At 41.1% G+C, this 121,363-nt stretch overlaps 2 protein-coding genes and 1 long non-coding RNA gene across 6 annotated transcripts in view; 1 reads left to right on the top strand and 2 right to left on the bottom strand.

Moving 5' to 3' along the window:
* Window positions 1-17,834: 17,834 nt before the first annotated feature.
* TMEM87B (transmembrane protein 87B) lies at window positions 17,835-90,231 on the bottom strand. Of its 4 annotated transcripts, XM_058428391.1 has the most exons (20): window positions 90,078-90,231; window positions 81,739-81,832; window positions 76,061-76,121; window positions 71,811-71,902; window positions 69,048-69,179; window positions 61,170-61,220; window positions 58,846-58,936; window positions 55,363-55,424; window positions 54,963-55,146; window positions 50,374-50,473; window positions 46,415-46,508; window positions 44,355-44,428; window positions 39,027-39,133; window positions 38,886-38,944; window positions 37,481-37,584; window positions 34,590-34,663; window positions 29,147-29,220; window positions 27,394-27,446; window positions 22,368-22,398; window positions 17,835-21,034 (listed from the first exon to the last, which is right to left on the bottom strand). In XM_058428391.1, exons 3-20 carry the CDS (start codon window positions 76,089-76,091, stop codon window positions 20,975-20,977), a joined length of 1,473 nt encoding a protein of 490 aa, XP_058284374.1. In that variant the 5' UTR covers window positions 76,092-76,121; window positions 81,739-81,832; window positions 90,078-90,231; the 3' UTR covers window positions 17,835-20,974. The 4 variants fall into 4 exon arrangements, with proteins under 4 accessions (XP_058284374.1, XP_058284371.1, XP_058284373.1 ...); XM_058428388.1 differs by lacking the exons at window positions 81,739-81,832; window positions 90,078-90,231 and adding an exon at window positions 80,268-80,837; XM_058428390.1 differs by lacking the exons at window positions 76,061-76,121; window positions 81,739-81,832; window positions 90,078-90,231 and adding an exon at window positions 72,024-72,160.
* Window positions 72,343-73,553, top strand: LOC131381302 (uncharacterized). Its single transcript, XR_009209946.1, has 2 exons — window positions 72,343-72,518; window positions 72,684-73,553. It is a non-coding gene; the product is annotated as an uncharacterized LOC131381302 (long non-coding RNA).
* A 15,922-nt stretch (window positions 90,232-106,153) lies between the features above and the next one.
* Window positions 106,154-121,363, bottom strand: part of MERTK (MER proto-oncogene, tyrosine kinase) — a 129,096-nt gene continuing 113,886 nt past the window's right edge. Inside the window, exons 16-19 of the mRNA XM_032179101.2 lie at window positions 116,095-116,204; window positions 114,033-114,192; window positions 113,218-113,354; window positions 106,154-107,165 (exon numbers count right to left, since the gene is read on the bottom strand). Coding sequence (XP_032034992.1) covers window positions 106,652-107,165; window positions 113,218-113,354; window positions 114,033-114,192; window positions 116,095-116,204 — 921 coding nt within the window. The 3' untranslated portion in view covers window positions 106,154-106,651. The remainder of the gene's footprint in view (window positions 107,166-113,217; window positions 113,355-114,032; window positions 114,193-116,094; window positions 116,205-121,363) is intronic.

Raw genomic sequence — 121,363 nt, forward strand, 5'->3', positions numbered from 1 at the left:
GCCTGATCTCAGCTCACTGCAGCCTTGCCTCCCTGGTTCAAGTGATTCTCCTGCCTCAGCCTCCCAAGTAGCTGGGGCTACAGGCATGCACCACCACGCCTAGCTAATTTTTGTATTTTTAGTAGAGACAGGTTTTCACCATGTTGGCCAGGCTTGTCTTGAACTCCTGACCTCAAATGACCCACCCGCCTCAGCCTCCCAAAGTGCTGGGATTATAGGTGTGAGCCACTGCAGCCCGCAAGGGATCCATGTAATCTTATTTTGCATTCCTGGTTGAACATCCTGAAGACAGACATGGTCATACCCCTGCTCCTCCCTATCCGGGTGGAGAGGATGGGACAGCATGGCCCAATCCAGGGCAGCCTGTGGAGATTGTGGTTTTCTGCCTCGATCTCTCGTGTGTTTGCTGTCTATACCAAAAGCCAGTGCCCTGCTCCCTCCCTGTCTCTCTATCCTCTGCCCTATCCTTGAAAAGTTTCCTCCTGGTCAATGTGGCTGCATTTATTAATATTTTGTGTCCTATCCCACCTTGTGTTTACATGGCGACCTTCTCTGGAAGGCCAGCTGTTCTGGCTCTCAGCCTTGTCCTGGCTATGCGCTGGGAACCAGACATTGGGCAGATGCAAGCAAGCCTTCTTTTCTCTTCTCCTGCCCTTTCTGTGGAGTCATAAAGCTGGAAGAGATTCTTGATTTCACAGATGAAGAAGCTGTATCGGGGCATGGTTGACTGACTTGCCCAAGGAATGCAAACTCTGGTCTCAAGATCCCCCTCCCAGAGCGGTGCTGTTTCTAGGACAGACTACCTTTGACTTTATCCCACCTTTCATTTTAGGGCTACTATGTTGCTTATATTAAATATATGATCACAGCATTTCAGGAATTTTATTTACAGAAATAGGGGGGTTTTCCATTTTGTTTTTTTTCTTGTTTTTTGTTTCCTTGGGTTTTTGCTTTTGTTTTTACTTTTCAAATATTTCTAAGTTTCAACAGGATTTTTTTTCCCTATGTAATTATTTCTATTTGTTACCCTTTCCCTATGGCTGCCTTCCCTCTAAGTGTTCTGGCATCCTGTCTGAATGAACCTTCTGACTGCCCCAGCAGCACTGTCCTTTCTCTGTCTTTGTCCTCAGCTGCCCTGGATCTGCGATAATCAAGGCAGAGCCTATCAAGTCCAGAACCTACCAAGGCTGTCTATAAGCAGACAGCCCATGAAAATCAGCTGGGTGCTCTACCTTTAAGCCCCCAACCCTCACCCTTAACTTAATACAATGGGCCTATCAGCTTTTTTTTTTTTTTTGAGACAGAGTCTCACTCTATTGCCCAGGCTGGAGTGCAGTGGCATGATCTCAGCTCACTGTAACCTCTGCTGCCTCACAGAGGCAATCTATTCTCCTGCCTCAGCCTCTCAAGGCTGGGATTACAGGCACCTGCCACCACACCCAGCTCATTTTTGTATTTTTAGTAGAGACGGGGTTTCACCATCTTGGCCAGGCTGGTCTTGAACTCCTGACCTCGTGATCCACCCGCCTCGGCCTCCCAAAGTGCTGAGATTACAGGCATAAGCCACCATGCCCGGCCCTTATCAGCTATTTTATTCCTCTATTTCCCCTCTATTTAGTTTTCAAGAGAATATTCTTGAGTTCAGTTGGGGGATTGGTTTGGTGGGGGTCAACATGTCTACAGAAAGTATTTTAAAAGTCTTTTGGTAAGATCAGTTGCCATCTCCTGGGATTCGTGCTCTGATGCATTCATGTTCTCTGTGTAACATAGGCATGCAGCCGGGCGCGGTGGCTCATGCTTGTAATCCCAGTACTTTGGGAGGCCGAGGCAGGTGGATCACGAGGTCAGGAGATCAAGACCACGGTGAAACCCCGTCTCTACTAAAAATACAAAAAAATTAGCCGGGCGTGGTGGCGGGCACCTCTAGTCCCAGCTACTCGGAGAGGCTGAGGCAGGAGAATGGCGTGAACCCGGGAGGCGGAGCTTGCAGTGATCTGAGATTGCGCCACTGTACTCCAGCCTGGGCGACAGAGCGATACTCCGTCTCAAAAACAAACAAACAAACAAAAACAAAAACAAAAAAAACAAAAAAAAAAACATAGGCATGCAACACAAAATGGGAAGATTTGTTGTAGAAATCTGTGTTTAAGACCCCAGCAGAGGCCAGGTGCGGTGGTTCATGCATGTAATCCCAGCACTTTGGGAGCTGAGGCAGGCGGATCACTTGAGGTCAGGAGTTCGAGACCAGCCTGGCCAAGATGATGAAACCCTGTCTCTACTAAAAGTACAAAAATTAGCCGAGTGTGGTAGCAGGCAACTGTAATCCCAGCTACCTGGGAGGCTGAGGCAGGAGACTCACTTGAACATGGGAGGTGGAGGTTGCAATGAGCTAAGATTGTGCCACTGTACTCTGGCCTGGGCAACAGAGTGAGACTCCATCTAAAAAAAAAAAAAAGCCAGGTGTGGTGGCTCACACCTATAATCCCAGCATTTGGGAGGCTGAAGTAGGCGGATCACGAGGTCAGGAGATCGAGACCATCCTGGCTAATATGGTGAAACCTCATCTCTACTAAAAATACAAAAAATTAGTCGGGCATGGTGGCGGGCGCCTGTAGTCCCAGCTACTCGGGAGGCTGAGGCAGGAGAATGGCATGAACCCGGGAGGCAGAGCTTGCAGTGAGCTGAGATTGCTACTGCATTCTAGCCTGGGCAACAGAGTGAGACTCTGTCTCAGAAGAACAAAAATAAATTAGATAAATAAACAGACGCCAGCAGAAGCAAGATCCAGTCTGAAATCATCCTTCCAGAGCTGTCCTGGGGGCTCCTCTGGGCCCCCAGTGGTGCCCCATACCATGTTGCATAACATTTTGGGTTCATGGACTTACTGATTCACTCAGCTATGGCTGAGTCTTACTGTCAGCTCATTTGCAGCTGCTTCTCTCCCTTTTCATCCTTTACCCCACATTTCTCTGTGGTTCTAAATGTCATCAACCCCCACGAAGCACCTACAGAGGTCCCAGGAACAAAGCCCAGCATGTTGGCCTGACAGGATAATAGGGTAGAAACAGTGTAGGGAGAACAGTCTAGCAGGAGTGCAGTGACTTCATCTAATTCATTCATTACAAAAATATCTATCAAGTGCCAACTCCGGGCATGGCCCTATGCCAGGCACTACATTATCACATTATATCTAGAGCTTTAGCCAACAGAACTGTGCAGTCCTGTGTTGAACGTTGAAGAAACTGTCTACTTATGTATGATATCAGGACTGCTAGTAGAAATCGTTCCCCCCAGAAAACAGTTTCCAATTTTACAAGATGAAAGCTTGTAGAAAAGCAAATTTCATCATGCTGTGATTAAAGACCAAACACCAGCTAACATCTGCCAAAAGGAGCAAAACATTGAACATCCACAAATGCCATTCCACATGCCTTTGGAAGCAGCACAGTGGTGGATGCAGTCAGGCACACACAGCCCTTGAAGTCAGACATGCCTGGGCCAAATTTTACCCCCTTCTTGCTGCTAGTGTGAACTTGTAACTCCCTTAATCTTTACAGGCCTCAGTTTCCTGATTTATATATGAGAATACAAGTATTTATCAAAGAGATTATGAGATTTCAAAATAATAAAGTGCCTAACACAATGCTGAGCATAAAGTAAGTGCTCAGTTAAAGGGACATTGCTTATACTGATGGTCCTTCATACAGGGACAACATAAGAAGGGAACAAATATGTCTTAAGCACCTACTGTAAACCGGTCACACATGACAATCCAGTGAAATGGGTCCCATTATTAATCCCATTTTACAGATTGTGAAACTGAGGCTTAGAATGCTTCAGTAGGTTGTCCAAGATCAAACTGAAATTGAGTAAATGCTAAGCAAAAAGAAAACCTGGATAAAAGGGGTAAGTGCTAATTTTGCAACTTTTAAGTCTAAAATTATCTTTAAATAGATAAATGTGTGTGTACGATTTAATATTTTATTTCACCTTATGTCAGTTATGATACATTATTGTTTTCAAGGAATTTTTTAATTTTTATCTAATTTGTCAAATTTAGTGGCATAAAATAGTATTATTCACTTATCTTTTTAATGGCTGTAGGATCTGTAGTGGTAGCCCTTCTTTTATTCCTAATATTGATGATTTGTGCTCTTTCCCTTTTTTCTTAATTATTATAGCTAAACATTTATAAATTCTGTTTTTCTTCTCAAAGAGCCAACTTTTTCTTTGTTAATTTTCTCAAGTGTTTGTTTAAAATTTCATTGGTTTCTGCTCATATTCTTTGTTTCAATAGTACCTAGGATTTATTTTAATCAGGTGTGGTAAAATACATAGACATGAAAATAATTTCCAAGAAGAAAGAAGTTTTTATTATACTCACAGTCTCCTAAGAACAAGAGGGATGGTATATCATGCAGGATCACACAGGAAAATGCCAAGGTAAGATGAACAGGCAGAGAGAGAGGAAAAAAGAGAGAGAGAGAGGAACTGTGGACAAGAGACTTTGTTGTGGTTTTCGCAAGAAGGAACAATTGAAACAAGGTAAGCAAGCTAAGCACATTTAGAATTGGATAGTTTGAATCGTTTGGATGGGCTGTAGGCTCTAGGGGTAGTACCTAGTTGTCCAGTACCCAGCTTTGTGGTGTTTAGGGCAAACGGATATCGTACCAGATAAAAGGAAGCAAGCAGGAATATGGACTGGGGTTATCTGGTTTGCATATAAAATGCATGCTCTAGAGCAAGTCATTTACTATCTTTAGGAATTTGCAAACTCCAGAGGAGCATTCCTTTCAGGTCAGCAAGGCCCCAGATGCAAGAACGTTGAAAATACAGAAAATAATAAGATACAGCTTATATTATATTATTATTTTATTGCTTTCTCTTTCTTTGGGTTTACTCACTCAGCTCTTTTTTTCCTAGATTATCAAAATTGAAATATAGGTAATTGACTTTATACCTTTCTTCTTTCCTAATATAAGTGCTTATAGCATTCCCTCTAAGTACTACTTTCGCTGCATACTGCAAATTTTGATATATGGCGTTTTTATTTTCATGTAGTTCAGAATGCTTTCTAATTTTTCTCATAATTTTTTCTTTGATCCATGGGTTACTTAGAACTGTGTGGTTTAATTTCCACATATTTGGTTTCTTTCAGATATCTCATTTATTTATAATTTAATTCCACTGTGATCAGAGAAAACATTGTATGTTTTCAGTTCTTTCTCTTTCTTTTTCTTTCTTTCTTTCTTCTTTTTTCTTTCTTTCTTTCTTCTTTGTCTTTCTTTCTCTCTCTTTCTTTCCTTTTTTTCTTTCTTTCTCTCTCCATTGTATGTTTTCAGTCCTTCCTTCCTTCCTTCTCTCTTCTTTCTTTTTGAGACAGAGTCTCACTCTGTCACTGAGTGTGCCTTTTTTAGATAGCATATAATTGAGTCTCACCTTTTTATCCACTGTGAAAAATCTTTGCCTTTTAATCTGAGTGTTTGGTTTATTTAAATTTAATGTAATTATTGATATGGCTGAATTTAGGCCTACCATTTTATCATCTGTTTTCTATTTGTTTCCTCTGTTTGTTTATTTATTTATTTGAGACAGAATCTTGTTCTGTCTTCCAGGCTGCAGTGCAGTGGTGTGATCTTGGCTCACTGCAACCTCTGCCTCCCAAGTTCAAGTGGCTCTCCTGCCGCAGCCTCCTGAGTAGCTGGGATTTCAGGCGCCTGCCACCATACCTGGCTAATTTTTGTATCTTTAGTAGAGACAGGGTTTCACCATGTTGGCCACGCTGGTCTCAAACTTCTGACCTCAGGTGATCCGCCCACCTTGACCTCCCAAAGTGCTGGGATTACAGGCATGAGCCACTGCACTTGGCCAGTTCCCTCTGTCTTTTATTCCTGTTTTCCTTTTCTGCCTTCTTTTAGATTAACTGATTGAATGTTTAAAATTGCATTTCAATTCTTTTATTGACTTTTAACGTATACCTCTGCATTGTTATAATTGTTTAATGTCTGCCACTGTATCACAATATACATTCTTAACTTATCACAGTGTTTTTTAGCATTAACAGTGTATATAGCATATAAAATGTAAGAATGCCAGATGTGGTGACTCATGTCTGTAATCCCAGCACTTTGGGAGGCCGAGGCAGGTGGATCGCTTGAGGCCAGGAGTTCTAGACCAGCCTGGGCAAGATAGTGAGACCCTGTCTCTACAAAAATAAAATGAAAAACATTAGCCAGGCATGGTGGTATGTGCCTGTAGTCCCAGCTACTTGGAAGGCTGAGGCAGGAGGATCACTTGAACCTGAATGGTTGAGAGTGCAGTGAGCCGTGATAGAGCCACTACACTCCAGTCTGGGCAACAGAACAGAACAAGACCCTGTCTCAAAAAAAAAAAAAAAAAAAAAGAAGTAAATAAGTAAATTAAATAAAATGCAAAAAGCTTGCAATCAAATGGGCCAACTACCACCTCCGGTCATTTATGCTATGGTGGTCATATGCATATTATGTCCATATATGTTAAAAACCCCATAGTGTAATATTATAATTTTTGCTTTAAATAGTCATATGTGTTTTTAACAAATTTTTAGCAAGAATACTCTTACGTTTATAGATATATTTACAATTTCTGGTGCTCTTCATTTTGTTTTGAAGACCCAAGTTCCCTTCTGATATCATTTTCCTTCAGCATGAAAAACATTCATTAGCATACTTTGTATTGTAGGGTCACTAGCAACAAATTTTTAAAAATATGATTTATCTGAAAATGTCTTTATTTTGACTTTGTCCTTAAAGACTATTTTTGGTAGATACAGAATTCTGGGTTGACTTTCTTTACATTCAGCACTTTAACAATGTCACTGACCTGTTCTCTAGCATCCATTCTTTCTGATGAGAGGTCAGATTCATTTCTGTCATTGTTCATCTGTATGTGGTGTGCAATTTCTTCCCATTCATTGTGGTTTCAATATTATATTTGTGTCTTTGGATTTCTGCAGGTGAAACATGCCTACGTGTACTTTTCTGCATATTCTGGTTGGAGTTCACTTAGGTTCTTGAATCTATAAATTTGTGCCTTTCACCAAATTTAGGGAGTTTGGGCCATTATTTAACCCAGTAATTTTTCTCCTTTATTCTCTCCTTCCTGTCCCTCACAAGTCCACAAGGCACTGGTCTTTCTTTTTTCTTTTCTTTTTTTTTTTTAGACGAAGTCTTGCGCTGTCCCCTAGGCTGGAGTGCAGTGGCGCGCGATCTGGCCTCACTGCAAGCTCCGCCTCCCGGGCTCACGCCATTCTCCTGCCTCAGCCTCCGGAGTGGCTGGGACTACAGGCGCCCACCACCACGCCCGGCTAATTTTTTGTATTTTTAGTAGAGACGGGGTTTCACCGTGTTAGCCAGGATGGTCTTGATCTCCTGACCTCGTGATCCACCCGTCTCGGCCTCCCAAAGTGCTGGGATTACAGGCGTGAGCCATCGCCTCCGGCTCTTTTTTCTTTTTCTTCTTGTATTTAAGATTGAATATTTTCTATTGGTCTAACTTCAAGTTCACTGACTCTTCTGTCACCTCAGTCTGTCACTAAACACATCCAGTGAATTTTTTATTATATAAGTTGGTCTCATATTCCATTTTTTGTTATTGTTTTGTTTTTTTTTAAATATTGTTTTCTATCGAGATTTTCCATTTGGCTATTTATTATAAACTTTGTCTTCCCCTTTAGCTCTTTGGGCATAGTTATAACTGCAGTTTTAAAATCCTTTTTTTGGTCATTTACCATCTGGTATGCTCTGAAGCTCAATAGCTATTGCTTGTCTTCTGAGTATAGGTCACTTTTTCTGGTTTACTAGTATGCCTAGTTATTTGGGATTGTATCCAGGGATTGTTAATGATATGTTGTAGATGTTCCTTATTCTGTTCTGTTACCCTGAATATAACTTTTTTAAATTGAGATATAATTCATTTACCACAAAATTCACCACGTTATAGGGTATGACAGAGTGGCTTTTTAGTATATTCACAAAGTTGTTCAGTCATCACAAATATCTAATTTAAGAACATTTTCATCATTCAAGGTATCCTATGCCAATTAGCAGTCATTCCTCATTCTTTCATTCCTTTGGCACTAGGAAACCACTAATCTACTTTCTGTCTTTATGAATTTGCCTATTCTGGGCATTTTGTAAAAACAGAATAATAAAATATGGGGCTTTTGTGAGTGCTTTTCTTTCACTTAACATGCTTCAAGAATCATCCATGTTATCACATTCAACAGTACTTCTTTGACTTTTATGGCTGAATAATATTCAGTTGTATGGATATATCATATTTGGGTTATTCATTCATCAGTTGATGAATATTTGGTTTGTTAACAATTTATGGCTATTATGGTGAATCCTACAATGAGCATTCATGTACAAGTTTTTATGTAGACACGTTTTCATTTCTGTTCGGTATATACCTAGGAGTGGTATTGCTGGGTCATATGGTAACTCTTTAATCATTTGATTAACTGCCAGATTGTTTTCCAAAGGGGCTGTACCATTTTACTTCCCACCAGTTTAGAAGAGTTCCAGTTTCTCCATATTCTTATGAACACTGTTATTTTCCTTTTTTTGTTATTTTTATTATGACAGCTATCTTAGTGGGTGTAAAGTGGTATCTTATTAAGGTGGTGATTTTCATTTTCTTGATTAGTAATGATTAGAGCATCTTTTTATGTGGGTATTGGCCTGTCGTATATCTTCCTAAAATGTGTATTCAGAACCTTTGCCATGTTTTGGTTGGATTATTTGTCCTTTTATTATTGAGTTGAAGGAGTTCTTTATACAGTCTAGATACAAGTCCCCGATCAGATGTATGACTTGCAAATAGTTTCTCCCATTCTGTGGGTTGATTTTCATTTTTTGATAGTGTCCTTTGAAGCACAAAAGTTCTTAATTTTGATGAAGTCCAATCTATCTGTTTCCTTCTCTTGTTGCTTATGCTTTTGGCATGAACTCTAAAAATAGTTTATCAAATCTAAGGTCATGAAGATTTACCCATATGTTTTCTTCTTAGAGATTTATGGATCTAGCTCTTACATTTATGTCTTTGGTCCATTTTGAGTTAATTTTTGTACATATTCTCAGGTAGGAGTCCAACTTCATTCTTTTGCATGTGGCTATGCAGTTGTCCCAGCACCATTTGTTAAAGAGACTGTTCTTTCTCCATTGAATGGTCTTGGCACTCTTGTTGAAAATCATCTGACCATAGATGTATGGGTTTATTTCTAGACTCTGAATTCTATTCCATTGATCTGTATATCTATCCTTTTGCAATTATTTAACTGGCTTGATTATAGTTGCGTTAAAGTAAGTTTTGAGATGTGTGAGTCCTCCTCTTAGTTCTTATTCAACATTATTTTGGCTATTCTGGGTCCCTTGAAATTGCATATGAATTTTAAAATCAGCTTCTCAATTTCTACAAAGAAGTTGGCAGGGATTCTGGTAAGGATTGCATTATCAGACTCTAGGTCAATTTGGGGAAGACTGCTATCTTAACAATGTTAAGTCTTCTGTGAACATGGAATTTGTTCAATTCATTTATAGCTTATTTAATTTTTTCAACAATATTTTATGGTTTTTAGTGTATAAGTTTTGCACTTCCTTTGTCAGCTTCGTTCCTAAGTATTTTATTTTATTTTATGTATTTTAGAGATAGGGTCTCACTCTGTCGCCCAGGCTGGAGTGCATTGGTGTGATCATAGCTCACTGCAACCTCCAACTCCTGGGCTGAAGTGGTCCTCCTGCCCTAGCCTCCTGAATAGGTAGGACCACAAATGTCCATCATCATGCCTGGTTAATCTTTTTTTTTTTTTTTTGAGACAGAGTCTCTGTCACCCAGGCTGGAGTGCAGTGACGTGATCTTGGCTTACTGCAACCTCTGCTTCCAGCATGCAAGTGATTCTCCTGCCTCAGCCTCCTGAGTAGCTGGGATTACAGGCGCCCACCACCATGCCCAACTATTTTTTATATTTTTACTAGAGACAGGTTTTCGCCACGTTGGCCAGGCTGGTCTCAAACTCCTTACCTCAAGTGATCCACCCGCCTTTGCTTCCCAAAGTGCCGAGTAATTCTTTTAATCTTTTGTAGGGTCTCCCTATGTTGTCCAGGCTGATCCTGAACTCCTGGCCTCAAGTGATCTTTCTGTCTCAGCCTCCCAAAGTGTTAGGATTACAGGCATGAGCCACTGTATTTTGCTCTTTTTGATGCTATTGTAAATGGGTTTCTTACTTTCGTTTTTGGATTATTCATTGCAAGCTTAAGAAATATGATTGATTTTCATATGTCAATCTTGTATCCTGAAACCTTACAGAACTCATTATTGTTCTAATAGTTTTTAGTGGATTCCTTAGAGAATTTTATATACAAGATCATTAAATCTGCAAATAGAGATATTTTTATTTTTCCATTTCAATAACTTTTATTTCTTTTTCTTTCTTTCTTTTCTGATTTCCCTGGCTAGAAGCTCCAGTACAATGTTGAACAGAAGTGGTGAGAGAGGACATTCCTGTCTTTTCCAGATCTTAGGGGGTGTCTCAGTCTGTTCGGCCTGTTATAACAAAATATCTTGGACTGGGTAACTTATAAACAACACAAATTTATTGCTCACAGTTCTGGGGGCTAGCAAGTCCAAGATCAAGGTGCCAGTAGATTCAATGTCTGGTAAGAGCTTGGTCTGTGCCTCATAGATGGCAACTTCTTGTTGAATCCTCACATGGTGGAAGGGGCAAACAAGCTCCCTTGGGCCTCTTTGATAAGGGCAGTAATCAAATTCATGAGGATGCTGCCATCATGACATAATCACTTTCTATAGGTCGCACCTCTTTTTATTTTTAATTATACTTTAAGTTCTGGGATACATGTGCAGAACGTGCAGGTTTGTTACATAGGTAGGTCGCACCTCTTAATACTATTCCACTGGGGATTAGGTTTGAACATACGAACTTGAGAGGGACACAAACATTTAGACCATAACTGGGGGAAAGCTTCTAGTCTTTTGACATTTAGTATGATGTTAACTATGGGTTTTTTTTTCTGTAGGTACCCTTTATCATGTTGAGGAGATTTCACTCTACCTCTAGTTTGTTGATTTTTTTTTATTATGAAAGGGTATTTCATTTTGGCAAATGCTTTTTCTACAACTATTGAGATACTCATGGCATTTTTGAGTTTCTGTCCTATTCATATGATGTATTACATTAATTAATTTTCAGGTGTTAAACCATCTTTGCATTCCCAGGATAAATCCTGCTTGGTCCTGGTGTATACTTCCTTTCATATGTTGCTGGATTTGGTTTGCTAGTATTTTGTTGAGAACATTTGCTTCCATATTCATGAAAGATATTGGTCTGTAGTTTTCTTGTGTTGTCTTTGGCCAGTTTGAGCATCAGGGTAATTCTGACCTCATAAAATGAGATAGGAAGTGCCTTGTTCTATTTTGGGGAAGAATTCATGAAGAATTGGCACTAATCATTCTTATTATTTTTCTTCTTTCTTTCCTTCCTTCCTTCTCCTCCTCCTCTTCTGTCTTTTCTGCCTCCCTCCTCCACCCTCCCTCCTCCTCCCTCCGTCCTCTTCCTCCTCCTTTTCCTCTTCTTCTCCCTCTTTCTCCCTTCTCCTTCTCCTCCCTTCTCCTTCTTCTTTTTGAGACAGGGTCTCACTCTCCTGCCCAGGCAGGAGTGCAGTAGTGTGATCATGGCTCACTGCAGCCTTGACCTCCTGGGCTCAAGCGATCTTCCTGTCTCAGCCTCCTGAGTAGCTGGGACTACAGGTGTACACCACCATGCTTGGCTAATTTTTTAATTTTTTTGTAGAGAAGGGATTTCGCCATGTTGCCCAGGCTGGTCTCGAACTCCTGATCTCAAGTGATGCACTTGCCTTGGCCTCTCAAAGTGCTAGAATTGCAGACATAAGCCACTGCACCCAGGCTAATTCTTCTTTAAATGTTTAGTAGAGTTCAATGGTGAAGTCATCTGGGCCTGGAATTTTCTTTGTAGGTAGTTTTTACAAATTACTAATTGAATCTTATCACTTATTATGATTCTATTCAGATTGCCTATTTATTCTTGAGTCAGTTTTGGTAGTTTTTATCTTCCTAGGAATTTGACCATTTCACATTAAGTTGTTTTACTGACAAAATGTTATTCATTATATTCACATATTCCCTCTCCTTTTTCGCTCTTTGTTTTCTGTATGTCTTATCGTCTTTGTTCCTCCACTGCTGTCTCCTGTTTTGTTCAAAAAATTTAGTAGTTTACCATTTTAGTTCCTTTCCCATTTCTTTTAGTACATTTTTTAAAAGTTATTTTCTTAGTGTTGCCTTGGGGTCTACCAATAATGCCTTATTTTATTTATTTATTTATTTTTTTGAGACAGAGTCTCACTCTGTCGCCCAGGCTGGAGTGCCGTGGCACAATCTCGGCTCACTGCAACCTCCGCCTCCTGGATTCAAGCAACTCTCCTGCCTCAGCCTCCTGAGTAGCTGGGGTTACAGGCATGTGCCACCATGCCCGGCTAATTTTTGTATTTTTAGTAGAGACAGGGTTTCACTATGTTGGTCAGGCTGGCCTCAAACTCCTGACCTCGTGATCCACCTGCCTCGGCCTCCCAAAGTGCTGAGATTACAGGTGTGAGCCACCGCACCCGGCCAATAATACCTTAATTTATAAGATTTTAGTTCTGAGTAATACCAATTTTAATAGTACGCAAAACACTTGCTCCTGTATGGCTTCGCTCCTCCTCTCCTTTATGCTGCTGTTGTCACAAGTTGTATTTTTACATATTATATGCCCATCAACTTAGATTTATGACTAATACATGTTTCTTTTAAATACACTAGGAGAAAAAAAGAGTTACAAACAAAAATACATTTATACTGTCTTTTATATCTGGCTAGTTATCTTTACTGGTACTGTTTATTTCTTCATATGTATTCAAATTACTGTTTAGTGTTCTTTAATTTCAGCCCAAAGTACTTACTTTAGTTATTTTTTGTTTTGTTTTGTTTTGCTTTTGAGATGGAGTTTTGCTCTTGTTGTCAGCTGGAGTGCAATAGCACTGTCCCAGCTCACTGCAACTTCTGCCTCCTCAGTTCAAGCGATTCTCCTGTCTCAACCTCCTGAGTAGCTGGGATCACAGGTGCCCACCACCACGCCTGGCTACTTTTTATATTTGTAGTAGAGACGGGGTTTCACCATGTTGCCCAGGCTGGTCTTGAACTCCTGACCTCAGGTGATCCACCCACCTCAGCCTCCCAAAGTACTGGGATTACAGACGTGAGCCACCGCACCTGGCCTACTTTAGTATTTCTTGCATGGCAAAACTACTAACAACAAATTCAGTTTTTATCTCAACTGTCTATATTTTTATTCATGTTGAATGGATAGTTTGCTTGGATATAGAATTCTTGACTGACAGCTGGTTTTTCTTTCAGTACTTTAAATATATCATCCCATTGCCTTCTTGCCACCATAGTTTCTGAGGGGTAAAAAATTAGTTGTTAATGTCACAGAGGATTTTTACTAGGCAATGAGTCACTTCTCTCTTGTTGCTTTCAAAATTCCACCTTTGGTTTTGGTTTTCCATCATTTGATTATGATGTTTCAGTACAGATCTCTTTGAGTTTATCTTATTTGGAGTTTGCTAATCTTTCTGCTTAGGTAGACTGTTTTTTGTCAAGTTTGAAAAGTTTTCAACCACTATTTCTTCAAGTATTTTTCTTCCTCTCTCTTCTTCTGGTACTCTCACTATGTGTGTGTCTGTATGCTTGAGGTTGTTCCACAGGTCTCTGAGACTTTGTTAATTTTTCTTCATACTATCTTCTTTTTGTTCCTCACACTGAATAATCTCAACTGACCTATATTCAGATTCACTGATTTTCTTCTACCTGCTCAGATCTGCTCTTGAGCACCCTCTAATAAATTTGTCTCAGTTTTGTACTTTTCAATATAAGAATTTTCATTTGGTTCATTTTTATCATTGCTATCTCTATTGACATTATTTGATCAAACATCATTCTCATACTTTTGCTGTTTATACTTTTTTAGCTCATTGAATATTTATAAAACAGCTTACAGTTTTTGTCTAGTAAGTCAAACATCTGGTCTTTCTCAAGAACATTTTGTTTTGATGCTCTTTTCTTTGCTTATGTCATAATTTTTTGGTAAAGACTAGACATTTTAAGTAATATAATGTGATAACTCTGAAAACCAGTTCTTTCCCCTTCAATGGTTTGCTGTTGTTACTACTTGTTGTAGTAGTTGTTTAGTGACTTCTCTAAACTAATTTCATAAAGTCTGTATATTCTGTGATATGTGGTCACTGAAGTCTCTACTCAGTTATGTAATGGTTAGCCAATTATTGGACAGAGATTTTCTTAACCTCTCGGAACGAGTAAATCTCCCAGTCTTTGCCGAGGTGCTTGTGTGTATGGTGGGGCACACCTTCAGCACTCATTCAGGCAATTTACAACTAACTCTGCCTTAGCCTTCACTTCTTGTTTGTGGTCTTTGCTGAGCATGCAGAGCCCTATGCATGCATGTGACCTTTTAGATTCCCATAAGTATGTTGAAGGTTTTTCAATGGCCTTATGGTCATCTCATTCTTTAGACTTTCCTTTTAAGGTTTTTGGTCAGTCTGTTGTTTGCTTTGAATGTTATTTTTTGCTTTAGGCAGCTGTGACATTAAAAAACATGCCTGTGAATACTTTCAATAAGCATCCCCTGGAAAGAGGCATTTAGCACTGGGAAAGCTGTGACTCAGGTCAAATAAAGACAAGCCTTTCTAGCAGACTCCACTGAACCCCAAGAAAATCTCCATTTATCAAATGAAGAAACAGAGAACTGGAATTATGACCATGTAGAGACAAGAATTTGGAAGCTGAAAAGACAGACAATGAAGTCATATGAAATGATGTAGCAAGGGGTCACCAAAGCATATAAAATGTATTTCAAGTTTTGATGTCCAGTCCAACCCTTGTGTGGCATCTTTTCCCACGACAATAAGGACCAGAGGTGAGAAAAACAAACTAGGAGGCAGTCTTCAACCCTGGTCTGAGGGAACTGTAGCCAGTGACGCTTTCCTGGTCCTCCATTTTCTCGTTTCTAAAATGATCTTAGAGGCGCTTTCCAGCTTTAAAGTTTTAAAATATACCAAAATAACTGTTTTTCCAGGGCAGTGCTGTGTGAATTATTTTTAAGTTTTTTTTCTTCATCCCCAAATTGGTTTAGTGGCATTTGGTAAGTAAATTTATAAAAATTGTAAAGGGAAGAATCAGAGAAAAACAAAAAGATTAGAACTCTTCAAGAGACATTACTTTGGCACCACCTGCTGGATAGCTTTCACATTTTTTCCTGTGCATAAACTTCCATTGCAGCTTCTTGTTATTTTTTCAAAATGATTTTAAGGAAATACTGTCAAGATTATTTACATCTGAATTCAGATATAAATCAGGTCAGCCTCTGACGAGATGTAAATAACAGGTCACCTCTGTTAATGTAGCTGTATATTCCCTATCACTTAAGGGGCATAAAACTTGCTCTGGGTAACTTCATCTTAACACAAGTGAATCAATCCTGGAATGTGTTTGAATTTCATATGCCATTTGTTTCAATTGAGTCTCAGTCACGCCTCAATCATTGCTGTACCTTTCACGTTAACCTTAGCTGCCTCCTGAAGGCTATGCACCAGGCACTTTAGACACATTATCTTACTTAACCTTCTCGAACAAGCAAACAGCACTTTGTTAACCAAAACTCCTCTCTCCTCAGAACTTCGAGGACAACCCTTCCAGGATGATTCCCACCAATATTATATCAGCCTTGCCACCTGCCAGGATGGTAAACTATCAAATTATTTAACCTCTCAGTTTTCTAATCTACAAACCAAGGGAAATAATACCTCATTGGCTACTGTGAGAATACAGTGGTTACCAAAGCCTGGCACTCTGCAAGTGCTCCCAAGTCTCCCAAAATTGTCATCAGTCTATGACAACAGCCCTTCCTTTCCCTCTGGGACTATCCATCTTGTCACTCTCACTCCTCACACGTCAAAGCTGGGAGAATGTCCATGAAGAAAATTGCCCGTGTCCCATCTACTTACAGCAAGATGGATTTTTTTAATTAATAAGATTAAGCTGTGAACCAAGAACACACTTTTCTAGATTTTCTGATACATAGTCTAAGGCACTATTATTATTATTATTTTTGAGACAGAGTCTCGCTCTGTCACCCAGGCTGAAGTGCAGTGGCACAATCTCGGCTCACTGCAAGCTCCGCCTCCCAGGTTCACGCCATTCTCCTGCCTTAGCCTCCTGAGTAACTGGGACTACAAGTGCCCGCCACCACACCCAGCTAATTTTTTTCTATTTTTAGTAGAGATGGGGTTTCATTGTGTTAGCCAGAATGGTCTTGATCTCCTGACCTCGTGATCCATCCGTCTTTGCCTCCCAAAGTGCTCGGATTACAGGTGTGAGCCACTGCACCCAGCCAAGGCACTATTATTTTTACATATTTATGTTGAATATGTTTCTTAGAAAATTAGGGGTAAAAATTAGGCCCTAGGGTATGGTGGGTCCACAAGATGGAAATAAACCCCGGGTGTCTGAGGGACATGTGGAGGAGGGTGGCCCTTCCCACCTCTATACCTACTGCAGAATTGTCACATGAGCAAGAAAGAAACTTTTTGTCTTAAGTTTCTGAAAGGTTAAAATCAAGTTGTGACCACAGCCTGGCTGAGCCTCAACACTAACCATGTGTGCCACTCCGGTGCTTTTCCACTCAATCCTTTCTCTACCTTTTTTTTTTTTTTTTTTTGAGACGGAGTCTCGCTCTGTTGCCCAGGCTGGAGGGCAGAGGCCCGATCTCAGCTCACTGCAAGCTCCGCCTCCTGGGTTCACGCCATTCTCCTGCCTCAGCCTCCCGAGTAGCTGGGACTACAGGCGCCCGCCACCATGCCTGGCTAATTTTTTGTTTTTGTTTTTTTTAGTAGAGACAGGGTTTCACCGTGTTAGCCAAGATGGTCTTAATCTCCTGACCTCGTGTTCCACCCGCCTTGGCCTCCCAAAGTGCTGGGATTACAGGCGTGAGCCACCACGCCTGGCCTTTTTTTTTTTTAATTATCTTTATTTCAAAATAATAATTAAGTTACAGAAAAGTTGGAAGATACAATACAATGCATTTTTTCTGAACCATGAGAGTAAGTTGCTCTACCTTATTTTACATAGATAAGCATTCACATATGTGCCACTGCATCACAGTTCTTATAAGTATTTTTATTATAAATTCTTCATAATTCAATGGCTATACAATATCCCATAAAATAGCTGGTTAAACCATAATTCACTTAACTATTATATTGTTTGTCTCTAATTTTATTTCTACTTTAATGTTATAATAAACACTTTTTTGGAGAAGCTTTATTCTGTATTTTGAATCATTTTTTAAAATATCACCAGAATTGACATTATTCAAAGGTTATAAACACATTGTTGAACTTTTCACAAAAAAGGAATCAACTATATTACCATCATTAATAAGTGTGCTCATTTCATCAGACTTTGAAAGCAAAGGGATTTTACAAATATACTATAAACTTAGGTTAATTTGATTTTTTAAACTATCCCCTATCTTTTGTTTTGCATTTCTTTACTACTACTGAGATTGAGCACTTTTCCATGTTTGATTAGCTGTGCCTCCTGTTTTAAGAATTTTATGTCTTGCCATCTATTGGAGTCTATATATGTCTACATGTCCTACAGATTTATATAATCTAGCACCAATAAATACTATCAAGAATCAATCATTCAAATTCAGAGCATTTTTATTAAAAGAACAAAATATTAAGGCACAAAATACATCAATTTTTCAAACGAAAACCCTTCAAATGGTTATGTCCTACACTCAACGAAACTTCTTCCAAATTACGGAATAATTTAACTTTTTAAAATAGAAAAATACAACTTCTTAAACGCCTAAAATTTCTCCCCAAATAAATGTTTTCTTAGTTTTAATGAATTTTCTTCATGCAGTACTGAGCTCCAATATTATAATGTACACTTCCTTAAAAATCTAGTTTTGCCACTTATATACATTCAATATGTTTAACCAGTATATTAACCAATATGTTAAACTTCTTTTAAGTATAAGGCTTGGTATTTTGTATTGCTTGTTGCATGCTTTGATCATACAAAGACACAAGTACCAGAACTAGTGATTATAAATCTAGCATAGCATCTGTCAACTTTAGTTATGTACAGCCTAGTGCAACAGACTCAACTTTTTAAAAAAAAAAAAGGATATATAAATCAAAATGTATATGTACATTTCTTATACTTTCAGCTTGACAGTATAGTAATGTAAACACTGTACTGTAAATACAAGCGGAAAAGATGGTATTTTCTACAGGATGTGTAAGTTAAAATATTATTTTCTTTACAAGAAAAATATGGGAACATTCTATCATCTCTCAGGCTTAAAAAATTCACATATTCACACATTTTTTCCTTATTTTTGCAATAAAATTAATTACTATCTAAAGCAGATATTTAAATACTAATCTAAATCAAATCATGAAAATTCCCTTTTAAGCAAATTTCACACATCATATGAATGAATGGCATAAGCAGAACACTTAAGCATTTTGCCTAGAAAAACATCAAACCAGACCCGTATCCTCACTAACAGTGAGACCCATCCTGATGGGGGCATGCTAAAAGTAAACTGATTTGAGTGCCTCAGAGGCCCTGATGGCCAGTTTCAGGAAACTTTGTGCAGAAGCAGGGATGATGAGCTGCTTAGCAGCCCTAGGCATAACTTCTCCTGGTGTCCTTCCTGTGAACTGCAGCTATGGCACTAGAGCACCCCTCTTGCGTATGTGAGAGGCCTAAGAAGACCCTTCATAGAAATACTCAATCCAGGTCATCAGCCATCAAGAGATGGCACAAATATTACTGAAGGTGACAGATAGCACATGCCCTTCTAGAAACAGTATTTGTGATGAGGCTACTAGGAGGGAATTCTGCTTTCTCTGGATGGAGGAAAAGTATGCACTGCAGTCTGTAGCTGAGCTACAGAGGTGGCATCATTTATCCTACCAGCTGTAGAAAGACACGTTTTGGTAAACATTACTGAGGTTCTGTCAGAGGCAGTTTCCCTTATTAACATACTCACCATTAATTCCTCACTCCCACTCTACCAGATTTGCAGCTCCTACTGCCTGCAAGCCCAGTATTCCACATTTTAAAACTCAACTAGAGCCATATAATGAATAGGGGGGTCAATCTGTCTCAAAACTTGGGGAGTGGGGTATTAGATAAAAATGTTACTGGGCTAAGGGGAGACTCCACCAGAACATTATAGTGGGTGGGAACCCATTACTGCAGCAGAAACTGAAATAAGAAATGGAATTCATAATTGTTAAATTATTTTTTTCTCCCTAGGAAGGATATCCCAAAGCAAGGGCATCTTGAAAAGCATGATTTTCTCAGTAATGTTTGCCAACTCTGTTCACTTTCCACATGGTCACGACTGAAAACACATTTGCAAATATCTTTCAAGCGATATGACTACCAGAAACAGATCTTCTTTTTACCCTCTCAGAAATGAGTAAACAAGAAATAAATTCAGAAGGTAGGCTTTTGAAAGAAAAAGAAAAAAAATTGCTTGCGGCTTCACAGTGAAAAAAATTGGAGTGTTTGTGCCGGTTAAGACTTTAATGTTTCCTTAATCAAAATTCTCTGAAGTCATTCTCAATTTACAAGGTTAGAGCTCCTTCAAAGAAAAGATATACAAGACTCTAGCTTTAATTACAATTCTAAATGTCCACTAGCCCTGTATCTTTGGTCATGAAAGCAGCAAAACATTCACATTTTCATCATACTACATTCAGTTGCTTTTCAAGTTTAGAACATTCCACATTTTAAGAAAAGACATTAAAGCAAAAGATTTCATATTACACTTTACAAATATATGATGTAACGAAATAAGGTATAAAACATGGTTGAAGGTTAAGAAATTAATTATAAAATCAACAGTGATGTAGCATGCAACTAAATGTATGTTTTTATTATGAAATGTAATATGCCAAGATTATGTAAAAGATACAGTTCTAATTTCCACAAAGTTCACCAGTAATGGGTCTCCCAGCTCGCCAGGTAGGAAGTGCTCTGGGGGAGCCACGTGGCCACCACTCACCCCAGCAGACTCAGCAGCACCACAGGTACACATGGCCTGAGTGAGGGACAATGAGGGTAATTCTTTGGTAGTGACCCTCAACACATCTCTCTATGTGCACTTGTGTTCCCCTGAGCTCAGAGAAGACCTAACTCCATGATTTGATGTGCATGATGAGACTCAAACAACGGCTTTGTACAAAGGGTGGGGGGCGGGGGAGGGGGGGTGGCAAAAACCTATAAATATGTCTATATTCAAATATTAACTGTTTTACTTAATATCAAATCACTTCAGTACAAATGTCAAAGAAAAGCATTATTGCATCTAGTAAACCCAAGACATAGAGACAAGGATACACTATACTCCAGAAAATCACAATATCTACCTCAAAGGTAACTAGAAAAAAGACCAAGCGTATTTATTAAAAAACATTTTTCTTTAATCTGGAATTGTCACATGTTCCAGAAAAAAGACGGAGAACCCAAACCCACAGGCCTGCCACCTAACAGCTAAGAGGCATCTGTGCAGATCTTTATCACAATACTTTCCTCAGGTTATTTCCAAATCCAATTTAATGGATATTCAGCTGACAAGAGTCAGCTTTAAAAGGACTACAGAACCCTCCTACCATCTGAATTCTTCATTTTGATACACAGACTTGCAAGATAACACAACAAAAATTTTTATGCAATATCAAAACAAAGCTCGCTTTCAGTCTTGACGAAGGATAGTCCTTCAGGCTTAACTACATTTCACTTATACGGGTTCCAATCACATTATCTTTTCTGAAGAGAACATTTTTTCAGCCATTTCAGATCTGGTCATGATTTCCTGAAGAAAAAAAAAAGAAGATATGTATCAACATGTTGATACTACTTCCAGAACCCTAACAAAAATTTTCTAATCTTTCAACAGCCACATTTAGGGAAACTAAATATATTCCATAATATACATGGAAATATCAGATACAGAAAATAAAAGGCCAAGTACAGTGACTCATGCCTGTAATCTCAGCACTTTGGGAGGCCGAGGCGGGAAGACTGCTTGACGCTAGGAGTTCGAGACCGGCCTGGGCAACATAGTGAGACCTCATCCTTATAAAAAATTTAAAAATTAAAAAATAACCATATAATCCATACTCTCCAATAATGTATAGTCAGTTATCTGCTGAGAAGTTCAGAAAACTTCAACTTCCTGCTAGCTAGAAAACATGTCAAGTTCAGAATTTCCAGTGAGAGGCAGGAATAGAGCTAAAATGGATTTCTTAGGCCTAGCTCATCTAGAGATTTGCCTCACTTTACTAAATTAATGTATTATTGAAATTACAAATGAATTATTTACTAAAACTTTAAATACAGACAGATGTAGCATAAAATTACTTTTAAAGGGGCATTTAAATTGCTTTTAATCTATATGCTACATCTTTCCGTAGAGTTACTAATCTTTCTGTAATGCTACATCTTTCTGTAGAGTTATAAATCTTGAAGTTTAACTGTTTTGCAGCAAGGCCTTCTCAAACCTTCCCATCCCAGTACAGTCAAATAGCAGACTGATGCCAAAATCATTGCCTTCTCTTTCAACGAATACAGCTCTGGCTCCTCTTATGTGCTATAGCCACCATACAAGTTACTACTTAGCTACCACTAACTTCCCTCCACTCATCCTTTTTAAAAGTTAATGTTCCATGCATCCAGCCTTTAATTCTTACACTTCAGATTTCTTCCCGCCTTGTGCCACACAACTTAATGTCCAAGTGATCCACAGCTAATTTTTTCCCCAAAAACTTTCCTAAATCCACATCCTCTATCCAAATTTTCTGCTTAGTAAATGAAAATGAGATTGAAACTTTAATATCCCAGCAAAATGTCTACAAGTATCAGAGATTAACTTAGACAAACCGCCATCTTAAAATCTTTTAAACTCAAGATTTCATAAAATAACCCTTCATTTCTTTCATACCAATAAGTACTTATCTTGTTCGTGTTTGAAATGGGGACTTTATCCATAAATCCTTTCAACTTTACCCACAAATCAATTCATAGCATCTTTCTGTCTGCTCAATGTATAATAATCTTAAAAAGTAGTTTTCAGAACTTCTTTCTGAAATATATCTCTACTTTGTGAAAATATCAGCTCCAAGGAAATATGCAAAAATATATTTTACCTCATCTGAATCCACTAACACTGGAAGAGCTCTGAAATACAAGGGAAAAAAGGGTGATAATGTTGTTAACAGTAAGGCCAGCGTATCCACGAAAGCCGAATACAGGCACATGCCATGGCCCACCAATTCTCACTCCTGGGTATCCACAGGTGACAGAAGGGAGCATCTAGGCTCGCAGACAGACATGCAGGAGTTTTCACAGTGGTGCTGTTCTCAATAGCACTCAACTGAAAATAACCCCAATGGGTAAATTGTGGGTTATTCAGACAATGGAATACTATACAGCAAAGCAAATGGATGATCTATCGAGGGACAAAATTTTAAAAACTGACACAAGTAATCTACAGTTGTAGACTTCAGGACAGCAGGACCTTTGGGAAAGTGGGCTCCTGATTTGAAAGGGAAATGGGAAATGGGCTTTCTAGGGCACTAGCGTTATTCTGTTTTTTGATCTGGGTGATGATTACACAAATGTGCTCATCCAAAACTTTTATTGTGGACTTAACCCATTTATGAGTAAACACATTATGAAAGGTGGTATTTACAGAATCCAGCATTTGCTTAACTTCTGTGTCATTATCACCACTGCCTGGATGTCTGCCAGTGAAGGGTACCAGAGACAGAGTGTTATACAACAGAACTTTTGCTCAACAAAGATAATATAGATAAAAAGAAAAGACAAATGTAACAAATGTTAAGTAAGTTTAATCTAGCCTCAATGTGCGACAGAGGTCTGAGGGAGGAGAGCCTGAAGGAAATGTCCAAGTGCCAAAGTTTTGCCATGAAAGAGCCACGCACAACTCCAGAGGATGCTACCTACAGTGCGGTCCATGGTGAAGCCAGGAGGGCCAGGAGACTGACTAAGTGTGAGGAAGGAGCCAAGGCAGACTGTTTGGAATAATACGATTAAGGAAAATATGGGGGAGAAGACGGCGTTAGAGGAAGGGTGAACCAGAAGGCAGTCTGCTGCATGCTTGGCACCTTGTTTAGAGCTAAACACTAGCAATATCAACAATGGTCCCTGCTATGACATTAATGACTACTTAACACTTATTAAGAATGATTTAGCGCATTAAAGAGGGAGATAAGCTATGTTAATGTCACCTTCATGGGTTATCGAAGATGAAATTCACAGTGAATATCATACCAATATCTCATAATACATATCATGTGGTTATTCATGATCTGTTTAAAATGTCCCATGACTTATAAAATTTTTGTTCCATTTCCACAGATGTATGAGGGGAAGGCTTTTCTCTGTGTTTGAAGTCTAAATACTAAACTTGCTATGTAAATTGTACATTAACTTTGGATAGCAATTGGGCTACATTTCTTGGGTTAAAGTTTTCGTAAGTGAAGAAGCAAAGGTTCCCAAGAACCTAAAATTTTGGAAATCATCTTAGATTATACAGCTCTACTCATTTCACATAAATGGTTCATGAAGACGTCAAATAAATTTAATCTTCTGTATTTCAAAGGATTTTTCATAACCAAGAAAATATTTCTATCTACAGAAAAAAAATAGTAGAGAATGGTGACTTTTTCACATGTAAAGAGAACTACCTAGGAGCCTTATTGGTTTCCAGCAAGAAGTGATGGCACAGTAGGAGGTAAGCCTGCTTAAATAATTTCCTTCTAAAATGCTTAGTTATGAGTTTCCAAATCTGGAAAATAATGATGGCCACCTAATTTGAATCTCTCCATATAGTCTTGCTCAAAAAACCATAAAATTACTAAGGATCGCAAACAAAACCACAAAAGACACATGCCTTCAGTATTACCAGAAAAACACCACAAACTTGAAATTATATGTAAATAGAGAAATAAATGTCAAATTCCAACAGATTCCCTGCTGTGACTGCAAGCTCATGGGTACAGACAGTAGGGAAACAGAGGGTTGAGAGACTTTGGGAAAAACAGTAGAGGGGTGGGAGGACTCAGACAACCATAGACAAGATTCAACCCCTCCAAAAAAGCCCAACACTTAGTGCCAACAGACTGAATAAAGCCAGTGACTTGGAAGAAGTTCACAGCACCTGCTACATGGAAGGGGCTCAAATCGAGTGGGACAAAAAGTAGCAGCCTTGAACGATCACTGTTTTCAGGAAAGGATCATATATAAAAAAGAGGAATATTCCTTGGAGATGTGATAGTGCAGTAAATAAAAAGAAGACAGTAAAAAGTGGGGGGTGGGGTGGGGGAAGATCTGAAGAAATAAAAGAAAAGCAAAACAACACCAACCTTTCCTACTCCATACCATCAACATCATCCATAAAAGAAACTACAATTCATGCGCACTGATGGAAAAAGGCACTCAAATCAGGAAGCTTCATCATAAAATCTCTCAGAATGGGAAAACCAAAATCAATTCCATATAACAGTGCAGGAAAGAAAAAAGAAGGAAAGTGAAAATCAAAACATTTTACAGTAGAAGAAAACTACGGTTATAACACACAATAGTCCAAATTAGATACGATAACTTAAAAAGAACATTTGGCAATATTAAAAACATTCTACAGTAAGAAATCTAAAAACCAAGAGCAGAAGTAGATAAAAACAAAGCACGAAGAAATTCAAAGAATCAATCATAATCAGAAAAAAAATTAAAGAAAAAGACAAAAATGATTCCAGTGATGGAGAAAATTACAAGGCACCCAAGGGAGAATAAATTCAACAGAAATCTTAATGGGTGGTAGGAAAACAACAAAGAAAATCAAACAAAGAAAGAAGGAAAAAAGGATCACGGAGAAAGTGATTGCAATACGAGAGCGCAAGCAAAGCTGGACAGAAAAGGTCAGATGATTCCTTCCACAAAAAACACTGACAAAACCTGGACAAAAACGTCAAAAGTAAGTAGCTGGCCGGGTGCAGTGGCTCATGCCTGTAATCCTAGCACTTTGGAAGGCCAAGGCAGATGGATCACCTGAGGTCAGGAGTTCGAGGCCAGCCTGGCCAACATGGTGAAACCCCGTCTCTACTAAAAATACAAAATTAGCTGGGTGTGGTGGTGCCTGCCTGTAATCCCAGCTACCCAGGAGGCTGAGGCAGGAGAATCGCTGGAACCCAGGAGGCAGAGGCTGCAGTGAGCTGAGATTGCGCCACTGCACTGCACTCCACCCTGGGTGACAGAGCAAGACTCCGTCTCAAAAAAAAAAAAAAAAAAAAGTAGCTGAAGGCACTGGAAAATGACCAAGGGACATGGATCTGAGAAGCTCAACAAATCCCAACGAGAATAGACAAAAAAAAAAGACCATACCCAGGCATATCATAAACACAATGCAGAGCCAAATATAAAGGAAAAATCAGAAAAACAGCAAAAGATAAATGTCACATCACACACATGAGAACAACAATACAATTAATGACTACTTTCTCCTCAAAAACAACAAAAGCCAGAAGATATTGGAAAGACATGTTGGAAGTGCTCAAACAAAAGTCAATCAAGATTTCTACATCCAGCAAAACTATCCGTTAAAAAGGAAGGCAAAGTAAATATATTTTCACATAAATAAAATTGAGAAAATTTGTTGTCAGCAGGCTTATCCTATAAGAAATACTAAAGAAAGACCTATAGGAGGAAGGTCTTAGCTCATACATAGAGGAAAGAAAGAAGAAATAGTAAATACATGGGAAATATAAAAGAATATATACACCCATATTTTCCTTTTCTGACTGCTAAAATAAAAAAGTATAACAGTGTATTGTTAGTTTCATAATGAATAGGCAGTTCTTACTTTGCATAGACTATTTATACATTAATTTCAGTTACCACAGTTTAGTTAAATAACACTAGTCCCCCAACAAGGCAGTTTGAATTCTAGTAACTCATAAGTGCAATGACATATCACTTCATAGTCACTAAGAGCTAAAACAAAAAAGATGGACAGTAATAAGTGTTAACAAAAAATGTGGAGAAATTAGAACCCTCAGATATTGCTGACAGGATTGTAAAATAATGCAGCTGCTTTGAAAAACAGCTTGGCACTTCCTCAAAATGTTAAACATAGAGTTACCATATGATCTAGCAATTCCACTTTAGGTATACAGCCAAGAGAAATGAAAATATATGCCCACACATACCTAGAATCATCATATTCATAATGATGAAAACTAAAGATAAAGAGAAAATCCTGAAGGCAGCCAATTCCCCCGACCTTCTCACCCAAAAAAACCTCAACCCACACAAACAAAACCCATAAAACATGTGGAGGAACAAAGATAAGAACTAAAGCAGACATCTTTCTGAAACTATGAAAGCCAGAAGACATTCAAGTGACTGACCTTTTAAGTGTTGAAAGGAAAAAAAGGTCAACAAAGAATTCTATTCCCACAAAAGTATCTTCAATAAAGGTGAAACAAAGACATTTTCAGACAAACAAAAATCTGACAGATTCGCTACCAGCATACCTGCACTACAAGAAAGAAATGTAAAGGCAATTCTTCAGGCAAAAGGAGTATCATAGTACACAGAAGCTATCTAAACAGAAACCAGATGGGGGCTAGGGAGGGAAAGACCAATATGTAAAAAAATGTTATCATACTTGGCTATTCTATTTTTTACTATGGAAACAGCTATCTGGAATTCTTGTGTCAAACAGAACATAGATAAAGAGGATCCTGAATAGCTCGAAGTTTCCACAGGGGATTCCCATACTCATGTTTTTCCTCCAAAAGCTTCCTCACAATACATGGTGCTGTGGTTACCTCTAAAAAAAAAAAAAAGTTTACATATGTTTGACGTTTTCTATAATAGATAAAAAATGAAATGATCCTGATAGTGGCAGATCAGAAAAAGCTAGAGTTGGTTAGAGGTCACTAGTTTTAAAATGGTTGCTGTACAGTGAAAAACGAAACAAGCCAGGGTTTTGTTTTCTTTGTAGTTCTGTAAGGGCCATTTACTGGTGATAGGGGCTTACCCAAGTATATGGAAGTATGAGGTTTGAAAAGCACATGACAAAGGATGAGAACGATCCCTTTTAAACTGCAGCCTAAAATTTAGAATCAAACTGTAACATAAGATACTTACACATCTGTGAATGAAGAGGGAATATTTTCTTCTACCCACTTCAAATCTTCATCCTGTAGAAATATTTATACTTAGCATTTGCTTAATATCACCTGACAGCAGAATTCTTAAAACAGAATATATGTATAACTTAAGTGTTTAAATGTAAATATTTGACGTTCTTTTAGTTTCTACATATGTCCCAAGCTGGCACTCATGCCATACAGAAATTATGCCACTGTTTTCTTAAACACGCAAAAATTGGACTTCAGATTTCTACACTTCTTGGTTTTAGTTGGATGTATGATATACTATTTTTTTTTGTCCTGAGAAATCACAGTAAAAACACAAAGTTCATTTGCACGATAGAAAATAGCAAGGACATTGAATTTTTGCTTTGCCACACTCATTATGCCTCCTAATTTGTTCAAGTTCTTATATAATGAGTTCATAACTTAAAAAAAATGATAATACAAATATTCTTTTTTTTGTTTTTTTTGTTTGTTTTTGTTTTGAGACAGAGTCTGACTCTGTCAGACTGGAGTGCAGCGGCGTGATCTTGGCTCACTGCAACCTCCGCCTCCCAGGTTCAAGCAATTCTCCTGCCTCAGCCTCCCGAGTAGCTGGGATTACAGGCACACACCATCACATCCGGCTAATTTTTGTATTTTTAGTAGAGATGGGGTTTCACCATGTTGCCCAGGTTGGTCTCGAACTCCTGAGCTCAAGTGATCTGCCTGCCTCAGCCTCCCAAAGTGCTGGGATTACAGGCATTAGCCACTGGGCCTGACCTCAAATATTCTAACTTTAGAAAAGCCTATTTATTTGTATCATTCATATTTATGCTCATCTCCCTACAGGAGGCAAGAAAAGAAAAGCAGGTCAGCTGAGGTAGCTATCTGTCTATGTCTATCTTATCTATCTACCTATCTATTTTATCCATCTATCCATCCTTTCTATCCATCCCTCCAGTCTATGTTATCTTGTTTATTTATCCATCTGTCTAATCTATTAGAGAATTTGCCAAATCTAACAGATAAAAAATGTCTTCACATACTATCTATCCTGTCAGAACTTACATATGCATACATAAATTTTTACATAGTATTAATCACAGCACATATAGTTATAAGAAAGGAAAGTATAAAACTATATGATAGACATTTCCATTTTACATTGTTGTCTTCAAAAACATTTTTACGCATAAATAACATGCAGAAAATATTTTTTAGCTCATCTCTGCCCGATGTTTTACAATTTTATTCAAGCTTCCCACTTCAAAAAAAAATCTGTTAATTTTGGTAACCGTCTAGGTAACACATAAAGTTCTTTACCAACAGATAACAAATGTTATTTTAAAATAGTTTCGAAAATCACTTTCATATGCTGAAAAGCTAACACAAGCTTTTATTGGAACAAAGCTTTCCCATCTCGAATGTGCAGATGAACAGCCTATGGAATCTTTTCGAAAAGCAGATTCCAATTCAGGCGCGTCTGGGGTAGGCCTGAGACTCTGCATCTCTAACAAGTTCCCAGATGATGCTCATGCTGCTGGCCTACGAACAGCAAGTGAGAAGTGAGATCGACAACGAAGGTATTTCAGTTATGGACAACCAGGATTGCTACTTGGCAACACTAATTTTTATAACAACAACAAAAACATCTTAGTTAAAACTGTTCTTCTGAGAGTCAATGAATATGACACTCGTATAGCTCTCTAAAGCAGTGAAGACTAAGGAAGACTAAGATTGTACTAAATATATACCATACTCACAAAGTTCTCAGAAGTGGCAGGCTTAGCTGTTCCATTGGAAACTGATTTTGAGGCTCTTAATTTTATTCCTTCGGCTACGAGAGACATTATAAACATATATATTAAATCACAAAATAATATTTTCCTTTAGAAATTTAATAATCTAATAAGAAAAAATATTACATCTTTTTAGAAATGGAGGGTTAATAATGGAAACTTTAGGCAGGATGCTGGATTTACCATTTGGGAATGTAGGAAAGATATATGAAAAAAGTTCACAGATTTTTGAAAACTATTTGTCAGAACCACCAGGTTTTCAAGTTTCTTGTTTGAATCCTAGTTTTAGAGTTTAAACAAACAAGTATACATGCCTACATATTTCCTTAATTGCAGTTATTTTAAAGTTTATGGATTTAAAAATCTTCAGGATTCATGGTATATTCAAGAACAAAACACATCTTTGGGTATGCTTTACATCCCTGATGTACAAATTTTGAAATGTGCGTATGGCATAAAGAAGATAGGAAAGATCAAGATTTCTTTCATATTTGACCAAGGCTCTTCTGTATGTTTGCAGTTTCAGTACAGCAAAGGCTAAGTGTCTGCATCCTGGAACTAGACTGCCTCACTGGAATCCTGGGCAAAGCAATTAACTTCCTGTGACTTACTGTTTCTGACTATAAACTGGGGATAATAGTAATTTCTACCTCATAGAGTTCTAGTGACCATTGAACAAGTTAGCACATATAAAATGCCTGACACACAATCTATGCCCAGTAACTAGTCACTTTTGTTATTACACTAATTTGCAAATATTGCTTCTCCATAAACTAGAACAATTATAACATAAGCTGATGTAATAAATAAAAATGAAGTTCCTCAATCCAAAAATGTTTTCCTGGGACATTCAAAACCCCAACATTTCTCTTAGAAGGGGAATACAGTGATTTTTAAACACTAAAGTGTGTGTGTGTGTGTGTATATATATATATATATATATTACAAATTTTAAGTGTACAGTCTGAAGAAACCTGACAAATATATACACTTGAGTAACTGCCATGCCAATCAATACAGTTAACATTTCCATTATCACAGAAGGTTCTTTAAGTTCCTTTCCAGTCAATCCCCACCTCACCAAAAGCAACCACTGCTCTGATTTAAATAATCATAGTTTGTTTTCCAGAACTTCATTTACAGAACCACAATATATAGAGTCTACATACTTTTGTATTTGGCTACTTTCATACAACATAAACATTTTTGAGATTAAGTTATGTTATATAGTGTTGGTTACTTTTTATTACTGAAAAGTATTCCATTGTATGGATATACCACAATTTATTTATCTTTTCACCTGTTTGTAGATAATTGTGTTACTTCCAGTTTTGGACTATTAAGAATAAAGCTGCTGTAAACATTCTTCTGTTTCTGTAGACATCTGCTTCATTTTTCTGGGTAAACCTTAGAGTGGAACAGCTGGACTGTATGGTAGGTATATGCTTAACTTTGTAAGAAGCTGTCACATTGCTTTCTAAAGCTGTTGTGCTATTTTACATTCCTTCAAGTACCGTATGAGAGAGCCAGTTGTTCCACATCCTCTCCAATAGTTCATGCTATCAGACTTTTTAATTTTAACCATTCTAGCAAATGTGTGGTGGCAGCTCATTATGGTCTTAATTTGCATTTCCCTGATGACTGATTATATTGAGCACCTTTTAATGGGTTTATTGGCCATTCCCATGTCTTCTTTGAAGTGTCTACACAAGTCTTCTGCTCATTTTTTGCAACATAGGTTATCATTTATTGATTTACAGGAATTCTACTTATATTCTGGATATAAGCCCTTTATCAGATATATATGTATTGAGAATATTTTATCTCCCACTGTAGCTAGCCTTCTTATTTTCTTAAATTCTTCCTGATGAGCATAGATTTTAAATTTTGATAAAGTCTCATTTTTTAATTTAATGGTTACTGTTTTTTGTGTCCTAAGAAATTAGCCCATCCAATGTCATTAAAATATTTTCCTGTTTTCTTCTAGAAGAATAACAGTTGAAGCTTTTCCATTAGGTCTGTGATCCATCTTGAATTAATATGATTGCGAGATGTGCAACAAAAGTCTAGATGATTTTTTTTTCTACACATTTATCCAGTTGTTCCAGTACCATTTATTAAAAAGACTATCCTTTCTTCATGTAAGCCTTGGTGCCTTTGTCAAAAATCAACTGACCACACATGCATGGGTTTATTCCTGGACTCTATTTTACTACCTTGATGGATTTCTCTATCCTTATGCCAAAAGCACACTGTCTGGATTGCTGTAATCTGAAATAATTATGTCTTGAAATCAGTATAAATCCACTAATTTTATTTTATTGAGAGATAATTCACATACCATATTGAAGTACAGTTAGATTTTGAGATATTCACAGAGATTTGAGATATTCACCACTCTCCAATTTTGGAAAATTTTCATCACCCCACAAAGAAACCCCAAACCCATTAGAAGTCAATCCCTACTTTCCCCCTCCTCTAACCTGTGACAAGCACTGATCTACTTTCCGCCTCTATGGACTTGTCGATTCTGGACCTTTCATATAAACAAAATTATACAGTATGTGGTCTTTTGTGATTGGCTTCTTTCACTTAACATTATGTTTTCAAGGTTCATCCATGTTGTAACTACAAGAATGTTAAGGATCTTCTAGGTCTTTTGCTTTTCCATATACATTTTAGAATCAATTTAACCATTTTTTTTTAAGTCAGCTAGAATTATAATTGGTATTGCACTGAATCTACTTATCAGACTGGGAAACTGACAGCTTAATACTGAGAGTTCCAATTCAGACGCAGGTTCTATCTCTACATTTACTTATTCTAAAATTTATCTCTGCATTGTTTTATAGTCTCATTGCAGAGGTTTTACACATTTTTCATTAAACTTATTCTAAGTATTTTATTTTTGAAGGTATGGTAAATAACATTTTAAACTTCACCTTCAATTGTTTTCAGTTAATATGTAGAAAAACAACTGACTTCTGTACATTGGACCTATACCCTATGACTGTCACAGTCACTTATTGGTTCTACCGTACTTTTTCTTTTCTTTAGACTCCTTGGGATTTTTCCATACATAACCTTGTTGGCTGCGAATAAACATAGTTTTACTTCCTCCTTTCCACATGTTCTTTCTTTTACATTCTTTGGAGTTTTGTTTCGCTTCTCTGCACTGGGTAGGACCTCCCATACAATGCAGAATCAAAGTGGTGTGTACATACCCTTGCACTTTATCCCTAATCTTGAGAAGAAAGTGTTCACTATTTCACCATTAAATAGAATTTTAACTGTGGAGTGTTTTCATACCATTTTAGAATTAGTTTACTGAGGCTTTTGTTATTTGTACCCACTGAGATACTTACGTCATTTTTTTCATCTTTCTTCTTTTATTTGTACTATTTTATTTTTATTTATTTATTTATTTATTTATTTATTTATTTATTTTTTTGAGACAGAGTCTTGTTCTGTTGTCCAGGCTGGAGTGCAGTGGCTTGGCTCATTGCAAACTCTGCCTCCTGGGTTCATGCAATTCTCCCATCTCCGCCTCCTGAGTAGCTGGAATTACAGGCACACACCACCACGCCCGGCTAATTTTTGTATTTTTAGTCAAGAGGGGGTTTTGCCATGTTGGCCAGGCTGGTCTCAAACTTCTGACCTCAGGTGATCTGCCTGCCTCGGTGTCCCAAACTGCTGGGATTACAGGCACGAGCCACCGCACCCAGCCTTATTTGCACTATTTTAATATGATGAATTATACTGAGTGATTTTTGGAATGTTAAAACAGCCTTGCAACCCTGAGATAAAGTCCACTTGATCATGATTGTCTTTCTATATTTTGCTAGATTTTATTTGCTAATATTTTTAAAGAATTTTTGTATGTCCACTCATTAATGATATATTGGTCTATAATTGGTCTATAATTTTTTCTTGTAATGTCTGTTAGACTTTGGCATTTCAGTTGTACTGGCCTTTTAAGTACTCCCACCTCCTTTACATTCTAAAGATTTTGTGTAAAATTAGAATATTTCTTCCTTAAATATTCAAAAGAACTCACGAGTGAATCCATTTGGACCTGGTACTTCATAGGAAGATTTTAAATTAAAAAAAAATTTTTTTTTAATTTCTAATAGATCAGAGCTATTCAAACAGTGGCTCCAGGTTAGAAGATTGGGTTGTTATACGTATTTTTCAATGAACTTGTCTGCCTCATCCAGAATGCCCAATTTATTACCATAAAGTTGTTCATAATATTCCCTTATTTACCTTTTTTACCATAGTAATGTCCTCTCTATCATTTCCAACATTAGAAGTTTGTCTTACTGTACTACAGTTGACCTTTGAATAATATGGGTTTGAACTGCTCAGGTCCACCTACATGCAAGTTTTTTTCAATAAAAGCTACACCATATGTATCTGCCTTTCCTGCCTCCCCTTTCCTTCTACCTAGTAACATTTTCTTTGCTCTACCAACTTTACTGTAAGAATACAGTATAAAATACATATAACATACAAAATATGTGATAACTATGTTAACAGTAAGGCTTCTGGTCAACAGTTGGCTATCAATAGTTAAGTTCTGGGAGAGTCAAAAGTTTTAAGTAGATTTTCAACTGCTCAGGAGTTTGGTGCCCCTAACCCTACATTGTTCAAGGGTCCACTGTAGTTTCTCTTTATTTCTGGTTTAGAGTAGCTAGAGGTTAAGCCACTTTTCACTAATCTTTTCAAAGTAATTACTTTTAGATTTGATGATTTTTTTCTATTTGTTTTCCTGTTTTCTATTTCATCGATATATTAGAGAACCAAAACAGAAGGTGAAAAATGCTACTAAGAGAAGCAAGAGGACAAAAAAATGAAGCAAAGATAAAATTACCCTCAACATCTGAGTTACTTATTGATGTTGCCTTAACAGATGCTTAATTAGATTATAATAAAATTAATAAAATGATAAAATGCTATGTAGAAAATAATAGAAAGAATGAAAATACCATCAAAACTGTAAGTAGAAATGCTTTCAGCATGACCAGAAATTACAGGTGTGCATACTTTAAAAAGAGCAAGAAGATGCAACTCAAAGAAACTTAGCAATCATCAAGATGAACATTTAGTAGCTAAGCACAATATACATCAAACCATTCTTATGAAAAATAGTGTAACTATTTCAACATTTTACGAAATCAGTAACAAGCTCAAACGAGTAACAAAAGCTCAAACTACAATAGTCTTGAAAATTTCATCACTGACCTTTCTTTTTGTTACTGTCTACCAAAATAAGGTTTCTGAAGATAAAAGTTTTTAAAATATTTTATAGAAAAAAACAATATGTGACCTTGCATCACAGGTAAAGGTACAATATTTCTTTTGCAATATGTACAATGGTCATTTAAAAAGAAAACATACTACTCACTTAAATTTTCAGAAGTTACCATGAATTCCTCAATTTCATCATCAGAATCATCTATTAAGGGCATGAAGGCATATCTATAGCAAAAACAAGGAGTAGTTTTACTAATATGTTTAAACTTGTTCAATTTTCAGTTTATATCTAAAAGCCATTGTATAAAAAATCTACATTTAAAAAATTTCTTGGCCGGGCATGGTGGCTCACGCCTGTAATCCCAGCACTTTGGGAGGCCGAGGCGGGCGGATCACGAGGTCAGGAGATCAAGACCATCCTAGCTAACACAGTGAAACCCCGTCTCTACTAAAAATACAAAAAAAAGTTAGCTGGGTGAGGTGGCAGGCGCCTGTAGTCCCAGCTACTCGGGAGGCTGAGGCAGGAGAATGGCGTGAACCCCGGGGGGCGGAGCCTGCAGTGAGCCGAAATCGCGCCACTGCACTCCAGCCTGGGCGACAGTGAGAGTCCGTCTCAAAAAAAAAAAAAATTTTCTTATATTTTAATATAATGAAAACGTAATTATTTTACTTTCAAATTAGCTAAAATTATCATGAAGAAAGTGCGAAACTGGAGCTCTCAAACCCTGTTTGTAAAAGCATAAGTGGGTAAAATCTTTCTGCAAAGCAATTTTGCAATATTTAATGTTGAGGGAAGGGAACTTTCTGCTGTTTCTTTCTCCATGTCGGGTTTACCTCTCTGCCCATCACTTGTCAGTTTATTCCCTAAAAAAAGAAAAGTTGCTAATCTGATTGGTGAAAATAAAGCCCACTCAATGGGCCACATTTCCTAGGTGATAAGATCAAAATACTGCTGATGGAGTGTGAATCAAGACAACCTTTCTGGAGGGTCATTTGGCAACAGCCATTAAAGTAAAAATTGATTTACCTTACATTACATTAACAAAAGTTTGCCAAGATGATGTCCAACAGCATTCTGAAAACATTACTGATAATAGCAAAATCTATTTTTTTTTTATAATTAATGTTTTCAGAGGGAGTCTCGCTCTGTCGCCCAGGCTGGAGTGCAGTGGCGCGTGCAGTGGCCCAGGCTCGGCCCACTGCAAGCTCCGCCTCCCGGGTTCACGCCATTCTCCTGCCTCAGCCTCTCCGAGTAGCTGGGACTACAGGCGCCCGCCACCACGCCCGGCTAATTTTTTGTATTTTTAGTAGAGACGGGGTTTCACTGTGGTCTTGATCTCCTGACCTCGTGATCCGCCCGCCTCGGCCTCCCAAAGTGCTGGGATTACAGCAAAATCTATTTTTTAAACAAAATGTCTAATAACCAGGGACTGCTTATATAAATTTATATTACATTCATGTTATAAAATGCCATAAAGCCATTAAAAGTAATGTGGTAGATCTATATACATGCTGATATGGAAAGATAGTTGTTTTTTCGTGTCTGTGTGTGTTTTTCTTTTTTTTCTTTTGAGACAGGGTCTGGCTCTGTTGCCCAAGCTAGAGTGCAGCAGCAGTGGCATGATCTCAGTTCACTGCAACCTCTACCTCCTGGGCTCAGGCCATCCTCCCACCTCAGCCTCCCAAGTAGCTGGGAGTACAGGCACATACCACTGCACCCGGCTAATTTTTGTTTTGTTTTGTTTTGTTTTTTTTTGAGACGGAGTCTTGCTCTGTCGCCTAGGCTGGAGTGCAGTGGCGCAATCTCGGCTCACTGCAAGCTCCGCCTCCCGGGTTCACGCCATTCTCCTGCCTCAGCCTCTCCGAGTAGCTGGGACTACAGGCGCCCACCACCACACCCGGCTAATTTTTTGTATTTTTAGTAGAGATGGGGTTTCACCGTGGTCTCCATCTCCTGACCTCGTGATCCGCCCGCCTCGGCCTCCCAAAGTGCTGGGATTACAAGCGTGAGCCACTGCACCTGGCCCTAATTTTTGTATTTTTTTGTAGAGAGAGGGTTTCGCCTTGTTTACTAGGCTGGTCTCGAATTCCTGGACTCAAGTGATACACCCACCTTGGCCTCCCAAAGTGCTAGGATTATAGGCATGACCTTAAACAGGAAGGTACAGAACAGTATGTGTATGTATATGTGTGTGTATATATACATATATGTATTATTGTATAATTTTAAAAAGGACAGGAGAAACACACACACTGATACAGGTTGAGTAGCCTTTATGCAAAATGCTTGAGACCAGAAGTGCTTTGAGTTTTGGATGTTTTCAGATTTTGGAATATTTGCATTATCCTTACCAGTTGAGCATCCCAAATCTGAAAATCTGAAATTCAAAATGTTCCAACGAGCACTTCCTTTGAGTATCCCGTCCGTGCTCAAAAAGTTTTGGATTTTGGAGCATTCTGGATTTGGGATTTGGGATGTTGAATCTGTACATACTTTTTCATTTTTTCCTAAAGGATGGACAAGAACTTAAGTTCTCTCCTTGGGGCAAAGGGATAAAGCAAGGAAGCTGAGGCTTCCAATCACATGCAGTCTCAAGTACAACTTTCTGAACTTGACACTCAAGTCTTTTGTCATTTTGGCCGTACTTCTCCCTTCCAGCTTGATCTCCCTCCAATATGAGTATGTGGTATTAACCAAACTGCATGTCTCACTGGCCTCCAAAGTATCTCATGCCTTTCCCACCACCCCAGAAAATGGACATCCTTTCCCAGTTCAGTCATTCGCTATCCTATTCCTTTCCTCAAGGTGTAATGTAAGTGCTGTGCCTTCAAGAAGTCTTCCTCAACCCTCTTCCATCTTCCCCTGGACTAGTCTATACATCTCTTTTTTCACTGTCTTGCATTTGTTTTGCTTATCTCCCTACTTGACTGTATACTCCTTAAAAGCAACGACTATTCCCCTGGTTTCTATAAACGTGTTCTTGACACTATAGAAGGTGATCAACAAATCCTTGCCGACTTGAAATTTCCTATGTTAGGTACCTCTGATTGTTTGCTGATGGTCTCCACAAAAACATGATTACAATAAGGATAAGCGAAAAAAGGAAGCTCCAAAATGCATCATCAACCCAGCGTTCCATCCAATCCTAAAATAAGGACAATTCAAGCACGAAACGTTAATTTTCTGATAAGCATATAGGTTTCCCATTCAAATAATGTACAATGACAAGTACTAATGAAATCCTTCCAATCGGTAAGTCTTCCAAATAAACAAGCACATATTTTTTCAAGAAACCTATATTGTTCAAAATGTTTCTAAAGGGCTGTTTAATGTTACAAATATTCCCTGCCATAAAATTTTTGGGTTAACAGAAAGATTTCAAAATCAAAAAATGCAAAACATATAGTTAGGATTTCAAATGGCAAATACTAAGGTCAGAAGGCCCAGCCTCTTCTTTTATTAAATTGTCTCTAAGGCAGCAAAAGCTCTGGATTTTCAGAGAGCTTTTTGTGATTATTTATATAGCACTAGAGACTAGCTCCAAATCTCAACAAATCCCCAAAAGAGGACCTTTCATATTCTAAGTCTAAGAATATATCTTCTTCCAACATGAGAACCCATAGAAAACATCACTCGACTTGGGAGGCTAAGGCAGATAATTGCTTGGACCCGGGAGGCAGAGGTTGCAGTGAGCTGAGATGGCACCGCTGCTCTCCAGACTGGGTGACGGAGTGAGACTCATCTCAAAAAAAAAAAGAGAAAACATCGCTCGAATGCCCATACTGAACACACGATCCTAGAAACATGCCAGTCTTAAGATTTCTAGTCCATCTAGATACAAACCACTCAATTTCATGGTGTGCAGGAAGAAAAGGATTTCCTGTTAGGGTATACAGGAAGAGAATTTATTTTCAAAATATATAAAAAAAACTTGACAAAAGGGCATAATAGGAGAAGGAGATTTCAGAGGAACTTTTTCAGACTCACTTGGAGGAGTTAAAAGTTTTTTTTTTTTTTTTTTTTTTTTTTGAGATGGAGTTTTGCTGTGCCCAGGCTGGGGTGCAGCGGCACAATCTCAGCTCACTGCAAGCTCCGCCTCCTGGGTTCACACCAGTCTCCTGCCTCAGCCTCCCCAGTAGCTGGCACTACAGGCACCCACTAATTTTTTGTATTTTTAGTAGAGACGGGGTTTCACTGTGTTAGCCAGGATGGTCTCGATCTCCTGACCTCGTGATCCACCTGCCTCGGCCTCCCAGAGTGCTGAGATTACAGGCGTGAGCCACCGCGCCCAGCCAAAAATTTTTATAACTCTGTAAAAAACAGTTCAAAGTAAAAAGAAAATCTCCATTAAAATCACCTCTATTTGCAAGCATAAACTAAATTCTTCAAAATTCTACAAAATAGTATAAATAAAAATAACCGTTTAAATAGGAAGGTGATACTTACCGATTGGCATTTTGCAATTCTAAATGTCTTAGTTGTCCACCCCATAAACACTATAGAAGCTGAAACACACACAAAAAGTCACCTTTGAAGGAATGTAACAATACTAAGATAATTTACTGTAAGAAAAATTAAATAGCTTACCCAGCACAGCAAAGATCAGAGTATTTTTAAAGTGTCTATATAATGAAAATTTCACAGTGTTCTTTCTTAGCCTTAGGGTCTTCATAGTTTGTGCCAAACTAATAAAAATGTGAAAAAAGTTAAGGAAAAACATTCCAAGTAATAGCAAGTGGTTAAAAAAAAACAAAAAGAATCGTCTACTGTGTTTCCAAAGTCAGTACTGCTAAATACAGTTCCTAAAATTTGAAGCTAATGAAAACACAGAAAATGTTATCTTGGCCACTATTGTACAATCATTATACTTTATCACAGATTTTCTTTTACAATTTACCATTGTCTGAACTAAGAAAACAAACTCCAAGGAAAAAACACAGAAGACCCATGATGCGTTCCACCAATGCCACGCACCCGCAACACGGGATAGAGCAGTGCACGCACTAAAACCCCTCCGAGTGAGACACTCTTTACAGATCACATTGTGACATGCCATTTGGCTTGTGCTTTTCTGGCCCTATTTCTTTCTTATTTTGTTCTTTCTAGTCTATTCTCATTTTATTCTTTGAATAACCATAATTAAGAGGTTAGGTCATCTACCAATTCCATTTTATAAATTTTAAAACTAAAATTCATCAGATAAAACAAATCTGGACTTAGTTAAGGGCTTTATTTGAAAGACGACTGCAACGGGGGAGGATTATTGCAATAGGAAGAATGACTGTAAGATCAGCAAGAGTCTCGGAGGTCAGGCAGAAAAGGGTTTTTCTTTTATAGAGCGCAGCAAACAAGGCTAGAAAGCAGTAGGTGTGGGGAGTGAGTGGTGGAACTAGACACACTGATGAGGGAATGTCTTTTCTTGAGGTCTGCAGATTCTCGGGAGGGCTGTGTGTTGGCTCAGGCTCACGGTGAGTCAACGTTTATGGCCTGGAGGAAGAAGAATACTTACAGTTTGGTTCAGTGTTTTGTTCAGATCGATCAGTGGATATAAAGAGTTCATCTAATTATTCGTGATGCAAGGAATGGGAAATCGGAGGGTCTGTGCCCAGCCTTGTCATAAGTAGACAAGTGGGCCTCCAGGAGTCTTACCTAAGTCCAGTGGGGAAGGGGATTCTCTGAGGTAAGTCTTTTCTCGGAACACAAATAGGGAAGGGGGTTTGGAGGGGGGGTGTCTTAATCTTGGCTGTTTTCCAGGAGTACAGGGCTCAGGTAAAGTTCAACATTGCCAAGGATGAAGAAACAAAAAGAAGACTTTTCCACTGACTCCTTAGCAGTGAAGCAGAATTCAAGCCAGCTCTCTCTGCTCTTAAATGAGAATTCCTTCCTCTGGAGCAGACCAACAAGCTTTGTTTATGAACCAAACACTAAAAATAACAGAGCTGAGCAACAGAATGGATGTGGCAAGTTTTAAAAATTATAAATATGTCATTAATAAAAAACTTCGTTTTAGTACTAAAGCTACTTTAGTACTTTGGTACAAAGCTGCTTTTTAATCTTCTAAATGACCAACAAATTACAAAGGGGGATCAATTTCTAAAGCAATACAATACAACCAATTCAGGTTACTATGAGAACTTTAAAAATGCAAATATACTTTATTCCTTAAATACATCAAAACATATACTTTTAATAATTCTTGACTAAAACCAAATTTCTAGGATTAAAAAAAAATCTGGTCTGGTTTAATAATTTTTAAAAAATGATTTTAAGCTAAGGAATAAAAAGCAAATTTGAAATTGCCTAAGCCTCCACTTACCAAGACACTGTTAAATTTAGGTAAGGTGTAAATCATTCCTGCCATGGAAGGAAAGTAGTCATGAAAACAAATAGCCCTTCTGATCCTGAAGTGAGAGCACACTGCTGTGGTAGGAAAAGGATATCCACCAGCACAAGCCAGAGTCAAGGAGAGAGAGGGGGAGGCTGGCCAGAAGAACAAGATCAGAATCACTCACCTGCAGCAAAACAGCAAAAAAAAAAAAAAGAAAGAAAGAAAAGAAAAGACAAACGAAAGAGAAACAAGAAGAAAAAAAGGGGAGGAAGGGCCACAGGAGAAAGGCTAAGGCTATGGCTTTTGAATTTTTCAGCCTATTTTTTTTCCTATGACTTTAGGATTAGATTATTATAAGATTGGTTATATTAAGTTCATCAAAATCAAAGGAAGCAGGGTCATTTTCCAAAGCACTCAATTGTATATGTATTTAGTTCTGCTTTTTTTTTCTTGTCATTTATATCATTTAGGAAATCTGCTATCTTTCTGTATAGAGAAAGCAGACGTTTCATTTTAGTGATAAAAATTACCAAACAGCAATCTGACAGCAAACTTCACAAATTCAGGCTCATGCAGAAATAGACACTAGACTTCTTTTGTCTCACCATGAAACACTAAACAAGATCTTTTACATTCTAGATTTCGACTATTTCCTGAAAGATTTTCATTATAAATACTCATAATTAAGCAAACTAAGTCTTTCATCTGTTTTCCTTATCTTCCTACCCCAATCTGACTAATCAGATACTGGAATGTGTGAAAGTCAATGCTGTCCATAAAGGTAATAAATTACCCTCACTCAAATCCAGATGGATTAGAGCCATCAGAGCTGCTTTTCTTTGGAATTTTCTGCCAAGCTGCATTACTAAGTGTTTTTCCCAATGAACTACCTTGTGGATGGTTAAGAACAAGAAATTGGCAGGGCACGGTGGCTCACGCCTGTAATCCCAGCACTTTGGGAGGCTGAGGCAGGCGAATCACAAGATAAAGAGATCAAGACCATCCTGGCCAACATGGTGAAACCCCGTCTCTACTAAAAATACAAAAAATTAGCTGGGCATGGTGGCGCGGGCCTGTAGTCCCAGCTACTCGGGAGGCTGAGGCAGGAGAATCGCTTGAACCTGGGAGGTAGAGGTTGCAGTGAGCCGAGATCGCGCCACTGCACTCCAACCTGGAGACAGAGTGAGACTCCATTTAAAAAAAAAAAAAAAAAAGAACAAGAAATCTTTGAAATAAATATCTATAAATTACCAGAAAAGATAGTTTATTTTTTTAAAAAACACAGTCTGCAGCTTAATTAATTGAATGAAGGACCATATTCCCTAACTTGATAAAGTTCCAAGCATACACAATTTTAGAAACAAGACAATTCTAAATTGAATAGATATCATCAGCTCATTTTCTAAACACACAATGACAGAAAATAAGACACTAAGATCTAAAGATAATCTGAGGTCAACAGGCAGGTTCATCTCCACTGTCATTCTGCCTATCCCAATGCAAGGTATGTTTATACCTCCTGCCCATTCTCAAGGCAGGGGAGCCCCCGTAACAAGCAGTCCTGTGGGACCTACAGCCTTTGTGGTGAGTACTCTTATCACTGGAACACTGCTCACATGTAGAACTGAGGAACAGACTTCACATTTTTAGCAAGTGAATGTCTTTAATTTTTTTAACATAGAAAATATGAAAACGACACCAGAGGAAGATATTTATATCACTCTCTGAGAAAATCAGATTTATTTAACTATAATTTTATTCAACAAACTTGGATTCTAAACTAGTAGCTCTGAACACAGTAGAATATGCTTTTTTAAACAAGTTCAGTCGGAAACAACTCTTTAAATCAGTCATTATTCCCTAAGTAGGCTCCTCAGACTCCTAAGATGTCCACAGATATAATTTGGGAAGTCTTTAACTGCCCTGTCATGCAAAGCTCCTTGTGTCTGTGTTCTGTGAAGAAAGGCTCCATAGCTGTTAAAAGATTTTCCAAGGTATGTCTGATCCTAGCACCCAAACAAGGTTAAGAATCACTGCTTTGACGTGTAAGGATAATGAATTACAAATTTTTGGTTTGTAGCACTCTTCATAGGCTTTTTAAGTTGGAAGCATATTGAGAATTCACATACAGGGAATTTAAAGAATGGGTAGACCCAGCTTAGAGAACAACCCACAAGTGGCTCAGAAAAGCCTATGAGGAGTGCTACACTTGCTAGCACACCTGAAAAACGGGAGACCTTCCTTCTAGGGCATAGTGATAAGATGCAAGCCCTCTGGCCCTTCCTATGAGACACATAGATGAGAAAATGGAAAAAGATACAAGACAAACAATTTTTTAAAAAAATTAATGTCAAAAAGCTAAAAGACATAAGTATCAAAAACAGACGAAACAAAGAACCTGGCAAAAAATGAAGCCTATCTAACAGGAAAGCATTTCAAAGAGGACATAAATATAACAGAAACAGATCCAAAGAATGTTCTGGGATATGCATAACCCTGCATTCCACTCTGGTCAGTCACATTTTCTCTAGAATTCTTCCCATTTCCACAAGTGCCCCCATGGAGAAAAAAGCAATGGGGATTCCCCAGACTCAACTTGAGTCATCGAATCAGAGAAGACCCTCGAGGATCCAGTACCTACTGCCTCTAAAACTTCTCCTGCAATATGGCTGCAGCCCCTAAACCTTCTCTGAACCTGCTCTCTTCCACCCATTTCTAGCAAGTCTATCACGTGGGTTCTTCTTCCCATATCCCCTACCCTACTTCTGACCCTCACCATCTCTTCTTTGGACCACTGCAAAGGCAAAGGAATACTGACTCACCTTCCTGCCTCTAGACTCTCCTTTACCACGTCTTCTTCTTCGTCACCAGAGTTCTCACTGACACAGGTTTCATCACCTTACTCACCTGTGCAGCTTCAATTCCTCTCCAGCCCCTGCCTCTGGAATACACTCAGCTCTTAAGCATGCCCTGCCGCCCTTCCCTGAACCTCCTGCCAAGGCTCTCCCACGCACGTCCACCCAGAGGCAGGCTTCCCTGGACATTCTGCCACTGTCCCCCTCTGTTTTCCTGCTTCAACTATTTGCTCTCCTCCATTCTTCCTAGAATACCTCTTCCCTAATTACCTCCTTATTAATAGTAAACCCCTACTTGTCTTCCCAGTCTCAATTTAAATGTTGCCATCTCTGTGAAGTCTTTCCTGATTTTTATGCCAGCATTAACTTCTCTGTTCCCCTGTTGGCACAGCACCTCTCTAAGACGGCAACTACTACTGCTATATTGATGCCAGTTACGTATCTGTCTCCCCTACAAGATTGTGAATCCCTTAAATTTAAGGACATCTTTTTCACCCATGCCTCGTCAGTATGGGGCACATACTGAGAATGAGCACTAACTGTTTGCTAAACTATGTAGAAAAAATAAAGATATTCCTTGTTTGGGGAGTTGCTACTTTTTCACTTTCAAGTTAACCCTCGTATTAAGGTAACAAAAATGCATAACTGTATTTCTTTCTATTGTTATTACAAATTACATGCAATCTGAGTTTAATGATACAACAAACTATTTTGAAGGACACAGTAAAGGATATGAACCACACAAAAATGGAGTCAATAACTGCTAAAATAATGTCATCAAGAACAACAGCTAAATGGTTAGAACCCTGAAAGATAAAAATAAGGGAAGAAACCTGAATGTAACACTTTCATGGCACTATAGCAATTATCATTTGATGAAGAAAAATAATTTAGCTTATCTCATTAATTTACAAAGCCACATAAAAGATTTAATTTCCTAAGGGGATTGTGTTTAAGCACATGGAAATGACCAGCTTTTTGATAGCAACAAGTGCTAATTTATGTGATGATAGCAACATAAAACTGTATTATGTAATGGCAAATAAAAAGCATCATGTCCCCAACCTCACTAACACCAGCCATTTCAATCCCTCTCCTCCATACCAAACCGACAGCCAGGGCTATTAATGAAATGAACTCCTAATCTCTCCTGACTGTGTTGTGAAGGGACACAGAAAAAGTGAAGGGGGGGATCCATGTTAGATATTTATTCTGACTAGTCATATTTAAAAGTCACCACCTAAGATGTTGGCTATGTAAATTTTTTTTTTTTTTCTTTTTGAGATGGAGTTTTGCTCTTGTTGCCCAGGCTGGAGTGTAATGGCGCAATCTCAGCTCACTGCAACCTCTGCCTCCCAAGTTCAAGCCATTCTCCTGCCTCAGCCTCCCAAGTAGCTAGGATTACAGGCATGTGCCACCAAGCTATGTACAATTTTAAAGGAATACAATACATACGGTGTATTTACATGTGGGATATTTATCTTTTCTATTTCTTTCTGGCAAATATTTATTATTATTATTATTATTATTATTATTATTATTATATGAATGCAGAGTTCTTCGTGATCATACAAAGGTGAAAATAAATATACTCAAAGACTAAAAGAGCATCTAACACAGAATGCAGGTGTATCAAAGACAACAGGGAGAAGAATGAAGGTTTTTAGCATTATTGGATAAATATTTATGATCTGATTTATACAGCTAATCCAAAGACATTTTAGGTAAAATGACAAAGGTCTTTGGATTAGGTAAGATATAATAAGCTTCTTAATCACACAATCCTCAACCATTTATTCAAAAAACTAAAGCAACCATGCGTGGTAGCTCACATGTGCAATCCCAATACTTTGGGAGGCTGAGGTAAGAGGATCACTTGAGGCCAGCCAGGAACTCAAGACCAGCTTGGGCAACATAGTGACACCCTGTCTCTACAAAAAATACAAAAATTAGTCCAGTGTGGTGGCCTGCACCTGTAGTCCCAGCTACTCGGGAGGCTGAGGTGGGAGAACTGCTTAAGCCTAGGAGATGGAGGCTGCAGTGAGCCATGATCATGCCACTGCACCACTGCACCCCAGCCTAGGCAACAGAGCAAGACCCTGTCTCCAAAACCAACCAACCAACCAACCAACCGACCAATGAGACAACCAAACAAAAAACCACACAAAATAAAAGTAAAAAAACTGAAGCTATAAATACAGGGGTCTTTGCAGACATAAATACTGACACTTCTCTAGAGAATAAAGCACTGCTGCCCACATCCAGAGTCATCTTCCCCTTGAACATCACTTCCTCTTAGCTTTTCCAATGGTGGGGTCTACTGAATCCTCTAAATAGCTAGTCCCCAAGAGTCAGAGAAAATGAATAAACAAATGAGACTTAAAAGAGTGATGAAATGTACTGTATGTATACCTGAAGGGTGTAATTAACTTTCTGTTCACTTGATACATTTTAAAATCCAGGGTTAAGAATGATATTAAGGTACACCAGTTGCATAATGATAAAGACAAATGTTCTCTATGAAGAATAACCATGAACCTTTCTGGGATGGGACTGATACCTGGGATGATATCAAGCGGTGCCTTCGCAATCAGTCATATCATTTTAAGAAGCACTCTGTCTAGCCTTTGCCTTTCAGGAAGTATTTTAAAAGGGAAACATCCCACGGAAGAAAAGTTCAAATTGGGCCTTTTTCACAAGTTTCTATCTAAAAATTCATCTCAGGAGATACAAAGTAAAACTACATTTCACAGCAATAACAAAAAGGGGTGGTAGAATTATGTAATTTTTACCCCAATGACTCTCATCACGCCTTCAACAGCTGCAAAGATTAAGTATAGAAGTCCCAGTCCGATCACCCGGTGCATGACTGTTCCTAAACGAGGCCTGGAATGAGGAAGAGGAAACAGAAAGAAGAAAAAGCATGGGTGAGTAAAATGCACCTGAATACAGTAACTGGCACCATTTCCAATACCAGGAAGTCACTATCTAATCACATCGGTCTGTTCCCGGCTCTGAGGTACTTTGTTTTAGGAAACAGGCCCAGGAACAAAGGGTCTCTTTCTCTAGGACCTGAAGCTATACTGATGCCTGTGAAGCAATATTTGGAGGCCACAAAGGTGCCAGAGGATTTTGCTGCTGAAATTCAAGCAAGAGAATGAATATAATTCAGGTACTGTTTCTATAGAACGGAAGAGTAGGTTGATGAAATCTAGGAAGGTAAATGCCAACTTCTAAGTGCCACTGAGAAGTCTAACTTAATTCTTCCTGAGGTCTGTCTTGAGAGATAATTCACTTGTCTCATGACTTAGGCAGAGAAAGAGCAGGACATGAGGAGATGGAACTCCATGACCTCCTTTCTGATCACCAGCTCTCAACCAGAACAGGAGTGCTGACAGAATTTAATTTTCATTCTTTAAACTGAAAGAGTTTTAAAATAACATTTTTGAGCCAGGCGCAGTGGCTCATGCCTGTAATCCTAGCATCTTGGGAGGCCAAGGTACACAGATCACTTGAGCTCAGGAGTTCGAGACCAAACTGGCCAACGTGGTGAAACTCCGTCTCTACTAAAAAAAAAAACAAAAAATTAGCTGGGGATGGCGGCTCGTGCCTGTAGTGCCAGCTACTCGGGAGGCTGAGGCATAAGAATCACTTGAACTTGGGAGGCAGAGGTTGCAGTGAGCCAAGATCGCGCCACTGCACTCCATCCAGCCTGAGCGAGAGTGAGACTTTTGTCTCCAAAAAAAAAAATAATAATAATAATAATTTTTGGCTCTTTCAAAATATAATTGAGTTGGGAAAATACAAATATGGTGGTTTTTGCAATTAATAATTTAAAATAGAATAATTTCATGATATTTGCAAATCAGAATTTATTGCACATACATTTAAGGCTGCTCAAAAACCCTCCTCTCAGAGAATTAGAAGAAAAAAACTGGTTTAAAAACATATTTAAGATAGTCATTTCAAAACAAAATATAAGTAAAAAATTAAATTAATGGTCATAGCTCATATTTAATTAAGACTATTTACCTAATCTAAGGAATCTAAATTCTGATTCATTATAATCAACTAACCAGAACCTCCAAATGATCAGAACTGTTACTGCTCTCACTTTATGAGTTGAGCCGAGCAAGCTAACAGTGAAAGGATTCATTTAAAAAGGGTTTGTGTCTGTACCCATTTATTTAATCTTCTATTCCTTTCACAGTAACAACACTGCACCTGTTGGTATCTGATGTTCATAACCAGAGCTGTGAAAGGTACTGCAAGATTCCTCAACAAGAGGCCTTCATTTCCTACACTGTACTAAGAACACAAAAGGCATTTGAGAAAGAATCTCCAATAAAAGTCCAGGGGGATAAAGGCTTCCAGGCTAAAATCCTGCTAGCTCCCCAATCCCCAGCTCACAAGCAAACGGGCATGCACACAGGAGGAGAGCCTGGGGGTGCGAGTCACAGAGCAGAGGCCTGAGCCTAGGCACCGGGGGGCCGGAGCTCAGGAACACAGGAGGGTGCAGCAGAGGAGGCTGGGGAGGAGTAGCCAGTGATGTGAGAGGATGGAAGATGAGCTCCCGGAAACCAGGCAAAGCTGGCACTCCTTAACTAAAGCTGCTCATGGGACAACTGGACGAGGGCTAAGCAGGACCATGTGATATGGCAGGGGGAGGTCATGGTGGCCTTGACAAGAGCAGTCTCAACAGAGCAATACTGGGGAGGCCGAGGTACAGACCACTCATGTGAGAAGTTATGCCGCACAGGGGAAAGGTGAATGAGGCAGAAGCGGAGGAGAGGGCCATGTGGGATGGAGGGAGGGCTTCGCTTTAAAAAATGGTAGAAATAACGAGATGCTGATGGGGGGTGATCCACCAGAGAGGAAAGCTGACGATGCAAGAAAAAACAAAACCGAGCACTAGGACAGTTTCCCTCACGGTTGAGTGGGCACAAAGGCAGGGGTGGCCTGTGACTATGAAGAAGGGGAAAGTGGTTCATGCGGTCCAGATGTGGGGGAAATGACAGGGTCTGGGGGCACAGATGCAGTGGAATTCCCCTCTGATGGCTTCTACTTCCTCAGTGAAAAAAAACCTAAGGTCAGCTGAGAGGGGAGTAGAGTCTGAGCGGTCTGAGAGAGGGGTAAAATGGTCTTCTACAGACAGAAGAGTGAGAAAATAGTGGCAAGCGGATTGAGTACAACTGCCAGCAGCACTGAGGGCACGCACGTGAAGTTTAGGGTCATGAATGGCAAGTAGGCCCCCTCAGTGTGGTCCAGGGCTCCTTTTGGGCAAATTCCCCTGCTCGGGTGGGAGCCTGAGGCAGAAGGAAAGCTGGACTTAGCAAGGCTGGGGTTTTGTCAAGGTTGACAAAGAGAAAGGCAGGGGTCTTTGGGTGTCAGTGTCCTGCTGGACCAGGGAATCCAAGCAAAAGGAAGAAGGTAAGGATATAAGATGGGGAGGGACAACGGAAGGTGCCAGGGTCAAAAGGCTGGAGGCCAAAGTACAGTCAAAAAAGACTGATGCCGACATGTTACAGAAAGTAACAGGAAACAGAGGAGGTGACAGTTGAAAAGTGGATTGCTTAAAATTGAGATTTTGAAAAGGGTGCAGTTATACATATAATATAGTCTAGAAAATGATACTGGGAATCAGTAGCTGAAACGTGGTGACGGGCAAGAGCAGGAGAGGCGGGGAGGTGAGGTCAGGTTACTTAAAGGGTCATCCACATGGCTCCTGAGACCCCAGGGCCTTCTGACAGATGAAATGCTGAGGACGACACCTGTGAAGCTGGTGCCCACAGAGCTGAGGGATGAGGGAGGGTCTGGAGGCTCACAGGGACCACAACAAGATGCAGCAGTGATCCAGCCTGAAGAGTGAGCTTCTGGGAATCAGGGTTTTAGGAAAGAGGCAGGAAGAAAGGTCTGAAAAAACACAACAAGGATAGAAATCAAGTTCTCCCATAGTCATGCCCAGCGATTCACAGGTAAGAGGAGGAAAAGACCCGCCGGAGAGGGTCCAGAAGCAGGTCCTTGGGGGACAAACAGGTTTCAGTCAGAAGTTTTGCTGACTCGGTGTTTAATCCACTCTCTCTTCCAACACTCAAATAGGACCATAAAAGCTTAATGGTCCTGTCTAAAAAACAGAAAAGGGTTTGAAAATGGTTTGAATCATTTTAGATTTTCCATTATCCTTAAAGTTGATTATTTATTCATCTAACTATATAAAGTTATCGAAATACAAATTCAGGGTCTTTACTGGAAGATAATATAACATAGCAAGTATGTGGAAATCTTTTAAAAATGTGTTCTTGTAGATTTTTCCCAAACGGATTTGTACTACAATACTTAGAAGTTCCATTTTCACAGGCCAGGCGCGGTGGCTCACGCCTGTAATCCCAGCACTTTGGGAGGCAGAGGCGGGCGGATCACGAGGTCAGGAGATCGAGATCATCCTGGCTAACACACTGAAACCCCGTCTCTACTAAAAATACAAAAAATTAGCCGGGCGAGGTGGCGGGCGCCTGTAGTCCCAGCTACTCGGGAGGCTGAGGCAGGAGAATGGTGTGAACCCCAGGGGGCGGAACCTGCAGTGAGCCGAGATAGCGCCACTGCACTCCAGCCTGGGCGACAGCGAGATTCTGTCTCAAAAAAAAAAAAAAAAAAAAAAAAAAAAGAAGTTCCATTTTCACAAAGGTCATAACGTAGACGGACTGAATCACTGGGCTGGGGCCCAGCATCTTTCCCACACGCCAGTACTTACTTGACAATGCCATAGCCCAGGCTCACAATGATCACGAGGAGGCGAGCCAACGTCCTCTTAATCGCAGAAATCAACTCTGCAAATATCAATAAGCCTTGGGCTGAGGAAGAAAAAATAAAGTAATTCACTTTGTGTACATCTAGAAGCCTGCCAACCAAGATTCTCAACAACATGTCCTGTGTATAACTACATTCGGACTTCAGACTAATCAGCCACATTTCATTTAAAAGTCACTGAATCCAACTGATGCTTGAAAACTTTAGTGAAGGATTCACACTCTCCTAAAGAATTCACTCCCTATCTAATCAGCTCCACTGAGCACAGCTTTCTTCTATCAGCCTGAACACTGTCTCCCTGAGCTTCCCTCTGTTCTTTTTCTTTACAGAACTCTCTCTCTTCTGGTCCTGTAAATATTTAAAAACAACAACGTCCTCTAGAGTTCTCTTTTCTCCAGGATGCCCTCATCATGTATTCATTTAAAATGTATCTGATATGCCCCTACTGTGTGGCTATAATAGTGAAAAAGACATCTTGATCCCTGCCTTCATGGAGCTTGTACTCTGGTTAGGCTAAGTAAATAGAACTCAGTGTGGTAAGAGCTAGAGGTAACACAGCATCCCTCCAGACTTGGAAGAAGGCCAGTCTAATCTACACCTGGGGGAGCTAGAATTGGGTCCCGAAAAACTCAGAAAAAGTGACATCTAAATCAGGACTTGTAGGCTAAGTAGGAATTAAGTATTTGGGGGTGCGGTATGACAAAGCAAAGAACAAGGCACGTGCAAAGGCATAGAGAAGAAAAGAGGAAAAGCAAACTATGTTGCAAGATGTGAAAGTTCATTATGCCTGCAGCAGAGAGTGTAATGGTAGATGTCAAGAAAAGAGGCTGGTCACAAAGGCAGGGACCAATTGTGCAGTTTGGAGCCCCTGTCATGGAGTCTGGACTCGATGTTAAGGGCAGTGGAAAGTCAAACAATAAACAAAGGAACAAAGGAGGGACTGGTAAACTATGGCCCATGGGCCAAATCTGGCCCTATATCTGATCTGTTTTTGAACATAAAGTTTTATGGGAACACAGCAATGCTCATTTGTTTGCATGTTGTCTATGGCTGCTTTTATGCTTTGATGGCAAGGGTGAATAGTTACAACAGAGACCATAGGGCCTGCAAAGCCAAAATATTTCCTTTATGTCCTCGACAGAAAAAAATGTGCTGACTGCTGGAATAAAATGGATGGCTTTATTTTATCAAGATTGCTCTACCTACAATGGTTTGGAGAGGAACAAAACTGCAGGCAAGGAAAATGCTCAGGAGACTATTCCAGAAAACTAAGAGATGATGAGGGTACCGGCAGTGATGATGGAGAGAAGTAGAAAGAGGTTCAGAAAGATATTCAGAAAATACGGTGGCAAAACCAGTTGTGAATCCATCTGATGTTTTCAGTTCACATTGTTTTCAGCTCCATCTCGCCTGTAAGAACTCACAAGAGACCTTGTCAAATGCCTTGAAGATAGATCTAGAACTACAGGCAGAGCAAGAAGCCAAGAAAGATGTAAAAGATGGCCCTGAGGTCTCCTGGCCATGCAGCGAGTATCATGCAGCGAGAGGAACACCTGGAAGGGCAGCAAGTGTGGGCTGGGGCGAGGCTGCCACACAAAGGCAGAAAGGATGAGCTCCATTTTTGCCATTCAGAGATTGAGAAGATTGCAAGGCATTGAGAAGCTGTTTTGCAGGTGACCGGATATTTATGTCTGTAGCTCAAGATACAGAGCTCCACAGGAGAGAAAGCTTTAGGAGGAAAACAATGGATGAGCTCTCTGAAAGAGTGCAGAATGTGAAGAAGGGGTTTATGATCACAAATGTTGAGGGATGAGTGTGCTGTCAATCCCTCCATGGGCTGTCTATACTCCTCTTGAGGTAATATGACTACAACCTTTCTGGTACAGTGTGGCCTATACAGCAAGATTCTCAACTTTCCTTCCAGGCTCCTGCTGCAATCTGAGGTTGTGGGAGCTTGTGGGAGGAAACCACCCTATTATTGCCTGTGTTGAGTTTGCTTTTCATCAGCTTCAATTTTTAAATTCTTTTTAAAACTTTTCCATTGGTGTTTTTGCAATTTGTACTCCAAACCTAAGTTCAAGATCTTATCCATTAAATTTCACCTTTCTATTCAGCATGTCAAGTCTCTTTCCTCTCATCACGTATCTTCAAGTGAAAAGGGTCTACCTAAAATGATTCTCTATGCCCCTAAGTATTTACGACCCTGGCCAGCCTCACATCATCCACAAAATTTAAGAGAATGCTGTCTACATAGTCACACAATAAATGCTAGTTGAACAAACCAACAGATTCACAAGAAGAATAAACCAGCAACAAGGCCTAAAATCTGAGAGACACCATTCAAACCTCCTAGCTCAATGGTTCTCAATCCTAGATGCATATTGGAATCACCTGGAAGTCTCTACACAGCCCCAGTTCCTAGGTCTGCCCTAATCAGAATCTCTGGCACTGGTACCATTTTAAAGTTCTTCAAGTGATGCTGATACAAAACCAGGGATGAGAACCATTGCTCCAGACCAGAGCTGTCCCACAGACCCTTTTGCAATGATGGAAATGGTCTACCTCTGTGCTGTCCAATACAGCAGTCACTGGTCACCTGTGGTTACTGAGCACTTGAGATGCAGCTAGAACAACTGAGGAACTTAATTTTTAATTTAATTTTACTTAAGTACCCAGATGTGGCTTGTGGCTACCACAGAAAACAGCAGAGGTCTAGAATGACCAGTGATTATCTCCATGAACTCTTTAGATATGGCGGCACCACCAGTTTTCAGCTCATCTTATCCAAAAGAAGTCAAAAGAGACCTTGTCAAATGCCTTGAAGAAGTCAGCTATACTAAGTTTACTACATCTTCCTGTCAATCTAGCAACCCAAAACAAAAAAATTAGTCTGACAAGATCTATTCTTAATGTACCCATGTCGGGTCCTAACAATCAATGCTTCTCATCCGTCTAATGATTTTTCTAAATTTGATGCTTCAAGATCAATGCTGGGCAAGACAGCCCCTGTCACAGAATTCCCACATGGGAAAATCAGAAAGGACATCAGCTCCTGCCCACCTCTCCTATTGGACAGGACTCCTCAAAGACCCTGACAGCAGTCTGGGTATCTCTTCCAAGCCCTCTAGTGCCATCTCGGACAGCTTAGATTCCCTGCGGATGGCAGATGGCCTCTTACCTCTTCATGGATCTCAGGTTTTTGCTGCTCCTCACTAAAGTCCATGCCACCCTTTACCCTCACTAAACAAGAGATCACCACCACTGACAGCAAAGCATCAGAACTGCCTTCTCTACATTCAGGAATGCTTCAATTCTAAGCAGCAGACCTACCCTTTCTTCATCATCTGGTTTAGAGCACGCATGCATGCACGCACACACACGTACACACACACCATAAAAAACTTCTTACAGAGTAGTGATATCTCTAACATGCATCCTGGATGTTTGTCCTTTCTTTATTCTTTGGTACATGTCCTTTTAAGCTTTTTATTTGGGGAAATTTCAAATACTCCCCAAAAGAGAGAAAGCAATATAATGACTTCCCTTGTGCTCATCATCCAGCTTCAATAATTAGCAACGTTACACCAAATTTGTTTCATCTATAGTCCAATTTATTTTTTTTCTAGAGTATTTCAAAATAAGTAACAGACACATAGTGCCAGCTACTCCAGAAGCTGAGGTGGGCAGATCACTTGGGCCTGGAGGTCAAGGATGCAGTGAGCAAAAATCACACCACTGCACTCCAGTCCGGACAACAGATCAAGACCTTGTCAATCAATCAATCAATAACAGACAAAATCATGCCCTTTGAAAATCTGCACCAAGATCATTTGTAGCCGGTCACTCAGAAGTACACTCTTGAGCACCTTCAACTCCTCTGAGCTCTCTCTTTCCAAAGGTTCGGTGGGAGAGTTGTACCTTTGCTTCTCTGGCCTGAAATCTACTTTCTAGAAGTCTGGGGCACACATCTGAGGATGCCCAGCTGTATGGCCTCCCTGCTTCACATATTCCACCGCATAAACTGTGATGGTGCCTCCACTGGTCACATGAAGATCTTTGCGGGAGTAAAGAGGTGGGGAGAGCACAAGGACGCTGCAGGCACCATCCATTCCAGCACCCCTGATTTTACTCCCTGTGGCCAATTTCCTTTCTTTTGTTTTTTGAAGGAGAAGGAAAAGAAGATGTGGGGGGAAGGAGAAGTATGTTAAAAGGATTGGCAGCACCTGAAGTCTCCCTGTCCCAAACTTTGTGCTGTTTTAATCCAAGCTGAACCTTAGGAAATGGGACTTTTATTTTTTCCAGGAGGGAAGTGAGGGGAAATTTAGCAAGAAGGAAAACAGATAATGAAGAGAAGACACATGCTCGGCCAGATCAGAGGCCTACTCTGACATTCTTTTCTTGGCTTTCCTTCTCTTCATCTATAATATGCCTGTTTCCAAACCACTGTTCAGAGGGGGGCCTCCCACTGCTCTGCTCATAAATACTGGGGAACTCTTAGATCATACTGTATTTACAGAGACAGTCAAAACTTACTTGACAGTCCAGTGTTGCTGATGGTTTGGTATTCACTATAAAAAACTGCTTTTTCAAGCATTCCCAAAAAAATAACAGCTGCAATCCAGAACTGGATTCTTAATATATCTTTCCAATAACAGGCAGACCACATCAGCCAGAGTATGCCATATAATATATAAACAATACACATCACCATGTAAAACTGTAGGAAGAGAAGCAATTTTAGTCAGTTAAGCCTTTTGATCATTTGAAAGTTGGCACTTCTACATTCAAGTATCCAACCCTTCATTTTCCAGTCACTCTGGAACCAGAAATAGAGGCTATGTCAAAGCATTAACTACTGAGGAATTACTACCACAAAGCTCTTAGGGTATAAAATTCATTTTTTAAAAAGGAAAAAATGATGAGAAATACTCACAATCATTAGGGGCCAATCTGATGCAGAGATATATCCATGAGGCCCAATCATAGAAAGAGAAACTGGGATAGAGAAGAAGAGAGAGTTAATTAACAGTCAGTCTTAAATCTTTAAGTGTAAGTTCATTTCCCAGAAGGCTCCAAGAATACAAACCACACTAACAAATGCTGAATTTGTATGTAGCACATACACGGTATTGGACAATTAGTAATTGTTTGATTATGTAACCTTACCAAGATACCTTTACTGTAAGACCAGAAACTCTAAAACTGCTAGAAGAAAACATAGGGAGAACACTACACAACACTGGTCTGAGCAATGATTTTTTGGATTTGATCCCAAAAGCACAGGCAACAAAAGCAAAAATAGACAAATGGGATTACATCAATATAAAAAGCTTCTTTGCAGCAAAGGAAACAATTAACAGTAGACATAGACAACTTAAAGATACTGAGACATAAAATTAGCAAGCCATATATCCAAGAAGGAGTTAATATCCAAAATATATAAGCTCAAACAACTCAAAAGCAAGAAAACAAAAAATCCAATTAAAAGAATGGGCAAGGGGCCGGGCGTGACGGCTCACACCTGTAATCCCAGCACTTTGGAAGGCCGAGGTGGGCAGATCACTTAAGGCCAGGAGATCGAGACTAGCCTGACGACCGTGGTGAGACCCGCCTCTACTAAAAACAGAAAAATTAGCCAGGTGTGGTGGCATGCACCTGTAATCTCAGCTACTTGGGAAGCCGAGGTAGGAGAATCACTTGAACCCAGGAGGTGGAGGTTGCAGTGAGCCGAGATTGTGCCACCACACTCCAGCCTGGGTGACAGAGTGAGCTCCTGTCTCAAACCAACAAACAAAAAAAGGCAAGGGACCTGGATATTTCTCAAAAGAAAACATATAAATGAGCAACAGATATTAATACATGAAAAATGCTCAATATCACTAGTCATTAGAGAAATGCAAATTAAAACCCCAATATCATTTCACACCTGTCAGAATGGCTTTTATCAAAAAAATGAAAGACAGTAAGTGCTGATGAAGATGTGGAGAAAAGGGATGCTTTGTATACTGTCAGTGAAAATGTCAATTAGTACAGCCATTATCAAAAACAGTATGGAAGGTCCTCAAAAAACTAAAAACAGAATTACCATATAATCCAGTAATCCCACTTTACTATTTACCCAAAAGATCTAGAATCCGTTTGTCAAAGAGCTGTCTGCACCCCCATGCTCCCTGCAGCAGTATGAACAGTAGCTAAGTTATGGAATCAACGTTAAGTGTCCATCAACAGATGAATGGATGAAGAAAATGTGTATATATACACAATGAAATACTATTCAGCCTTTAAAAAGAAGAAAATTCTGTCATATGCAACCACATGGATGGAACTGGAAAACACTGTGCTGAATGAAATGAGTCAGGCACAGAAAGACAAATACTGCATATTTTCACTTATACGTGGAATCTAAAACAATCGAACTCCTAATACGAGAGCAGAACGGTGGGTACAGAGGCTGGGGGGTAGGAGGCAAGGATAAAAAAAAATCTCAGACAGGAGGAATAAGTTTTTTTTCTTTTGAGTTCTATTGCATAGCATGGTGAATAGTTAATAGAGTACTGTATGTTTCAAAATTGCTAAGAGAGTACATTTCAAATGTTCTCACCACAAAAAATGTTAAGCATTTGGGGTGATGAATATGTTAACTAGTTTGACTTAATTATTCCACACTGTATTTATAGATTATAACATCACTTTGTACCCCATACATTTATATCATTGTAATTGTCAATTTACAAAAAAAAGAAAAAAAGAGATACTTTTACTTGTATACAAGCTATTCTAAAAACCTGTGCCAAATCTGATCATATACAAGAGCACAGTAGTCCCAGCTACCAAACAAGAACTCAGACTGGCCCCCATCTCACTGGGACCTTATCTTCCTTGACGTAACTTGGAATAAATTACCAAACTCACACATCTAGGTTGGGTTTTGTCTGAGACAGCAATCATAAACCACATGCCAAGTACAGTGCAAAACATCAGGGCTCAGTGACAGCTCCAGCTACTAATTAGCAGGGGCTCAAAACTGCCCGCTGGTGTCAGGGGAAAAGACACAATGCCTGGGAAAGAACTGGGCACAAGGCTAGTTCTATGGTCTGAATGTCCTCAAAAATTTATTAAAGCTTCATACCCACTGCGGTGGTATTAAGAGGTGAGGCCTTTTGGGAAGTGATTAAGTCACAAGGGCTCTGTCCTCATGAATAGATTAATGCCTTACAAAAGGCCTGGAGGGAACTAGCTTAGGCCCTTCTTTGCTCTTCTGCCTCCACCCCGTGAGAGCAGAGTGGTTGTCCCCTTTTGTGCTTCCTGCCCTTCCATCCTTTCTGCCATGTGAGAACACATCGTTCAAGGTGCCATCTTGGAAGCAGACACCAGGGCCCTAACCAGACACCAAACTTGCTGGCACCTTGATCTTAGACATCCCCGCCTCCAGAACTGTGGGGAAATAAATTTCTGTTCTTTATAAATTACCCAGTGTCAAGTATTCTATTACAGCAGCACAAACAGACTAAGATAGCTAGGTGACAGAATGGCATCGGGGTCCCTGCTCCCTCTACTTGGCACAGTCTGGCTCATGATGCCATCTCCAGAAGGAAGCCTTACCTCACACTCTTCCAGAGCAGCCACCTTGCCAGCTTCCCTCCAAGGGCCATGCAGTACACCAGACCGAGCCTCCTCTGCAGCAATGCCTACCTCACCTCGTTGGTTTCTGCCAGCTGACTGGCTGAATCAGAGCAGTATCAAATCCCCAGGGCCCTCACATGCTGATTGGCTACTGCTGGCCCCAGCAGACACCCGCTATGGAAAACATCAGCCAAAGTGATTCTAAATACGTAAAAGCATTCATTCTCTTGAAAACTGCTTATTGCAAGTCTACTTTTGTGGCACTAAGGAACCACAGCTTAACAAGGCACAGAGGGTCTAACTTACAGTGGTGGGGGTGCCTCACAGACCATAGAAGCCACATGCTGGCAGATATGCTGCTTCTACTCCTAGGCTACAGACAGATCCTTTAAAATAAAATTTGTCAAATAATAAAAATCTTAAATCCCTGATGATGGCCATTTTCAAGAAACAGAGAACATAACCTACTTGAAATACAACTAAAATGTTGCCTACACATTTCTACATGTTAAAAAATTTTTTTAATCTGAAAGAATGGAGAATTTTATATCCCACTATGAAGTTTGAAATTTTAAAAATTTATCTTAACACAGTAAAATTTTCAATCAATTAAAAAAATAGTAGCAATAAGAGAGCTTAATGTTACATTTTAAGTATCTAAAATAAATGTATGATTAACAGAAATTCATTTTTGAATGATGTATTTCAAACAGAGAATGTTGACTCAGGTCAGTGACAAAAATACAGAATACAGAAAATGCAGATAGTAAACATGCATGCAGTTTAACTATACCATTCAAATTCCAGCTTGCATCTGTATTCTCCGTTTTAATGGAAACAATAAAGATATGAAACCCATCTTTTTGTGTTCTGGCTACCACATCCTGAAATAGAGGGGAAAAAAATTCTTCACATTATTTTTAACAAATTGCTATGTAATATAGCTGAACAACTGTTTGCCATATTTTAAAATAATTGAATCAGGTTACTTTTTTAATTTTTCTATTTTTAAATTTTTTCCTTTTTTTCTGAGATGGGGGTCTCACCATGTTGCCCAGGCTGGTCTCAAACTCCTGACCCCTCATGTGATCCTCCTGCTTTGGCCTCCCAAAGTGCTGGGATTACAGGTGTGAGCCACTGTGCCCAGCCATATTGGGTTTCTTTTAAACACACACACACACACACACACACACACAGACACAGACACACAGACACACACACACACACACACACACACACAAATAAAACAGAAAAGGAATGGCACGCAGTAGAAGGATAGCTATTTCTCTTATTAGACACCATCCTCCCAGACCTAAAAAGGTAAAGGAGGAAAGAAGCTTTTCTCATTCTTCAATGTTTTCTGTCTTTTATATTTTTACAGGTTCCCTTTAATATTACCATTCTATATATTGTTTAATATTATCAATAAAAAACTTTTTCTAGGGCTCAGCAGGGTGGCTCCTACCTGTAATCCTAGCACTTTAGGAGGCCGAGGCAGGTGGATCACTTGAGTTCAGGAGTTTGAAACCAGCCTGGCCAACGTGGCAAAACCCTGTCTCTACTAAAAATACAAAAATTAGCCAGGTGTGGTGGTAGGCACCTGTAGTCCCAGCTTCTTAGGAGGCTGACGCAGAAGAATCACTTGAACCTGGGAGGCGGAGGTTGCAGTGAGATGAGATCACACCACTGCACACCAGCCTAGGTGACAGAGCGAGCCTGTGTCTCAAAAAAAGCTTTTTTTTCTAACATTACTCTTCTCATATTTTATCCTAATTTTATCAAACATTTTGTTTTATTTAAATGTGTGGTTTTTATTATTTATTTTTTTTTTTTAGATGGAGTCTCGCTCTGTCACCCAGGCTGGAGTACAATGGTGCGATCTTGGCTCACTGCAACCTCAGCCTCCTGGGTTCAAGCAATTCTCATGCCTCAGCCTCCGAGTAGCTGGGATTCTAGGCACCTGCCACCACACCCGGCCTAATGTGTGGTTTTTAAATTGAACTGGGGGAAGAGGAAGTTAGATAATGTTGTCAGAAATGACTCAGATTAAGTACATAAGCTAAATGATTCAAATTTCTTAAGGCACTATGGTACTTGCAATTCCACTAAGGAATAAAACTTCCCACTGTAATGCTTGTAAATTCTCCAGTGCCCTCCCATAACTGGACCACACTTCTTATACTCCATTTTCCTGAATATTTCCTATCTGTTTCTTTCATTTCCTACTCCTCATCATATGACTGATTTTGTACAAAGTTTGTCCTGGCCACGGCAGAGCGAGTGCCTTTCCATTATCAGACTTCTTTAAGATGGCTTTAGAGAAAACATGAAGAGTCATAGTATAAAAGCAAACATTAAGCTCTCCCAAACCTGCTTTCAGTCCCTACACATCACTCCCAACCCTTTCGACCTCTTACTCAGTCTTCTGACTTTTAGTAATTCCCCAAAATGCCAAAATTTCCCTTCCACACGCTACATTCGTGGTTTCTATTTCTTTAAATCCTTAATGACAAGCACAGTCCATTGCTATGCTGTCTTGCACATTTAGAGGGGGAATTTTATTTTTTAAAGAAAAGAAACGCTGCATAGAAATTCATCTTAAATTGCTTTAAGGGTATTTTTAGACAAAGATAGAAACAATATATACAAAATTCATATAGACATATACAAGAAAACCTTTTTTTGAGACAGAATCTTGCTCTGTCACCCAGGCTGAAGTTTAGTGGTGCAATTTCAGCTCACTGCAACCTCTACCTCCCAGGTTCAAGTGATTCTCATGCCTCAGCCTCCCAAGTAGCTGGGATTACAGGCATGTACCACCATGCCTCACTAATTTTTGTATTTTTAGTAGAGATGAGGCTTTGCCATGTTGGCCAGGCTGGTCTCAAACTGCTGGCCTCAAGCAATCTACCTGCCTCAGCCTCCCAAAGTGCAGAGATTGCAAGCAGGAGCCACCGCACCTGGCCTGAAAACATACGGTTTTAAATAATGTTTCCTTTTCCTTCCACAATTCTAATAACCCTACTTTATATCACTAAGTGTCTATCCATCAGCGACTTTTTTCAGTCTTACGTTAACTTGTGTATATTTGATTTAAAGACAAATCAAACTGCTTACCGTTGATCTTTCCTGGTTTGAAACATTTCTGATATTTATTAGTTCTTTATTCTGGAAAAAAGAGTAAATAATGCCATTTTATACTGCTGCATTGCTATGGAGAAAAATTGTTTTAATAATTAAGAAAAAAATGTTAGAAGAAAAATGAAAAATTAAAAGCTAAACATCAAAGAACAAATCTCACTATATCCCAAACACAAGTAACAAAGTTCTGCTTTTGAAAAGTTACCCCTATTATATAAAGAGATTGAATCTATGACTCACTGACGCTCCTGAAAGAGATGGGAGAATGGAAGCTACTTGAAAAACCTACTTTAGTATATCATCCATGAGAACTTCCCCAACCTAGCTAGAGGGGCCAACATTCAAATTCAGGAAATGCAAAGAAACCCCACAAGATACTTCACAAGAAGATAATCCCCAAGACACATAAATCATCAGATTCTCCAAGGTCAAAATGAAGAAAAATGTTAAAGGCACCTAGAAAGAAAGGTCAGGTCACTCACAAAGGAAAACCCATCAGATTAACATCAAGCCTCTCTGCAGAAACCCTACAAGGAGAAGAGAATTGGAAGCCTACGTTTAACATTCTTAAAGAAAAGAAATTCCAACCAAGAATTTTATGTCCGGCCAAACTAAGCCTCATAAGTGAAGGGGAAATAAGACCCTTTTTAGACAAGCAAATGCTGAGGGAATTCATTCAGACCTGCCTTACAAGGCTCCTGAAAGAAGCACTAAATATGGAAAGACCATTACCAGCCACTAAATAAACACACTTAAGTACGTAAACCAGTGACACTATAAAGTAACCACACAAATGAGTCTGCATAATAACCAGCTAACAACATGATGACAGGATCAAATCCACAATACCAATACTAAAAGCCCCAATTAAAAGGCACAGAATGTCAAGCTGGATAAAGAAGCAAGACCCAATGGTTTGCTGTCTTCAAGAGACCCGTCTCACATGCAACAACACGCATAGGCCCAAAATAAAGGGTTGGAGAAAAATCTACCAAGCAAATGGAAAACAGAAAAAAAGCAGAGGTTGCAGGCCTAATTTCAGACAAAACAGACTTTAAACCAACAAAGATCAAAAAAGACAAAAAAGGGCATTATGTAATGGTAAAGGGTTCAATTCAACAAGAAGACTTAACTATCTTAAATACATATGCACCCAACACAGGAGTACCCAGATTCATAAAGCAAGTTCTTAGAGACGTTTAAAGAGACTTAGGCTCCCACACAATAATAGTGAGAGACTTCAACACCTGACTGAAAGTATTAGACAGATCACTGAGGCATAAAATTAACAAAGATATTCAGGACTGAACTCAACACTGGATCAAATGGAGCTGATAGACATCTACAGAACTCTTCACCCAAAAATAAAAGAATATATACTCTTCTCCTCTCTGCATGGCACATACTCTAAAATCAGCCAATCAGAAATAAAACAATGCTCAGAAAATGCAAAAGAACAAAAATCATATACCAACCACTCTCTCAGACCACAATAAAACTGGAAATCAAGATTAAGAAAATCTTTCAAAACCATACAATTGCATGGATATTAAACAACCTGCTCCTGAATGACTTCTGGGTGAATAATGAAATTAAGGCAGAAATCAAGAAGTTCTTTGAAACTAATGAGAACAAAGATACAACATATCAGAATCTCTGGGACATAGCTAAGGCAATGTTAAGAGGGAAATTTATAGCACTAAACGCCCACAGTGAAAAGTTAAAAAGATCTTGGCTGGGCGCGGTGGCTCACACCTGTAATCCTGTAATCCCAGTACTTTGGGAGGCTGAGGCAGGTGGATCATCTGAGGTCAGGAGTTCGAGACCAGCCTGGCCAACATGGCAAAACCTCATCTCTACTAAAAATACAAAAATTAGCTGGGTATGGTGGCGGGTGCCTGTAATCCCAGCTACTCGGGAGGCTGAGGCGGGAGAATCGCTTGAACCTGGGAGGCAGAGGTTGCAGTGAGCCGAGATCACACCACTGCCCTCCAGCCTGGGCAACAGAATGAGACTCTGTCTCAAAAAAAAAAAAAAAAAAAAGAAGAAGAAGAGTTAAAAAGATCTCAAATTAATTAACAACCTAACATCACAACTAACAGAACTAGTGAAGCAAGAGCAAACCAACCTCAAAGCTAGCAGAAGACAAGAAATAACCAAAATCAGAGTTGAACTAAAGGAGACTGAGACATGAAAAACCATTCAAAAGATCAATGAATCCAGGAGCTGTTTCTTTGAGAAAATTAGTAAGAGAGACTGCTAGGTAGGTTAATAAAGAAGAACAGACAGAGGATCCAATAAACTCAATTAGAAATGACAAAGGGAATGTTACCACTGACCCCACAGAAATACAAATAGCCATCAGAAAATACGCCTCTATGCACACAAACTAGAAAATTTAGAATAAATGGATAAATTACTGGACACATACACCCTCCCAAGACTAAACCAGGAAGAAATTGATTCCCTGAACAGACCAATAAGAAACTCTGAAATGGAAATAGGCTGCCAAACAAAAAAAGGCCCAAGACCAGATGAATTCACAGCTAAATTCTACTGGAAGTACAAAGAAGAGCTGGTACCATTCCTACTGAAACTATTCCAAAAAAATTGAGGAGGAGGGACTCCTCCCCAACTCATTCTATAAGGCCAGCATTATTCTGATACCAAAACATAGCAGAGACATGACAAAAGAAGGCTTCAGGCCAATATCTTTGATGAACATTGATGCCAAAATCCTCAACAAAATACTAGCAAACCAAATCCAGCAGCACATCAAAAAGTTAATCTACCATGATCAAGCAGGCTTTACCCCTGGGATGCAAGGCAGGTTCAACACATGCAAATCAATAAACATGATTTATTACATAAAGAGAATTAAAGACAGAAACCACATGATCATCTCAATAGATACAGAAAAGGCTTTGGATAAAATACGACATCCTTTCATGTTAAAAACTCTCAATAAACTAGGTATTGAAGGAACAGACCTCAAAATAATAAGAGCCATCTATGACAAACTCATGGCCAACATCATACTGAATGGGCAAAAGCTGGAAGCATTTCCCTTGACATCATGCCCAAGACAAAGATGCCCTCTCTCACCACTCCTATTCAACATGGTATTGGAAGTCCTGGCCAGAGCAATCAAGTAAGAGAAAGAAATAAAGGGCACCCAAATAGGAAGAGAGGAAGTCAAACTATCCCTGTGTGCAGACGACATGATTATATTTCTAGAAAACCCCATACTCTCTGCCCAAAAGCTCCTTGAGCTGATAAGCAACTTCAGCAAAGTTTTGGGATACAAAATCAACATATAAAAATCACTAGCGGCTGGGTGTGGTGGCTTACTCCTGTAATCCCAGCACTTTGGGAGGTCAAGGCGGGAGGATCACTTAAGGTCAGGAGTTTGAGAGCAGCCTGGCCAACATGGTGAAACCCTGTCTCTACTAAAAAAAAAATTCAAAAATTAGCCGGGCATGGTGACAGGTGCCTTTAATCCCAGCTATGCAGGAGGCTGAGGCAGGAGAACTGCTTGAACCTGGGAGGCGGAGGTTGCAGTGAGCCGAGACTGTGCCATTGCACTCCAGCCTGGATGACAGAGTGGGCGGCAGGGGCGGGGGAGGCGGGGAATCACTAGCATTCCTGTTCACCAACAACAGCCAAGCCAAGAGCCAAATCATGAATGCAATCCCATAGGAATACAGCTAACCAAGGAGGTGAATGATCTCTACAATGAGAATTACAAAACACTGCTCAAAGAAATCAGAGATGACACAAACAAATGGAAAGATGTTCCATGCTCGGCTGGGTACAGTGGCTCATGCCTGTAAACCCAGCACTTTGGGAGGCTGAGGCGGGTGGATCATGAAGTCAGGAGATCAAGACCATCCTGGCTAACACAGTGAAACCCCGTCTCTACTAAAAAAAATACAAAAAATTAGCCAGGCATGGTGGCGGGCGTCTGTAGTCCCAGCTACTTGGGAGGCTGAGGCAGGAGAACGGCATGAACCCAGGAGGTGGAGCTTGCAGTGAGTGGAGATCACGCCACTACACTCCAGCCTGGGTGACAGAGCGAGACTCCATCTCAAAAAAAAATAAAAAAGATGTTCCATGCTCATGGATATTAAGAATTAATACTGTTAAAATGGCCCTGCTGCCCAAAGCAACTTACAGATTCAATGCTATTCCTATCAAACTACCAATGACATTCTTCACAAAACTAGAAAAAACTATTTTAAAATTCATATGGAACCAGAAGAGAGCCCAAATAGCCAAGGCAATCCTAACCAAAAGGAACAAAGCTGGAGGCAACACGCTACCTGACTTCAAACTATACCACAGGGCTATAGTAACCAAAACAGCATGGTATTGGTACAAAAACAGACACATAGACCAGTGGAACAGAATAGAGAGCCTGGAAATATGGGTGCACACCTATAATAACTTGGTATTTAATAAAGTTGACAAAAACAAACAATGGGGAAAAGACTCCCTATTCAATAAATGGTCCTGGGATAACTGGCTAGCCATATGCAGAAGATTGAAACTGGACCCTTTGCTTACATTATATACAAAAATCAACTCAGGATGGATTAAAGAGTTAAACATAAAACTTAAAACTATGAAAACCCTATGGAGACAACCTAGACCATACCATTCTGGACGTAGGACAAGTGACAATTTCATGATAAAGTTGCCAAAAAAGCAATCGCAACAAAAGCAAAAATTGACAAATAGGATCTAATTAAACTAAAGAGTTTCTGCACAGCAAAAGAAACTATCAATAGAGTAAAAAGATAACCTACAGAATGAGAGAAAATATTTGCAAGCTATGCATCTGACAAAGATCTAATATCCGGTGTCTATAAGTAACTTAAACAAATGTACAAGAAAAAAAAAACAAAAAAAAATTTAAAAGTGGGCAAAGGACATGACCAGACACTTTTCAGACATGCATACAGCCAAAGAGCATATTTTAAAAAGCTCAATTATCACTGATCATCAGAGAAATGCAAATCAAAACCACAATGAGATACCATCCCACATCAGTCAGAATGGCTATTATTAAAAAGTCAAAAAATAACAGATGCTGGCAAGGTTGTGGAGAAAAGGGAATGCTTATACACTGCTGGTGGGAGTACAAATTGGTTCAACCACTGTGGAAAGCAGTGTGGCAATTCCTCAAAGAGCTGAAAACAGAACTACCATTTGACACGGTAATTCCATTACTGGGTATATTATATACCAAAAGGAATATAAATCGTTCTGTCATAAAGACACATGCACACATATGTTCACTGCAGCACCATTCACATTGCCATAGATATGGAATCAACCTAAATTCCCATCAATGGTAGACTGGATAAAGAAAATGTGGTACATATACATCATGGAATAAAATGCAGAAATAAAAAAGGAGATCGTGTCCTTTGCAGGGACATGGATGGAGCTGGAAGCCATTTTCCTTAGCAAACTAACACAGGAACAGAAAACCAAATACCGCATATTCTCACTTGTAAGTGGGAGCTAAATGATGAGAAAATGGACACAAATAGGGGAACAGCAGACACAAAGAGGGGCCTACTTAAGGGTGAAGGCTGGGAGGAGGTAGAGGAGCAGAAAAAATAACTATTGGGTACTAAACTTAGTACCTGGGTCATGGAAATAATTTGTACAACAAATTCCTGTGACATGAGTTTACGATATAACAAACCTGCACATATACCCCTGAAAATAAAAGTTAAAAAATAAAAATAAAAGCTTCTCCTTAATGAGGATAGTGTTGCCATTGGCAGGGAAAGTGTTAGGAACTAAAAGGGGGTTCTAGGTGCTAAAATGTTCTATAATTCATCAGGGTCTACATGGTTGTGCTCAGTTTTGTTGTTTGTTTGTTTGTTTTGAGACAGAGTCTCGCTCTGTCGCCCAGGCTGGAGTGCAGTGGCGCAATCTCGGCTCACTGCAAGCTCCGCCTCCTGGGTTCATGCCATTCTCCTGCCTCAGCCTCCCAAGTAGCTGGGACTACAGGTGCTCGCCACCACGCTCAGCTAATTTTTTGTATTTTTAGTAGAGACAAGGTTTCACTGTGTTAGCCAGGATCGTCTGGCTCTCCTGACCTCATGATCCAACTGCCTCGGCCTCCCAAAGTGCTGGGATTATGGGCATGAGCCACCGTGCCTGGCCTTTTAAAAATTCATTGAGGAGTACACTGATGTGTACTTTCCCGTGTTTATTACATTTCAACACATTTTAAAGAGAACTCCTTTAAAATTTTTACTAAAGACATTTTCACTTCAGAATTTACAAAAGAACAAAAAATAAATTTAAATGCCCCATAACCTCACTACTCAAGGCTGACTGCTAGGTTTATTTTTGTTTTTGTTTTTCTTTTCTTTTCTTTTCTTTTTTTTTTTTTGAGAGGAAGTCTCCCTCTGTTTCCCAGCCTGGAGTGCAATGGTGCAATCTCAGCTCACCACAACCTCCACCTCCCGGTTTCAAGTGATTCTCCTGCCTCAGCCTCCCGAGTAGCTGGGACTACAGGCATGCTCCACTATGCCCGGCTAATATTTGTATTTTTAGTAGAGATGGGGTTTCACTATATGGGTCAGGCTGGTCTTGAACTCCTGACCACGTGATCCGCCCACCTTGGCCTCCCAAAGAGCTGAGATTATAGGCTTGAGCCACCGCACCTGGCCTTGTTTTTGTTTTTTGAGATGGAGTCTCGCTCTTGTCCCCCAGTCTGGAGTGCAATGGTGTGATCTCGGCTCACTGCAACCTCTGCCTCCCGGGTTCAAGTGATTCTGCTGCCTCAGCCTCCTGAGTAGCTGGGATTACAGGTGCGTACCACCATGCCCAGCTAATTTTTTGTATTTTAAGTAGAGATGGGAGTTTCACCATGTTGGCTAGGCTGGTCTCAAACTCCTAACCTCAGGTGATCTACCCGCCTCATCCTCCCAAGGTGCTGGGATTACAGGCTGAGCCACCACGCCCGGCCGACTGCTGTTAATCATTTTAGAATCTAAGCTCCCACACTGGGAGGGAGAAAAGGCATAAAGGAGGAGGTAGTGTTGACATGTGTCAAATGCTGATAAGTCAAGACTTTTGGTAAGAGGAACAGACCATTGGATTTAACAACATGGAACTCACTGGTGACTTTGACTAGAGCTGTTTTGATGGGATGATGGATGCAAAGGTCTGACTGCAGTTGACAGAAGGAAGAGTGAGAGATTAATTAGAGGTAGCAGATATAAAAGACCCTTGCAAGGATGTTGCCAAAATAAGTTGCAAGGAAATGGAACAATGACATCAGTATCTTATCTTTTTTTTCTGAGACTCCGTCACCCAGGCTGGAGTGCAGTGGCACAATCATGGCTCACTGCAACCTCCGCCTCACAAGTTCAAGCAATTCTCATGCCTCAGCCACCTGAGTAGCTGGGACTACGGGCACATGCCACCGCACCCGGCTAATTTTTGTATTTTTAGTAGAGATGGGGTTTCACCAGGCTGGTCTCAAACTCCTGACCACAGGTGATCCACCCACCTCAGTCTCCCAAAGTGCTGATATTACAGGTGTGAGCCACCGCGCCCAGCCAAGTATCTTACTTATTATGTACTACTATACACACAAACAAACTAAACCTAAAAATTTACAAGTTAACCACCTTTATTAAAATCCTGATAAAACAGTACTTCAGTTGATACTTGTATTCAGTGGGAATAAAATAAACTTTATTTTGACCTGGCAAGTCAGATACCACTTTTATCAAAATTCTGATAAAACATTACTTCAGTTGATACTTGTATTCACTGGGAATAAAATAAACTTTATTTTAACATGGCAAGTCAGATACTCACATTCAAAGATGGAAACACCTGTGACTCACTGTTGCAATCCAAGTTTTCATTTTTTGTTGTCCAACAGTTGTCATTCTTTAAATAATGACAAAAGTCTTCATCAACACTAAGTTTATGTTTTTGGAACAGCTCCTATATAAGGTAAAATTCTATGTTATAATTTATTCCCACACTTCTTATCCTAGAATATAAATAAAAGTTAATGTCTAAATAATACCAAAAGTATATTCAGTTTGAAATACCTGGAAATATGCAGTAGAATAAAATACCAAATAAAAACTGTTTTGAATATAATTTTAATATAATTGAGATAATGATAACCTTTTAGCCATTCCAGTGTGTTCAGATACAGTAATACATAACACAAGCATACTCACAGTAAGAAAACTGACTAAGATACTACAAGGAAATAGTTTCCAGAGAAATAAAACATACTTTGTTCTGGGGCTACTTGTATTTTATCCCATGTGTAAGAGATTTTACAGAGAAAGAAAGCAGCATTCAACTACAAAAAAGAGAAAGCAAACAGTAAGATATAGCAAAGGTAGCTGAGTGCAGAGGAGACGCTCCTTTACACAACTACCTGAGGTTCCTGGCATCCTTGAATGGATGAATGAACTAGGCTCCTTAATGGCAGCTGCCAGTCATCAAAAAAAGTAGAGTTGGCTCCCACAGACCAAATATGGGACAATTTGAGCAAAATAAATAAAAATAGTAATAGATTATAACCTATATAACAAAGTAAAAATCAGCGAGTCCAACCTGATGACTGACAGGTTAAGACAGATTGATTAGGGGAGTAGAGAGAGTGCATCCTTATAGTAGAATGCTAATAAATGACGAAGAAAGTATGGAACTAGAAAATCACCATTCAGCAATCAGCACAGTAATGACTGACTCATCAGGCAAGAATCATGAAGGGATGCTAAAACAAGTGGCTGAAGGTTTGATGAAAACCACAAGATATTTACATAGTTTCAATAGTTTTTCCTCACAAGTTGTTGTTAATAACAAAGAGAAAAGTAGTAACTTTGGAATGGAAAAAATCTTGCGGATATGTCCTTGACCAACTGACCAAATTAACATCACCAAAAATGAGACAAATCAGTATTCTGTGGTATTCCTGCCAAAAATGTATAACTTGAATCTGATCATGAATAAACACCAGAAATATTCAAATTGAGGGGCATTTTGCAAAAATAAACGGTTTGTACACTTCAAAACTATCAATGCCATGACATACCAAAAAGGGGGAAAAATCCAGATTATCAGGAACTAAAAACAAAAACAAGGAAAGGAAACGAAATGTGAACCTGAATTGGTTCCTGTATGGGGTGTGGAGGAGGGGGGGCCTGCTCTAAAAGACAATATTGGGACACTGGTGAATTTTTTTTTTTTTTTGAAGACAAGGTCTCACTGTCTCCCAGGCTGGAGTACAGTGGTGCAATCACAGCACACTGCAACTTTGAACTCCTGGGCTCAAGGGATCCTCCGGCCTGAGCCTCCCGAACAGCTGGGACTATAGGCACATGCCACTGTGCCTGGCTAATTTTTTAATTTTTTGTAGAGACAAGGTCTCACTTGTTGCCCAGGCTGGTCTTTAACTCCTGGGCTTAAGCGATCCTCTCGCCTCAGGTTCCCAAAGCGCAGGAATTACAGGTGTGACCCACCCTGCCCAGCTGCAAAATTTTAATAAGGTTTATATATAATAGCATCGTATCAGTGTTAAATTTGAATTCTATAATTATACTGTGAAAAAAATAAATGAATATCTCTGTTCTTAGGAAATTTACATTGAAGTATTTAGTGTGAAGGTGTAAAATATTTAGAGATAAAGCCAAAAAGGCAGTTCAAGGAAAATGGCATGGTTCAACCCAAATAGAAATATAATACTAATAACAATACAGAAAGCCAGCTACAATGGCTCACGTCTATAATCCCAGAGACTCTGGAGGCTACCTGAGGCAACCTGCCAGGAGGGTCACTTGAGCCCAGGAGTTCAAGGCTGGAGTGAGCCATGATCGCCCCACTGCATTCCAGCCTGGGTGGCAGAGAGAGATCTCGTATGTATTTATATGCATATACATGTATATGTATAGGTATATACATATATACATATGCAATTTTAAAAAATATGGAAACCCATATATTATTCAAGGTAGAAGCCAAACAGGTAACAGAGAATCTGAAAAGGAAAAAATCCCAAGCAACTATCATGAGAATCATCAAGAGCAACACCTTGCTGAGAGCCCAGTGCACATCCCAGGAGGAAGAAACCCAGGCTTCAGAGCCAGGTGCAGGAAAAGCCTTCCTCAGCACAGCCACTTTCTCCTTCTCTCTCAGAATCCTCAGCCTTTCCCCAGATACCTCCTTTCTTCTTCTCACCTCTCTCTGCGATCTACTTGTGCTCACTAAATCTACTTGTACTCAATACAGTTCTAGGTTCCCTATAATTTTTTTAAAAAGTGAAACATTTAAACAAATTAAGCATTTATTTGTATGTACAGTGTCTTTGTCAACGACTGCTACGTGCCTGAATTTAAACATTTACTAACATTTTTCATAACATACAAGGCAACTAAAAGCTTGTAGTGTTCTCAGCACGTAACTTGGTTTATTGCCATAAGTCCCAAAATTAATCTGTGGCACTTCTAAAACTGTAATCTCTATTTCTAGCCTCTTCACTTGATGAGCTAATAAATCTTTATACTCATAATTTTCCTTCATAGCTTTATATACATTAAAAACTTGTGTTTTACTTACTTCCAGATTAGAATGCTCATTGTGACAGGTATGATACTTCAAATGCCACACTATGGTAAACTTCACAGGCCCAGAACAATGGAATGACTTAACTGTTTAGAAAAAGAAAGTCTCGTTTTACATGAATAATACATACACTCTAATATAAACTTAAGGTTTTGAGAATGCAATTAAAAATAGGCTACTTTAATATAACAATGAGTAAAACATTACCTAATTTCTCCAAAAAGTCACTGTAAAGTGAGACAGATAAATTCATTAAATTGTTATAGTTAACCAAAAGCTGCTGTAATACTGCTCATTTCATCTGTAAGTCTAAAATTAAATAAGCTGAGTGGCCTGATACGCTAAGTCACTGCTTATTTCACTCTCAAACATTTTTCTCACTCACATATTAATTCAAAATATACTGAGTGAGCCCCATCCTGTGTGCCATCCTGTGAGCTATGATGGTAAACAAGAACAATGCCTGTCTATGACTTAAGAGGTACTGGAGGAGTGAGTTTTAACAACTAAACAGGCATTCTCAGTAGTCCCAGAGGCTGAGAATGGTCAAGGGAGCACTGAGCAGGTCACCTATCATAGCCCAGGAGAGCATGAAGAATGGGTTCTGGGTAAGCTTGCTGGAGGAGGAGACCTGTAACTTGAAGGAAGAGCAGGAGTTAGCCTGGTGAAGAGAAGGGTGGACCATACACGTAAATGCCCAGGGTGAGTGAAAGCACGGCATGAGTATGACCCCTGAAAATAGTCTGCTATGCTTAGAACACAGGCTGGGGAAAGGAGAAAGAGTTGAAGCTGGAGAAGAGTGCTGGGGAAAATTCATGAGGTCTTACACCCTGCTGAGGAGTTTGGCCTTTCTTTTGAATGATCCAGGTAAGAGCGTGACACGAATAGGCAGACTGAAAAGCATTAAGTCTGGAGTTAAGGAGAGCTCTGTTGGGAACGTCCTCACAACATGGCAGCTGGCTTACCCCAGAGTGAATGATTAGAGAGAGAGCAAAGATGCAGCCACAGTGTCTTTTATAACTTAGCCTCAGAAGGGATGTGCCATTATTTCCACCATGCTCTATCAGTCACTCAGACCAACTCTGATAAAATGTGTTCAGACCAACTCTGATAAAATGTGTTAGAGGACTACACAAGATCATGAATAACAGGAAGCAAGGATCATTGGGAGTCATCTCAAAGGCTGATAATGACAAACAGCGAAACCAAACTGAGACCAGAGATTCAAGTTCAACAAACTGAGGCTGGTGGATTTTCTGGGGGACAGTACCCAAGAGATGGAAGCTACATAAAGAGAAAGAGAAAGAGAAATCTGCACAGTGATTCCCTGGAGTTTCTGGCTGAAGGGCAGCCTGCCCATGCGTAGGAACAAGCCCAACAATTCTCAGAGCTCACGCAGAGCTGGGAACTGTTTGAGTTTCCACTAGCCAGAGTGGAGAGGCCTCAGTAAATATACCAGGTATTTGGAAGACAAGCAGAAAGACCACACCACAGAAGCACTGCTAAGTTTGCCCTAGACAAAAGGCTACTGCAGAACCATCCTAAAAGAACTTAACAAGAAAACTGGAAAGCATCAAACTGACCCACAAGGAACTTAAATGTCTGCTAGAACAAAGTTGTTAAGGGACTACAACGCCCTCCAGCACTCAAAAATGTGAAATTCACAATATGCACTGACCAAACAAACAAAAAGCCTGCTTGGATACTGACTGGGACTAAACTGAATTTATAGATCAATCTGGGAAGAACTGACAGTATGATGTTTGCTACAGATTTTTCATAGATGCCCATTATCAGGTTGAGGAAGTTTCCTTCTACTTCTAACTTTCTTCGAGTTTCTATCATGAATGGGTGTTGAATTTTTTTCAAATGCTATTTCTGTATACTTTGAGATGATCATATGGTGCATTTCTTATATTCTGTTAATATGATGAATTACATTGAGAGATTTTTTAGCACAGGGCTCCACATGACTTGAATGAGACAGCAGAAAAAAGGTTGCCTTAAAAAAGCCAGATATCTGATCTCCCAAACAGCATCGACATATATCCAAGGGACCAGTCCTTAGCTTAACAAGCACTAAAATCTGGCTCTGTGAAAACACAGATTCTCATGTCACCCTTTTCCCGATGGTAGATGTGTACATTAGAATGCTCAATTACTCACTTTCATGACTATCATGTAGATGTATAAATTAGAATACTCAATTACTCACTTACAATGAACAGAAACTGTAAACTGGACTAGTAATGATCAACTCTTTCCCTTCAGCATGCCTCCCTAGAGGCCCAATACGGATGAGAAGGTGGTTTGGTGAGCATGGCACCAGACCAAGGAGGCTCAGGTGGATGCTATATCCACACCTGCCAGCCCCATGTCATAGCTGTGGTCATGGTTCAAGAAAACCTCTCCCCCAACAATGCTGTTGGACATGACCAGCATTTGCCTGACTAAACCCTAGTTTTATTATGCTTTTGCTCTTAAATCCCTCACGCTGTCCCATTCTTTCTTTAGATAAGTTAATAACAATGTCTTGATTGTAGTCTACTCATAGGTTGATCTCAGGCATTTGTAATGATTTTTAAAAATCAAATTCTGTTTCAGTGGCTGACATTACTTTTTTTTCCCCATATAACTTTTTGTCAGCACCAGACTGAGTTCTTTTAAATCCTCTTTGTCTAGACTTTGAGACATGAATTCATTAAATAAACAGATGCCAGAATTTTTTTCTCACTCACCTTGGACTTCAATTTCCTCTTACCAAGCTCTTATCACCACTGATGATTGATATTACAGAGCTGCTTGAAACCACCTCTGCTTTCTAGCTGCTGGCTAGCCTGACTTCCCTCAGGAAAGACCCGTAAAAGGCAGAATTGCCCCCAACAAATGAGCAGAGCATGATCTGTTGCATGAAAGGAAAGAGTCACGGCTTTGGATCCTGTAGAAGCCAGTTTGCTCTACCCAGCCAAAAACTGCTCCTTATCCTGAGACTTTAACTCTGGCAACCAATTTTCCTAGTTAGGTTACTGGAAACAATAAGAGGAATTGGGCCACAGTGAATATGATCCAATGTAAATCCAGTGAAATTCTTAAAAAACCTTGGTAGTTCTGGTATATCAGTATTGACACAGAAAAGACAGTCCCTACCTAATGAATATTTTAACTTTTATCAACCTTAAAACTCTAATTAAAATGTTGTCCAGCAATTTTTACTTATGAGGATATGTACATTTTGAAAATTTTCAAGGCCATAAAGGGTTTATCACAATCATGACATTTCATATATTCATAAAAGCAATTTATCTAGTTTTAAAAATCTGAGACTTGAAGTCAAATTTCACAAAAACCAAATTTTTTGTTCGTCTATTAGACTTTAATTATAATTTTCATAAAATGATTCATATTACATTTTCTGAAAGAAGATCAGAAAAATCCATTCTTGTGGGCCATGCACAGTGGCTCATGCCTGTAATCCCAGCACTTTGGGAGAGTGAGGTGGGTAGATCACCTGGGGTCAGGAGTTTGAGACCAGCCTGGCCAACACCGTGAAACCCCGTCTGTACTAAAAATACAAAAATTAGCCAGGTGTGGTGGTGTTCGCCTGTAATCTCAGCTACTAGGGAGGCTGAGGCAGGAGAATCACTTGAACCTGGCAGGCAGAGGTTGCAGTGAGCAGAGATCTTGCCACTGCACTCCAGCCTGGGTGACAAAGACTCCTGTCTCAAGAAAAAAAAAAAAAAGAAAAATCCATTCTTGTAAATAACCAAGTCCCGACTGAAACAAAACTTTAAAATGTTAGAACCACTTAAAAGCAAAACATTTGCTTAGTTTATTATATATGTTATCTTCATTTACATGAATGCATTTTATATTATGTTGTTTATGTATATATTAGTATTTTATTATTCTTGTTTTTTTGTTTGTTTGTTTTTGAGACAGAGTCTCACTGTGTCGCCCAGGCTGGAGTGCAGTGGCACGATCTCGGCTCACCGCAACCTCTGCCTCCCAGGTTCAAGTGATTCTTCTGCCTCAGCCTTCCAACTAGCTGGGACTACAGGTGCCCGCCACCACGGCCGGCTAACTTTTTTTGCATTTTTAATAGAGATGGGGGTTTCACTATGTTGGCCAGACTGGTCTTGAACTCCTGACCTTGTGATCCGCCCGCCTCGGCCTCCCAAAGTGCTGGGATTACAGGCGTGAGCCACCGCACCCAGTCTAGTATTTTATTGTTTTATTATACTTACCAGATAACTTGATATCTGTAGAGTTAAACATAGTTTTCCTAAATATCAAAGGTCCTGATTTCTAAAATGAAAAACAAACACAGGAAGATCTTGTTAGAAGGTTTTTTTCGCAATGTTTTACCCCACAACATATAGAGTTCTAATCCTTGCACTCCTCTCTCTGACAAGAGTATTTTTTTAATGTAAATCTGATCACATCACTAACTTGCTTAAAACCTTGTCATGATTCTACTTCCTGCAGTTACCCTGAGGATCAGGAGGGCTCCGGCCTCTAGCAGACTCAGTTAGGGCCAGTGACACATAAGAGGTAAAAGATGCTGCCATTGCCGGATTAGTGCTGCTCAGACGTGACATGAACTGACTGCATTTGCATGCTGCTCTCCTGGCGTCAATTTGAATGTACTTTTGATAAGGAACTGTCCCCCTCTCCCAGCTCCAAGTCATTATGGTTTACCAATGCAATTACAACAGACCGAAATTCTTACTGTAGCCTATAGGACGTGAATAATCAAGGCCTGCCCACCTCTCAACTTTCCAGTTCCTGAAAAGCATGATGTTCTTTCCTGCCCTCAGGATTAGTGGTCAACCTGAAAAATTTACTTTAAAATCCTTCCTTTCACCCTTTGTTCATCTAGTTGGCTCCTTCTCACCCTTCAAAGCCCAGCTCAAAAGCCCATTCTGCAGGAATTCTTCCGCTGTGGCCCATATCCGGCCAGGCCCTCCCTTATATAATCCCTAGCACCCTTTCTTCTTCACCACCTTTCCACAATTTAAATCAAATAATTGATTAGTTGTTTAATGTCTTCTCTCCTCAGGAATAAAAATCCTGCAGTTAGAGACTGTGTTAAATGTACAAATGATTAGGAATTAAAAACAAAACAAAACAAAACAAAAAACACTGATAGGACAAGTGGTAACCTCTTCCCTTCCCCAACACAGTTTCAACAACAACAATAAAATTCCCAGCTTGGATCCTTCCTTTGAGCTCCAGATCCAAATACCCAAATGCCTAAAGGACATGTCCACTGGCGGATGTCCAACAGACAAACCTGTTTTAAACCAGACACACTCCTCTCTGCTCACCAACTTTTCCTACACTGTCCACCTTGGCTGGAGGTGGTACCATCTACGGTCACCCAAGCCATGGCTCCTTCCAGTTCCCCACTTCCATCACCCAATCCCCAAGGCATGCCTACTTTATCTCACAAACACTTATCAAATTTAGTTCTTCCTCTCTATCTCTGTCACCACTGCCCTAACTTAGGCCCTCTGCATTTCCTGCCTAATTTCTGCAATAGCTTAACTGGTACTTCTACCTCCAGATCTGATCCTATAATTCATCTTTAGACAGCAGCCATAGTGATTAGCATTATGTCTAAGATCTTTCAATGGCTCCCTCATTCACATCCTAAAGTAGCTACTGGGAGTTTGGAGGCCTAATCCAACCTATAAATGGGATTTATTGGGCCCACAAGAGGCCTTTTTTAAACTCTTTAGTTGACATAATAAAAAGATGGATTCCAGTTTCACTTAAAAAAACAAGGAGCTGTGGCAATTCTGTGCTCATTCTGCTAGAGTGTATGCAGAGTAAGCTGAAGCCAAATGGCAGCTCCCCCTTCAGAATGGGCATGCAATCTGTAGTCCACAACATTCCTCACTACCCCCTCCAGTCCTGAACCTAGCTCACTGTGCTCAATGACATGACTTGCCTTGGCCAACACAGATCCTTGAGTTTGAGGCCTCTGGCCTCAGGCTCAAGGCCAAGCTCAGGCATGGAAGGCTTGTGGTGACCTGAGTCCCCTCTAACAACAGAACTTGATGTAGCAGAAACACCAATAATTTCCTGCACTGCTGCTGCTCTGCTCTCCTCCTCTTCTTCATCAAGGTAGTAGTTATTCATCTTTTAAGACTGAGTCAGGTCTCTCTTCCAGGAAGCAGGGTTAGGTGACCCCCTTGGTGCTCCAGTAATATCCCAAGTATATCACAGTGTATATGACTATCTACTCATAAATCTGTTATCCCTATTATTGTGTGAACGTCTTGGGAGAAGGGGCAATGGCTAAAATTCATCTTTGCAACAGCAATGACCAGTCTAACATATGACACACGGTGGTGCTTCAACCATTTGCTCCCTTGTATACTCAAAAGAACCATTTCTTGGCCAGGTGTAGTGGCTCATGCCTATAATCCCAATACTTTGGGAGGCTGAGGCAGGAGGATGGCTTGAGGCCAGGAGTTCAACACCAGCCTTGACAATATAGTGAGACCCCTATCTCTACAAAAAATTTAAAAATTAGTTGGCGTGTGGCATGTGCCTATGGTCCTCGCTACTCGGGAGGCTGAGGCTAGAGGATTGCTTGAGCCCAGGAGTTTGGGGCTGCAGTGAGCCATGTGACTGTGCCACTGCACTCCAGCCTAGGTAACAGAACAAGACTCTGTCTCAAACAAACAAACAAAAACAAAGAAACAAAATTTCTCCATAGATTTGCAGTACAAATGAAAGAAAGCCCCACTCTCCTTTCCTGTTTCTGACAACCTGAAATGAGGAAAATATAAGTCCACTCTTGGGAGAGAAGGGCTTTTAGACTTCTAGTGGCCCAGGATCACCCAGGAGTAAAATTAGCCTAAAGGTCATGCAGCACTTAGGGAGCAAACTTCTCTTCCTCATGCAGGAAGAAGTACACTTGGCAAAGATCTTTGCAGGTACGTTCACAGTACACTTGGCAAAGATCTATACAGATATGTTCAAGTAATCTAACAATATGCATGCAGCTGATTCACTTCCAGTATAGTTATATTGACTATTCACTATCGTAGCAGCAGGAAGCCATGAGAGTAGCTCACTGCGTTCTACTTTTTCCCGTTCAGGAAATTAAATAATGGAGATGTGCAGACTATATAACTGGCGCACAAATTAGGTCACCAACCCAGAAGAATCCTGGAGGAAATGGCTGCACTAGGTCTTAAAAGATCCAGAAAGATACCCAGCGTGTTCCTCTGAGTAGCTTTTGTGTTGTGGGAAGTATTTGTAGTCTTTGGAACTACTTTCTTTTTCTGGTTAAGGAAATCAAAATATAAGTCTCATCTTTAGAACTTGGACATTATGGCCGGGCGCGGTGGCTCATGCTTGTAATCCCACCACTTTGGGAGGCCGAGGCGGGCGGATCACGAGGTCAGGAGATGGAGACCACGGTGAAACCCCGTCTCTACTAAAAAGACAAAAAAAATTAGCCGGGCGTGGTGGCGGGCGCCTGTAGTCCCAGCTACTCGGAGAGGCTGAGGCAGGAGAATGGCGTGAACACGGGAGGCGGAGCTTGCAATGAGCCGAGATCGTGCCACTGCACTCCAGCCTGGGTGACAGAGCGAGACTCTGTCTAATTGGACATTATGCATGTGGAAAATACCCATCCCAAAATCTGGATGATTACTGACCCCAGAAAACTGAGATAATCCTCTTCAGACTTCTGTCTCTTTACACATAATCTGCCCCCTGCACTCTCCACATCACTCTCTAATTACTGGATCCAAGAAAGAAGAGTTTCCACCCACTCATGCCTCCAGATTCGCCTTTCAAGCACTCCCTAATCACAAGTCCCGCCCCACCTACACACACACTCTCTCTCCCGGAACTGTGACAGGAACTGTAGAGAAATTCAGGAACTCAGGAAGAGAGAAATAGAGGTAGGGTAACTACTGCACGTTTCCCCCTCATTTAAATTTTTTTTTTTCTTTTTTTAAAGGAAGCGGCAGACGCGCTTTCTAAGTTTATGCAGAAACTGAAGCGCTGGCAAGTCCTCCCTGCGGCCTCAGGGGTGTGGCCCACTGTGGCTGCATCCGGACCGGAAGAGTCGAATCCCAAAGATACTGCTAGATGTGCCGAGAGATTCCTGATCCAGCCAAAACATGTCAGAGCAAAATGAGGGCCACGGCGTCGGGAATGGTGACCCTCAGTAATAGTCCGAGCGCTCGGACCGGAGGGCTGTCCCATGCGCAATCCTGACGGCTCTTCCCTGCAGCCTAGGTCGGGCCGGAGGAGGGGCCGCTCCCCGCTCCCGGATTGTAACAGGCAAAAGGCTCGGGGAGGGTATCAGGAGACCCGGTGCTGACCCGGCAGAGGCCAGGTGAACAAGCCTGGGGTCAAGCGAAGCCCCGCGACGGCCCTGAGGGCCCGAGACGTGCCACGCCTCGGTCCCGACACTCCACTTACGTCGTTGACTGTCTCTAACCAGAGCCCAAGCTCAGGGACCGCGCGCACAGCCACCGGGGCCCAGCACAGGAGGCAGAGGGCGACGCGCAGCAGCGGGGCCCGGGCGGGAAAGCAGCACCGGCGGCATGGCAGGAACCCGGCTACGGCGCGGCAGGCGGCGACCATCTTGACCCGGAAGCTGCACCTGGCGCTCCGAGACGCCTGCCACACCCGGACCTGATGCAGCACCGCCCCAGGCAGGCGGGTGCGAATCCGGGACGCGGGGCTCGGACTCGGGTGTGGAGGAGGGGCTCGGCCTTGGGCCTGGGCGGAGAGGCTCGGTGCAGTTCTGGGAAACGGGCCAGGACCGGGAGGCAGGGCTTAGGGCTCTGAGCCGGGCCCGAGCGTGCAGCTGGGAGATGCCTGGAAGGCAGAGATAGGAGCCAGGATGTGGAGTTGGCGCCGAGACGTGGAGGCGGGGCTCAGGGCCTGGCGTGGGCGTGAAGATAGAGGAGGAGCCGGAGCTTGGAAGGGAGGGCTGGCAGCCGGAGCGCAGAGGCGGGGCCGGGTAGGGAGGAGCTGCCGGAGTGTGGAGACAAGGCGGGGCTCGGGAGTGTGGGGGCGGGGCAGGGTGGAGGCAGGAGGCGAGGCTCGGCACCAGGCGGAGTGACGAGACAGGGCGGGGATGTAGGCGGGGCTCGGGAGTGTGAAGGCGGGCTGGGAGGCGTGGCTCGGGGCCAGGCTGGGTGTGGGGGACAGGGCGGGGTTGGAGGCGGGCTCGGGACCAGAGCGGAGTGCGGAGACAGGGTGCAGCAGGAAGAGCTTGGTGCCAGGCCGAGCGTGGAGGCGGGGCCGTGTGGGGGCGTGGCGTGGGACAAGGCCGGGATTTGGAGGCAAAACCCGGCGGGGAGGCGGAGCCTGAGGGTAAAGGCGGGGCTGGTCAGGGAGATTGGGTCGGAGTGGGGAGGCGGAGTTGAGGACCAGGCAGTAGTGTGGAGACGGGGCTGGACAAGGAGAAGGGCTTGGAGTTAGGCCGTAGTGGGGAGGCTAGGTCGGACGAGGAAACAGGGCTTGGAACAAGCCCTAGTACGGAGACGGGACTGGGCGGGGAGGCGTGGCTTGAGTGAGGAGACAGGCCTGGGTGGGGAGGCGGGGCCTGTCTGGGAAATGAGGCTCGGTGGGGGGGTGGAGCCGGAATGGGGAGGCGGGGCTCGCCGCCAGCGAGCGCAAGTGTCAAGGTCCTGGAGTCCAATGCCTAGTAAGTGCTACGGTTAGAGTGCAGTCTAGAGTTCTTTTGCCCAGGGTGTCTCCATTTCTTGCATCCTCTACACTTACCCTGCCTCGACGCTCTCAGCTGTATGGAAACCGTTCTTTAAATTCAGGGAATGTGCCAGGAAAGTGCTTTGAGGCCAAGGCCAGCTGAACACAAGGCATTGTGTTGTGAAGGTTAACGTTAATAGAACAGTTAATACTTTTCAGAACAAGTAGTTACCTGACTGCTTAAAGCTCAGAGGGGTCAGGGCTTGGATCCGTCTTATTGTGTACCTTGCCTTGCATTTTCGACTGTAAGCTGAATACATGTTTTGCTGTCAAAGAGAATTAGTTCATTCATTATCAAATGTAAATAATATCCAGCAGGGGAATAGAATCCTGTGCTAATATTGTTATTAACGTAGATCGATTTATAGTCAAAAGGCCTTGGCTGCTTTACCAGTCACCAGTAATTATTGAGGACCTACTATACACTAGAGATCGCATGTGCATCTTCCCAGCAAGCAATGTGATCAGTTCTGTTTAGGTCAGAATAACTGTAACAGGACCACAGGGGAACATCTACCAGAGATTTAGGAAGTAAGTGAGGGACAGAAGGAGAGAACAGTGCATGAAATTTAAGTTCTACAAGAAGAGTTAAGGGCGAGTTACCTGTGGGAGTGAGGGTTAAGTCTGAAGTTGTTTTAGTTACGAGAGAACTGGAGGAATGGAAACATCTTCCAGATGACTGGATGTTGGTGTGAGAAGGGGAGTGGCAAAGCTGGGAATATTTAAACAGTACCAAAACATACAGGCATTCCTAAATTACGTTAGGCAGATGGCACCTTTAGTGTAAGAACACTGGAGAGGCAATGATTTTTTTTTGTTTTTTTGTTTTGTTTTGTTTTTGAGATGGGGTCTCGCTCTGTCGCCCAGGCTGGAGTGCGGTGGCGAGAACTCGGCTCACTGCAAGCTCCGCCTCCCAGGTTCACGCCATTCTCCTGCCTTCGCCTCCCAAGTAGCTGGGACTACAGGTGCCCGCCATCACGCCCGGCTAATTTTTTAATATTTTTTAGTAGAGACGGGGTTTCACAGTGTTAGCCAGGATGGTCTCGATCTCGTGAACTCATGATCCGCCTGCCTCGGCCTCCCAAAGTTCTGGGATTACAGGCCTGAGCCACCGCGCCTGGCCGCAATGATGGTTTTTAAGTAAAGATGAGCTGATCAGAAAGATCGTGTTGGTTGTCAAATTGGGAAACGGGAGCATAGGAGAGCCAGGATGACACCGTTTTAAAAATAACTCCATCTTAAAACTAGTAAGGCACATTTCTTGCCAGTCACCACCCATGGTCGTAAGATGTTTACGGCGGCCAGGCACGCCTGTAATCCCAGCACTTTGGGAGGTCAAGGCGGGTGGATAGTTTGAGCTCAGGAGTTCGAGACCAGACTGGGCAACATGGCGAAATCCTGTCTCTACACAAAATACAAAAATTAGCCAGGTGTGATGGCGTGCCTGTGGTCCTGGCTACTCAAAGAAACTGAGGGGGAGGATCACTTGGGCCTGGGAGGCGGAAGTTGCAGTGAGCCCTGCACTCCAGTCTGTGTGACAGAGCCAGACCCTGTTACAAACAAAAAAAAAAAAAAAGAAAGAGAAAGAAAGCAAGAAAAGGAAAAGAAAAAAAAAAGGAAAATGAGGAAGGTTAGAATAAACTCTATAATGCTGGCTTGCAACTGAAGATATCAGTGTGAACTCATTTTTAAAATTTAGATTTATAAATAGATGTAGATATGTGTGTGTGGTGTGTGTGTGTGTATTTATATTTTCTTGCACTGATTCCCAGGAGGACCTAGAAGCAGCGACACCCCAGTAGCAATAGGTACATCTAGCACCAGATCTTGCTTTATAAATATCATTCTCCACTAAAATAAACCAGGGATCCTTGGAGAAGTGGCTGAGCCCAGGAATGGAATAGAGAAATTCATGATGAACTTGAGAATCTTGTTTTGCCAGAAAGTAAGGAAGTGGGTAAAAAATTATGAGGACACGTCAAAAAGGCATAGGAGCCAGTTTGAAGGAGCTCCCTCCCACTGACCAGATCTGGGACAATTTGGTCACCAAAATGACCGTAGTGGATTGTAACTCATTGACTCAAATAAGAATCCATGAGTCTACACTAACATAAATAAATAAATGATTACATAAATAGGAAAGAAAATCACTTTCTTACAGTTGGAATGCAGAAGGAATAACAAATTTAAAATATCACCATTTGGCAACTATCACAATTAAAATTGATTCAGAAGGAATCATCAATTCTATTCTAAAGTTAGTTGGCAAAAGCTTCATGAGGAAATATCTTCCAAAAATTACTTATTAATTACAAAGAGAAAAACAGTAATTGTACCGTGGAGATACCTGGCAGACACCAACTTAATGATCAAGGTTAATCCCACAAGGATTGGGACAAACAGACATGATGTGTATCATGATTTGATTAACTGAAAAGAAACAGCATGACTTCTGTGATATTCCTGCCAAAAATGCATGCCCAAAATGCAAAAATGCATCTAATCAAGGTATTCAAGGAAATGAGGAAAAGATTCACATACTTAAATCTAATCACAAGGAAACATTAGACAAACCCAAATTGAGAGACATTCTACAAAGTAACTAGCTGGTATAATTTGCCAAAAAAAAAAAAAAAAGTGTATATATATATATATATAATGCCAGGGTCTTGAAACAGCTGAGGAAGTTAGACGTTAAAGGAGACCCTAGAGACATGATAACTAAATGTGACATATAGGCCTAGCAATCTGGAGCCTACACCAGAAAAATTGTTTTTGCTATTAAAATTCTTTAGACAATTGGTGAAATTTGAACAAGGACTTTAAGAAAATGGTATTGTCAATGTGAATTTCCTGAATGTGAAAATGGCACCATTATCACACTAAGAGGTCCTTTTTCTAAAGAAAAGCACACTGAAGTATTTAAAGGTAAGCGGGCACCACATCTGAACTTATTCTTTGGTGGTTACAAAAAACTTTTTATATATTATATATATAAGCTTTATATATGTATAACATGTATACCATCTCTATCTATCTATCAAGATAATCTAATAAAACCAATTTGAATGAAGAGTATGCAGGAGTTCTTTGTATTCTTCTTGCAACTTTTCTTTGAGTCTGAAATCATTTCAAAAGAAAAATTTCCAAAACTAAGAAAGAAGGGGGTAATCACTCTGTGGTTCTCCCTGTATATATGTTAATAAAATGTGTATACCTTTCTAAGAAGAAGGTGGAGGAAGGAAGAAGGAAGGGAGTATCTCACACCTCTCACATCCCATACAGGGGTCCAACTTGGTGTCTTCCACAGCAGATGGAAAATTTATGATTACTTGGTAAAAATAGATTGATAGTCGACTGATTGCCAGAGTGCTTCACTCATTCTCTTTTGAGTCTTACGGGATTTAGAAAAACAAACAAACAAACAATACAGCTGCCATATAATTTTTAATTTAAAAAATTAAATCCTGGAGCAAACAAAAATTGTCCAAAGAACAAATAAGGAAAAATTTGTCAATAGTTGACTGTAAGCTAGAACTGAAAGGCCCTTGTCAATAGACCAGTCCTTCTTCTAGTGGAGTTTATTGCAGCTGTTATAAAACTGAATCACAGTTCAGAGGTTGCTGTGCGGGGAAATGAAAAGGCATTTGAGAACATGAAGTATCATGAGATCCTGAATTCAGTGCTATTAATGAGAGACTTTGGGGTATGGCTAACACCAAAAATGAATAGATGCTATTTTTGCATAAAAAGCTGTACATTTGATTTATTGCTTTTACTTAAACTATTGGATTGTATGAAAAATTTTGAGAGAGTATCATATAAAGCACCTTTTCCACATACTTCCATTTGCCTTCATTTAACTTTTTCTTCCCTAAATCAAAACTGATTTTAGTTTTGAGTTGAGGCTTATGGATATGTAAACGTAAAGGTTGTTTTTCTGATATTTCCTCTTCATGTGCAACTTATATATCACATAAATTTTAATACTTTTCTATTTTGTTGAGTTTTTATCGTTTACTAATACTTCCTACAGAACACTTGTTACATAACCATCAAAATTCAAGAGCACTAAGAAATCGATAGAATTGTTTACACAGCAGTAGCCAATTTTCACCAGTAGGTGACACTAGCAGATTGATGATATTTTGTATAAAATTGTGTCTTTCCTAAAGGTCTTTTAAATCTAGTCTTGTTTTCAGTTTCTAACTTTAATTGCTGACACTGTATTTCTAATCTATTTATTTTCAAATTAATAAGCTTTATTTTTCAAGCAGTTTTAGGTTCACAGCAAAATTGTGTGGAAAAGTACAGACAGTACCCATATACTCCCCGTCCTCCCGCAACCTCTCCCCACTATCGACATCCCACATCACAGTGAGTAGCCCTAATTTAAGCCATAAAAACTTTATTTGGAAGACACTATGTGCCTTACTGAGTGCGAGGTATTGCACAGATAGCTAGTAATGAAGGCAGCAGGGATTTTTACATTATTAAGGAGCAATTTTATTTGTTAGTTAGTGTTTTTTTCTATTTGGCTATAATCAAGTTTCCAAGGAAGATTAGAACTCGTGGCATTTAGTTAAGCAAATCGTATCTCCTACATCTGAGGAACTGCCTACATAAGAAGATCCATAAAACATAGTCCTTGCCATCACCGGAGGGGATATGCATGTAAACAGCACGGTGGGAAAGTCCTTAAGTGTGGATATGAGGAGTGCTTTGGGGGAAATGTGGTTACTTTTTTCAAAAGAGGACTTATCTTTTAGAGGTTTCCTTCATTTGGATTTTCTTAGAAGTAGATCCTGAAATAAGGGCTTGAGTGGCAGTAGCTGATTTGGGAGGTAGAGTAAATGCCAGTAGGGGACTGTTACGGGCTGAACCCTGTCCCCTCCACCTCCCGAGTTCTTATGTTGGAGTCCTAACCTCCAGAAACTTTAAGGCCTTTAAAGAGGTAATTACAGTAAAATCAGGTCTTTAGGGTAGGCCCTAATCCAATGAGACTGGCATCCTTACAAGAAGAGGAGATTAGGACACAGAAACATGCAGAGGGGAGGGCCATGTGGAGATACAGGGAGAAAACAGCCATCTACAAGCCCAGGAGAGAGGAAACCAACCCTAATGACACCTTGATCTAGGACTTCTGGCCTCCAGAACTGTGAGAAAATACATTTCTATTGCCTAAATCAACCTATCTTCTGGTACTTTGTTTTGGCAGCACTAGCAAACGAATCCAGGGAAAGAGCAAATGTGACAGAGAAAGGAATGCAGACATAAAGGGGACATTATCAAGTCAGCTACCACTGTGGGCGAATGGAATGCAATCCCACAGAGAAACTTAGGGAAAGGTGTGAGACAAACGCCATAGAGTCATCTCACACCAGGGTGAGGGAGCTGGGATGTGGAGGGCTACGTCGGGGAGAGCACCAATCACACTGGCGGTTCCAGCCCACTATGCGCAGGGCAGAGTGGCTTTTCTGAGCTTTAAGGAAAGTCTTCAAGCAAAGAGATGCAGATCATGACAGCTAGAAGTCAGCTCAGGCACACTGAAATGAAAAGGCAGGATAGACACAGGCGGAGCACTGGCAGAGACCCCTACAGAAACTCACCCTGAAATATTTACAGATGAGCTTACATGATGTCTGGGATTTGCTTCAAAATGCAAGAGGGAGGCTGGGGGCAGTGGCTCATGCCTGTTATCCCAGCACTTTGGGAGGCCGAGGCGGGCAGATCACTTGAGGCCAGCAGTTCAAGACCAGCCTGGCCAACATGGGGAAACCCTGTCTCTATTAAAAATACAAAAATTTGCCGGGCGCGGTGGCTCAAGCCTGTAATCCCAGCACTTTGGGAGGCCGAGGCGGGCGAATCACGAGGTCAGGAGATCGAGACCGTCCTGGCTAACACGGTGAAACCCCGTCTCTACTAAAAATACAAAAAATTAGCCGGGCGTGGTGGCGGGCGCCTGTAGTCCCAGCTACTCGGGAGGCTGAGGCAGGAGAATGGCGTGAACCTGGGAGGCGGAGCTTGCAGTGAGCTGAGATCGCGCCACTGCCCTCCAGCCTGGGGGGCAGAGCAAGACTCCGTCTCAAAAAAATAAATAAATAAATAAATAAAACTAAAAATACAAAAATTAGCCAGGTGTGATGGTACGTGCTTGTAATCCCAGCTACTCAGGAGGCTTAGGCAGGAGAATTGCTTGAACCTGGGAGGTGGAGGTTGCAGTGAGCCAAGATTGTGCCATTGCACTCCAACCTGGGTGACAGAGTGAGACTCTTGTCTCAAAAAAAAAAAAAAAAAAAAAGCAAGAGGGAGAGAAGTGAGTGGGGGCACAGATAAAACAAGATTGGCCCTGATTTGATCATTTTTTAAAGCCTAGAGATGAAGACATAGGCAGTCACACAACTATTCTGCCCACTTATAGAAGCTTGAAGTTTTCCCTAATAAAACATTTGTTAACAAGTACATTCAAGACTTCTGCTAGATGTAATAATAGGGACCAAATTTACCCTCCTGCCTAGAAGAACAACAACAAAACCAGACCAAGTAGATGAAATAACAGTTCTCAAGACATCAGATATCAGGCAATGAAAGACAGTTACCCCTGAGTGAAGGAAAAAAAAGAAAGTTGAGTCCTATGACTGCCTCAGCTTACTGGCTTGAGAGAATGTTCAGACCACAGCATGGGGAGGAATAACTCTAGCAGAGCGGGGCAGATTCCTTGAGTTGAGAAGACAAAGCTGGGAGTTCAGTGTGAGCAAAGCAGCAGTGGTTTGAGGACAATATATATGGAGAGGTGAGAGTGGTACAGAGAGAGTTCCTGAGATCTGCAAAAGATCCCCTTTAAACCTTCAGCAGAGAAATTATCAGCCACTGTATGTGAAGAAACTACAAGAAGTAGAGGAAAGAGTCAGCAAAAAACAAAAAAAAAAAAGAAGAAGAAGAAGAAATAGTATCACAGTGGCTGAGAAAATAGCCTGTTCTCACCAGCTAACCTAGAAAACTTCCTAATTCACAGGGCATTGGTGGAATACTCAAAAAGGTTTTGCCTCAATAGTACAGAGTAATTAGCTTTAGACTAAACAGGGCTTGAGTCTCTTTTTATTTTTTCACCTCCCTCCCAGATGAATTGAGCCTCAACAAACAAATCTTTAAAGCAAAACCCAAATGAACCAGTTTCCAAGTAACTTAATTATGCCCTAGAACAAAGCCCAAGAATATTTATAGGAGTACAAAAATCTCTAACACTCAACTAGTAAAATTGTAATGTCTGGCATCAGTTGGAGATTACTAGGCATGCAAAGAATCAGGATACTGTGAGACATAAGAAGGAGAAAAATAATCAGTTGAAACTGACCAGAACTGACACATATGTTAGAATGAACAAAAAAGTCGTTAAAAATTATAACTGTATCCTATATGTTCAAAAATTAAGTAGAAATATTAAAAGTAGAAAAAACATGAAATCCAAATTTCTAAAGATGAAAAATGCAATACCTGAAATAAATACACTGAATAGGCTTAATGTAGCAGATTGGCTACTGCAGAAGATAAGATTAGTGAAACTGAAGACATAAGGATAGAAAATAACCAAAATCTAGGAGAAAAAACTTAAAAATTAACAGACTATTAGTGAGTATTCAAATGGCCTAATAAGATTAGTGAAACTGAAGACCTAAAGATAGAAAATAACCAAAATCTTGGAGAAAATAACTTAAAAAATTAACAGACTATTAGTGAGTATTCAAATGGCCTAATATATGTGTAATTGCTCCAAAAAAGAGTGGAAAAATAGAAAAAAATATTTGAAGGAAGAATGGTTGAAATGTTTCTAAACTTAATGAAACAATAAACCCATAGATCCAAGAAGTTCAATTAAAGCTAAACAAAAGAAACATGAAGAAAACTACTTCAAGGCACATCATAAGTAAATTGCACAAATCAGTGAAAAGAGAAACTCCTAAAAGCAGTCAGAGGGGAAAAAAAAAGACATGTTTGGTACAAGGGAAAGAAAAAAGAGAAGGATAACATCAATTTGTTAGAAACAATGTAAGCAAAGAAGACAGTAGGGGGCCAGGCACAGTGGCTCATGCTTGTAATCCCAGCACTTTGGAAGGCCAAGGCAGAGGAATCACTTGAGGCCAGGAGTTTGAGACCAGCCTGGTCAACACGGTAAAACTCTGTCTCTACCAAAACTACAAAAATTAGCCAGGTGTGGTGACACATGCCTGTAATCCCAGCTACTTGGGAGGCTGAGGTACAAGAATCACTTGAACTCAGGAGGCAGAGGTTGCAGTGAGCCAAGATCGTGCCACTGCACTCTAGCCTGAGTGACAGAGTTAAATTCTGTTTCAAAAAAAACCAGTGTGGGGACCTCTTTAAAGCATTGACATGGGCAACCCCCTTTGGGTCCCCTCACATTGTATAGGAGCTCTTTTTTCACTCTACTAAATCTTGCAACTGCACACTCTTCTGGTCCATGTTTGTTACGGCTCAAGCTGAGCTTTCACTCACCGTCCACCACTGCTGTTTGCCGCCATCGCAGACCTGCCACTGACTTCCATCCCTCCGGATCCAGCAGGCTGTCTGCTGCGCTCCTGATCCAGCGAGGTGCCCATTGCCACTCCCGATCGGGCTAAAGGCTCACCGTTGTTCCTGCACGGCTAAGTGCCCAGGTTCATCCTAATCGAGCTGAACACTAGTCGTTGGGTTCCGTGGTTCTCTTCCGTGACCCACGGCTTCTAATAGAGCTATAACACTCACCACATGGCCCAAGATCCCATTCCTTGGAATCCATGAGGCCAAGAACCCCAGCTCAGAGAACAAGAGGCTTGCCACCATCTTGGAAGCAGCCCACCACCATCTTGGGAGCTCTAAGAGCAAGAAGCACCTGCCACCCCTGGTAACATTTTAGCGACCATGAAGGGACCTCCAAAGTGGTAATATTGGACCACTTTAGCTTGCTATCCTTCCTTAGAATTGGAGGAAAATACCAGGCACCTGTTGGCCAGTTAAAAATGATTAGCATGGCTGCTGGACTCAAGACTCAGGTGTGAGGCTGTCTGGGAAAGGGCTTTCTAACAACCCAACCCTTCTGGGTTGGGAGCATTTTTGTGCCTGGAACCAGCTTCTGCTTTCAATTTTCCTGGGGAAGCCGAGGGCCGACTACAGGCAGAAAGCTGTTGTCCCGAACTCCTGGCGTTAGCCGGTTGAGATCATGGTGCAGCCAGAAGTCTCTACTCAACAGTCGCCCATGTGTGCACCCCTGCCTTTCCTTCTGACCCATACCTCCTGGGTCCCAACCACAACTTTCTTGAAAGTGTAGGCCCAAAATTCTCCTTACCTCTGAATCTACTTCCTCCGATCCCTGCCTCCTAGGTACTAATGGTTGAGATTTTCATTTCCTCTCCCAAGTATTAGAGCAAGTTGTATCTCCAAAGGGATCTAAGGAAGCTCTACACTGTGTCATTAGGCATCTAGGCTATGAACCCAGGGAGGCTTGTCCCTTGTGTCCCTCCCAATTTAGGCATACAGCTCTCGACATGGGCAGTTATGCGGGACCCATTCCCCACCACTGTTGCCAGGGCCCCAAGTTTGTAAATGGCTAGGAGGATTGCTCTCCCATTGTGTAAAATGCTCTCTTCCCCCAATTTCTACCCAGCTTACCCCTCTGCAATACAATCTCCAAGCCTTAGCTCCTTGGCCAGGGCCTTAGAACTGATGACCCAGTACTTTTAACAACTGGAACTGGGTCTATGACAACATAATAGATCAGGATGGAAGCGACTTGAGTAAGTCAAGGAGAGAAGAGACAGAGAGAGAGAGAGAGAAAAGAGAGGGAGAGAGAAAAAAGAGAGAAGTAGTAAAGAAAAAACAGTGTGCCCTATTCCTTTAAAAGCCAGGGTAAATTTAAAACCTTTAATTGATAATTGAAGAGCTTCTCCATGACCCTATAACACTTCAATACTACCTTGTTGTCAGTGTAAACAAGGGCCTAGCCTGAAAACACTGAGACCACTGCCAACCAGTAAACTTCCTATCAAAACTCCTTAACTCAGGAACCCACGGATGGCCCAAATGCATTCAATCTGTAGCAGCATCTGCTTTGCTAACAGAAGAAAGTAGAAAAGTAACTTTTAGAGGAAACCTCATTGTGAGCACACCTCGCCAGTTCAGAATTATTCTAAGTCAAAAAAGCAAGAAGGTAGCTTACTAATTCAAAAATCTTGAAGTATAGGGCTAGTCTGTTAAAAAAATAATAATAATTTAACATTAACCACTGAAAATTCCCTTAACACAGCAGATTTATTAACAGGGGACTTAAATATTAATTACCATACAAAGATCTGGCCAGACCTAGGAGGAACTCCCTTCAGGACAGGACAATAGATGGTTCCTCCCAGGTGATTGAGAAAAAAAAAACCACAATGGGTATTCAGTAATTGATAGGGAGACTCTTGTGGAAACAGAGTTAGGAAAATCGCCTAATAATTGGTCTGCTCAAACATGGGAGCTGTTTGCACTCAGCCAAGCCTTAAAGTACTTACAGAATCAAAAATAAATTCTATCTCAATCCTGACTCAAAAGGTTGCCTACACCCTCTGAAACGAATTTGCATAAGAACTGTTGTTTATAGGAATGCATCTCGATAGGGCAGCTGGGTTGTTATGAAATACTCAGGAACCCAGCCCAGCTTTAGGACTCACCCCTGAGCACAAAGGCAATGTTGGGTATGCTGGTAAAGGACCACTAGAATCGAGCAGCCCGGATCCCTTTCTTTGTGGTCAAGAAAAGCAGGAAAACAGGTGTAGGACTGCTACATTGGTGCGTGTAGCTAATCCAATAACAGAAGTCCGTGGGTGATTATGCACACTGAAAAGGAATAAGCATTAGGACCATAGAGGATGCTCTAGGACTAATGCTCTTCAGAAAATGACTAGGGGTGCTGACATCCCTATGTTTTTTTTTTCAGATGGGAAACGTTCCCCCCAAGGCAAAAACACCCCTAAGATGTATTCTGGAGAATCCAGCCCAGTCAGAGTGTATGTACCTTTTTCCCTGTCAGACTTGAAGCAAATTAAAATAGACCTAGGTAAATTATCAGATAACCCTGATGGCTATATTGATGTTTAACAAGGGTTAGGACATTCCTTTGATCTGACATGGAGAGATATAACGTTACTGCTAGATCAGACACTAACCCCAAATGACAGAAGTGCCATCATAACTGCAGCCCTAGAGTTTGGCGATCTCTGGTATCTCAGTCAGGTCAATGATAGGATGACAACAGAGGAAAGAGAACAATTCCCCACAGACCAGCAGGCAGTTCCCAGTGTAGATCCTCACTGGGATGCAGAATCAGAACATGGAGATTGGTGCTGCAGACATTTACTAACTTGCATGCTAGAAGGACTAAGGAAAACTAGGAAGAAGCCTATAAATTATTCAATGATGTCCACTATAACACAGAGAGACTAAGGGAGGCATTGAGGAAGCATACCTCCCTGTCACCTGACTCTACTGAAGGCCAACTAATCTTAAAGGATAAGTTTGTCACTCAGTCAGCTGCAGATATTAGGAAAAAAAACTTCAAAAGTCCACTTTAGGCCTGGAGCAAAACTTAGAAACCCTATTGAACTTGGCAACTTTGATTTCTTATAACAGAGATCAGGAGGAGCAGGCAGAATAGGACAAATGAGATAAGAAAAAGGCCACCACTTTAGTCATGACCCTCAGGCAAGCAGACTTTGGAGGCTCTGGAACACAGAAAGCCTGGGCAAATCGAATGCCTAATAGGGCTTGCTTCCAGTGTGGTCGACAAGGACACTTTAAAAAAGATTGTCTGAATAGAAATAAGTCACCCCCTCATCCATGCCCCTTATGTCAAGGGAATCACTGGAAGGCCCACTGCCCCAGCGGACAAAGGTCCTCTGAGTCAGAAGCCACTAACCAGATGATCCAGTAACAGGACTGAGGGGGCCTGGGGCAAGTGCCAGCACATGCCATCACCCTCACAGAGCCCCGGGTATGCCTGGCCATTGACAGCCAGGAGGTTAACTGTCTCCTGGACACTGGCGTGGCCTTCTCAGTCTTACTTTTCTGTCCTAGACAACTGTCTTCCAGATCTGTCACTATCCGAGGGGTCCTAGGACAGGCAGTCACTAGATACTTCTCCCAGCTGCCAAGCTATGACTGGGGACCTTTACTCTTTTCACATGCCTTTCTAATTATGCCTGAAAGCCCCACTCCTTTGTTAGGGAGAGACATCCTAGCAAAAGCAAGGGCCATTATACACTAGAATTAGGAGAAGGAAAAAGGGTAAATATATATACAGCCTCTAAGTATGCTTACCTAGTCCTCCATGCCCACGCAGCAATATGGAGAGAAAGGGAATTCCGAACTTCCAAAGGAACACCTATCAAACATCAGGAAGCCATTAGGAGATTATTATTAGCTGTACAGAAACCTAAAGAGGCGGCAGTGTTACACTGCCGGGGTCATCAGAAAAGAAAGGAAAGGGGAATAGAAGGGAACCGCCAAGTGGATATTGAAGCCAAAAGAGCCACAAGGCGGGACACTCCATTAGAAATGCTTATAGAAGTACCCCTAGTATGGGGTAATCCCCTCTGGGAAACCAAGCCCCACTACTCAGCAGGAGAAATAGATGGGTTTGACTTGCATCTGCATCCGTGAGAAGAGACCACCAAACAGGCTTTGTGTGAGCAACAAGGCTGTTTATTTCACCTGGGTGCAGGTGGGCTGAGTCCAAAAAGAGAGTCAGCAAAGGGAGATGGGGTGGGGCTGTTTTATAAGATTTGGGTAGGTAAAGGAAAAGTACAGTCAAAGGGGGGTTGTTCTCTGGCGGGCAGGGGTGGGGGTCACAAGGTGCTCAGTGGGGGAGCTTTTGAGCCAGGATGAGCCAGGAGAAAGAATTTCACAAGGTAATGTCATCAGTTAAGGCAGAGACCAGCCATTTTCACTTCTTTTGTGGTGGAATGTCATCAGTTGAGGCAGGAACAGGCCATTTTCACTTCTTTTGTGATTCTTCACTTGCTTCGGGCCATCTGGACGTATATACGTGCAGGTCACAGGAGATACGATGGCTTAGCTTGGGCTCAGAGGCCTGACAATGGGGAACCTCATGAGGACATAGTTTCCTGCCCTCAGGATGGCTAGCCACCGAAGAAGGAAAAATACTTTTGCCTGCAGCTAACCAATGGAAATTACTTAAAACTCTTCACCAAACCTTTCACTTAGGCATTGCTAGCACCCATCAGATGGCCGAATCTTTATTTACTGGACCAGGCCTTTTCAAAACTAACAAGCAGATAGTCAGGGCCTGTGAAGTGTGCCAAAGAAATAATCCCCTGCACTGCAGGCCATACATTTCAATCCCTGTATCTTTAACCTCCTTGTTAAGTTTGTCTCTTCCAGAATCGAAGCTGTAAAACTACAAATCGTTCTTCAAATGGAGCCCCAGATACAGTCCATGACGAAGATCTACTGCGGACCCCTGGACCAGCCTGCTAGCCCATGCTTCAATGTTGATGACATCAAAGGCACCCATCCCGAGGAAATCTCAACTGCATGACCCCTACTATGCCCCAATTCAGAAGGAAGCAGTTAGAGCAGTCGTCGGCCAGCCTCCCCAACAGCACTTGGGTTTTCCTGTTGAGAGGGTGAACTGAGAGACAGGAGTAGCTGGGTTTCCTAGGCCGGCTAAGAATCCATAAGCCTAGCTGGGAAGGTGACCGCATCCACCTTTAAACACAGGGCTTGCAACTCAGCTCATACCCAACCAATCAGGTAGTAAAGAGAGCTCACTAAAATGCTAATTAGGCAAAAACAGGAGGTAAAGAAATAGCTAATCATCTATCGCCTGAGAGTACAGGGGGAGGGACAATGATCAGGATATAAACCCAGGCATTCGAGCCGGCAATGGCAACCCCCTTTGGGTCCCCTCCCATTTTATGGGAGCTCTGTTTTCACTCTATTAAATCTTGCAACTGCAAAAAAAAAAAAAAAAGCATTGACATAAAAAATTCTTTCAATCTACAATTCCATACCCAGCAGAAATATCTTTCTAAAGCAAAGGAGATAGTGATGTCAACAAAATGGCAGACTAGAAAACTCGAAGGATTGTTCTTCACTTCAGAACATTGAAAAAACAAGTAGGAACTGTCTGAACAAACTTTGTTGGTGCTCTGGAAAACAACCCAATGTTAACAGCAACCAAGCAAATGCCCAATCAAGAAAAATACATCTTGGCTGGGCATGGTGGCTCATGCCTGTAATCCTAGCACTTTGGGAGACCAATATGGGAGGATCACTTGAGGCCAGGAGTTCAAGATCAGCCTGGCCAACATAGTGAGACCCTATCTCATTTTAAAAAAGAAAAGAAAAGAAAAAAAATCTTCAAAGTAGTTGAAAAGTTTTGTAGTGATTTTATCTTTGCCCAGCATGATCCCACCCCCACCCATTGCTGCAGTGGCAGTCTCAGTCTTGAAACTGCAGCAGCTGGATTCCCAGTTCTCTCTCTCTCAAAGCAGAGGGGACAGAGCAGAGTTTATTTACAAATTATTATGTACACCTGTTCTAACCTCTCTATGGGATATCTGAAGGATGAACACAAGGTGCTTCTCTCTGTTTTCCCTAACTTGGAACTCAGGAAGAAAAATGGTGGGTATCACTCATAAAAACTGCAAGGTGACTGCAGACCCATGGATGCCTAAGGCAAGAGATTCTGGGTAGAGACGTACGATAGACCATCAAAGGCCTAAAGGAGAATTCTGGGTGAGATTTTTTTGGGAACTTAGGACATGCAAAAGCAGCAATGTATGCCAAAGAATTTAGAAAGCCACAAACACACCCAGGCAAAATCCATGCTTAGAAAAGACTTGAGAAGATACTAAGCATTCACTTAAGGCTGACCCTAGGCTCAGGGTGAGCCTTGCTAAGTGCTGAAGGTGTGTCCCAGCATAGAGCTAACTTGCAAAGATTGGGAGAGGTGGTTGGTTTTTGGTTTTGTTGTTTATTTTGAGTTTTATTTGCTTGTTTCAGCTCCAAGTATTAAATGAACTCTCTGTTGAAACATATAAATTTAGTTTTGTGAGAGTTTTTATTATGAATGAATGCTGATTTTTACAGATATTTTTTCTGTATCTACTGAGATAATCATGTGGGTTCTTCTCCCCTTAATGCTATTTGTTTGGTGTGATTCATTATTTTTTACAATGACTTAATTAAGATATAATTCACACATACCATAAAATTCACTCTTTTTTATTTGTGGTAAAATATACACAACATAACATTTATCATCTTAGTCATTTTCAAGTGTACAGTTTTATAGCATTAGGGAAATTCACATTGTTGTGCAACTATTACCGCTATCCATCTCCAGAACTTTTTCATCTTCCCCAGCTAAACCTCTATACTCATTAAACATTAAGTCCCCATTCCTTCCTCCCCACAGCCCCTGGCAGTCACCATTCTGCTGTCTCTATAAATCTAATTACTCTGTGAACCTCATATAAGTTGAATCATACAATATTTACTCTTTCCTGACTGGCTTCTTTCACTTAGCATACTATCTTCAAGGTTCATCCATGTTGTAGCATGTGTCAGAATTTCCCTCCTCTTTAAGGCTGAATAATATTCCATTGTACATATATACCACATTCTGCTTTATCCATTCATCTATTGATGAACACTTAGTTCCTTTCTATCTTTTGGCTATTGTGAATAGTGCTGCTATGAACATTTATGTACAAGTTTTTATTTAAAGTCATGCTTCAATTCTTCTGGCTATGTAACTAACAGTGGAATTGCTGGGTCGTATGGTAATTCTATGTTTAACTTTTTGAGGAACTGCCAAACTGTTTTGCAAAGCAGCTGTACCATTGTACATTTCCATCAGCTGCCTTAATAAAATAGCATAGCCTAGGTGGTGTAAACAACAGAAATGCAGTTCTGGAGACTGAAAGTCTAAGATCAAGGTGCCAGCAAGGTTGGTGTCTGGTGAGGGTTCTCTCCTTGGATTGCAGATGGCCACCTTCTCAATGTGTGCTCTCATGACCTATTCTTTGTGCATGCATGCAGAAAGAATGCAATTGAGCTCTTTGGTGTTTCTTCCTATTAAGGACACTAATCCTATCAGATTGGAGCCCCACCCTTATGACCTCATTTAATATTATTTATTTATTTAGAGGTCTCATCTAATAAAAATACAGCTGGGATTCAGAGCTTCAACATATGAATTTTGGAATTTAGAATAATTGGAACCCTCATTCATGGATGAATTATGAACTGAATGTTTATAATTCAGCCATAAATGAGGGTTCCAATTATTCTACCTCCTTTCCAACCCTTGTTGTTGCCTGTCTTTTAGATTATATCCATCCTAGTGGGTGTGAAGTGGTATCTTGTGGTTATAGTTTGAATTTCCCTAATGACTAATGATGTTGAGCATCTTTTCATGTGCTTATTGGCAACTTATAAACCTTCCTAGGAGAAATGTATATTTGAATCCTTTGCCTATTTTTAAATTGGGTTATTTGTCCTTTCATTGTTGAGTTGCAAGTGTTCTTTATATATTCTGGATATACATCTCTCTTTTTTTTTTTTTTGAGACGGAGTCTCGCTCTATCGCCAGGCTAGAGTGCTGTGGTGCGATCTCGGCTTACTGCAACCTCCAACTCCCTGGTTCAAGGGATTCGCCTGCCTCCACCTCCCGAGTAGCTGGGATTATAGGCATGCTCCACCATGCCTGGCTAATTTTTTTGCAGGATATACATCTCTTTTTATCTAGTGTGACAATCTCTTTTGACTGAAATGATTAATCCATTTACATTTACTGAATTATTTACTCCTGGATAAACAAGAAACTTCCTGAACTTGCACTATATTCTGCAAGCCACAGAAAGAACCATAAGCAAAATGTGGAAATCATACTGGCTCAAGATGTTTAAGCACAACCTCCGACCAATCAACTGGCTTAGTACTAAGCTACGTTGATCCAGGGGTGCCTTGTTGAAAGTCAGGCTTCAACATTTAAAAAACTATAATTGTTAAAAAGCAAATGAGCAGAGACATTAGTGCTCAAACACTACAGGAGAAACACAATCTATAGAATTAATTCAGGCAAATTGCTAAACAAACAAACAGCAATAATAACCACCTCTGGGAGAGGGGTACTTTAGAATCCAGAGTTTCTGAAATCTATGATCTGAAATATCCAGTTTCAACAAAAACACAGAAAATATGCAAGTAAACAAGACAGTTATCTCATATGGAGGAAAAAAGCCAATAGAAACTGTCTCTGGCAAGGCCTAGATATTGAACTTAGCAGATAAATACAGTCATGTGCTGCATAGCAAGGTTTTGGCCAAAGTCAAACCACATATCCAACCATGTTCTGATAAGATTGTAATACAGTATTTTTGCTGTCATTTTTCTATGTTTAGGTATATAAACACTTGCCATTGTGTTACAATTGTCTTTAGTTTTCAGTAGAGTAACATGCTGTACCGGTTTGTATAGGAGCAATAGGCCTAGGAGCAATAGGCTATACCATATAGCCCAAGTGTGTAGTCAGCTATGCCATCTAGGTTTGTGTGAGTACACTCTATGATGTTCTCACAATGATGGAATTGCCTAACAATGCATTTCTTAGAATGTATACCTATCATTAAGTGACACATGACTGTACTTCATTATAAAAAAGCATCTATTTGAGGCCGGATGTGGTGGCTCATGCCTGTAATCCCAGCACTTTAGGAGGCTGAGGCAGGTGGATCACCTGGGATCAGGAGTTCGAGACCAGCCTGATGGACAGGGAGAAACCCCAGCCCCACTAAAAATACAAAACTAGCCTGGTGTGGTGGCAAATGCCTGTAATCCCAGCTACTCGGGCTGAGGCAGGAGAATCGCTTGAACCCGGGAGGTGGAGGTTGTGGTGAGGCGAGATTGCACCACTGCACTCTGGCCTGGGCAACAAGGGTGAAACTCCATCTCAAAAAAAAGAAAAAAAAGAAAAGCATCTATTTGTAAATATGTTCAGAAAACTAAAGAACATCACGTTGTATATATACATATATTTTTTTTTGAGACGGACTCTTGCTCTGTTGCCCAGGCTGGAATGCAGTGGCCCAATCTCGGCTCACTGCAAGCTCCGCCCCCCGGGTTCACGCCATTCTCCTGCCTCAGCCTCCCAAGTAGCTGGGACTACAGGCGCCCACCACCACACCCAGCTAATTTTTTGTATTTTTAGTAGAGACGGGGTTTCACCATGTTAGCCAGGATGGTCTCGATCTCCTGACCTCGTGATCTGCCTGCCTCGGCCTCCCAAAGTGCTGGGATTACAGGTGTGAGCCACTGCACCCAGCCATGTTGTATATTTTTGAATTTAAAATTAAACAGAGAATATCAATTAAGAGATAGAAGTGATTAAAATAACTGGAATTTCTGGAGTTGAAAAAGTACAATAACTGAAATGAAAAACTCACTAGAGGGCCTCAATAGTAGCTGTGAGCTGTAAGGTAGATCATTAGAGATAATCTAATATGAAGTATGGATGAAAAAATTGGCGAATTACACATTTTTATGATGAGAAACTGTGTTTGTTAAAACAAGCCATTAGTACTTGTGGAGTTAAATCAGCAGCCTGCATTCCCTTGAACTGCTCAGACTGTGGTATAATGGGATTTTGATATTTAAGCCTCAGCTGATGGCCCTTTAATTTTAAGCCATGTGGGGCCGGGCCTTGGAGCTTCCTTCCCAGAGAGGCATTCTGTCCCTTTTCTGGAGGTTTCTTGTAGAGTCTTTAAATAGCATCTGCAGGTGTGGCTGCTGTGCTTCAGTATGCTACGAATGGGCTTCAACAAAATGTGCAAGTCAGAGTATTCTGAAGAATATTCTTTAAAAGAAAATGACGGCCGGGCGTGGTGGCTCACGCCTGTAATCCCAGCACTTTGGGAGGCTGAGGGGGGTGGATCACGAGGTCAGGAGTTCAAGACCAGACTGGCCAATATGGTGGAACCCCGTCTCTACTAAAAATACAAAAATTAGCTGGGCGTAGAGGTGTATGCCTATAGTCCCAGCTACTTGGGAGGCTGAGGCAGAAGAATCGCCTGAACCCAGGAGGCAGAGGTTGCAGTGAGCCGAGATCGTGCCGCTGCACTCCAGCCTGGGAAACAGAGCAAGACTCCGTCTCAAAAAAAAAAAAAAAAAAAGAAGAAGACTATAGTTAAAAGAAAATGATTCATCCAAAGCCACCTGTTCCCTCCTTTGGACTGTTATTCAAGAGTCTTTCTACACTTGATCTTAGCCAAAAAGGCCGAGAAGCGATAAGGCCTAGACTGCCTTTCTTTGCAAGATCCCAATGCCCAGAACAGGGCCTTCCTCTCAGTGAATGTTGTAAATGGATGAGTGGGTTAGAGGTGACCTCATATGACTGTTGTTCGAAAACACTTTCTTCATTGGAATGTTTAAGCATATAGTCTCAATAAATCTATGAATTAAAAATTATCGTGTCCTTAAGGAGTAGAAAAAGTTAGTATATATAATTCTCTGGTTTCTCTTTCATACATCTATCCATGGAATCCCATTTAATTAAATAAGAGAGATTGTATGTAAAAATATTCTAAAATAGTGGTCCACAGGTTACAGTTTCTAGAAATAATTATTACATTTATTTATTTTAAGACAGGGTCTCTGTCGCCCAGGCTGAAGTGTAGTGGCATGATTATGACTCATTGCTGCCTCGACCTCTGTGGCTCAAGTGATCCTCCCACCTAAGCCTCTGAAGTTGCTGAGACTGCAGGCATGTGGCACCATGCCCAGCTAATTTTTGTGTATTTTGTAGAGATGGGATGGCACCATGTTGCCCAGGCTGGTCTTGAACTCCTGGACTCAAGCAATCCTCCCACCTCTGCCTTCCAAAGTGCTGATATTACAGGCATGAGTCACCACGCCCAGAATTATTGCATTTAAATAACAAAAAATTAAGTAATTATACATGCCTTTTAAAGTTAAATAGAATGGGAGCTTTGCTGTTATTCTCACTTAGAGCTTTAAAAGAAAGAAAATAAAATCTAATGATAGGAACATTGTGCATCACTGAAACATTTGTTAAAGAAAACAAAACTTCCTGTTTTCTCATTTGTCACTCAGTTACTAAACATCTTTAGAGAAGTTAAGTTGCTGTTGTAGCTAGTTTATTATTGGGTCAGTTACTTTCCCACGGACTCAGCAGAAGTTCCAACTTGCTTTTGCCATTGACCAGGAAAAGTTACAAAAGTCTTGACTTTCATGAATCAGAACTGGTCTGGCTAGAATCAGCCTGCTCTGTAAAAGAAGAGACTGTGGTTTGGCCCATTTCCCAGGTGGGGAACCTCTGCTAGGTCTGGCAGACATGGAGGCAGAGAGGGAATATCCCCTTCCTGGGATAGCATTCTGACCTACCGCATGTCCCCAAATGCTCCTGATAAAGCAAGCTACCATTGCTTGTCATAACCCACATACTGGGGAGAGGCACACTGAGGCTTGTATCATCAGTAGCTAAACCCCAGGATAGACAAGAGGAAGGTAGTTCCAGTTCCTGAGCCCAATGGCTGTTTGAGGTGAGGACTGAGGGCCACCTCCTTCACTCTGAACTTCCCCAACTGTGCATTTCTGGCTAAGGTGAAATACTGTCTCTTTCTCTTTTCAAATTATGAATGACTGTGTTTATTTTGGAGGGAGCTGATGAAACAATCAGGGAAAATGTTTCTTTTTCTTTCTTTTTTTTTTTTTTTTTTGAGACGGAGTCTTGCTCTGTCGCCCCATCTAGAGTGCCGTGGTGTGATTACAGCCCAGTGCAGCCTTGAGCTTCGAGGCGCAAGTGATCCTCCCACCTCAGCTTCCTGAGCAGCTGGGACCACAATTGCATGCCACCATCCCTGGCTAATTTCTTTTTTATTTTTTATAGAGACAGAGTCTCCCTATGTTGCCCAGGCTGGTCTTGAACTACTGGGTTCAAGCAATCCTCTCTCCTCGGCCACCAAAAGTGTTGGGATTACAGGCGTGAGCCACCACGCCTGGCTGAAAATATTTCGAATATGACAAATGTTGCTGGGTTTGCACTGCATAAGGAATGGTGCCACAAATTGAGAACAGCCTCTTGTGAGTATAACATTCTTTCAAAGACCTTGCCTACTCCCCTTCTTACACAGGGTGTTGCAGAAAAAGGCATTGGTATGTTTACTGCACACTTGAGAAAACTGGGGCTCAAGGAAAGTCAAGTGACCTGCCCATGATTGCCCAAGGAGATCTGGCAGGGTGAGCTCCTATCCAGCCCACCTCTGACCATATGGCCTGGCTCACGATGAAGAATGCTTTGGTGTTTTGTTTTTTTTTTAAGAGTTGCCCTGATGCTTGATTCTCCTTTCTACTCATTAAGAAAAGCAACAGAAAGGAAAAAAAACAACAACACAAAAGAAAGAAAATCCTCACAAGGGAGGGCAAGTCTCAACGTGCCAGTCACGAGTGCTTCTGGCATATGTCTGTTTCCTTGTCCTTTCGACCTCCTGATCCTGAGCCCCAGCATGGTTAAGACAATTAACCCGACTTGTTTCTTCCTGTTTCCTCTCTCCCTCTTTTTGCCTGTAAGAGCCACTTACAAAAGTAATTTGAGTTTCTATGAAAGAGAATTTGAAAAGCTGTTTTCAGTTTATGCTCAGAAGACCGTATGAGAGTTTGCCAATGATTGGATCGTCTGAAAGTTAGTTCTTTCCAAATTTTCAAATATTCCAATGTGGCTAAGAAGAACACTAACATTCGGAGATTTAAATGTGAAGAACAATGGTAGCCCAGCTTCATTCTCATTCATCACACCACTTTTAACCAACATTTGGGTGCATCATGCTGTGTGCTGAAGTGAATTTCTCTGCTACGTTTCTTGGTGTCTCAAGAAAAGCCAGAAGCCACAGCTGGCTCAGCCTTCTACACTCTCCTGTAGCAGAACTGGCCCAGGCTCCCCAGCCCTGCTCAGACCACACAGAAGATACCGGACAGGATTTAGAGGGCTGTGGTGCGTTTGATGAACTATTCATTGTACATTTTTTACATTATGCTGTTAAAATTAGAAATATAAAATACGAAGTACTGTATGTGAGCATAGATATTTAATATTAAGTTTATATTAAACTTCCAAATAACATTTTTCAATGTTTATAATTCCTTATTTTGCTCATAGATATGAGCATACTTTTCTATATTGGGGTGGGTTTTTTTTGTTTGAACTAGTCACCATTAGGTCCTGATCAAGACTTTAATGATCAGTTCTTCAACTTCTTGCTACTTACCATCAATAAGAAACTGTTTATACAAGTAGGTGATAAATTTTTTCATTTTTTAATGACCAAAAATTTTCAACAGTGTAAGTTATCTTTATAGGAGCTACAGCTTTTTTTCTTTCACAAATAAAATATAATGGTGGCATTTTACAGATTCTTTTCAAACCCTCAGAACTTTTTTTTTTAAAATTTTTTAGAGACGCAGTCTCGCTCTGTCACCCAGGCTAGAGTGCAGTGGCACAATCACAGCTCATTGTAACCTCAAACTCCTGGGCTCAAGTGATCCTCCTGCCTCAGCCTCCAGAGTAGCTAGGACTACAGGCACACACCACCATTTCTGGCTATTTTTTCCTGTAGATATAGGGTCTCACTATGTTGTCCAGGCTGGTCTTGAACTCCTGGGCTCAAGTGATCCTCCTGCCTTGCCTCCTGAAGTGTTGTGATTACAGGTGTGAATCCCCACATCGGGCCAGAACTTTTTCATATGGAGCATTTCACAGTAACAGAGGAGCTGGCTCACCCTGGAGATTGGGTGCCTGGGTGGGCAGCTGGGACCAGAACCTGGGTGAGAGCCACACTGTTGGACCCCATGTAGATTCTGATTCTTGAAGGCTGTGGGAGAGGCCTAGGCGAGGCTGCTCACTGGTGGGGAGTAAACAGGCCTGAAGATGCCAGTGGCTCTGGGCCTGCTCAGCTGCCCTGAAGGCTGGGAAATCAACAATTCAACTGACTGCGTCATTCTGCTGCCCTTACTAGCAGCATAAGTTAGCCTCTTCCTGCCTCAGTCTGCCCATCTGTGAAGTGGAGATAATAGTAGTACCTATCTGGTAGTGTTGTTATGAAAATTAAATGAGTGCCATGCATGGCATAGAGTGATATATGTTTATTAAAGTAAAAAGGTTGAGAAGCTCTGGAGTAGATTTCTAATATGGTTTTGATCTGTGTCCCCACCCAAACTTCTTGTTCAGTCGTAATCTCCGGTGTTGAAGGTGGGGTCTGGAGGGAGGTGATTGGATCATGGGGGTGGATTTCTCATGAATGATTTAGCATCAGCCCCTTGGTGCTGTTCTCGTGATAGTGAGTGAGTTCTCGTGATAGTGAGTGAGTTCTCGTGAGATCTGGCTGTTGAAAAGTGTGTAGTACCTCCCCTCTCCCTCTTGCTCCTGCTCCTGCATGTGAGACATCTGCTCCCCTTTTGCCTTCTGCCATGATGGCAAGCTTCCTGAGGCCTCCCCAGAAGCTGAGCAGATGCCAGCACTGTGCCTCCTATATAACCTGCAGAATTGTGAGCCAATTAAACTTCTTTATAAGTTACACAGCCCCAAGTATTTCTTTGTTTTTTTTTGTTTTTTTTTTTTTTGAGACGGAGTCTTTCTCTGTCCCCCAGGCTGGAGTGCAGTGGCGCGATCTCGGCTCACCGCAACCTCCACCTCCTGGGTTCACGCCATTCTCCTGCCTCAGCCTCCCGAGTAGCTGGGAATACAGGCGCCCGCCAACACGCCTGGCTAATTTTTTGTGTTTTTAGTAGAGACGGGGTTTCACCGTGTTAGCCAGGATGGTCTCGATCTCCTGACCTCGTGATCCGCCCGCCTCAGCCTCCCAAAGTGCTGGGATTACAGGCTTGAGCCACCGCGCCCGGCTCCAAGTATTTCTTTATAGCAATACAAGAATGGACTAATACAACCCCCAAATCACATGCATAGAACTAGCCAGAATCAGATGTTCTAAATTCTGGCTCCCCCACTGTTAAGATGTGGGCTACAAGCAGGTTATTCAGTCTCTCTAAGCCTGGATTTCTTGGCTCATACATGATGATGGCATTTGTACCATGTTATAATGACATACGGATTAAATAAGATGGTTCACATAAAGTTCCTGAAACAAGTACTCTATAAATGATGGCTATTACAAAGTGGCAGAGGCAGGACGTGAGCTCAGCTATGCCCTGCCCCACTGCCCATGCCTACCTCCCATGAGCTAGGCCTCCCAAACAGAAAAGTGCTTCACCTGCCAGATTCTCTTCTTCAGCCAATTTTAAATCTTTCCATTCACATAGCATTTTTCAATCCTTTAATATTTTTTGTTCCTTATCTACGGACCGTGGTGTGGTTTTTCCATATCCCTATAAAGCAATGCCAAGAATGGTCAGAGCAATTGCTCCAAGGACCAGGCATTAAGGGAATTCCTTTGCAAAGGCCACAAGACCGCTGCCGACCACTGTCTTTCAAGTCTCAAGTAAGTTCAACATATCCTTCCTTATTCATATTTTATTAGGAAGCCATATCAGAAAATTAATCAGTTATAAAACTTTAAACATTGAATGAATCATTCTCATCAAATACATCAAGACCAGAAGCCAAGTCAAATATGGCATTTCATTTTACAAATATTTTTACACTTAATAGTCATGAAAAAAAAGAACTTGAAAAAACAACTTCAACTCTGTACAAATGTTAATATCAAGGAGCAGCTGCAGCTTAATTTTAAGATATGCAAGATAAGTGAAATGAAATAAGTAATGTTTTATTACAATATCCTTGTCTTTTCCCATGATATACACACATTTTTTTCTCTTTAAATAAATATATATTATGTATTTTTAATGGCAGCTTACTTAACAACATTCATCTGGTGCTTTGGGGCCATGGAGTTCACTTGGTAAGGAAGACAAATACCAAAAACATCAGGTACAATTGGATTCTCCTATAGCAGAAGAATTGGCTTGATTTTTGGAATGTCTCCCCGCACCTCTCCTCACATCAGGACTTCTGAGCCTTCTGAGGAGTCGTCAGCAAACAAAAGTTCATCGGGCAATGAGCCTCCCAAGGGCAGCGTGCTCGAATGGGACCAGGAGACCCCATTCCTAACAGGTCTCTCCACCGGTAAAACACTGTTCTTTTCAGCGGCGACTGCAGCAGAGGGGGCAGAAGTCAGATCTTCCCATTCCTCACTGCCCCCATTCAGGATGTACCGTCCTTCATGAGGTTTGCTGTCATGAATTTCTGCTGTGACCACGCTGATGGCAGCGCGGGGAGTGCAGGAGGCAATTATAGAGTCAGGGTCGATGTTCAAGTCCAGTGGAGCAAGCGTGGAGCCCTGGGCCAGGCCCTCAGAGCCCTCCAGCAACTGTGTGTTGACGTAAATAACGTCTGCTTGGTTCCGAACGTGGGGCAAACTTTCTAAGAGTTTTTCTAGCTGCAGCCTCAATACTGAAAAGGTGGGGCGGTCTAAGGGATCGGTTCTCCAGCAAGAGTACATTATTTCATACCTGAAAGTTAAAAAGAAGTGGATTATCTCCCAGCACAGCACCTATCTCTTGGTGCAATCCACGCCTTTGTTTTTAAAGAATCTTTATCACATTTTAATCAGCATTCATTCTACTTTTTATAAAAATTATTGAGACTTTTTTGGTGGCCTAATATTTATACAACTTTTGTAAATGTTCCATGGTATTTGACAAAAAAGTGATTCTGTTTCTAGGAAGAGCACATATGTGGCAATTATTTCTAACTTTGCAGATAAGGAGTATTTAGGTCTCTTTCTTTATATAGCGGCTGGCAAACTATGGCCCATGAGCCAAATCCGGCCCACTGTCTGCTTTGTAAATGAAGTTTTATTGGAACACAGCTATCCTTATTTGTTTACACGTTACCTATGACTTCTTATGTCACAATGGCAGAGTTGAGCAGGTGCTAAAAGGCCTGCAAAGCCAAAAATATTTGCTATTTGGCACTTTATAGGAAAAGTTTGCTGACCTCTGCCCTATGCCATCAAACTGAGTTGTTACAAGGACAGCTGAGTTAGTTGGGGCCCTGGGGCTAGGGCTAAGAAGGTCAGGAGCAGGGGTGAGGGCAGGGGGGTAGTTGTGTGCTGTGTATCACTCCATCTAGTCTTCTCAACAGCCCTGTCATTGTCACTTTGTAATGAAGATGACAGTGGGCTCAGGGACATTACAGAACGTGCCACGGCCATGTGGGTAGCCAGGGATTCAGATTCAGATTGGAGAACTCCTGCGTCCAAGTGCTCCTCACAACCCCTTCCACTTTGTTTTATAGAGGGCAACTCTCTTCTGGGTGGTTTTTTCATCCCAGTATCTAATATGGGTAAGAATTCCAATGGAGGGACATTTAATGGAGCACAGTAAGACAGATGACAATTAGGAATCAATAGGCTGAGATGAAGAGTGAGTTATACCATCATTTCATTAAAAATGTTTCTTTACTTATAATTGATAGACCTGACATTTCAGGGCCAGGCATATTAATTGGCATGTATATATACACATATATATATGTATATATATATACACACACACATATGGCATATATATATATATATATACACACACACACATATATGGCATATATATATATATACACACACATGCCAATATGCCTGGCTTGAAATGTGTATAGATATAAAAATGTGTGTGTGTATATATATATATATATATTTTTTTTTAATAGATGTATTTATTTTTTTAATAAGACGAAGTCTTGCTATTTTGCCCAGGCTGGTGGAGAACCCCTGAACTCCTGGGCTCAAGTGATCTTCTGCCTCAGCCTCCAGAGTAGCTGGAATTACAGGTACACACCAGCATGCCTAGGCATCATTTCATTTTGATTCTTTTCTGTTTTGAGAAACTGATAATTCATGTATCACTGGAAAAAAAAAAGACCCAAATTTAAATCATCTGACCCATGCAATAAATTACTGGCATCTTATGAACAGAAATATGCAATTTCCATATTGACATTTAGTTACAGCCTATAGAACCTTTGGCTAATTCTACTAACATGCCACTTCACACACAACACACAGATCTCATTCACGTAGATGTATAATAATATCTTTTCATCTGTCCACTTCCCAGGCTTTATCAACACTTGCACACACATCCGGAAGGTGGAGGCTGGCAAAGTGCCATGCATGTAAAGAGCTTGATCCCGAACGTAGGCCTAGACAATGGCACAGTGCATTTCCCTGCCTCACAATCCTTGTTCTTATCTCAGGCTTAGGGGTTCTGTTTTGTTTCCCTGTCTTACCTTCTTTAGATGGTCACTTAGACTTGACAGACAGTTTCTGTTTTTATTTTTGAGGTTTTCAGGCATAAGTCAATTTGCATGACTCCGTTTTCCACAGAGCCTTGATTGTTTACCATCTGAGATGGGCTTTGAGACATTCTGTTCTTAGGGACATAATCTCCTTTTCATTATTTCATCAAGAGGCTGTGGTATTTAACTTACTTTCATTTATTTCATGTCTTAGGAGAAAGTATTTAAATAATTTATCTTTATTTCTGAGTAGAATAGTATCAATATCACTTTGAAACTTCTTTTCCTTTAATATTCAATACCTTATCAAATGTATAAAAATATAAATATGACTTTTAAAGACATGGTGAACATGTATACTGTCTAACCTACTCCCACAAATGGGCAATTTCATCGTAGTAGAACAAGGAGATTAACAAGAAGCCCCCATCTGGTAAGTAATAGGAAGGCTGTGATATTTAGTGATTTAGATTTTATAAAATTTTATGGATAGAAAGAAAAATAAGTTTGGTAATTGCTTTTGTAAATGGTCATTTTTATTTTTCTGCTGAGATTTTATAAAAGATGTGATCATATAGGTTGCCAGGGGCTGTGGGGAGAAGAGAATGGGATTAGTTTAATGGGTAGAGACTTTCAGATTTACAAGATGAGAAGAGTTTTGGAGATAGATGGTGGTGATGGTTATACAACAGTGTGAATGCACTTCGCGCCACTGAGCTGTACACACTGGTTAAGAGAGTACATGTTATGTTATGTATATTTTAGCACAATTAAGTGCAATCATATGAATTTACAAAATTTGTAAATGTATGACTTTACTCATATTTTTCAAGCACCTGCTTTGCTCCTGGCTCTGAGGATGGCCGAGTGCAGGCTGCAAGTCCGCACAGAGAAATGATGCCTATCTCCTATCAGCTGTGCTTCCACTGTGCTAGCCAGTGTCTACCCAGATCTGCCACTCAGCCCACTGTGACTCCCATCTTGTCCCTTCTCCAGATCTCAGATGCCTCAGGTGGCAGTGGAGGGAGGGATTAGATCAATGGGTAGAGGAGGGTTTCTGAGATGGAGAAGGTGGGTGTAAGCTGGGGTCCTTGGGGCAGACAAGAAGCAGGCAAGAGGCAGGGCCAGCTCCGTGCCAGCCAACACGCCAGGTCCTGGGTGCCAGGATGAATAAGAGTGTGAGGGCAATGCTAGGCTGGTCAAGTGTGTGAAGCGCGAGGGTGGTGCTGGGATGGGCATCAGGTGAGTCCCGGAGAGGAGCCCCTGAGTCCGCGCAACTGCAGCTTCAAGGTGGCTGATGCAGGTAGAACATGACCAGCAAGTGCCAGCTGTGTGTGGGCTGATGGGCCCTAACCGTTTACTCCTCACTGCGGCCCCATGAAGGAAGAGATGCAGTCTCACTCACAGACAGGGCAGCTGAGGCCTGGAGAGGAGAGGAACTGACTGAAGTCAGGCCAACAGTCGGCGGCAGTACCAGTCCCTCTGACGCAGGGTCCCTGCTCTCATCCGTGACCTCTACCTCCTTCACTATGAAGAAGAGTCACTGACCTTTCCCTCACATTGACTATTTCAGCCATCATGTGAAACACTTTAGATTTGTGTTTTAGGGTTTTTTTTTGGTAGTTGTTTCTTTTTTTTGAGACACTCCAGGCTGGAGTGTGGTGGCACAATCATAGCTCACTGCAGCCTCAACCTCCTAAACTCAAGTGATCCTCCCACCTCAGCCTCCTGAGCAGCTGGGACTACAGGCATGCCCTACAACACCCAGCTAATTTTATTTTTTGTAGAGATGGGGTCTCACTATGTTGCCCAGGCTGATTTCAAACTCCTGGCCTCAAGCAATCCTCCTGCCTCGGCCTCCCAAAGTGCTAGGATTACAGGCATGAGCCACTGCACTCAGCCTGAGTTCATTTTTCAAAGGAAATGGCTCAGAAATGGAACAGAGGCCTCTTTGGGGGATGCTGTTGTTACCTAGCATCTAGATTCGAGAGGAGATGGAAGAAAGCCTGGCTCACGGGGGCCCCGAGGCCACAGCACAGCCATAGCCCCCTTAGCACACCCAGGGCATACAGCCCACAGGCGGCGGGGGTGGTGGCAGTTTCGCCACTTTCTGCCTGACTTCCCCAGCCACATGGCGTGTGCTGACTCTGCTGCTTTGTCCCCTAGAATGTCTTGCAGAAAACTAACTCAGCATTCACTTGTTTTGGCTCTAAAAACCACAATGTGACACAGCTTAGACCTTGCTAAGACCCAACATAATCACTGCAAATACCAACTTTTTTTGGTGGGCAAGGAAAGCTCAGAAAGAAACTGCAACAAAACTCTTTCCATAGTCAATATTGTTTGACTGAAATGCTTCCTTCTTTTCAGAAGCAGGCACTTCATAAACATGGCACTTTTAAAAACTACCGTGAAACCCTAGAACTAATTTTATTAGCATTTCAGGATGTTTTAAAGGTTTTACAGTGCTTGTTTCTCTTCTTAATGTTATACATCTACCACCACAATACAAACCGCCAACCACTACCAACGGGACGAGGCTCTGATTAAAACAGTTTCCTTCTTTTTGGCTTAGAAGGGACCTGGAAAGCCTGTGGGTAAATGGACCCAGGCTCTCTCCCCCATGTGAGGCAGCAGGGCCTGTGTGTGTGTGTGTGTGTGTGTGTGTGTGTGTGTGTGTGTGTGTGTGTGTGTCTAGGGAGGGTGCTGCCATGGACCAAGGCTCCCATGTGAGGCAGCAGGGCGTGTGTGTGTGTGTGTGTATGTGTGTGTGTGTAGGGAGGGTGCTGTCCACACTCACCTGTTCCGGCCCAGGCATGGCACTCCATGACAGAGCCAGCGCAGGCCCACAGTCCTGAAATGTTCTCGCTAAATATGGTGAGAATGCCCCTCTCCAAGCCCATGGCCCTTATTATACAGGGAGGAGACTCCCCATTAGGAAGGTTCAAATCACCATCACCAAGTTACCGGCACTGCCACAAGAAATTATTTTAATAAGGTCAGCAAAGTGCTTGGGGGAGATTAATTGCCATGGCCACTCACAGGGCCAGTTAGGAAGCAGAGCCTGGCCTATTGACTCCCAGGCCTGGGTCTCTTCCCCATACTGCCTGGCCTTGAAGAAGGGGGCCCTGTCAGGATGGGATGTGTGCCGTGTGTGTGTCACAGCTGGTGGTTCTTTCTCCTGTCTAAACACATGATCTCTCAGGGAGCATTTTATTTTATTTTTTTTTATTTTTTTATTTTTTTTGAGACAGAGTTTCACTCTGTCGCCCAGGCTGGAGTGCAGTGGTGTGATCTTGGCTCACTGCAAGCTCCGCCTCCCAGGTTCACGCCATTCTCCTGCCTCAGCCTCCCGAGTAGCTAGGACTACAGACTCCCACCACCACACCCGGCTAGTTTTTTGTATTTTTAGTGGAGACGGGGTTTCACCGTGTTAGCGAGGATGGTCTCGAACTCCTGATCTCGTGATCCACCCGCCTTGGCCTCCCAAAGTGCTGGGATTACAGGCGTGAGCCACCGCACCCAGCCTTATTTTACTATTGTTTAATAAAGACAGGCTCTCTCTATGTTGCCCAGGCTGGTCTCAAACTCCTGGGCTCAAACGATCTGCCCTCTTTGGCCTCCCAAAGTGCTGGGATAACGGGCATGAGCCACTGCGCCCAGCCCCAGGGAGCATTCTAAAACACACATTTCTGGGCTCACTTTGTACCGAAAGCATCATAATTTCCGGGAACAGGGCCGAGGAATCGTATTGTTACACCATCTCCCAAGCGATTCTGATGAGCAGCCTGATCCCAAAGTCACTGGTTTAGATTTCTGAGTTTCCTGATGAAGGATACTACTGTGAGTGGAGTGTTTGAAATGCTACATAGAAGGAGAAAGATAACTGGACCAAAAGAGGGTGAGGAATCATTCAAGGACCTCATGCACTATAGGGCAAAGCTATTGTCTGTGGATATATTTCCTGGAGGTGTGTAAGGAATTTTAGGACAGGTGCCATTGCCTTGTCTTGACAGTGTCTGTCGTTCGAGACTGAGGCCCTTTGGATGAGTTAGCCTCAGTGGGCTCACTGGAGATACCACACACTATCTCCCACATCGGGAATGGCTCCTGGGCTGGGGTGTCTGTGGGTGCCACCCCTCTGCACATGCCCATCTGGCTAACAGCAGTCCCCTTCCCCTCCCATGGCTGTGTTTCCAAGGTCACTGCAGAGCCAGGTGGCTGCCCCATGCAGAGCATGGAAGGGAGACAGAGAAGCCCACTCACAGTTCATCCAGGCAGTCCTCGGGCTGCTTCAGCCTGTGGCCATGGAGAAGATAGTCATACATCTCATGGTTCTGGACCCCAGGATAGGGAGTCATTCCCCGCGTAGCTATTTCCCACATGGTCACGCCAAATGCCCACTGGTAACAAAGCAACAACAAGTTAGGATGCAAGCCTTTCCACAAAGCCTGAATGGACTTTTTCACTGGGAAAGGTCATTTCCTTAAACACTGACGATCATGCACAAAGCTGGCAATTATGCGTGAGACGCACTGCTCTCCCAACGCGGCAATAACATGGGGTTGGAGTGTCATAGTTCTCCACTTCTACAAAAGCTGTTCTGGGAAATCTGGCAAAGGCAGAAACAGCCTCGTCACACATCTGCTTAGTGCTCTCCTCCACTGTTGCTGTGAGGTGCTTTTTTCTCCTTATCTCGGGTCAAGGGCGTAATTACACAGCACCTTTCATATAGCATCTAGGTTCCAAGAGCCAGTGGATGAACTCATGCAATTTAATGTGACTATGAAATATCCTAGTTGTGGGCAATGAGTCATCCTTTGACAGCAAGGAAAAATGGGAAGAAATTAAGGGCTTTCGCAAAGCACACATCTTCTGAATGTCAGGACACTTCACCAGAATCCACTGTTCCACCCGAATTAAAGTATCTGATGGTAAGATATAAAAGAGAGATCTGAGCAAGCTCCCAATCCTCCATTTATCAAAGAGTAAAATGTCTTGCCATACCAGCTGAAGTCATTTCTTTCAATATGCCCTCCTCTTTGCACTGTGGGGCCCCTGAATCAAAGCTGTGTACATACCACGTCACTTTTACTTGTGTAGACTCGGTCTGCAAGACTTTCTATGGCGATCCATTTAACAGGCATCTTAGCAATGCGGCCTTGGCGGTAATAATCGCCACTGTAAATCTTCTTAGAGAGGCCGAAGTCCGCAACACAGACAGTCATGTCATCTCGCAACCTACAGAGAGCAGGTTATGTCTTCAGCAGTGTCAGGCAATGCCTTAAATTACTGGTCTGTATCAGACACAAGTGAAAACACTTATGATAATTGACCAAAAGAACACAGAGACACCACCACCATGTGAGCATGCTGCATTGGGACCAGTGGCAGAGCAAGAGCAAGAGCAAGAGCAAGTGATGCAATTTTTTTTTTTTTTTTTTTTGAGACTTTTGAGATAAGAGTCTCACCCTGTCACCCAGGCTGGTATGCAGTGGCACGATCTCAGCTCACAGCAACCTCCACTTCCCGGTTTCAAGCAATTCTCCTGCCTCAGTCTCCCGAGTAGCTGGGATTACAGGTACACACTACCACCACACCTGGCTAGTTTTTTTTTTTTTTTTTTTTTTTTAAGTAGACATGGAGTGTCACCATGTTGGCCAGGCTGGTCTCGTACTCCCGACCTCAAGTTATCTGCCCGCCTTGGCCTTCCAAAGTGCTGGGATTACAGGTGTGAGCCACCACGCCTGGCCTCAAGTGATGCAATCTTGCATCACTCTGATCTGTGTGGGATGCGGACCAGCAAGGGCACCTGTGCACAGTGGATAGAAACAGCTGGAGAACATGGAGACGCAGCATAGCAGGAGCAGAAAGAGCAGCAGCTCAAAACCAGAGCCCTCTGGTGGACTGATCGAGGACCCCAGCAGCCTTCCTACCAGAGGTCTGGAAGCAGCACTGGCCCTGAGGACTAAGTAAGCCCCCTGAGAGTTTGGGGAAGACGGGGAATTACATGCAGTAAGAGCAAGATGCTGGGCTTCTTGCTAAGATGGCCAGGTGGGTGCTTGAGGAATTAAATGAAAAATTAAAGGGCTACAACTGCATTTGTAGCCCAAGCTACTAAAACAGCTCCTACGCAAGAAGAAGGAAGAGGAGAAGAAAGAATAAAAGGAAGAGAAGGAGAAGAAATGGATATAAAGTAGTCTGGGGAAGGTGACTAACTTGTCCCTGTTTGCCTGACACTGACTTTTTACACTCAAAATCCCTTGTCCTGAGAAGCCCCTCAGGCCAGGGTAAACTGCAAAGCTGGTCACCCTACCTACTGGGAAAACATGAAGGAAATAGTAAGGGAAAAAGAGTTTTCATGATTCTCCCTCCATGGTCAAAAAACTATTTAAATAATAATAATAACAAAACCAAAACCCCTTTAGTGTTTTCAAAAATGAGGTGAAAGGGGTAGGAGCCCTAGGGGCAGGGTTGGCTGGGAGGCGGGAGGGGGCAGGCCCCATTGTCACATCTCTGACCAAGAAAAACAAATGACAAAATACATTGAAGGACTACTCCCTCTTCTTGCAATAAAAAACTTAAAATCAAGACATAGTTATTGTTTTTGAAGATTTACAGCAGACAATGGCTCTGCTGAAGCAGGTTGAAGAAATAGGGAGAACCCTAAGTCCACATTTCTTGTATAATGAAGCCATTGTGTGTTGTGAAAGGACAGCTTCCATGTATTCAAAGTACAAAACTTCTTCCTAAGGAAGTGCTGTGAAAACTTAGGGAAAAGCCTTTATGGTTTTCACTGCTGTCTTTAAGAGGAGCTGACGTACACATAACTAGGTCCAAAGCTAGCTGATGGCATGGGGACGGATCACAAGGGTCACACCTCGCATTCCTACCTAACTGAGAGAGTGACGGTAAAACTGGAGCCATAAGGGAAAGCTTTGGAAGCCAACCAGACTCTCAGATGCAGAGGCAGTGAAAACTCCCAAACACCCAGCCATATTTCCATCTTCGGAGCAAGCCACACCATCCCCCTCTGACTGCAGCTTCCTTTCCTATCTAAACAGGAACAGGTCATCTCCCTAACCCTGCAAAGACCAAACACCATGAGGTCCAAACCCTTCCAGGATAGCCGAGGACTCTTACATGCAGTTTCGAGCAGCTAAATCTCGATGAAGAAAATTCCTGTTGCTCAGATACTCCATTCCCAGGGCAATATCCATCATGAACTTCAACAGTGTCTGCAGAGGAATATGCTAGATGATAGAGGAAATAAAAAGACTATCTTTTAAAAAGGAAAACTTGCAAGCAGTTTCTGCCTGGGGGGGAAAGGATGCTTTAATTTATTACAGTGTAATGATGAAATAAGGAAACAAATCTTTTATTTCCATATCACTAATATCACAAATAAGGTTTTTAAAAAGGAATGAAAAAAACCTTAAACTTATTGGCAAACATCATATTCTCTTTTCCCCATCTTTAAAAGTATTTACAGTGAATGACATTGTTTCTTTTCACAAGGTATGAGGTCAAATGTGATCCTTCCCTGTATCCTTCAGAGTGGGACAGAGCACACACATTGCGCAGAGGAGGGAAAGGGACAGCTGGTCTGGCTTCAGCAGCGGCGAGGTGTGTGTGTGTGTCAGGGGTCTAATGTTTGGGAGGGGAAAGGTCCACTTAAGATGAGCTGTTTCCAATTAGGCACCCCTATCTGCTATCATTTTACTTTGAAATGTTTTGAAAGATACTTGTTTCTTCTAAACAGAAATTAGGAGAGTCTTCACCTCTTATCACAGGAACAAAGCACCATAAGCACATATTCAGGAATTTTCATTTTGTTTCTGTAGGGCCTGCCTACAAGTTTCAACAGTCTAGTGTTTTCTCTAGCTTATCAAAATCAAACTAGATTGCTGTGTTAGAAAACCAGCCACTGTTGGAATCAGTTATGAGGATGACTGCTGATAAAACTTCCATGTAGCAATTAAGTGTTTTAGTGCAATCATGGCCCTGCAGAAAAGGATTTGCACAAGTCTCTGGCAGTCATGAATGGGTCCATCCATTAAGTACCCTCCCCAAGGCACTGGGTTTGCCATGGCTTCCTTTCCAAACATGAGTTTTCCAAAATGGTACTCACGAAGACATTGCATTTTTAATGATTTTATTCTCCAAGACACATGTCAATTACATACTGTATAAATAAATGAAATGTCTTAATCTTAATCTTTAAGTAATGGAGTTGTTTAAAAATCAGGCATGGAAGTTTTATGCCTCTATTCTGTATTATTTGGGTATTTGGTTTTCTGGATACTGATTTCCAGAAAAGGATTTGGGTCCTAAGAAATATTGCATCTTACGTAATGAGTATCAGGTACTATTCATTTGTGCTGTTTTTTCCTAGAACACTTCTGTTATTCCTGGAGACTGTGACCAAAAGTCACTTAAAAAATAATTGTGTAGCACAATTAATAAATGAGTTCAGCAAAGTTGTAGGATACAAGACACACATACAAAAATCAACTGTGTTTTTATATACTAGTGATGAATAATCTGAAAATGAAATTAAGAAAATTCTTTCTTCTCCTCCTCCTTCTTCTTGTGTAGGAGCTGTTTTAATAGCTTGGGCTACAAATGCAATTGTAGCCCTTTAATTTGTCAATTAATTCCTCAAGCACCCACCTAGCCAACTCTGGAGCTGTGCTACTTCTGGGCTTTATTGCATGAGATCCTGTATCTCCGTTGAAAGTCATTTTGAGTTGGGTTTTGTATTACATGCTGGTGAAGTCATTCTACTTGTTGTAGAACCTAAACATTGACCCCAACTTCTCTTTCCTGTTTTATCACCCCTCCTCCTATCCTTCCATTGCTTTGCTGTTGCCATGTGAGACAATCTGCTTTTCTTAAAACATGGGTGTGCTCCCAGATCATTTGGTCTTTGCTCATTCTGATCCTGACTGTGTGCTTCTCTTAATTTTCCAGTGTACTCCTCCTACCACTCTTTTGAGGATATCCATGATGGCAGTGCGGAATTTTTTTTTTTTTTTGAGATGAAGTTGTGCTCTGTCACCCAGACTGGAAGTGTTGCAGTGGTGCGATCTGAGCTCACTGCAACCTCTGCCTCCCGGGTTCAAGCGATTCTCCTGCTTCAGCCTCCCAAGTAGCTGGGATTACAGGCATACACCACCACACCCAGCTAATTTTTATGTTTTTAGTAGAGATGGGGTTTCACCATGTTGGTCAGGCCAGTCTCAAACTCCTTGAGAGGTGAAGCCAGCTGGACTTCCTGGGTTGAGTGGGGACTTGGAGAACTTTTCTGTCTAGCTAGAGGATTGTAAATGCACCAATCAGCACTCTGTAAAAACGCATCAATTGGTGCTCTGTGTCTGGCTAAAGGATTGTGAATGCACCAATCAGCACTTTGTAAAAACGCACCAATCAGCACTCTGTGTCTAGTTAGAGGGTTGTAAATGCACCAATCAGCACTCTGTAAAATGGACCAATCAGCACTCTGTAAAATGGATTAATCAGCAGGATGTGGGTGCGGACAAATAAGGGAATAAAAGCTGGCCACCCCCAGCCAGCAGTGGCAACTCGCTTGAGTCCCCTTCCACACTGTAGAAGCTTTGTTCTTTCACTCTTCACAATAAATCTTGCTGCTGCTCACTCTTTGGGTCCATGCCACCTTTAAGAGCTGTAACACTCACTGCGAAGGTCCGCGGCTTCATTATTGAAGGCAGCGAGACCAAGAACCCACCAGAAGGAACCAACTCCGGACACATCCTGACCTCAGGTGATCCACCTGCCTTGGCCTCCCAAAGTGCTGGGATTACAGGCGTGAGCCACCACACCCAGTCAGCAGTGTGGAATATTTTAAACATTTCTCCAGTCAGAACTCATTTCTTCCCTGAAGCTCTAGCAGGCTGCTCACATCACTGTGTGATGCATATGTTATTACAGCCTATCTCCCTTTGTACTATCGATCTCCATGAGACCTGGGGTCATGTCTCATCATCTGCCTGTCTGCCCTGCACAGCTCCAGGGATGATGTCTGCCCTGGGCAGAGTGGCACTATGGGTCCAGCACCCAAGCCCTCCTGGAGAAGCATGTTTAAAAACACTGATATTGGGCCATCACAGTATCAAATACACTGTTAATAGTCTTGGGCTGCTCTAGCAGGAGCAGGAGCTATTTATTCCAGGCAACAAAGAAAAGATCTGAATAAAAGCTTGATTTTTCTATTTGTCTATGCGCTTTGTGTCTTCCATCATATCTGTGGCTACTAAGTAACAAAATAGGAAACTACATTCCTTTTTATCTTTTTAATACTTGAAAGTTATTTTCCATCATTGAAAATACACTTGTATTTTTTTTGCAAATGGAAACTATTCATCAGTCAGTAAAATGCTGTGTACTTGTTTCCCTTATGTGTTATTTTGTTCAAAAGGATATAAGATTACAGCAGAACTTTTGCCAGACACAGGTAAGCTGATTCTAAAGTTTCAGTGGAAGGGCAATGAGACCAGAATAGTTAAAACAATTCTGAAAAAGTAGACCAAAGTAGGAAGAATCACAGTGGGTGATTTTAAGATTTATAACAAAGCTTCAGTAATCAAGACAATGTGGTAGGGGCAAAGGATGGGCACACAGTTTAATGAAACAGAACAGAGGACTCAGAAATATATAACCAACTGCTTTTAGAGAAAGGTACAAAAGCAACTCAGTGGATTAAGGACAGTCTTTTCATGGATTAAGGATAGTCTTTTGCTATTGGTCATCTATACGCAAAAAAAGCAAATCTTAAACTAAATCTCAAACCCTATACAAAAAATAATTGGTCATATACTTAAATGTAAAATGTAAAAGCACACAATCTTTAGAAAAGAAATAGGAGAAAATCTTTTTACTAGGGGTTATGCAAAGAGTTCTTAGACATGAGAGCAAAAGCATGATTCATTAAAAAAACTAACAAATTGGGCTTTATCAAAATTAAAATATTTTTGCCCATGTTAAGAGAATGCAATGACAAGCTACAAGCTTGGAAAACAGTCTCTGGAAATCATATATCCAACAAAAGAATTGTATCTAGAACATATAAAGAACTCTCAAAACATGACAAGAAAATCAACAACTCAATTAAAAAATAAACAAAATACTTGAACAGCAGACACTCATCAAAGAGGATGTAAGGATGGCAAATAAGCACATGGCAAGATGCTCAACATCATTAGTCATTTGGGAAATGCAAATAAAAACCATGATGAGATATCACTCTACATCAATCAGGACAGCTATAAGGAAAAACCAGAAAAGCCAGCAACAATATCAGGTCCTAATAAGAATGAGGAGCACTGCATTTCTCACACACTGCTGGTGAGAATGTAAAATGGAACGGCCTCTCTGGAAAACAGTTTCTTATAAGGTTAAATATGCACTTACCATATGACCCAGCATCCTACTCTTGGGCATTTACTTTAGAAAAATGAAGACTTCATCCACAAATCTACATGAATTTTATAGCAGTCTCATTCATGATTGCTAAAACCTAAAAACAACCCACATGTCCCTGAACAGGTGAAAAGATAAACTGTGGTAGAAGCATACAATGGAATACTACACAGCAATAAAGAAGGAATGAACTATTGATATACACAGCTTGGTTGGATCTCAAAGACATAATGCTGAGTGAAGAAAGCCAGTCTCAAGAGGTTATAAAATGGCCAGGTGCAGTGGCTCACACCTGTAATCCCAGCACTTTGGGAGGCCGAGGCGGGCGGATCATTTAAGGTCAGGAGTTTGAGACCAGCCTGACCAACATGGTGAAACCCCATCTCTAGTACAAATACAAAAAAAAAAATCAGCCAGGCATGGTGGCAGGCACCTGTAGTCCCAGCTACTCAGGAGGCTAAGGCAGGAGAATTGCTAGAACCCGGGAGGCATAGGTGGCAGTGAGCCAAGATTACACCCCTGGACTCCAGCCTGGGTGACAGAGCGAGACTCTGTCTCAAAAAGAAAAAAAAAAAAAAGGTTATAAATGTATGACTACATTTATGTAACATTCTTGAATAGACAAAACTATTTGGGCCACCAAATAGCCCTGTGTATTTTTAATCTTTTTGCTACAAAACGCACTCTTGTACAATAACATGAAATTCCCACACCCCCAAGAAATCATTAGAAAAATTATACAACATACCAGCTAGGCACGGTGGCTCACTCCTGTAATCCCAGCACTTCAGGAGGCTGAGGTGGGCAGATCACTTGAGGTCGGGAGTTCGAGACCAGCCTGACCAACATGGAGAAACCCTGTCTCTACTAAAAATACAAAATTAGCCAGGCATGGCCGGGCACGGTGGCTCATGCCTGTAATCCCAGCACTTTGGGAGGCTGAAGTGGGCAGATCACATGGTCAGGAGATCAA

This window comes from Hylobates moloch, unplaced genomic scaffold, assembly GCF_009828535.3.
Source record: "Hylobates moloch isolate HMO894 unplaced genomic scaffold, HMol_V3 SCAFFOLD_15, whole genome shotgun sequence".
NCBI lineage: Eukaryota > Metazoa > Chordata > Mammalia > Primates > Hylobatidae > Hylobates > Hylobates moloch.

What these genes read in the sequence shown, in the direction of transcription:
- TMEM87B (XM_058428388.1), bottom strand. Translation starts at nt 80,432, where the DNA reads ATGGTCGCCGCCTGCCGCGCCGTAGCCGGGTTCCTGCCATGCCGCCGG. An exon ending in TACAGATATCAAGTTATCTG is followed by an intron (nt 71,903 to 76,060) that starts GTAAGTATAATA and finishes TTTTCTAAACAG; the next exon opens with TTAAGTCATTCCATTGTTCT. An exon ending in GGTAACTTCTGAAAATTTAA is followed by an intron (nt 29,221 to 34,589) that starts GTGAGTAGTATG and finishes TGTCTCTCGTAG; the next exon opens with CCGAAGGAATAAAATTAAGA.